The sequence below is a fragment of the Parasteatoda tepidariorum genome, chromosome 5 (genome assembly GCF_982258835.1).
Source record: "Parasteatoda tepidariorum strain Cologne lab strain chromosome 5, Ptep-v5.0, whole genome shotgun sequence".
Taxonomy (NCBI): Eukaryota; Metazoa; Arthropoda; class Arachnida; order Araneae; family Theridiidae; genus Parasteatoda; species Parasteatoda tepidariorum.
Genome location: NC_141759.1, coordinates 69884671 through 70028849, shown reverse-complemented (window position 1 = coordinate 70028849; position 144179 = coordinate 69884671). Strand labels below are relative to the sequence as shown.

The 144179-nt window shown below is 29.7% G+C and overlaps 3 protein-coding genes and 5 long non-coding RNA genes across 10 annotated transcripts; 3 read left to right on the top strand and 5 right to left on the bottom strand.

The window, feature by feature from the left end:
- Positions 1-23803: 23803 nt before the first annotated feature.
- On the bottom strand, positions 23804-36008 carry LOC147809480 (uncharacterized). Of its 2 annotated transcripts, XR_015433771.1 has the most exons (5): positions 35054-36008; positions 29495-32889; positions 28410-28554; positions 25273-25961; positions 23804-25036 (listed from the first exon to the last, which is right to left on the bottom strand). It is a non-coding gene; the product is annotated as an uncharacterized LOC147809480 (long non-coding RNA). The 2 variants fall into 2 exon arrangements; XR_015433772.1 differs by lacking the exon at positions 25273-25961.
- Positions 36009-41602: 5594 nt separating this feature from the next.
- On the bottom strand, positions 41603-67804 carry LOC147809477 (uncharacterized). Its single transcript, XR_015433774.1, has 3 exons — positions 67124-67804; positions 45017-45117; positions 41603-42009 (listed from the first exon to the last, which is right to left on the bottom strand). It is a non-coding gene; the product is annotated as an uncharacterized LOC147809477 (long non-coding RNA).
- LOC147809479 (uncharacterized) lies at positions 53223-56042 on the top strand. The gene is made up of 3 exons (XR_015433770.1): positions 53223-53444; positions 54145-54191; positions 55857-56042. It is a non-coding gene; the product is annotated as an uncharacterized LOC147809479 (long non-coding RNA).
- Positions 57373-64735, bottom strand: LOC147809478 (uncharacterized). The gene is made up of 2 exons (XR_015433773.1): positions 62088-64735; positions 57373-61013 (listed from the first exon to the last, which is right to left on the bottom strand). It is a non-coding gene; the product is annotated as an uncharacterized LOC147809478 (long non-coding RNA).
- A 2260-nt stretch (positions 67805-70064) lies between the features above and the next one.
- LOC147809476 (uncharacterized) lies at positions 70065-71658 on the bottom strand. The gene is made up of 2 exons (XR_015433775.1): positions 71587-71658; positions 70065-70922 (listed from the first exon to the last, which is right to left on the bottom strand). It is a non-coding gene; the product is annotated as an uncharacterized LOC147809476 (long non-coding RNA).
- A 645-nt stretch (positions 71659-72303) lies between these two features.
- On the top strand, positions 72304-90552 carry LOC147809475 (pre-mRNA-splicing factor RBM22-like). Of its 2 annotated transcripts, none has more exons than XM_087164165.1 (6): positions 72304-72457; positions 72532-72585; positions 84069-84231; positions 85518-85618; positions 87004-87170; positions 90316-90552. In XM_087164165.1, exons 1-6 carry the CDS (start codon positions 72404-72406, stop codon positions 90536-90538), a joined length of 762 nt encoding a protein of 253 aa, XP_087020291.1. In that variant the 5' UTR covers positions 72304-72403; the 3' UTR covers positions 90539-90552. The 2 variants fall into 2 exon arrangements, with proteins under 2 accessions (XP_087020291.1, XP_087020292.1); XM_087164166.1 differs by having other exon boundaries at positions 72307-72457; positions 87004-87136.
- A 2778-nt stretch (positions 90553-93330) lies between these two features.
- LOC147809474 (zinc finger MYM-type protein 1-like) lies at positions 93331-94095 on the bottom strand. Its single transcript, XM_087162835.1, has one exon. It carries the CDS (start codon positions 94093-94095, stop codon positions 93331-93333), a length of 765 nt encoding a protein of 254 aa, XP_087018961.1.
- A 24527-nt stretch (positions 94096-118622) lies between these two features.
- LOC147809473 (snake venom 5'-nucleotidase-like) lies at positions 118623-137229 on the top strand. The gene is made up of 8 exons (XM_087162834.1): positions 118623-118730; positions 121264-121420; positions 122204-122401; positions 123505-123546; positions 124057-124293; positions 131531-131692; positions 133557-133760; positions 136217-137229. The coding sequence occupies exons 1-8, from the start codon at positions 118623-118625 to the stop codon at positions 136582-136584; spliced, it is 1476 nt and encodes a 491-aa protein (XP_087018960.1). The 3' UTR covers positions 136585-137229.
- Positions 137230-144179: the final 6950 nt, after the last annotated feature.

Below are 144179 nucleotides of genomic sequence, written 5' to 3'. Positions count from 1 at the left end.
ATGTGCTCTTAAAAATTGTACAGGTGAAGTATTTTTCTTCTGAGATCTCTGCTTTAGAAAAACGATCGCCAGTTCCATCTACCAGTAAGTTAAAATTTCTTAATCCCTTCATAGATCCATCCGATGGCCTAATTAGGGTAGGAGGCAGACTTGCGCATTCTAATTTAAATTTTAATCAGAAACATCCAGTTATTCTTCCGGCAGGAAATAAATTAGTTAAACTCATATTTCAGTACTATCATAAACGAGATTTCCATGTAGGCCCTCAAGCCCTTCTAAATACTGTGCGTTTAAAATATTGGCCCATTGGTGGCAGGAATGCAGCACGCAAAGTCGTTCACGAGTGTGTCGAATGCTTCAGAAACAAGCCAGTTGTCGCAAATCAAATTATGGGGGACCTTCCCGCAGAAAGAGTTACACCTAGCTCAGCATTCTTAAATGCAGGAATTGATTTATGTGGACCGTTCGAGATTAAATATAAGGGACAGAGAAAGGGTACTCTTCAAAAAATATATGTTGCTTTATTTATATGTATGGCGACCAAAGCTGTACACATAGAGTTTGTCTCGGATTTAACATCCGAAGCTCTAATCGCAACCTTAAAAAGATTTTTTGCGCGTCGTGGCAGAAGCTCCATGATTTTTAGTGACAACGCGACTAATTTTATAGGAGCTTCCGCAGAACTTAAACGCTTATACAAATTAATGTATAGTAGCGAAGACGTTTCGAATATGCTTTCCTCCGAAGGCATAAGATGGAAATTTTTGCCTCCTAGGGCTCCCAACTTTGGCGGTCTTTGGGAGGCAGGAGTGAAATCTTTTAAATATCATTTTAAGAGAGTGGTCGGCTCCGCAAGACTAACACTTGAAGAGTTTTTAACAGTAATCACTCAGATAGAGGGCATCCTCAATTCGCGACCTCTCACTCCTCTTCCGTCTGATACTGACGAATTTCAAGTTTTAACACCGGGTCATTTCCTTATAGGAAAACCTATAAATTCGATACCAGAACCTAACTTCATCGACAAAAGAGACAATCTTCTTAATAGATGGCAAAGGGTTCAAAAATTAGTTCAAACTATTTGGAGACATTGGCAAAACAGTTATTTGAGCCATTTGCAACAACGCTCAAAGTGGCTGCTCAAAAAGCAAAATTTATGTCCTGGCATGCTAGTTCTTGTAAAGGACATCCAACTTCCAACCTATCAGTGGCCTTTAGGTCGAATCATTAGAGTAATTTCAGGTTCAGATGGCAACGTTAGAGTTGCAGATATTCGCACAGCGAAAGGAAATTTTCGAAGGCCAATTTCAAAAATTTGCATTTTGCCTATAGTAGATAATTTTGAGTTGAATTGAAATGTTCACTTGTATTTGTTTAATTATTACACTGATTGTATTCATTTACTAATTGTATGATTATTTAGTTGTTTTATTTCTTTTTCTTTTATTTGTAAGAATAGTGATGTAACTTTATATATATTTTTCCTTATTGAAACATGCATATTTCAACGCCGGGCGGGATGTTCCGTATTTGTAAGTTACGCTCTTGGCGTTCGAGCATCTCCCCTTGGCACACTGTAAATACGCCAACTTGGCAAGCAGTCTATGTTTGTACGCCATTACAGTCTACGCTCTACTCCCGAAAGGGAAACGCAAATAAACTCCTAATTTACAAAACGCTTTCTCTCATTTTACGCTACCTCCGCACAGTAATGCTAAACGCCACGATATCCATTTTCATACTCGCCAATCATTTCCATATAATCATGATTTTACTTTTGCAGAATTACAGCGATCATTATCAGCAGCTGCAAATACGAGCCCTGGATTAGATGGAATTACGTACCACATGCTCCGCCATCTGGATACTGCTTCTTTATCTAACATACTTATCCTTTTTACTAGAATTTGGAAGGAATATGCGTACCCTTCAAATTGGCGAGAGGCTATTGTAATACCTATTTAAAAACCAAACAAAGATTCGAAAGACCCAGTTAATTATCACCCTATAGCGTTAACCAGCTGTCTCGGTAAAACACTTGAGCGCATGGTCAACGCTCGCCTTGTGTATTATCTGGAAAAGAACCATCATATTCCTGATTTCCAGAGCGGTTTTCGGAAGGGTAGGTCCACAATTGACAATATTATAGCTCTTGAGTCTCGAATTCGTAACGCTTTTGTCCGACGTAACCATTTTGTCTCTATCTTCTTTGATATTGAGAAGGCTTACGATCGGACATTGCGATACGGAGTCCTCAAGACGCTCTACGATATGGGACTTCGTGGTAATTTACCCATCTTCCTGAAAAACTTCCTGTAGAAACGGTATTTTAGGGTAAAATTAGGTACTACATTTTCCGACCTTTTTATTCAGGCTGAAGGGGTTCCCCAAGGCAGTGTTTTAAGCGTCATACTTTTCATTGTTCATGTTTCGCTCATCTTGCACGTTTTACCACCTACCGTGTTTGGCTCACTTTATGTTGATGATTTAAATGTGTCATGCACAGGATCAGATATGCGCGTTATCGAACGTCAACTGCAGCTTGCTGTTAATAAGATTTTAGAATGGTGTGATCGAAACGGGCATAGTCTCTCACCCAATAAATGTTCTTGTATTCACTTTTGTCGGTTGCGTAACATTCATCTTCATCCTGTAATCTCCATTAATAATATTGTCATACCAGTTGTGTCAGAAACAAAATTTTTAGGTGTAATTTTTGATGAAAAACTCACCTTCTTACCTCATATTTTACATTTGAGAAAACGATGTGAGAAAACCTTAAATATGTTGCGAGTACTTTCAAATACCTTATGGGGTGCGGATCGTGTAGTTTTACTCCGTTTATATCAAGCATTAATACTTTCACGCCTAGATTACGCTTGTGCAGTCTATGGAACGGCATCTGCATCTAACTTAAAACGTCTAGATACGGTGCATCATACGGCGTTACGCATATGTAGTGGAGCATTTCGCACTTCTCCTGTTGAGAGTTTGTATGCTGTGTGTCATCAACCTTCTCTCAATTTCAGACGCATGCAGCTCTCTTTAACATTTTACTTTCGCGTCCTGTCATCTTCATCGAACCCTCTTCGACGTGAGATTATTCCACTAAGTTTACAACGATTATATGATGCACGACCCTCATATATACCACCTTTTAACTCTCGCATGCGATCACTCATTCAGACATTTGATTTTTGTGATATACCATCGCAATCTGTAAATTATTTTCTCATCCCACCATGGACTATTTCATCATATTATCTTGATTGTCTTGATTGCTACGGCAGGTCAGCAGAGATTTATGGCAAGAAAGGTGGGACCGTTCATCAAACGGGAGACATACCAACAAGTTTTTTCCAAAAGTCAGCGATAAACTTTTAAATTTTGACTTTTACATAAACCAATTCTATACCGCCCACGGAGTGTTCGGAGAACACCAATCGAGATTTTTTCAGAAATCATCTAGCTGCAAATACTGCGGCAAAGGCCAAACGGTTCAACATCTAATTGCAGAATGTCCTAAATTCTCGACACTCCGGGGGAATCATATTAACATCAGGGAACCAATCGAAAAGTGGTGCAGAACAAAACAACAGCAACAAATCATTAGAGAAATTATTAAAAGCACACTAGAAGATACCATTACAATGGACGATCCGATGGACCCTATACACATAGGTTGACTTGATGTCTCCCCTTAATACCTAAACTGCCAATCCACTTCTATTTTAACGCGTCATTCCCCTTTTATATTTTTTCAAACTTGAGCATCCTGGGGGACTCCGTTGGTCTTCTGTTCTATTTCCTCAACACTAATTTTAATTCATCTTGTTGTTTTTACTCACTTGTATATTCGCTTTTAACGTTTTTATCAACAAAAATAGACGGAAAAGGAGAAGAGAAGAAAGTTTTTTTTTTAATTTTTTACTTTATTTTTTTTTATTGTATTCATATTTTTAATTGTCTTGTTTTAATTTGATGTTTATATCTACTAATTATGTAACTACTAATTATGTATTGTAACACATACTGTATTCTCTGTAACTTTGTTGGGGTCTTCAATACTATTGTAATTTGGCTCAGTATAAGGGTGGGCCGTCGGCTGTAAGCACTATATGGCGGCCCTCCCAGCTGTTGGCATATGACTCTTGTATTTTTTGCACTTTTTGCTTTTTATGTTCTTTTCTGTTTTTACTTGGTTTTAATAAACATTTACCCGTATGCCCTGAATTGGGGCAGGTCGGGGTAAATATTTTCATATTATCTTGATTGTTCATTTGTGTCATACAGTAAGTCTAATGTCTCACCTAGCATTTTTCAACAGCTGTTTACTTTTCATCGTCATCAGTATATACAATACATAGCAGTTTTTACAGATGGATCTAAGTTCCCTGGACATGTTGGTTGTGGGATTGTTGTGGCTGATATTACTTACAGCTACGACATTCCTGCAATTTGCTCTGTTTTTACAGCGGAAGCATTTGCGATTCTTTTAGCTTTAAGACTCATTTCTTTACATTCGGCTAGAAAATTTTGTATATACTCGGATAGTTTGAGTGTTTTAAGACAGTTAGAACACGTGAGAAACGAAGCTCATCCAATTTTAATTTTTATTCAACATATATTGACTTCTCTATACAAGAAGGGTTTTAAAATTTTATTTTGCTGGATTCCCAGTCATGTAGGTATTACAGGAAATGACAAAGCTGATTCTGCTGCACGATCTGCCTCTTCTCCAATAACATTATCTGTCCCATTTTCTGATTTAAAAAACCACATTCGCAAACTTGTTCAGTGTTTATGGCAGCAACACTGGGACCTGCAAGGCGAAAACAAATTACATTCTGTTAAACCTACCTTGGAGCCTTGGCCTGCACTGCACATGCGCAGGGCAGATGTCAAACTCACCCGCTTGCGAGTAGGACATACTCGAATTACTCACCTTCATTTTCTATTTGGAGAACCTCCTCCCAAATGCAACGATTGCAACGTTTTACTCACGATTCGTCACATTTTAATACTTTGTCCATGTTTTAACCAGCTTCGCCTCACCTTTTTTGGTAGCTCCATTTTATGCATAAAAGACTTGTTAGATGAAAACCATCATCCTAACATATTTGCTTTTCTTCGCACTATTGGTATTTTAAACAGTATATAAGAGATTTATCATGCTTACCATTTTTATCAAGTTTTATCCGCATATAAAAATACTTGGATTTTACACTGTTTTAGAATTCTCATCATTTTCACTATACTTATTGATTGTGTAATTGTACTTTATCCTACCTTTTAATATGTTTTTAAAACCGTGTGTCTGGCGTAGCTTGTCCTCTCTGGACCTTGCGCCATTAAAACTTACATTCAATTCAATTCAATGTTACAACCAACAGTAGATTTCTAAAACGAAGCAATACTGACTAGATAAAATACAGAGTTAAATAAAATTAAAAAAAAAAAATATTAAAACTGTTTATTATTTTCATGGAATTTCTACTAAGTATATATCGATTGAGTACATCCAAATATTTAGATATAAGAAAATCTATTTTACAAATTTTAGTCGCATATTACACGACAAAGCAGTACAAATCTGAATTAGAATATTTCATAAATTTTCTTTTTTATCCTAGCTAAATCTTACATTGAAGCCTGCAGTAAGTTATAAACAAAACATAAAATTATTTTTCCTGTGAATCTGAAGAGAACTCCTCCACTTTTTTAGTCTGGTGCTGTCGGCTGCTATGGTAACAAGTAAGAGCACATTTCTAATGGGGGAACAATGGAGCAGGTTGGCCAAAAATGTAATCGATTGCATTTTTTGATTACAGTAATCAATTACTTGTAATCATGATTACAATTTTTTAAAATTTTGATTACAGCTGTAATCATGATTACAATATTGATTACAGTAATCAATTACTTGTAATCGTGATTACAAAGTTTGATTACAGCTGTAATCATGATTACAATTTTGATTAAAGTAATCATTTACTTGTAATCATGATTCCAAGTAATTGCGATTACAAGTAATCACAACAAAAACGATTACGAGTAATTATGATTACAAGTAATCAAAATATATGATTACATGTAATTTGATTACATGTAATTTGATTACATGTAATTTGATTACATGTAATTATGATTACATGTAATCTAAATACACGATTGCAAGACTATTGTATTCTTAAAAATGATTATATTTTACAGTAGATAGTAGAATGTATTTTATAATGATACATTTTGCACGTATTAACATGTACTGCATTTTGTACGTATTTGTATACGTACAAATGAATGTAACTAAAATGCATGTACATATGATTTTATCTAGTGCATATGTTCAGACATTTTAGTTTCACACACATGTACATACACTTATATTGTAGGTATAAAATATATGTACGTATGTATATAGATAATAATTACGTATGTATGTGCAAACAATGTAGACATGTACATTTATACACAATGAATATATGCATTTTATGCAAATATTTGTGTATGTAAAATGTATATTTATGTTCATGTAAGCATGTATATACAAGTACTTGTGTTTGTATGAACATACATACATTGTCTGTACAATGTATGTCCCATGCATGCAATTGCAATTTATTTATGAACAGTATAATATATGTATGCATGTACAATATAGGTATATCTGTAGGATGTACAATATATGTATGTATACATGTATGTATACATGTACATGATATGCATGTACATGATATGCATGTCCAGTGTATTTATGTACATATACATAATATGTTCATGCTCAATGTATGTTTCCAAATATGCATAATACATTTGTGTACGATTGTACGTACATTGGGCGTATTTATATTTTACATATATTCATACATACATTCGACATGCATAACGTACGTACATACACACATTTGAGATGCATATATTGTACAGATGTATATACATATAGCGTACAGATGTATATTCATATAATGTACATATGATGAAATGAACATATAATGTTCATATAATGTACATATGTGTGCACATATACAGTACATATGTGCATAAATATATTGGGCATAATTCTTTCGTACAAATTTTACATGTGTACATGCATGCTATCCCTATCCATTCCTATGGTGCAATGTATATATGTCCAATGAATGTATCCACATCACATGTACAATACACGTATGTTCCATGTATGCATATCCATATGTACTATATATGCACGTACAACACATGAATGTATGTACATACATTGTACATGCGTACATACATTACACATATACATATGTGCATTTCATTTATGTCTAAATATGTGTACAATGCAAATAAATAAAATGCATGTAAGTTAACTTTTAATGACTCAAGCAAGTTAAATGACAAAATCAAACGATATTTAAATTTAGTTTTCAGCTTTAATTGTTCTATATCATTTTGAAATTCTCTGAATAAAAAATTATTTTCAGGTATTTTCATTAAATGTTTGACAATGCAGATTTATTATTTTTTTTATAACGTAATGCATGATTCATAGAAATTTTTTAAATGGTAAGAAAAACGGTAAATTTTATGTGTGGAATTAATATTTAGAAATTCAAAATAAAATTATCGTTTGCTTTCTAAAAAATATGAGATCGAGTTTCATATGCCTTAGAATAAATTTTAAAACAAATTTTAATAACTTTACTCATATAAATTTTTTTAATGTATGCACAATGTATGTGTATATTGTAATTACATATATTTAAATGTACGCACGTATTTGTACATTACTTGTAATTATGTACATGTATACGTTGTATGTACATGCGTACATTGTGCATATAGCTATTTTTTTGTACATCCATGCATTACATGCGCATAAGTATTAACAAAGTATGTAGTTATACAAGTACATACGTAAGTTGCATATAAGTACATACTTTGCGTGCACATATATCGATGTACATATAAATATGCATGTATACATGTACGCATTTTATTTACGCAACTATGTGCATATATTGCACCTTTAAATAACATTCTTACATATTGTACGTAAATACGTACAATTTTATATACATATGTGCGTTGTATATACGTGCTATTATCGTAAATTTATACAATATATGAACTTAAGTACATAAAAGCATGCAAACGCATAAACATTATTTTCATATACGTTCATACATACATTGTCTATGTATACAAAGATAGAAAACACTGCTTTTTTGTACAAACTCACATACATGCGTACATGTATCATAAATGCATAATTATATGTACTAAGCATATGCGCATTGCATTAAGTATATTACAATATAATTATGAATATTGTACGTACAAACAACGTTTGTGCATACATTGTATGTATAGGAATCGCAAATTGTACGTTCATGCGTGCGTATATTCTATGTGCATAAAAATATGTAAACACATGAATACTTGCATAAAAAATTTGACTATAGTATACAATCGTAATAACTTGTAATCGTATAGTTTGATTACAAGTAATCACAATTACATGTAATCAAATTACATGTAATCATCATTACATGTAATCATATATTTTGATTACTTGTAATCATAATTACTCGTAATCGTTTTTGTTGTGATTACTTGTAATCGCAATGAGGAACCTGCATGCTTTTTTTTGTGTTTTAAAATGAAACATCATGCCTTTTTATAAAGATAGACACCAATTTCAGACCGGTGCGATAACTAGTTATTTTGTTATTAACCCGGCAGGACGCGCGGGGGTCCATATGGACCCCAGATGATTTTGTTTATACAATTTCTTTTCTTCTATTGAGCTTGACATTTCTTTCTTTTCAGTAGTCTAATTTTATACTCCCACCACCCTATATCAGGAATTACGAATTCCAAAGGGTCATTATTTTTTCTTTGGAAAAGGTGTTATCAAATTAGGGGTGTGACTGGACCCCACGCGCCTTTTCGCGTTAGTCGAAAATATACATTTAAACAATGCTACTTTTTGTATTTTGAGTTTTTTCTTAGCTGCAACATGGCGATTGCGTACGAAAAGGAATAGAAAAGCCTTCGAAACCTTTTGGATGAGGTTAAGAGTGAGGAAGACATTTTTTCAGATGAGGAAGCGGAATGTAATTCTGATCTCGAAATTATGAGTGACCATGGCTCACAATCAGAATTTAAAGAAGATTCCACTCAAGAAGATGCTTCTAACAACGATAATTTTATTGGAAAAGATAAATGAACATTGTGGAAAAAAGAAAAATTCATCACCCAAAGACTGCCGAAAGAGATGCCTGGATGCATGCAACAACGAAAAACCCCCCAGGGGCACACTCTTGTGTGACGGGTACGGAGCACCCAGGGCCCCGAGCTGGACCTGAGCATTCTTCCATTTCTCTCTTGCGAGGGTCCTGTTTTGAGTTTCTGACATTCACTTTATGATTTCATTGACCTAGTGAGCGAACATTATTTAAATAACTTTAAAAATCTGGTTATTATTTGCAGATTATAGGTTTTGATTATGCCTTTTTTGCAGTTTCTGAGTTATTGATGTTGTTTCGCATTTTGATTCGTTATGACAGATTTTCACTCATAACGTGGTTTCCAAGTTTATTGGTAAGGGCTGTTTGTTTTGGTTCGATTACTACCTTGGTGTGTCCGATTTTGATGGGAAGAAACCACCCGCGTGTTTGCCGTGCGTGGAGACCCGTGTCCCTGGAAAAGGGGATCCTGGTAGTTGAGGGGCATCTTGGTACACCAACACACTGCTTTGGCCCCTGCTTCAGGTAAACGGGAGGTGCATATCGGCCCGTATGCATCAATCGGCTTGTCACAAACATCATCTGATGGCTGGGGTCAAGCCCGGGGTCACTTTCTGGGCACCTCGTTAAGGGTGGAGGCTGTTTCAGGGGTGACTTTCGGGCGTATAACTATTAGTCAGCATCGTTGTATAAGTAACAGATTTTTTACTGTTACTTACATCCCCTAAGTTGGACTCCGTGGTGGGTGGTGCCGCTGATAGTAGAAGTTAGTTTAGTTTTCTATGGTTGAAAATGAACAGGTGTTCAGTTCCGCACACCGAAATAAAAGCGGATCAACCCCTTCACCCAGTTTCAACCTTTCTAAATGTTCAAATTATGACCCTACTAAAGCTAAATTCCTAATACTAAGTTCAACGGAAAAAAAGCTATCTACCGTATCCCCATTTCTCGTGCAAAAATCTCTTGAATCATCAATAGGTAATCCAAAGAATGTTAAACAGTTACCCTCTGGCGATTTACTAGTCGAGACTACATCTGAAAAACAAACTAATGCTCTCTTGAAAACACATAATTTAGGCAACATATCAATAACAGTATCACCTCATAATACATTAAATATATCGAAAGGCGTAATTTCTGATAAAGCTCTCCAGTCTCTCCAAATAGAAGAAATACTCGAATGCCTATCAAACCAAGGTGTTATTGATGCACGCCATATTACAATAAAAAAAGGTACAGACATAATCAATACTCAACACCTAATATTAACTTTCAATACTGCTGAACTACCAAACGATGTCAAAGCTGGATACTGAAACTGTAAAGTCCGCCCCTACGTCCCAAACCCTTTACGCTGTTTTAAGTGTCAAAAATTTGGCCATTCCACGAATAACTGTAGGGGAAAAGAAACCTGCTCACGTTGTAGTGAAACAGGACACTCATTCAGAACCTGCAACCTTCCTGAAAAATGCGTAAACTGCAGCGAACCACATTCAGCTAACTCTCGTTTCTGTTCCCGGTGGAAACAAGAAAAACAAATTCTCAATATAAAAGTAACACAAAATATAAGTTATTATGAAGCTAAATCAAAACTTTTAAGCTCGCAACCAAGACCAAACGTTTCATATGCTGCAATAGCCGCCACTAAGCAAACAAAATCTATAGCAACACAGTATGAAATTATAGAAACAGAAGCGCAAAGCACAAAACTAAAAATTCTATCACCTAAACGGGCATCTAATAAGTCAAAAACATCTCAAAATTCTCAAACACCAAGCACTTCGAAACCCATAGAAACCCAATCCAAAGCACTTAGTAATAGTGATAGTAATAAGTATCTAAAATTGACTCCTGAGATGGTTAACGTTCTACACAAGAAATTAACGCAACCTCCCGTTGTAAACAAATCTAAATACATCCCTAAAAGCAGACAAAATAAATTCAAATTCCGACAAAAACAACTTAACAATAATCAAGACGAAAAGTACCTATCAGATGCTATGAGCACTGAAGAAGACAACACTGGACCGGAAATGCAAATTGATGAAGGATTGGATACGCCAGCCAACCTTTGTCCAAAAAATACAAAACCAAAAATCAAAAGGTAATGGACAACAAAGTTTTATCGTGGAACTGTAGAGGATTTCATTCTAGCTGTTCAGATATTAAAAGCTTGATAGAGGTGTATAATCCTGCTTGCATTGCTTTGCAAGAAACTTTCCTGAAACCATGTCATACAACTACTATACGCAGGTATACACTCTTAAGAAAAGACGATACCTCTGGAAATAGAGCATGAGGAGGTGTGTCTCTTCTAATATCCAACAAATATCCGTTTTCAAACATTAACCTTAAAACAAATCTTCAAGCTGTTGCAGCTCAAATAACAATAACATCATTTATAACTTTCTGCTCTGTTTACCTTCCTCCGAATCAATCTATTCAACAATCTGATCTAGACGATTTAATAAATCAGTTGCCAATACCTTTTTTCTTATTAGGGGATTTTAATGGCCATCACGTAGTATGGGGAAGTAATGATACAAACTCTCGGGGATCACAAATAGAAAAACTAATCAACGACCACCAGCTCTGTTTACTCAATAAAGATGAACTAACGCACTTCCACTTTCCAACCAGAACATTTCACTCAATAGATTTAATAATTTGCTCTCCCAATGTTTATAGTACGTCAGAATTTAAAATACACAATGATTTATGCCAAAGTGACCATTTTCCTTTAATTTTACGTATCTCAGGATCTGGACAAAATCTTGGAAACGTACAGCCGAAATATAAATTTTCACATGCTGACTGGAACTTGTTTAAGAACTCTGTAAACCTAAATGACAATTTAATCAATAACAAATCTATTGAAGAAGCTACAATATCCATTACAAACGCTATTTTAGATGCAGCTGATAAAAGCATACCCTGCACCTCTGGTAACCTCCCGAGGTATCCATAACCTTGGTGGAACCCAGAATGTAGCGCTGCTCAAAAAGCTCAAAAGAAAGCATGGAGAAAATTTCGAAGATTTCCTACCATTGAAAATTTAATAGCTTTCAAAAAATCGCGAGCCTTTTCACGGAAAACTAGAAGAATTAGTCAAAAAAAATCTTGGGTGCAATATGTCTCTACTATAAACAACAGAACTACATCCCGCGAAATCTGGAAAAAAAATTAAAACCATTTCTGGCCACTATCCTAATAAATCTATACCGCATTTGGAAACCAGTGGAAATAAAATATTTGATGTTAAAGATATCGCTAATATTCTGGCTGAAAGTTTTAGCAAAGTATCAGACCCTTCTAATTATCCGACAAAATTTCAATTGTATAAAAATAAAATTGAAAAAATAACTCTAAAAGTTTTATCATGCCCATCTGTTGAATACAATTCCCCAATTGCTTTTTCAGAATTAAAATCTGCTTTAAGGTGTGTCCGGTTTACATCGGCAGGTCCAGACAAACTTCATAATTCTATGCTAAAAAATATTCCCGATACTGATTTACTAACAATTTTAAAACTATTTAACAAAATTTGGTTAGAAAGAGAATTTCCATCTTCTTGGCGAAAATCTATTGTCATAGCTATTCCCAAACCCGAAAAAGATTCGAAAAACCCGAACAATTATAGACCAATTGCATTGACCAGCTGCCTCTGTAAACTTCTCGAAAAGATAATTAATACCAGACTAGTCCAACTTCTTGAATCTCGAAATATATATCATAGCAATCAGAGCGGGTTTCGAAAATGCAGATCCACTATTGACAATATACTTATGCTAGAAACGCAAGTAAGGTTAGCTTTTCTTAAAAAACAACACCTTGTGACAGTGCTATTCGATTTGGAAAAAGCATACGATAGGACTTGGAAACATGGTATTTTAATGGACCTAATTAAATATAATATTACGGGAAACATGTTTTATTTTATTAAGAACTTTTTTACTGATAGAACCTTTCAGGTACGCATTAATACAATTTTATCAAATGATTTTAACCAACTTGAAGGAGTTCCACAAGGTAGCGTGATTAGTGTGACTTTGTTTCTTATAAAAATAAATGAACTTTTATCATTTTTACCTAATACAGTGGAAGGCGAGTTATTTGTAGACGATTTTAGATTGACCTGCAGAGCCACGTGCATGCGAACTATTGAACGACAGTTACAACTTTCAATAAACAAGATTTTAAAATGGTCTGATTTAAATGGATTTACCTTTTCACCTAGTAAAACTTCTTGTATTCATTTCTGTCGAAAACGAGGGATTCATCCTGATCCTGAACTTTACATTAATAATGCTGTAATCCCTGTTATCCGGGAAGCAAAATTTTTAGGGCTGATCTTAGATTCAAAATTAACATTTAAAGCTCACGTCCAAAACTTACGAAAATCCTGTTTTGCAAAATTAAATATCTTAAAAGTGCTGGCTAATACATCATGGGGGGCAGATACTACATCTATGCTCAAAATATATCATTCTTTAATACGTTCCAAGTTAGATTATGGTGCAATAGTTTATGGATCAACTAGAAAGTCTGTTTTAAAATATCTAGACACTATTCATCATCAAGGACTCAGGATTGCCACAGGAGCTTTCCGTACATCACCTATCGAAAGTTTATATGCTTTACATAACGAACCTTCTCTCGCTCTGAGACGAAATAGACTCTCTCTTAACTTTTATTTTCACATTAAATGTCACCCTTCTCATCCATTATACTCTCATGTTTTAACACCATCATGTTCTACTCATTTCAACAACAGACCTGCCTTAATTCCTACTTTTGGATTAAGAATGAAAAACCTTTTAACACAATTAGATTTAGATGATTTTAATGTTTTAGAATCAGCTGAGTTAATTCCTGTGTGGAATGAAGTACATGTCAAAACTGTTGACACTTTTCAAAACTTGACTAAGGATAAAACATCTGCGGTGATTTATCAACAGCTATTTTATTCCCATTTATATAATTTTAACGACTTTTATGTGTTATACACAGATGGATCAAAATTCAATAACCATGTTGCTAGTGCGGTTGTGCACAGCGCAGGAGTGCTATCAGAGAAACTACCTTCAAATTTTTCTGTATTTTCCTCGGAATGTTGCGCCATTCTTCTTGCTCTACAATTTCTTTCAAAACAAATGCACAAAAAATGGTTTATCTTTTCTGATTCAAAAAGCTGTATCGATGCTATAAAAAATTTCAGCAGTAAATCCCACTCTACTATACCCCATATTTTAAATTTATACATTGAACTCACGAACAATAACTACGAAATAATATTTGGTTGGATTCCTGGACATATGGGCATTAAGGGTAACGAAACAGCAGACTCAATAGCCAAATCAACCCACAATCTTACGAATAAACCACACTGTTTACCTGACATTCGAAATTTAGTTGCAGAATCTCTTACCCAACTCAGACAGGCCAACTGGAATAATGAAATAAACAATAAATTACATGAGATCAAATCAGATATTAAACCATTTGCACCATTGACTAACTACAATAGAAAAACCCAGGTACTTATCAACAGACTACGCATTGGGAACACCCGCTTGACACACAAGTATTTAATTTTAAATGAAGCACCTCCACAATGCAATTTTTGCAAAGAGTCTCTTACAGTAAAACATTTTCTGACCCAGTGTATGAAATTTAAATCTAAAAGACGACAGTACTTTAACTGTGACTTTCCGACTTTATCATTTTTACTTGGAGACACACCTCATCCAAATTTAATACTGTACATAAAACATATCGGGTTTTACAACTTGATTTAGTACTAGTTATTACCTAGTTGACAAATTTTAAATTAGTTGTTTTAAATTTGGACAAATTGCTCATTTTAACCAAATTGGTCTCGTTTTAACAAAGTTATAGTAATTTTAACCTAGATTTAGGCGTGGTATAGCCAAACCATGGCTCTTGCGCCAAAAATTTACATCAATCAATCAATCAATCAATCAAGCAACAACGAAAAAGACGTAAGTGAACCTACTTCTAAGAAGAAAGCTCTGAAATCTAATGGACGTTGCTACATTTGCCCACGTAATAAGGACAAAAAATGATCAACTACATGCGTAATATATGAAAAAATTTTGTGCAAAGAAAACACACTTAGTATATGTCAAAACTTCATGAATAAAGAATAGATAAAAGGAAAAAGACAGTATAGAGTATTACGTATAATAAATATGCTATTTTCTTTGATTATTGTGAGTATTTTAAAGAATTCGTGTGTTACAAATTTTTGAAAAACTTAAATTCTATTATTATAATCATTTTGTTTTCAAATATTACAGTGAAAAAAGTTTTAACTATAAATTAGGCTAGTGGGGTCCGCAAGGACCCCACGCGTGCTTTTGTGTACGTAAGGGAGGCGCGCGTCCTGGCGGGTTAATAGTTAAAATCGCTCGACTAGCCCGGCCCCCTAAATAGCGCCTAGTTTTTCCATCCGCTCTGATGACGTCAATATATAATACAGGGGCCGGGATAGCCTGGTCGGTAGGGCGCTGGGCCCATATCCAAGAGGTCGTGGGTTCGATCCTCGCCGACCGAAGACTCCCCGTGTAGTAAATGGTGATTGATGCATGTTAAATCTGTCGAGTCTCAAATTCCTCCATGTTCCCACAACAAATCAAAACCTCTGGGGGTACTGATCCAGGAGTTTCCTTGTCTTCTGGATTGGTTCAAAATTACAAGGCTACGGAGTTGAACGTAAGTAGTCGTAAACCCATGAAATTGGGTCGGCTGTTCAACGACGGTTATAAAATAAAATATATAATACAGCCACGACTCCCATCATGTTTTGAAACGGCGAAAGCATATGCTGCGCTGAGTATAAATTCTGAAAAATGGCTCCAAGCTAAAACTACAAGTGTTGCATTGTACCATGTGCAATAGTTTTAAGTTAAACAAGCCAAATAAATTATTTTTCAGTGTACCAAAAGTAGTATAGGCAGCGCTACAGCGTACAGCGGGGGTTCCCTATTCCTGACGTCATCACGGAAAGTCAATGGGTGCTTATTTCTGCCCAACCGGAAGTTGCTTATTTCTGCCCGCCTACAACCGGAAGTTGTTTATTTCTGCCCATCGATAAACCGGAAGTTGCTTATTTCTGCCCGTATACTTATTTCTGCCCGCCTGTAGTTTCGATTTTTGTTTCGGTTTCTGTTAATTATTTAATTTACTAGTTTTTTGAGGGTGGCATCATTTATTATTTTTTATATTAGTTTTTAAGGATGGCAACACTTAGAAACTTTGTTATTTGGGGAGATATTGTATATTATGAAGTTATGACGTCATCTCTTATTACATAACACATAAATGATATCATGCTTTTACTCTAGTGGCGCCATCTATGTGGGAATAAAATAGCTTTAAATATATTTTATTATTTAAATCTGTTTTTAATATTATTTATTAAATATAATTAAGGCTGAGGATCGAACTCACGCCATCAAAAAGCCTTCGTGGGTCAGTAGTTGGATATCATAACCACTGACCCACGAATGCTTGGTTAGATATGTGTAAATAAGTTTAACTTTTGTATTTTGAACACGTGCATAAATAAAAAGGATTTGATATCGATATCATCCTATAGTTTCATCGATATATTTTCACTTAACCTTTGACAGTTATTAAATAATTATTTCTGCCCTACTAAATGCTATTATAACTTTTCCTGGGGTGGCAACACTACTGACCTTGCACGTGTTAATATTTAGCGTGTTCCGTGTGATAACACAACTACTGATTACAGAGCGAGTCATTCTGATAAGATAAATCATGCTAAATCTTGGTCTATGACGTGTGTGTTGAATTCAGTTCCTTTCACTTGCGCTGGTAAGTAGTTAAGCATGTGACAGTTTGATATTTTTCTGATTGGTTGTTAGAGTTATATTTCCTTTGTTGGCAACGATTAATACTGTGTTGGTAATAATTTCCTTATCGTATATCACAAGTTCCTTTGCTCTGGCGTGTGTAGTTACTTCTTGAAAAATTGTTAATATTTATTTCTTAAGTGTTGTTTTACAGTCTTTAGATAGTTATGGCAGCCAACTCTTCATTAAAAAGAAAGCACATTGAAATTCAAGTAAGTACTTATTATTTTCTTTACCCTTATTTTATGACTGTTCATGTGCAATAATTAATTTATTTAATGTTAATAGATTTTCAGCCTAAACATAATTTTAAATTCTTTAACTACTTATTTCTTAACTAACCTATCTGTAAACTTGATCATATATTTTTACTCTTGAACTTTTATTTCAGATATTCATATTACTTAGAAATAATTTTTAAAATAATATTCAATCATACCCATGCAGCATGAAGGGGCAAATAAACGTTAAAAATACGTTCGTTCGGTATAAGGTTTTGGACTTAACGTTAAAATTACGTCAATTTCACGTGATGATTTTCACCGTTTCTTCATTCGTTAAAACGTATGCGTTAAAATGACGGTATTTTAACGCTATCAATTTCCCCTTTAAATATTTCGTTAAAAATAAGTACTAAAAATACGTTATATTAACGTGTACATTTTACCCATTTTTTGACCGTTTTTTAAAAACGTATAATTAACGAAAAAGTGACGCTTTGTTGCATAGTTATATTTACGTTAATTTTTTGGGATTATAAACGTAAATTCAATTATAAAAATGCTTCTAAAAAAGGATGTGAGTGCCCAAGAAGGATATTATTTTACGTCTCTCTTAAATTTGAATAAACTGAACAGTGTAGATTTTTATTACAATTTGTATTCTATTTTTAAATTCTTATAATTATTTTTGTTTACTTAAACTGGAGATAAATATTTGTTTGTTGATAATATTGAGTCTGCTCATTGTCAATAACTGACAAGGAAACTATGAGTTTTAATTCTTATGAAACTAAACTAAGATGAAATTAAAGAATTTCCAAAATACTGAATAAAGTAAAAATTTGTTACAACTTGTCATGCAACGAACATAATAACGTAAAAACACATGATTTAAATTTAAATCTTCTTTGTCAGGTACAAGAGTCGTGGTGTAGTGGTTAGAGCGTTCGCCTCAAAGGTACTTTGTCTTAGGTTCGGTCCTACCGGAACTTCGGTGGAATGTTGAGTTCCGGGTCTTGCAACTTTTTTTATTCAAAGATCATAAATTAAAAAACTATATATTTTTTTAATTATGCAAAAATTAATTCATTTTTTTTATATTGAAATTATCGCTCTCCATATGGGTTTTTATAAATTATTATAATAAATTACAAGGAAAATTGTCTACTTTTAAATTCCATGTTCTTATTGCAATGAAAGAAGCATTTACTTTATTTTAAAATAATGATTTAATGTTTTTTTCTTACAAAAACTTCATAAATAGTGAAAATAAAATTAAAGTATTTTGAAAAATGTATCAATCTTGTTTCTTTAAAATAGTATATATATTCATTACTGAAAGAGAAAAAAAGCACACATATCAAAAGACAGATAAAAAGGAATTCTCATAATTAGTTTTCGTAATAAAATTTAGTGTAGGAAGTTTTAAAATATTTGTTGTTATTAAAAAACGTTTTTACACACAACAACATTTTTACAAATTTATTGAATTTTGCTTTGAATCTTGAATTTTATAATCTAGAAATTATTTAAATATAAAATCTCAATTGCAATGAGTAAATTATTTATGAAAATCATATATAGTAAAAAATAATATAAATTTTTAAAATATAAAAAATAATATAAAATAGCATCAAATATAAATAATAATTGTAAGTTTTGTTGTAATGTCAGAAAAATAATTTTTTTATCGGAGCAAGTAATGATAATTCTTTATTTCTTCGCAAAATATTATTTCTGAGTGAGTTTTTGTGTATGTGAAATTAAAGTACTTTTAAAAATAGTTTGAGCGTTAGTTCGGTTTCTTTTTCCTAACTGTCAGTTTTAGGCTTTCTTGCATTGAATAGCCTGTTTTTTTTTTCCTCGGGCAATAATGTTACATAACAGGGAATTTACCTAGGGACATAATGCTTGGAGGGTTTTAAATAGTTGATGCAGTTAAATAAATTGTTCTTAATTATTTAGATCATATAAAGAAAAAAATTTAAGTTAGGGAAAGAGAAAGTTCCTCAAGAATTTTAGTTGAGACCTAAATTTTGCAATGCTAATACATAGACCCTAAAAAAACAAACCCACCTTTTACAAAAAAAAAAAAAAAAAAAAAAAAAAAAAAAAAAAAAAATTTAAATATTTGTCTTTTTGCATTTTGACATTAGTGCGACAATTTTTTTCTGTGTTCTTTGACCAAGATTTTTTCATTTAAACTTAGTTCCGACTTAATGGGGGTTTTAAGGGCCATTCTAGCCCTTGACGGGGGCGGTGTTCGATCCTCGACACCACCGAGTACAAGCGATATATGTGCTATTAAAATCTGTGGAATCGAGAGGCCTGTGGTCGGTCGCATTGCTGTGCCAAATGTACAGGGATCTGGAGAAAATTTCCTACCCCTTCAGATTTAAGTCTAAATGGATGATAAGCCTAATGTACAGCTCTAGTGCGACGCAACTAAAACTCCTACCTTCATTAGTTCGTTGACAAATTATCTGTTTACACTTTGTTATCTGGGAATACAATTTCAACAAAATATGTTTAATGTATACATACATTGCTTTTAAAAGGAAGGCAAATATCAGCAAGCGAAAAAACAGATTAATAAAAATTTCCTTTTTTTTTAATTTTTTTTTAATCTAAAACACTGAAGAGGGGAAACGGAACGTTCAACGAAAATGGATCCTTCCAGCTAAAATTAAATATAAAATTTTTAATATATTATATGAAAATAACTTGATCCACGGGGAATGTTAACAACACGACGCCCTTTTTTACCCTTTTTGTTATAATAAAGTTTTCAAATCCATTATATTACTTCTTTTTTTCTCTTGAAATCGTGATTTAAAATGTGCTTTTTATTTAAATGTGTATTTTTTTATGTAATAAATATTTTAGGAATGCTTTCAAACTATTATTTTTAACACGGTCATCACCAACAACTAAAAATGATACCTAAATCATGAGACCATGCATTTATGCATGTAAAATCTTTACCCACGCAGACGAGAAATACAAAAAATAAGCACGAAATATGAGAAATAACGTGTAATCGCGATATAATAATTAAAATTAACCAGAGATAAATAAATGTACATGTTGATCCCATATTATGTTATTCGATAAAACTTTTATATTGGTGGATGTAGTTAGATTAAATCTTTTTGATTTGATGGAAGACCTAACGTAGAATGTATTCTACAATATCTTTCTTACTCTCATTTCAGATGAAATAGAAATCCTACAATTTATGGTTCATTGATCAAACTGTCTGATGCACAAAAAAATCAATGTACATTGTTAGTTTTACAGTTTTAAAATATAACATAGTTAATGTCTCATTTAGTTAAATTACTAGTACGATCCTCTAACTATCAAATCTTCGATTGGAAGTGAAGTTACTGGTTAGAGGAAGCAAAAAAGTGTAAAGTTTTAAAATAAATAATCACGTATTTTAAATAATCTTGTATGTCTTCCGGAGCAGTTATCTTAATTTATAATATTTATTCATGTTTTTCTTTTTATAATAAATTATTGTTATAAAAATTTTACATTTCCAGAGCATAAAACAACAATTTTTATGAATTCATAAAAATTATAAAAAGCATTAAAATCGGGGTTTTTTTTTATGTACAAGCTATTCAAATAATATTATACTAGTTAAAATAAAATACTATTATATCTCTGAAATGGAAATAACACTACATAACAAATAGTAATAATTTTTTAAAAATGTAAAATAGTAATAATTTTTTTAAAAATGCTGGACAGTTTTATTTAACTTTATTAAAAATATTATATGAAAGTTATTCTACAATGTAGCATTTTATTCCAGGTTTAATTAGAATAATAATAAGAAAAATAAGATGAAAAATCAAAAATAGACGAGAAAAAAATTGATTCACAATATATATTTAAAAAATAATGTTCCACTTTGCTTCCAGTTATTTGAGTTTTTGTTTTACAAATGCATTAAATGATACTGAGTTTCAACTTTTCACTCCTTTTCCGTGGGCACAATTTTTACACAAGGACTGTTACCCCTACACTAGACAACGCTTATTTACATTTGTTGCACGCGTGAAATATGTAGCTGTTCTATAGTGTACTAAGATACGCTGAATTCAATGGTAAGTTCTTTTATTCCTTACTTTAATTATTACTATTTAGAATGTTAATTCATTATAATGCTTCACTATCAAAGAAAGTAAATAGTTATTGTAGTTAATTCTGCTTGAAATAAACACAAATATTCTAAGCCTATCATTTGCGAAGTTTAACAAACTATGACAAAGCGTAACGATTTTGTAAAAAAGCAAGAGAATTTGTTGATTCTCATTTACTGAGCATAAAATGTAAAGAGATGAAATACAGACCCTTATATACGATTGTTTTGCAGTTGAGATATTTTTAATTAAATCATGAATATTTTAAAAGTATTCTGATGGCACCTAAGCTTAATGAAGGAATATTAATCTGAAATAAGTTAAACTAGTTGCGATCTTATGTAAAGAAAATTTCCGTTTTAAAGCTTTAATTATCAAAATTATTAAATTAATGCTGCATTATTTTATTCACCTGGCAAATTTTGTTGCTATAATAAATAACAATTAACAAAGAGTAACAATTATAAGCATTATTCTGAAGATAATACTTAAATGTTATTAATCATGGTTGACTTCATACACCAAAATATGAGTAGAGGGGATATTTTCCATCTGTGATTTGTTGCACTTACTATTGTGGATTTCAAACTTGCATACATTTAAAAAAGAAAACATGTAGAGGTTTGCCAGGGGGTAGTGGTTACAAGATATACCCTTTGAGTTTCTACCCATGTTTTGTTTTCATTGTGATGATAGCCACTGGAAGTTACCAAGATGATGGTCTGAGGATGGTCTTCGGATCATCCTCAGGGGTGTTTCCCAGACCGTTACCAATAGCCCATTGAGCAGCTTTAGTGCGACGTACACAACAACAATGAAAAAAAAAATTACGTGGTAGCACTATGTCACCAAATTATCTCTAAAGTTATCTGAAATCACGTATTTAATTTGTCACGTCTGTCAAAATGTGTTTCGGTATAAGTAAATAATTTTAAAAAAAGCGGTAATTAAAATAAAATAAAAATTCTTTTGCAATGAAAGGCAAAATTAATGGGAAAGTGGTACTAATTTGCTTAGGAAAAACGTAGAAAATTACTTCAGTGTTATTAACCGCTGTCCCTCTTTTCTTTTTCTCTGGCCTTTTAATTCCTAGTAAGAATATATATATTTTTTTGGTATTCTCTCTTTAAAAATAAAAAGTCAAACAGCTGATAAAAAATATTTGTTAGATTACGGAATTATAGATTTTACTGAAATATGAAATTCAAAATAATTAGTCTGGAAAAATCTTTTTTTGATTCATATTCAAAAATGTATTAATGATTTCGTAAATTAAAGAAGTTTCAATTATAAATAACTGCTTCGCTAAGATTTAAATAACTGCATATTAGTTAAATTGTTTGAAAGTGAGCCGCGTTTGAAATATTTGACTTTTTATGCAGAAAAAAACATGGTGTTCCACGTTATATTTCATCTCACCAAATATTATTAAAATTCTTAATTTATTTCTCACTTATCCTGACATGAATAAATACAAAGAAATAATGAAAAAAAATATATTTAATGAAAATTCTGAGTCAAAGTGTTAATGCTGACACTCAGTTCATTTAAGTAATGTAATAGATGCATATTGAAATACTAAAAAGTAAGCCATTATGTTACAAAAAGCAGCATTTATGGAGTTCAGGTACTTATTCGTTTAGATTAATCGTAAACAAGCGCCATACTATTATTGCCGCCAATGATGCTTAATTAATATAGGTAATTCCTTTTATACAAATTAAAGAAATTACTTATTTACAAAAATTTCAAGTTAATGGTAAATTTCGATATTATGCCTAGTAATGCTGAATACAATTAATCTCAATTTTAATGGCTGAACTACAAAAAACAGGTTTTTGTTATGTTTTTGCTTATTAATTTTGTCAGTATATACCGTTCAGTTTTGTCCACGATTTCATTGGGTTGTTCAGTACCGAGTTATTGTTTTTTAATTTTATTAATCCTGTTCGAAGAGGGGATATTCAGCTAGTTGAAAATAAAAAAAAGTTGAATTGCAGTTAGAAAAATTAGTTCGTTAAAAATAAGTTAACTAACGCTTTTCGTTTCCCAAAACTCTGGTTTTTTTCTCAGGTCAAGAGCTAGCTCTTGTTCAATACTTATAAATATTTTAGTCAAATGACTTCTAAACGTACTATTGGACGTATTTTCAAAATTTTAATCAAATATAGTAGCATTAAATTCTAACTTGAGATTCATTTAAATTGAAATAGTTACAGTGTTAAAGTAGTAGCGCCTTGGATACATATGTACTATAAAATAGTATCTTTCTCTTGATATACATCTTCAAGAAAGAATAAATAAATGAGATATATTTTCTTTTGAATATATTTATTTTTAGTGGTAAGAGTACAGCATATGTAAAAAGTATAAAAAGGAAGAAGAAAAAATTATTCAAGTTGGATCTGAGAATTTGAAGCACGTATATTTGTTTTTATTCTTACACAATAGACAGAATATGGTAGCTAGCTTGACTCTATGAAGGTGCTTGCAGATGCAATCATATAAGGTCTATGACCACTACTAGTGGCATCATCCTGAGAAAAAAAGCAGCTAAGTCTTTCTTTATAACTATTGCATAGCTGCCAACCTTAGGAATAAAAAATTAGGAACACTATATGAGACAAAATTATATGCGCTAATTATGAGAGTAAGATAAAAATTTAACTATTAAATCATAACATTAATAGACATATATTTAAATATGTAAATTAGTAAAACAAAACTATAAACGCTATCTTTTGTGGGAAACTTATAATATTAATATTTTATAATTAGGAATACCGGTATAATATATTAAAAACAAACATTACCTATTAATATATAATTATTTATCTCCAAATTATAAAACACAGGTAAATAATAATCTACATCATAAACAAATATTTCTGATGCAAGTGTTTAAATACTACAAAAAAAAAATTCCAAAAATAATAATTTAGTGAAATAATCAGCAACAGACAGCTATTGGAATAATATTTTCCAATAAAAAGCTACTAAAAGTTACTTTAGCACCATAATCACAGGATGCGTGCTTGTGGCAATCAGAAAAAAGGATTGGTTTTAAATCAAAAATTTTATGAAAATTCAGATTTTTTATAAAAATATCAGATTTTCAGATTGGATAAAAAATTCTGAACAGTTGGCAGCTATGCTATTGTCTGCTCAGTCAGCTGTAAAATAAAAGCATTTTTCTAGATAAAAAAATAGAAATCATGTTACCTTAAAATTCTACAGTGGATCAGAATCCAATCAAAGACTTCAGTTATATTATTAACTGACAACTGTGCCGGAAAATAAAGAGCTTAATTATTTTTATGAATTTAAAAAATATACAATTATATTTAATACATATAGCAAAATCAATGACTGAAATATTATCTTGTTACAGTACAGAGATATTCTTCAAACTAAATGAGAATCTGCATACATCATTGTAGAAACAAGTCCTGATAAACATATCTCACAGAAAAGCTTTAAGCAGACAATGCTGTGAGACTATTCCCCGGGACAAACATGAATCATCAGTAGAATCCAGGCAAAAGCTAGAAGAGAACAAGTTGCTTCAAATTAATATTGTAATCAAGATACCTTGTTAAGATTTCAACCAATGGTTAAGTATATAGATAAAAGCACAACTCTTCAAATTGTGAATCTAATAAAGGATGGCATGTAGTAGTTTGAATCAATTTGAATTACAGAGTGAAAGAACATTTAGCACAAAAGTATACGTTTTAAGTTATAAGCAGAGATAAACAGAAAAGAAAAATAATTATTAAACCTGGCATATCCATCTTTTTCCACGCATATGGCATACTTGCGACACTTTCAGAGTGGTCTCACAGCTCTTTTGGGTGGAAGCATCACTCAAACTCATACTTGGGGATTTGACACATCTGTCACTTTAAAATCAAGACATAAAAAAGGAGTGTAAATTATTGCAACGTTAGGTTTGTTGCTCGATTTTTTCTTTTAAATTCTTTTTGCAGATCCCCAATTTAGTCAGGTTACTTACATTTGAAAGAGAGGGGAAGTGTCTGATTAATATTATTTAATATTCCTATTGCAGCATCAATCAGGGTTTACACATAAAGACTAATGGCTTTAAGAACAAGACAATCACAGGACATTACATCACAGCATTTAATAGTTAGTCACAGCAGATTTTTTTATATTTTCTTTACACAACATAAATGACCCCACAGCCAATTGTTCAGTTGGTGTGTGCACTGTTGAGTCACTGTTTACCCTAGAGACAGCCACGTAGGCTTCTTAAAGGCACGAGTCCATGATGGATCATGGAATGTGCATGTTGAGTTATCCCCACGCTGACTTTTAATGATGAGCCAGTACATGTTGATGTGTTTGTCTATTGTTCAGGTTTGATTGCACTGCTCCCAGTTTTTTAGTATCTAATCATCTAAATTCTGTCGACATCACCAGTTCTTTAATGAATATTATTTTCTAAACCTTTTTCAAAAATAAAAAATAAAATCATAAATTAATTTTCTAAACTTATTAGTATCTAGTTTGAACATTAAATTAGTTTTTATTTAGAATGCAATAAATGTCACTGATAAAAACAAAAGTAAAAAATATTTTTGAAATAATCAAATTAAAAAAATATATATTATTAATTTTATTAATAAAAGAGGAATATACTAACTGGTGGGGCACTGTCTTTTTCTTAACCAGAGTTTGATTAAAGACAAATACTGATAAACATTAAAAGATCATTTAATTCATTGACTTTAATTATTCTATTAATACTGTAATAATTTATAAACAGTGCTGTACTAACAGTAAACAATTCGTACCATAACAATACAGTTGGGGGAAAAAACTCACTACGATTAAGGTAAAATGCCACTGTTAATAATATACAATTCTCCGAATAATCAAAACAAAAAACATTTAGTAATAATAGAGAAAGACACTAACTAAGGCACTCGTATTAGCTTCTGTTCAGTTTACATCTCATTCAAGCTAACAAAGAATAGAATTAGAGTAATCTCCGTGCAATCGAAATTTTTTTTCAAAATCTCTTTTAGTGTTGAACATTATACCCATTGCTATTTTGAAATAGCAATGGGCATTATTCATTAGTGTTATTAGCATTATTCATTTAGTATATTTTACCAAAGGCGTTTAAAGTGGAAGGGTATTTATAATTCAGGGACAATGTTCTAAACAATCTTCCCCCTGTCCTTTAAGGGTAGAACCAGAATCATTGAGAGAAAGAACTAGTCATAAAATAATCTATTGCATCTAAACATTTTTCTGCATTGTGTAAAGTAGCACAGATAAGAATATTAGAAAATAACACTCTCTACTGAATACATTCTGAATATTTTTTTTTACAGCATCATAGTACTAAATCTGTTTAAGTACTGTCAGGGATCTATCCAGACATTTTGTGAAAGGTCCGTATTTGCAAAATTGAGAAAAAAATTACTCGTAATTTGTGAATATAAAATAAATGTTAGGTCACATTCTTTCAACCAGGGTCCTGCTTTTGTGAATTAGTGCAAATAGGGTCTGTTATTGCAAAAAAAAAACTTTTTCAAGGAGTTTTTAAATTGTAAAGACTTACAAGATTATGCCCAACACTGTAAAATTATAATTTAAAAAATAAACAGCAGTTGCTGCTACTAAATTAGAGATGCAACATACAAATATTTGGTATTTTGCCTATACTGCTGAATGCAGAATATTCATTTCGAACGAATAAAGGAAGAAGCGTCTGCCGAAGACAAAATTTATTTCGTTTACATCTGTCGTTCTCCCCCCCCCCTCCTGGGAAGGGTTTATTCGATTAACAAAACAATAATGAAGATAAACGAATTTGTGAAGAGTCTGAGTAAAAGATAAATTATTTTGTGAAATGTCAGGTTTTATGAAAAGATATTTTGTGAAGATAATTTGTAAAGAGTCTGATAATTTGTGAAGAGTCTGAGTAAAAGATAAATTATTTTGTGAAATGTCAGGTTTTATGAAAAGATATTTTGTGAATAGTTCGTTAACGGACCCAAATTTCTTCTAAACAGACTTCTGACTGTGACTACTCTTTATTATTTGTATGGGATGAGTTCTGGTTATCTGGCTAAATGTCAAGACAAGATTACAATATTTTCATATAATTAGTATATAAAGTTGTGTATAAATAAATACACTTCCTTTTTTAGCAACTTTGCCATGCATTCTTCAAAGATGTTTGCCAGTTGAATATGGCCCTGGCAGTTTAAATGTATGTGATCTTAACCAATACATTCATCCACAGATAAAGCTGATTCACAGAACATTAGCCAAAGTAAAATTCACAAAGTTTTAATTACTTCATTGAATCGCTTTATAGTGACGTTTTCAAGATTAACAAAATGTTGATGCATACGCTGATCTTTCAGCATGAGAAATTTCTAAACTCTTCGTTCGAGAAAAATATCTCAGGAATATTTCTGTATTGTGATCCGCCGCGCCAACTACAAACGCCAAGGTGTTCAACAGATTTTAAACTTGCAAATTTAATAACAAAAAAAAAAAAAAAAACACTTGTAGATAGTTGCTTGGGGGTGGTTACGAGTTATACCTTCAGAGTTCCCTTCTCTTTTTTTTAGTTCCTCGCGGCTGGCTGCCCAGAATTATTCTTCCACAGATCACCAAACAAAATCTCACCAATAACCCCACAAATTTTATTAACCACAAAAGCCAGTTTTTTAAAGTTGGGCATTGTACCCAATTGCACATCATTAGTTCCTTAATTTTTAAGAAAAGCAAAATAAATTATTTTATATATGAGTAATATTAAAAAAAAAATAATCAGTATCTGAATTAGAATAGTTACACAAGATACAAACAATGCCAACAAATGGTTTAGATACATAATCATTGAATATGTAAATAAATAACATTTCAACTTACCAACATGAATTAAGACAAAAACACTATCGTCCCTTCACAACTGCACACTTAATTTGTCCACACCGATTCCAGGGTGTGCAAACATCGATATCCCATTTTCATTCAGCATTTAATTAATTAGCTAAATACTTCTCCAGGGAATCACCTAATAAAAAAAATAGCAAAGTATTTTATTAGTTTGTATTTTATGAAGAGAAAGAAGAAATATGAAAGGTTTGCTTTACATTGTCCATTTATACGTGTAAACTGTTAAAAATCTTAGGGTAATGAAAAAAATACAATTATAGATATAGTTTGAGAAGTTAAATAATTGAAAAAATTCAATTTCATATTAATATCCAATAACGATAACTTGCTAATCTGAATTATCTTCTAATTTATTATAGTATTTGTATTATGTATTTAAATGAAACAAATTACTGAGTACAAATTGTTCTGCACATAAATGTGAAACATACAGAATAAAATCTTTTTTTAGAAGTATGCATGCTCATAATTTATTCAATAGTTAAGACAACCTAAAAGAATAATAATGAATGCAGTAACTGTGAATGAAAATGATAAATATTATCTAAATTTGTTCCATTTCTCTCAGAATTTTTTTTTAGATTAGTTTACAATAAAATTGAAACAAATTATTTTAGACATGATCAAAAAACTCTTCACTATTTTTAAGAAAATTCAATATTAAGCTTTCTAAATAAAATAAATTTTAATTAGCAATATATTTCCTAGAAAAAAAAGATACCTTTGTATTATGTCACTTAAATAAACATAAATCAAGTAATTTAACTAAATGAAATTTCATTACTAAACTGCTTCACACATTTTCGACAGATCAAACCAAGGATTTCTAAGGAAGAAGAGAAAAACTTTAATAAATGAATTTTTTTTTATAGCGATTTTCTTAAAATACATAAATTTTACATATAGAGGAGAAACAAACTATTTACTTTAAAATCTAAAGCGTGGTATTCACAGATATTTAATAAAATTCATTAATCTTTTTTAAATTTCATGTAATTTTTCATATACTGCTATGAAACATACACTAATATTATAAATCTTTAATTAATAAGAATTACCTGTAATTAAAACTTTCATGATGATAAAATATGAAATTCCGCGCAGCCACATACAGAAAATGGCTTCCTCCAACAATAGCTTTTGTTTAAAGGCGGGTTGACACGATCAAAGTACTTTGATCAAAGTAGGCGCGCGCAATCAAAGTAAGTCATAAAAGTAAATAAAACAAAAATGGGAACCACGAAATTTTAGGGAAAAGGGAAAATGCGAAGGGGAAAAAAAGTCACGCACTGTTGTTGAGAGTATGATATATCAAATGAATAATCTCTGCCTCTGTGCTTTTAAAATTCATTCGAATTTTAAAATTATTTAATGAAGTTTAAAAAATAAAATCATATTTTATTAGACATTGATATAGGCAGTTTAACCAACTCTGTGATTATATTAATGAAAAGAGGAAAATTATTGTTTTTGAAATTAAATCAATATATAAAAAGTTCCCTGTGTTTGTAATTGTCTCTCACTTTGATGTGACGTAATTTACTTTGAAGGGTGTTCAACTTTAATTTCTACTTTGATTCAAACAGCGATAATTGTGCCAATTGTGGGTATCGGTAATTGATTGTTATCTATGACGTATTTGCTTAAGAGGATTCTAAAAATGATAAGGGTCAATTTCAAAGATGCGTTAAATAGAATTTTTCCAGTTTCGTGGGGTGAGGAAGCTCGATCCTAACTTCACGTACGCGGTTACAATCAAGTTAATCACAGAAAAAATTCAAAAAAATTATTTCTCAAGCCCATTCTCACTGTATGAAAAATAGCAGGTGAATTTGGAGGGTCACATAAAGCGAAATTTTGAATATTGTGCTAACGATCTCTGAGGAACCATTTCCATTACATTCTGTACAATACTTGAGCTAGTAGTCCCGCTGTGAACTGATCGTAAAGGCACAGTTTCCAGTAGAATACCTCAATCAAGCATCACTGGCTGCGGTCATCAAACGAGTGGAGTGACCACTTTGAGCAACCTGCGTAGGGACCCAGGGCGAGCGGTATTGGTCCTCGTTAAACTGTTCTACTGTAAAGTGCTCGACTTCTCGAGCAGATCGTCGGGCTACTAAGGCAGGGGAGCTATCCTATCTGCGGAGGATCAAAATTTCGATGGTATGTCTACGGATCATTCTCAGGAATGTTTCCCAGACCGTCGCCAGTAGCCCATTGTGCAGCTGTTGTGCGATGTAAATAAAGCACCCAAGTGATGGTAGCTTTCCATATTTCTTTCTTATTTAGTTTCTGATGCGGGCTTCACACTTTGAATGCAAAGGGCACAGGAGTCGAATTATCTTTTGTTGGTATTAGCATGTGTATTTTTCCATCTGTATGTCCTTTCTTTCTCCAATAAATGGTCTACCTAGGTGGCTATTATAGTTCTTTCGCTTCACTTTGAAATATGTCTTAAATAAAATGACAAATACACATTTTTAAATCGCTATGTATGCAAAAATTAGAATGTCAGAACCTGTTTGATTGCTTTTGAAGCACTAAAGGAGTTTCCATTAATCTTCTTATACCTTTACCGGATTAATCATTCAAATTAATTGGGTTAAAATAGTTTTAAATATTTAAAAAATCGTTTTTATTTAAAAAAAATTTAAAAAGTCGGAAAACAAAAATATATATTACATTTTTTCATTGTTTTTGTTTTCCGGCTTTTTAATTTATTCTTTTTAATAAAAATGTTTTTTTTTTTACGTATTAAATTTTTTTTTTCATTGAATAGCTTCTTTTTTCATGAATTTTTATTATATTTTTCTCTCTGTATTTTTGATGCAATTTATTAATTCTATGTACTAGCAACTTTTGTGTAGCAAATAAAGATATTATTTTTTCTTAATTATTCTCGTAATCTTTTTTGTTTTTTATTGTGTTATATATATATTTACCACTTGTTACCATCATTAAAGAATGTTAATTTACTCAAACAAATTTTTCAATTTGTATTCCTTATGCAAGCTATTATTTTGTAATAATTATTATCAAACTCCTTATAAAAAAGCTTATGCTATATCATGCTCTTTTAAAGCCAAATTTTTTAACAACTGATATTGTAAATAGATATAGGGGTAAAAAAAATTTTTTTTTAGAAAAATAAACTATACATAAATAAACCTTAACTTTTCATCATTCTTCTTTGACATCCCTCGTCATATATCAAAAGTAAAACCTGGTCCTACTGGTAATCCATTGGACTTGTTGATTTTAAATTATGAATAGAAATAGTTAAAACGAAAAGACTGTTTCAATAAATGTAAATAAATTTGGATTTCAGTGATATTTGATGAGAAACTTTAGCAACTTGAGAAAAAGCTTCCAGAAAGTTCTAGAAACATTATTTGATATTCAATAACTTTAGGCATTTGCTATTTGACTCCTACATCGTTTATTATTGTTATTTATAGAGTAACTTTTACATCAAGAAAAGTATTGATTTCTATAAATTTTGCATGCTGAAGCCTTTTACATCTAATACAGAAAAATATACTATTTATAAAATTTATTATACAACTCCACTGAAATCCAATTTTATTTTTTTGCAACATACAAGTAATAGTTCTTAGTTTAAAAATTTTTATTGGTAAAAACATCATTGGATTACAAATCATTTGAAATGGGAAAGAACAATATATTGAATGAAATAATTTTTATAGTAAATTAAACATATTAGTTTAAGGAAATAATTTTAATGGAATACACTGAAACTATGAATGAAGAAATTTATAAGCTGTCACCCATAAACTATTTTGACTAATTTCTAGTACTTAAAAAGAAGATAATAAGAACAAAAAGATTGAAGAAAACTGTCACAAAGATTTATAAATATTTTATGTAACATGCATATACATTATGCAGTATCAACATTAAAATTTTACAATATAAAACAATTAGAAGAAGCTTAAATTTAAAGAAAGAGTCTTGAACTGTTTAATAATAAAAATATAATTTGAATTTTAATCTACAAAGAATATATAATAGCAAATTTCCTCAGATTTAATGTTTAGAAAATATATTTAAAAACTTTTGTATAACAGTTTTGAATAGGACATAGTAAAATGTTATTAACCCAATAAAAGATCCAGTACAAGAATTTTTTTTTTAAAAATTGCTACCGCGATAACCCCCAAAAGCTTTTAGAACAAAAATAAGTAATACATAATTAAGATTATAAAAGTCCTGATAAGATTATATAATTAGGTAAATTAAGATAAAAAGTTATAAATGATTATGAAAGCTCCCTAAAGTCAAAACATTTTTCTCTGAACACTTTCATTACTGCTCTTTCTACTTCTGTTTATGGTTTTTAGAAAATGAAAGCTTGTAATTATTTCCGGCTGTGATATAATACAGGCTATTTTAAATGCAGAAGAGGAGATGAAGAATAAATTCTGTCAACCTGTAAGAGATAAAAAATACATTATTAAAAAAAAACAAATAAATAAAAGGTTCATAAATCTTTTCTTTACAATTGATTTAATTTTTTTATACTGCTACATTACATTATTATCATTCGATTTTTTTGTGTCTTCTACGGAATTAGTGATTAACATTTGCTACGGCATCAACTTCTCCTAATACAATCAACAAATAATATCAAATTTTTTCCGAATGCAATTTCGACTACTCCCCTTTAAAATTTTCACAAAATTCTAACAAAACTTCAAACATAAAAAAATTCTGAATTTTTTAATATATTTCAGTAAAATTGTTTAAAAGTAAAAGTAGTGTTTCAAAATGGTCTACACCACATAAAATTAAACTGTCTTTATTGAATATTCATTTAGAAAAAATAATAAATAAATTTAAACTATACTCAAAATACACAAAGTTACTACTTTACTAAATTTGAAAAGAAATAACTTCCTACTACTGAAAAATAAACTGCCTATTAATGAGCACTTGAACTGTGCTGACTGCTACTTCCAATTTGTATATTTTTGAGGAGAATGAAGTATTTGTATATTTTGAACAATCAAGTAACAAAATTAGTATCAACTCTTCATTAATATTAAAACAATATTTATAAAATGCATAGATTAAAAGTTTCAATTTACTTTGACAAAACTTGAATTTGATGAGCACAATGAGACATAGGCTATATATGTGGTATTTCATGAGGATTGCTCTTAATATGTCTTTTCAAATACCTTATCAAAAAATTAGCATTAGCGAATTAGTATTTAAGGAAGGAAAAAATAAACACAGAAAAATGACAAATCACTTTTCTGGAAGAAAAAAGAAATATACAACAAGACACATTTGACTGTATAAAAAACACATCTTCAAGTTTCAACACCCAATTAAACCTGTTTTGATGTTAATTACATCTACATTTTTTAACTGTAAATAGTCAGATTTCAATAGTGCATATGTTTTCCCCATAGTTTTATACTAATTGTAACATACACACTTTTTGTTTTCCTTTTTGATAAGGATTATAAAAATACATATCAAAAGCAGCGTTTAGAGAACACACTGTATATTATATATTAAGTATTGTATCTGTGTTCGTAAAACTAGCACATTTTAATCAAATTATTTAAGATTTTGCATATTGTATGTTTCCAGAAAGAGAAAAAGAGAAATTTTTTTGCTCTTTCTTAGAGCAAATAATGTACTTAGAACAACAAAAAAAATTTACTATAAATAAAAGCAAGTCCATAGGATTTCAATTTAATAACTGTAGCATAGCATAAAGCATCACGAACAGTCCAAAATGAAGTTGACTAAAGAAATATTAAACATTTTTCTTCAACAAAACTTTCTATAGTTCATCAAGATAACTGATGAAAATAACTTTAATGTATTATACATGGAAATAAGATATTCTCTGTATGAAACAATTTTAGTGTCAAGTAAGTTAGAGTGCATGTGGTCAAATAAAACATAAGACATTTGGCAAAAAAGATAAAGTCAAACAAACAGACATTTTAAAACTCTCAAGCAAATTTGTATAAAGATCAAATCAATGTAAAAAGATCTTAATATTAAGCTAGAGATGCACAAAAATTTAAAATAACTGAATTTCAATCTAGAATTAACAACTAATCTAATTCCTAAATGAGACATATGGATCTCCATGTTTTTTAAATTCCACACTTGTCATGACACAAAATTTTCTCTATAAGCAATTTTTTCTTTATTTAAATATAGACAGAGAGTAACCGAAAACAACAATTACTTATATAAAATTTTGACAGAAAATAATCAGTATTAATATCTACTCAGTAATAAAAGTTAAGCAATCAATTATACTATAAAATGATAGAGCTGAAAAAATGTTCAACTAAATATTTTATAAACTTTAATAAAAATTATTAATGCACAAACAGATCGGGAATAAATGAACTATTAGGCATGGAATACATATTTTGTGTTTATTTCTGATTATTCAGTTCAGAAATACTTCTAATAATCTATAAACTACACAAAGATATCATATATACATGAGTATAACGTATATTAGTATGTGATATAATTAGTAGTATTTAAAATAGAAAACGTAATATTCATTTTAAAAGCACATATAGTTGATTATAAATGAAGAAATTCTCACTTACCCGATAATATAGAGAAGTTTTCAAATCCTATTAGTACGTCCAAATTTCTTGAAAGAAACATTCAAAATAAACATATTCCCTGTAAACAAAAACAACTTCTTCTAAATCGTCACATTTCCCCAAAAATATTTCCCTACTGGTGAATGCGCGCGCTTACTTTGATCAAAGTATAGTTCGTTCACCAGGAGTTGGCACTTGGCTTCGCCTTCATCACGTGGTATCGGATGATACTATTTCGCTATTTTGGGGAGAAGGATGTGAACAAGGCTGCTATTTTTACGATCGTATGACAAAAGTATTTATTTCGCAATCTTCATGTGCATTTTATTTCATAAACTTGCTGATATTTCTCTCTTTTTATTGAATAGTTTGTTCTTTTTGAGATATTTTGCTGGGAAAAAGATTTTAAATATAAATTAGCTGGAATAACGAAAGGTATAATAGCTGATGATAAAGCGAAATAAGTGACTGAAAAAGAATTCACTGTTTGTGTTTGGCCATCACCTTCTACATCAGAAAGCTTCCACACGGTTTCTTACAAGTAGTCTGCGCTGACTATTTAAAAAGTGAACAGTTTGAGCTCATGAAACTAAATTCTACTTTAAAAGTGACAGAGAGGAATTTGTCATATATATTTGAGAATTGAATGTGTAGTGGTAGACAAGTAAATAAAACAAACTAATCATATTCAAAAATTAAACAAATTTTTAGACATATATTTGCTACCACTTTCTTATTTTTACTAGATTTTCTATTAAAGGGCTCTTTCGTAAACTGGTTTGCCTTCATAGTGGTCTGATCGGACTACCTATAAAAAACTGTGTGGAGGCTTTGCGCGCATTAGAGGTTATCTCGATTTCAAGCGGGGAAATGTTTTTCCTCTTACTCCCCCGCGCTGAAATGAACTCTGCGTCCGAGGAGGTGGAGCCAAGTGCCAACTCCTGGTGAACGAACTATACTTTGATCGTGTCAACCCACCTTAAATAAAACAAAAGTGGGAACCGCGAAAGTTTAGGGAAAAGGGAAAATGCGAAGGGGAAAAAAGGTCACGCACTGTTGTTGAGAGTATGATATATCAAATGAATAATCTCGGCTTCTGTGAATTTAAAATTTCTTTCCAATTTTAAAATTATTTAATGAAGTTTAAAAATAAAATCATATTTTATTAGACATTTATACAAGCAGTTTAACCAACCCTGTAATTCTATTAATGAAAAGAGGAAAATTATTGCTTTTAAAATTAAATAAATATATGAAAAGTTCCCTGTATTTGTAATTGTCTCTTACTTTGATGTGACGTAATTTACTTTGATGGGTGTTCAACTTTAATTTCTACTTTGATTCAAACAGCGATAATTGTGCCAATTGTGGGTATCGGTAATTGATTGTCATCCATGACGTACATCCGGGAGAGAATACTAAAATTGATTAGAGTCAATTTTGCAAAAGCGTTAAAAGAGGATTTTTTTTTTCATGCAGAGAAATAGCTAGATCATGAATTGATTATGATGGTTACAATTAAGTACAGACAAATTTTTAGTTTTTTTTTAAACTTAAACACAACAGAAGACATGTGTGTTGAAGAAAATGAGAGAAACTGACCTTTCATACTTTTATATACATAATTTGCGTAAGAATTCTGTCACAATATTAAGTAAAGCCTATTTTCACGCAATCCAAGGACCATTCACACTGCACGTAACGAATTGCTTTTGCCGATTCGAAGATGCAAGCGAGAACCTGATTTCAAGTTTTTCCCGAAATATACTTCATTTATCATGTTTCTGCTCCCAAAAGGAGAGTATACACACTAAAAATTCGATGACAATAATTTACAACTTCCTTTCATAATAATTTAAAGTAGTAGAGCTTGATAAATTATCTGTAATGTAAACAGAAACCGTCCAAGTCGAACAAAGTGTGCATCTGGTTCCGCCACCACGCTCTTCTGATTTAAGCAGCATGGATTTCTTTCTTTGGGATGCAATGGAAAATGCTGTGTACGTAACACCTGTGGATTCTGAAATGGATCTGGTTGAAAAAATCGGCTACTCTTTTACAAGTTCCCCAATCCCTGGCCTGATGGTGTGAACGCATACATCATTAGCAGTGATGGTGACATTTTCACTTATCTACCACAACACATGTAATATCTTTAACCAATAAACATCTCAGAAGATCTTAGTCTTGTGTTATTTTGTTTCACCTATCATACTTCTTTCCCAATCCCATGACGTTTCCGACCACGGGTAGCTATGTAATTTTTGATCCTTGTGATGCCTCTTACCAACCTTTAAGTTTTCTCCAATAATCCTGGGACACCCTGTATTACTTAACATATATATTCGATATAGTCTGCTTAAGATTGACGAAGATGAACTTAACCTTAATTATGTTAATTAATTGATGTTAACGACGTTTAAAGTGATGAAATCAGCAAAAAAAAAGCACTTTTTCAGAATAAACATATTTTATTATTTAAATTTTTTCAACAGATTTGGTATTTTGACTCTTGAAATATGGTCTGGTTAACCACAATCTGAAAAATATTGTTCCAATAATTTATACAGGAGAGCGATTAAAAGTTTGAACCCTTTTATCTTAATTCTTTATCTCGAGAAATTGACAAGCGAATCAAAATGGTTTTTGTACACAATTATAAAATTCCTTTATTCGAATATAATTTCTTGTAAAATATTTAGTATTATAATGCATTTCATCTAATGACGGGAATTTAAATTGTAAGGTATTATGGTTAAATTTGTAATTTTAAATGAAAAAATACAAAATTTAAATGAAATTGGTGGAATAGTTTTCGAGAAATGAAGTTTTAAATACATGACTTTTTTATAATTTATTAACTCAGACATTATTCAAATTTTGTACACTGATATTTAAAATTACATACTTTAATAATGATGTAAGAACTTGTACATATTACAAGAGAGAAATTTTTCGTCTACTATTAGATAAAATAATTATAAAAACTATTTATAAATCAAATTATTTTTGGATTAATTAATTTTATAACTACATACAAAATAATCTTTTGATTCCATAAAAATATCTCAAGATTTAGCGGAATACGCAAAAAGGGTGAAATTTAGGTTAAGAGGTCGAAACTTTAGACTGCCCTCTTATGTAACCTTTTGAGACCATATTTTTTAGCCATAACATCCATATTTTGAGGGTCAGAATTATATATCAGCAAAAATAAGCCATGTTTTTGAGAGAGAGTACGTTTCTTTGTCTGAATTCGTAATTTATTGTATAATTAAAACATCGTTTGAATTAATCAGCAAAGAGCATTTAAGATTTGACCCACTATCACATACGGGAAAATCTGATTGTTTAATGAAAAGTTATTCGGGGTGTCAAATTTTTTATTTTGTGCACGCCCTTTCTTAGAAAACATCGAATCGATTTTCAAATTCTCTCTATTTTTTTTCTCCTTCTTCATGTTATGGGGCACAGATTTAGAAGTTTTTTTTTTAAAAAAACTTCTTTTTATTTTTAAATGTGAAAATTATCGGCAATCTAATTTAGGCGCCCATGAAGAATTGAATTTGTTAGGTTATTTTTCTTACTTCCTTTTAATTTATTAAAAACTTTTTGAATGAAACTTCAAATAATTTAATGAGTTTTTATTACTGATTTTAAATTTATAAATCTTGTTGCTTTTATTTTTAGAAATAAAGTTAAAACAAAATTTATTTTTGTCATTTGTATTTGGATATAAGTCAATCAACTTTGCTTATACAAAAAAATTTGAAAGGTTTGCGTATTTTATTCATTTTTTAAAATCATTTAACACTTCGTTTTATTAGAGAGTATAATAATTTTTGTTAAAAAATATTCTTTTCATATTATTTGTTAATTAGCTAAATATATTATGGAATATCAAATTTTTTTTATTTTTAAGAAATTAAATCTTATTTTGTTTTTCGTTCATAATTCGGTCATTATTTAATTTAATTATTTATCTGAAATGATAAGGTCCCGCAGTAGACTGATCGTAAAGAGACGGTTCCCTGCAGATCACCGAAGTCAAGCATCATTGGCTGCGGTCAGTGTGCGGGTGAGTGACCACTTGGATCAGTCTGCGTAGGTACCGAGGGTGTGCGGTATTGGTCCCCGTTAAACTGTTCTACCGTTAAGTGCTCGACTTCGCGTGCAGGTCGTCGAGCTACCGAAGCGGGGGTGCCATCCCATCTGCAGAGGATCAAAATTGTGATGGCATGTCTTCGGATCATCCTCAGAGATGTTTCCCAGACCGTCGCCAATAGCCCATTGTGCAGCTCTAGTGTCACACTAGATAACACACTATAATAAACTGAAATGATAATAATAAAAAATAGTGTTTTAAAAGCGTTTTTTTTTTCTTCTAAAATTTATTTAGCACTTTGTTTTAAACATACAAATAATTTTTAACGTTTCATTTAGAAATTGAACATTACGATAGAACTTAATAATTATGTAATTATTTATGCATAATTATTTTTTTACAAATTAATATTTTCTTGTACTATTATGATAATAGTACAAGAAAATATTAATTTGTAAAAAAATGCTTTAAAAAAAGTTTTTAGCACTTTGTTTTACGCGTATTATGAATTTCTAAACAAACATTTCAATAAATATTAAGTAAGATTTGTACATTGAAGTCAATTTATTTAATATCTTTCTTAAGCAAAACATATATATCTTCAAATTTATAAATTGATTTAAATCAATCTGAGTATGAAGTTTTGATAGAAATCTGACTTTCTGTGCCTTACAAGTAAATGAAATTCAAAAATACTATATCGCGATACATCGCTATATCGCGATGCATCACGATACATAATTTCTAATATCGCCCAGTCCTAATCAGGGGCAATTGTGTCATAAAGTGAAAAGCACTGAAAATTTTATGTGCAAAAACTCTGCAGCAAGATATCAATTCATATACTAGATATAAATTTTTCATACTCAAGATATAATTTTTAGATCTAAGCTTTATAATTAAGTTACCTACCAATAGAGAATATCACTTCTATAGTAACTAATGTAAGAAAAAAATTAAGTTCTTACAAGAATCATTATATTGGACTTAGGGGTACAGAGAGAGCAATTTTTGACTTCTGTCGTGCTCTCTCGATAGAAAAGGTTTCTGAAGCTGGTACCCCATTTTTTCTTAAGTTTCACTTCCTTTAGGATTCACTGCAACTTTGAGCGTTTTTCCATTGGAAGTAATATTTTAAACACTTTTAAAATTTTGAATACTTCTCTTTTTTTGGTCTTGAAAAAATCACATATCCTGCTCCTAATCTCTAGACCTGGTGAGATGATAAGAAAACCCAGGATTCCGAGGTTCAGCTGGGATACAATCACCCCTGTTATATCTTTTCAGCTTTTTGTTTTCTGGCCTTTAAAATTTATTTAGTTATTTTTTGTTTATTTTTTAAGAATTATTCATTTTTATTTCTTTACTTGTTTTCTTTGTATTTTAATTTCATTATATGGATTTGATGTAATTGGAGCTTATGACAGTTAATGAAACTTATTAATTCTTAATTTTATTTGTAAATTTCTCTTCTTATAAATCTTTTTTCTCTCTCTTCATTGTGTTATGTATATATATAAATAAAGACATCTATACATAAAACGGAAGAGTAAGATGGTCTCCCCATCACATTTTATCTGACAATGCTAATAAATATATATACAATAGTGTCTCAATAGATTGGGGTGGACGAAACCGAGCCTACCTCGAATTTTTAAAAATTTGAATTATCAAAAACTTATAATTTAAGAAACATTTTAATGTACATTCAATTGTAGTAATTGTCATTATTGCTTCACATGTTCTGTGTACTTAGATCATTATTTCGAAGTAAGACAGATTTTTTTAATATTTCAGATTGAGTTTCAGGCATTTTGCAATGAGAAGTGAAAATGTGATAAACCAAAATTAAGTAAAAAATAATATAGAAATCATGCAACAAATAAAATGGTATGAATTCTTACAAAAAAAATTCAACTGTAACACATAATGCAGTTCTTATTGGAGCAGGAAAGCATTAGTCTGCTTAGGGGAAAAATGGATTTGGGCACAATAAAACAAAGTTCTTGCAATGCCAAGGACATTTTTATTATAACCTATTAATATTTATTACTTTAAGAGTTTATCTTAAGCATTTGTGAAGCAAAAACACAAATAACACTTACTCAATAAGTTTTTGGCAATTCATGTAAAACATTTAAGGCTATTTTGGAGCTCCCAAAGAGATATATTCATTAAACTGAAGTTTTGTATTATATATACACTTGGTTGAAGGACACTTTCTCACATATTGATTATTCAAATTTTTAATTATCAATCTTTCTTCATGTTAACCTACTGTACATAAAACAAATGGCAATGGCTTGAAGACTATTTTTTAAAAAAAAAAAAAATAGGAGTTAAAAGTTATTTAGTAGTAATTTATTAAGAGAAAAAAAATTATACATTTATACGTTTAACGCAAACATGAATGAAGGTCACACAAAACAAATCAAATCTGGAGATGTTTTATTACTTGTTTCTTTTTATTGTCATTTGATACATTAATAAAATAATAAAAATTTTCATTGTAATAAAAAAAAACCTGTAAACAAATTTTCTATAGTTAAAAATAAGCTGTTGCGAACAACACTAAAATAACTTCATAAATCTATCAGCTGGCTCTACCACATGTGGTTGCGTTGTTAGTTGAAATATAATTCAAGTTCATTTCACAAAAAACGTTTATTAAAGGAAAAACGATAACAAGATCGCGAGCCGTTGACGCTCCTGTCATTTTATTAGGTGATCAAGAACAATAATGATGTCATAACTTTAGTGGCTACATGCAGTGCCACTTACAAACTCCGTTCTCAACGTAAGCATTTTTTACTCATCACGAGACAACTTAAATATGCTTTAACTTTTCAACCTAAGAAAAATGAAAGCAGAAATTGAATTAAAAAAAGATATATATATATATATATATACAAAGTGCATTTAAAATTTAAATCTTATTTTTGTTTATATTAACATTTAAATGTATGCCCTAATCGCAGAAAAAACTGTATAATCAAAATAAAACATTGTGTGATAGTTACTAAATAACAAAATTTTTAACTAAATATAGTGTAAAGAGTTTGAAAATATGAATGCCATACTTCATGAAAATTACATTTGGTAAATGTCTTTTTCAGTTTTAGTAGCACATTTGCACACAGCTCGATTATTTAATAGCACATATTCTACTACAACTGAACTCCACTCAAATTTATTTTTCTTTTAAAATTTTGTTTTACAAATATCAGCACTTTTCTGTAGATTTAAAATTTTCATTGTTCAGAGCATTATAAATAGATTTCACCATTTATGAATGTTGTATATTTACAAAATTATTAGAACTGCTTAAATTATTTAGAAGAGTTATAGCAGTTTAAAAAGTTCCTGAATGAGAATTACTTTATTTAAATGCTATAAAATACTTTTTTGCTGAAACCATAAAATTTAATCAGATAGAAAGAGGTCTATACATTACAATAGAATTTCAGGAAAAACAGAATTAATTAAGAATATCATGAGTGTAGGTTGCCTTATTGGATTGCATATGGGAATGAATGCTAAGGCCATATCTAAACCAAATTTTTAATTTGAAATCTCACAGTTGAGAGGACTGAACATAATTTTTTTTAAATACATGAAGTTTAACTCCTACTGTTTGAGCCTACTGTATATTTTATTTAATATTTGAGCCATATATTTTATTTCTTTTATCACTCAATAATTTTTAAGGTATCATTAACTAATATTTTTCTTAAAATCACATATAAGCTTTAATGCAGGATTTAGTTCATTTTTATAATTGTCAAAATTTGTTTCCCATAGTGTCAGTAAATATGGGTACACACAACTAATTTAACTTATAACATGAAAACCCTATAAAAAAAGCTTTTAATCCTGAGCAAAAACATTACTTTGTGTTTATATTAAGTGACCTGAAATCATTAGCATGCATACATACAGGCTATAAGGCTCTCCAGATACTTGGCATCTAACAGCAATGAATGCACTGCTTTATATGTAAATAACAAGTAGCATACAAGATAAAAATCATAAATTAAACTAGCATAAAAAGTTTCAAGTTAAGTTTAATAATGGTTTAAAATTTTTTTGGCATTTAGACTGTGGTAATTGGAACTCTAAATTCATGTATATTTTTATAAATTGATTTTTGATAAAAATTAAATATTTCATAATTATCTTAATAAAACGCAAGTAAACTATATAATAATGCTAAAATGAAGCAATCAATCCGCCATATGGCAGAAATAATTAATTGGTGCAAATTTTAAAATGGAAAACAGTCTAAGAATAGGTAACTAAACTTATTTAAGTAAATGAAACAATCTAATCTAAGGAACTAATTTAAATGGAATTTGATGAAATTCTAAATCTGCAAAACTCTTAGAGAAATTTTATGGCTTTATCTTTCAAATCACTGTGAAACTTATAAAAAAGGTACATAATTGTTTTTATAAGACAATAAACTAGTAGTAATAGAAGACAGTTAACCCAAATTATACAAGGCCCATTTATGGAGTTTTAAAACCACAGATGATCAGTTTCCATTTCTGCTCTCAAATAAGCTTTAACATTTTATCAAGATGATTTGTGTTAGGAACAAGAAGTGCAATACATTGAAATCAAAGCTGTTTTCAGGTAATAAGAGCAAGAAAAAAATTGTGTCAAAAGTTTCTAGGTTTTTGTTATGAGACACAGGAGAATCTACCAGGGAAGAAAATTTTTTAAGGATTTTTATAGGAAATTTTTAAAGGAATGATTAACATTTTCTTTTGAAGTTTATGTCTATTAAGCAACAACACATATTTTTAAACTATTCTATAGGAGGAAATTATATCACTCATTAATACATCTTTAGAAAATAAACAAACTTCATAAATTACAAAAGATGCCATCCTCTCACAAAAAGGAAATAAGTAAGAAAATATGCATGAAGTTTTGTCAGAACATATTCTTATTACACATACAATAATATCTACCTAAATAATAATGCAATCATCCTGAAATATTCTTAATCACTATGAATGAGGGATTGATATGAATTATAAGTTTTAAGCTTTTTTGCTAAATAACAAAAACCATTTAAATACCAAAAAATGAAACTTAATACTTAGAAACAACACTACAGATGTTAATTTTAAAATATATAACTTGACCAAGAGTACTTGAGAGAGAAATAATATTTTCTGTATTTATAGGTGCTGAGGATTGCTAGAGAATAAGATTTATAACTTAAAAATTTGTTAAAAATATTAATTTCAAGTAATATTTCAAACTTAGGAAATGCAGCAATCAAGACCTTTTTAAAATACATATTCAACAAATAACTTGTTAATTTTTTTCATAGAAAAAAAAAGTGAATTATTAATTTACATTATTTTAACATATTTATAGAGAATTACCCAGCAACCACTTCCTTGCTACCAGTTATGGAACAACAATCATACCACAGAAAAAATTCTCCTTACTATCCTTTTCTTTTTTAAAAAGACTTTTATGCATTTCATTAAAGTTCTATTTTACAATCTTTAGTATGGGCCACTAAAAGATTAACTCAATAAAAGACCGTGTATAAAAGTTAAATGGATATAAATATGCTTTTCTAATTATCAAAAAAGCCACTACAAATTTGACAAAAAGACAATCTAAGATGGTATAAAGTTCTTTTTATCAAAACTTTTTTTTTGTGATCTACTACTTTTAAAAAAAAAATTCACTATATTCAGCAAACAATTTTTTCATGAGATAGATCATAATAAAAAAGCAAACAATAGAAGATCTTTATAATACAAATAGTGCAACTTGGGGCTTTGAATAGAATTTTATGTTATATAGATCATTACACTTATTATTAAACTTACCTTCTAAACATGTCAAAATATATCTGAACCAGATCAATAATAATTGTCATAACTGGATTGTGATGGCTAAGGGGACTTCAATAGACAAGAATAAATTATACCTGGAAATAAATTTCACATATAATATAATAATATAAGTTGGTTTTAAGTAACTTATTTCAATAAATTTTATTTTTGTTCAAATTACTTATTGACAATATAGAATGATCTTATTCACACCTAATTGGAAAAAAAAATTCAAACTACTTAATCAAGTAAAGAACATATACAAATAAAGCTAGCGTTAATTTCACCAGAAAACTGAGAATTGAAAAATCACGAACTTATTTTCCATTAATTGGATTAGGTTGAGAAACAGCACTCCAATTTTTTAAGAAATTACCGATATTTCACAACGTTTCATCAAGATAACATAGTTTTTAAATTAATAATTGCTTTTCTTGTAATCATATTTGTGATAAACAAGTACTGAGATGGTATTTAAACAAAGAGAAATAAGAAAGTCTTCATTGTAGAACAAGAAAACTACGATTTCTTATTAGATACATAGGGGAGAGGGGGGTACAGTCCGCAAAAAAAAAAAGATATCACCCTGAATAACTTTTGTTCTAATGATCGGATTTTCACGATCTAAGTGTCAATCTTAATGGTTCCCGGGGGTGACCTCAAATATGCTAATTAATTAGTGCTAACTATTAATTAAGTTACGAAATTAGACACAAAAACGTACTTTCTCTGAATAAACATGTATTTTTTTTTACATATTTGGAATCCTGACCCTTAAAATAGGGGGGGTAGACAAAATTTCGAAAAAAATGGGTTGTAAATTAGGTCGCAATAGGGATTTATATATCTGGCGATGGTTTAAAAATATGCCAAATTACCTCGCCATAGAAGGGGAAATAATTTATAACAACCATAAAGAAACTGAATGAATGACAAGATGGGAAAAGTTAGTGCTTCTCGTTGCTAAGCAACCAAAAGAATTTTTCATGTTGCTTTCTGGGCTTTTTTTTTTTTTTTTTAAATCTCCTTTAAAAAGGAAATTTAAATAAATTAATAAATGATTTTTGATTCTCCAAGATTATAGAATCTTTGAATTTTTATCTGACATTATTTATTTTTGTAAAGCTGTTTTAATGTAATTTGTATGACAGTTTTGAATTAAAACCAAATTTTCATAAGTTATCATAAATTTATGATGCTTTTGCCCCGCACTTCGAGTTTCTTAGGAAAGGAAAAAAAAGTGATCAAGCAAAGGTGGACCTGAAAAAAGATAGCTATTCTGATGCATAATCGCAAAATTTTATAGAAATCACGGTATTTATTTTCGATAAAATTGTAAAACTTAATAAATGTTATAAGGCATTTTAAAAGCATTTTGATATATATATATATATATATATATATATATATATATCATAATAAATAAAAACAAAAAAAACACGAAGAAAATTACGAAAAATAATAAGTTTTATTTATTGCGCATAAGCTGCAAGTAAATAGAACTCATAAAATAAGTAAATAAGTTCAAAATGTAGAAAAAACTTGGGAAAAATTACGGAACAATAAAAAAGGGGGGAAGAAAAATAATAATAAAAAATAAAACAGCAAGAAACCGGAAAAAAAATTCTAAAAATATCCGGAAAATAAAAGATATAATCTTTTCATCAGCTTACACGATTATATCAGCAAAAAAATAGTACTTTCTATTATTGTATCAATATAGCCAAAGTAAAATATATCAATGCAATAGTTTGAGAAGCACTCAAAAAAATTTTACAAAAAAATTACAAACATAATGGAACACAATAAGTAAAAATATCAATCGAAATCAGAAAATTAAGTATAAAGAAGAAACAGAATAAAACATGAAACGAAATCTATAAAGCGAGCTGCGAATTCAAATGAACTTATTACATGAACGTGAAATTTTTAAAGAATTATTTAAAATATTTTCGAAAAAGATTGCCACATTACAAAATATGAAACCAAAAGCGGAAATTGAGCTAAAAGCTTAAATAGAGGGGTTTTGTATTAAAGTGCGTTCTTACTGCAGTGTTCTGGTTATACCTATTTTATATAATGTGATTATAATGCTTTTTGAATTTATTATTCTGTTTTTATCGGAGAAAATAGTAACTTCGTTAAATCATGAAAATTCTTGGAATTAGACATGAAAAGTTATGAATTTGAAAATCTAAAATGTAACAGATACCCTGTATTAAGGAAAATAAAATATTTCATTTGAAATCTATTTTTTTATTCAACATTATTTCATTTTATGCTTTACAGAATATTAAAACGGTGCGGAGATCAAGGAGGTATGTAAATAGGAAAATATATTAAAATCCATATCTTAAGTTCAGAACCTTTTTTCAAGGCACTTGTTAACCAAAATGCTGTAATGATATTGTCAGCATTTCAATTAAAAGAACTAATTCGTTCTGTTTAAAACTATCTCTATCACACGACTTTTTTTTTTCCGAATGTCGCATACCTCCCTTAACTATATCCGTACTTCTTCAACTACGATTAAAATAAAACTTTATTTTAAGGAGCAAGTCAAGAATTTGTACTTCTTAATATTTGCAAATGATATTAAGTAAACTTAGTTCGCAGTAAAAAGAGTTGATGTTATTTACACACTCCTTTCGTTAGTTCTTTAAAAAACATGATTAAACGAAAATTAGGTTTATAATACCCTTAATTAAACAAGAGTAACAATTGTTACAGTTTTTACAATAATTTTTCAACTCTGACACTCTTTTCATGAGATAACTTCTTTTGCCAACGATTTTGTCCCTTTTTTTTTGTTAGTTGAAACCAGCTTACGCATTCTTGTAATTTTTACATTTTATCTTTGAAATTTCAATCTCGAAAGACATGCATGAAGTGACGCCTAGTCCAAAGAATCTAAGTTAAATAGTTGTAAGGCCGATTATTACGAAAACAATTAACTACTCTGGTTCAATGAAACAATTACAGTAAAACTTGGGTAAGTTGACCACTTCATGTGCATTGTTTTAGTGGCCAACGTAGACAAGTGGTCAACTTATAGAAGGGGTGGGACATTGTTTACTTTTTCGTTTCCTACATGTTGCTATACATTAAAATTTTTTTTTTACTTGACTTAAAAATTTGATTTAGCAAATGGCCAAATGAATATCTCAAGAAATGTGTTTAAACCTAAACGAACTTCAATTTGTTACACAGAAATAATTTTAATATTTAACTAACTTTTAAAAAAAATTATTTTGTTAGTTATGCATGTGAAGTGTTTAATAAAAATAATTTCTTAAAATATCAGAACACGAAAACATTGAAAACTTTAACAAAACAAAATTATTTTAACACTTTAAAATTTATTTTGTTATTACTACGCATACAAGCCTATTTGCTCACTATTGCAACTGGAAGAGCAACTTTTCAACTAACACACCTGTTTTCAATGAATGAATGAAAGAAATGGTCAAAAGCTGACTCCCTACAGTTTCCCCAGATGGTCAACTCACAAAAAGGTTTAGATTAGCTTTTTACACTATTTCACCAAACAAGTGCAATATTAACATACATTGCGAAATGACAGAAAAGTTTCTTAATTTTTTTTTTCTGGTCAATTTATGAGGGTTTTAGAGTAGAATTTCATAATACTCCTGGACAAAATTAACTTATTTCAGTGGTCAACATACAAGATAGACAGGTGGTCAAGTTACAAAGGTTTTGCTTCTTTATTATGTAGGAAAATTTCCGTTCTTGATAATTGAGGTCAACTTATTCAGGTGTAAAACTTACAAGTGTGGTCAACTTGGCAGGTTTCACTGTATAAATAAATCATTAATATTCTTGTTTTTTTATTACGAAATATTAGGAGAAATTTGTATACATAATTTCTTCAAAACGTGTGTTAAAACTATGATTATAAGTTATTTAAGAAGAAAAAAGTCAAATGGAGTAAAAGAACAATTTTTGAGATGATGATTCTAAAAATAGCACATTTTTCAAATCTTTTTGCAATTTTTTATTTTAGTAGTTGTTTAACAAAACAAGGCATATCGAACATTTTCCTGATATAGCAATATTTTTTTGAACTGTGCAAAAGTTGAGAAATTATACAAACAACTTTTAAAGAAAATATTTTCAACTTTTTAAGACAAAAGGGTAACTTAAAAGGGTTAGCGCACAAGATTAACTTTGAATGTTGAATTAAAATTGCATGCCCATAGTTTTTTGTTCATTTAAAAAACAAAACAATCTGTTAAATTTTTCCCCTGTGCGCACATACGCATTTACTTTTCATTACTCGAATAAATAAGAAGTAATAAAAAAAATAAAATCAATAATTTATCTTCATTTTTCGTAAACAATAGTATTTTTAGTAAATAGTCAGCTGTTCTGCTTCGAATGATATTGAGTGTGATCAGTAGAATATTTTTAATTTCTTAACAAGATTTAATTCTCAGATAGCTGGCAATAATTTTAAGTTTTCTTTCAATAAGAACTTAGCAATAATTTAAAAAGTAATTTTATTTTAAAGAAAAACATAAATTAAAGTACTTAAACAATTGATTAGTATATTATTGGAAAAAAATATACATAATAGAATTTTAAAAAAAAATTGCATTAAAATTCAATAAAAAAGTTAGAAATATAATTCTGCGAAACACGCATAGATAGGTAATTTACAAATTTATTTTAAGATTAAGGCGATATATAAGATGTAAAGAAGTTTTAAAAAACTCTACTCTAAACTCAGCTGCACGACAGCCCATGGAGGGCCAAGGTCTACTATGCCCATCTCAGTTTTCTGGACCTAGGGCTCTGGGGTGCAGGAGCAGATGTTCCGGTCAGGTGGTCAGCCGAACGCGGAACCCCCAGTGTTTAGTTCCCAATCATGCTTGGTACTTATTTATCGACCCACTGAAGGGATGAAAGGCTGAGTCAGCCTTGCCCGGCCCGAGGAACGACAGGGCGAAGCGCTACCGCTCAGCCACCGGGGGAAGTTTTAAGATGATTAAAAATGTTGACTACGCATTCGTATTAATAATTATAAAATATATATTCAAGAAATTGATAAATATATTATTCCAAATCTATGCATACGTGTGTATATTATTGAAATTGTATCAGTTATTGAAAAAGAAAATCAAAAATTAAAAAATAATCTCATTAAGTAAGCACAATCTGGTGCATAATCATATTCTATCAGAAGCACGCCTTTATAAAACTAGACATTCGTTGAATAAATTGTTTTTTGTTCAAAATGTTTTATTCATAATTTCTTTACTAAATTACAAATACATTATTAAATGACTAAAAAGAAACATCGTATTTTATAGTTTGAAAGAAATAAAAATAAAAAGATTAGCAAACGATTATTAGCGAAAAAAATATGAATGAAATTTTGCACTACGCGCGCGAAGTCAAGTTCCTCGCAAGTTTATCACATTTTAATATTAATCGCCCCATTTAATCATTTTTTTATTGTCGCCAAATTATTTTTTTAAAAATAATTAATTTTAATTTTTCTCAGCTTCTAATAAATAAAAACAGTTGAAACTTTAGATTTTTCTATTGAAAAATATGTAGATTATTATGGTATAAAAAAATTCATACCTTATAATTCAAAATTTTTTCATCCTCAATTTAATTAAATAATAAAAAATAATTAATAATTATTAAAAATTATTTTTTTCATGAAATTATCTTTGGGTAAATGAGTTTTATGAGTGGGTGCAATTTTTTTTGAATTGCTTCATTAGTTTTGAAAATATGACTGAAAACGCAAAAAGCGAAATTAACATTAAGGGGTACGAACTTTGGATCGCTCTCCTGACCAAACTATGGGGACCACATTTCCCAGATTGCGGCTACCCCCTATAATTTGAAGGTTAGAAATCCAAATATGTAAAAAAAAATACATGTTTATTCAGAGAAAGTACGTTTTTGTGTCAGATTTCGTAACTTAATTAATAGTTAGCATTAATTAATTAGCATATTTGAGGTCACCCCCGGGAACCATTAAGATTGACACTTAGATCGTGAAAATCCGATCATTATAACAAAAGTTATTCAGGGTGATATCTTTTTTTTTTTTTGCTGACTGTACATTTCAACATGGGGCACCTTTCAACAACTAGAATTTCTACCTTCTAATATTGCTTAAATGATTCGCCAATATGCCAGACAATAAGCTTTAACTATGCATAACTGTTGACATTTAGTTTTAAGCACTTTTTTTTTACCACTGTTGTGTTACTCCGTGGAACATGTTTTAACATTCCAAAAGTAAAAAGACAATTTTGATTTTAAAACTGTTTATCTACCAGTAATCTTTTAATAAAGTAAGTGATATTTATTCATCTGCTGGTTTATTTAATTCTGCTTCCAACTGTATTATTTATTAGTAAAAAGTCTTTTTCTAAAGTGGTTGATAATACTTTAACCAAAATGTCTGTACCGGGGGCAGATTTCAACAGTGTTAAAAGGTGTCCCAGGCTTATTATTTTTTTGTTAAGTAATCTTGCAGAAGTCATTAGTTTGCAAAAAGCCCATTAATTACGGTTGTTATATTTAAAATACTCAACTTTTTCTGTAAGGCATTATTCTAAATATTTTGAAAAACATGTGTTGAAAATAGAATTTATTTACAAAGAATTCATTGAAAGCATCAATAAAATAATTATTTTAAAATTTTATAAAAATATTCAAGAAAATTTAATTTAGCATGAAAATAATTTAATTTTAAGAAAATTGAAAAGTTTAGGGTGTTACATTATATTTAATAAAATTCTCAATTCTGTTATTTTACCTTCTTACAATTTATCAAAATGTTGCGAACATGTAAAAAAAAAAAAAAGCACTCTAAACCAGAAGTTAGTGAAGAAAACATTGAAAAAGCAATGGAAGCTGTCAGAAATGGTGCATGTTTAAGAGCAGCAGCAGACTTATTTGGAATAGACTTTTCAGCTTTATTTTATAAATTAAAAAAAAGAAAGTCAAATAATTGTTTGGTTGGTGAAACCAAACAATGTACAGTCCGCAAAAAAAAAAGATATCACCCTGAATAACTTTTGTTCTAATGATCGGATTTTCACGATCTAAGCGTCGATCTTAATGGTTCCCGGGGGTGACCTCAAATATGCTAATTAATTAGTGCTAACTATTAATTAAGTTACGAAATCAGACACAAAAACGTACTTTCTCTGAATAAACATGTATTTTTTTTTACATATTTGGATTTCTAAGCTTCAAAATATAGGGGGTAGCCGCAATCTGGGAAATATGGTCCCCATAGTTTGGTCAGGAGAGCGATCCAAAGTTCGTACCCGTTAATGTTAATTTCACTTTTTACGTTTTTAGTCATATTTTCAAAACTAATGAAGCAATTTGAAGAAAATTGCGCCCACTCATAAAACTCATTTACCCAAAGATAATTTCATGAAAAAAATAATTTTTAGTAATTATTAATTATTTTTTATTATTTAATTAAATTGAGGATGAAAAAATTTTGAATTATAAGGTATGAATTTTTTTATACCATAATAATCTACATATTTTTCAATACAAAAATCTAAAGTTTCAACTGTTTTTATTTATTAGAAGCTGAAAAAAATTAAAATTAATTATTTTTGAAAAAATAATTTGGCGACAATAAAAAAATGATTAAATGGGGCGATTAATATTAAAATGTGATAAACTTGCGAGGAACTTGACTTCTCGCGCGTAGTGTAAAATTTCATTCATATTTTTTTCGCTAATAATCGTTTGCTAATCCTTTTATTTTTATTTCCTTCAAACTATAAAATACGATGTTTCTTTTTAGTCATTTAATAATTTATTTGTAATTTAGTAAAGAAATTATAAATAAAGCATTTTGAATAAAAAACACTTTATTCAACGAATGTCTAGTTTTATAAAGGCGTGCTTCTGATAGAATATGATTATGCACCAGATTGTGCTTACTTAATGTGATTATTTTTTAATTTTTGATTTTCTTTTTCAGTAACTGATACAATTTCAATAATATACATACGTATGCATAGATTTGGAATAATATATTTATCAATTTCTTGAATATATATTTTATAATTATTAATACGAATGCGTAGTCAACATTTTTAATCATCTTAAAACTTCGCCCGGTGGCTGAGCGGTAGCGCTTCGCCCTGTCGTTCCTCGGGCCGGGCAGCACGATTCCAAACCGTAATGTTCCCAATCCTTAAGACGGGGAATATGCAACTTTTTCCCTCTTTCTCGGGAATACGTGATTCTACGCAATGACGTCAGAATAAAATTGTGCGTGCGCAACATGCCATGTACTGTCTTGTGACGCTGTGCTGTGGCGGGAATCTGCAAAGCTTTACAACCATTATTATTTTCCGTTGAAACCGGAGAACGTGAAACTGTGAATTAATAATGCAGTGAAGTAAGTAATTTATCATTTTCATTAAACTTTTGTTTGTGATTACAACTAATAAATTTCTAATATATATCTTCTGTTTTAATTAATTGTTTTGCTTTGACTGTTTATCTAATACCCCATATATATCGCTATAGTGTGTGTGCCATTAGTTTTTCCCTGCATTCATTGCTTAAATGTTACACGTGTCTGTAATGCAGTATTCAAAGGTTTGAATAATGCTGTGCTGTTACGTTTTTCTGTTATGTCCCCAAAACGTAAAGTTTTAAATTGCAATATGTAAATTTTTAGATAGCTTAATTTTGTTGTGCACATCCATGTGCAAATTGTTAAATTTATATGCTTTAGAAAAAGAGATAAAACTACTAACAGGAAGAGAAGTTACTGTAGATATAGCACTAATGTAGGCTACATGAATAATTATATATATTAAAATTTAAATTGCTCTTATAAATTTTGTTCATGTCATTAATTTTGATATATATGGGAGTTTTGTTATAAAAACAAAAAAATTACTTCAGCAACTGATAAAACCAGTTGTTTTGGTTCAGAACTATGTTATTTAAACAGAAGACTGTTTTATTATTAATAATCAGAATAGAATGTTTATTATAATAAAATATATATATTTAAAAGAGCATTATTATTATTTAGCGTGCAATAATAAGCATTAAATCCTTTTTTTTTTGTTTTGTTTACCTTTCAGATGCAGGTGGAGATGGAGGGAGCAATGGTTGGTTTTAGTCATAAGAGGTAATTAAATTATAAGTTTTTCTTCATTAATATTTAAAATGATTATTGCTTATCCCTCAAGTTATAAAATATCAGAATTTATTATTAAAAATTTGTCATTCAGATATTTTTTTTACTTAGATAGTTTTCATTTAGTTTAAATTAACACGCCTAATGATTTCTTTAAAGTAAAATTTTTTTATGATATATAATATAATATTTAATCATAAATTTCTAAGCTTTCCAACCTTAATAATTTATGTTATTTTAACATCTGTCAATATCTTTGGTACCGAATGATATTTTTCCCCTTTTAAGATACTTATCATTGTTTTAGTCATAATGTTATCATTTTAATTTTTTGTGTTATTGTTAATGATTTCAGTATACTACTGGATGTATTGTTATTATTATGACCTAGATATTTATTTTTTTCACCTAGGTGTATTGTTGTAGCTTATATCTTGGTTGTTATATTGTAGCTTATAACTTGGTTCCATGGTCTTGGCGACCAATAAGTATTTTCAGATATCTGATATTTCGGTATTTAGACCTCTGATTTTTCGGACGGTTCTATATCTGTTGATTTCAATACTATCCAGAGTTTATCAAGGAGATATAGCTTAAACCTACAGGGAGAAGTTTGCAAATTTTATACATTAAAATTAAGTTTCAAATATTTTTTTTCTTTTTAAATTATGAAATTAAGTTGTGCTTTAAAATTTACTTTTTCTCTAATAAATATAAATCAGAAACTGTACATATTCCCGTAAGAATGTATAAGTAAAAAATATTTCAGTACTCTAAATTTTGTTAACAGATTATGATACAAATAAACTAGTAAAGATGATTTTGTAGTGAAGATGGAAGATAATATTATATGTATTAACATATATTAATGAAATGTGCATGCACATTGTAATTGTTTGTTCATTATTGGAATAATTTATTTGTCTACTTTTAATTTATTAATTCTAATAAACAATTATGTATACCCAATAAAATCATTAAATTATGTAATCTGTACTTAGGAAATGTGTGTTAAAAGTTTTTTTCATATAATCAAATGCAAAAAGTATAATTAAGATACAAACTGATGTTGTTGTTTTTTTTTAATTAAAGGATTTTTTATGAAAGGAATAAAGGATTTTTTTTAATTAAAGTCGAATTAATTTATTGTAAAATATAGTAGAATTATCTTGTGCTGTGAATGTTTAATATGTGCTTTTACATTCCAAGTAATGATTTGACATGCTTTTAGGAATTCCCTTTATTTGTGCGTTTATCTATAATTTAAAACAGGCTTTACATTTTCTGAAGCTTCATTTCCGTAATTTTATAATGCACATAAATGGAAGACTAAAATCTGAAATATCTATCTCTAAATCGTTCCTTATATTAATTCCTTTGTATATACATATATATATATTTAGAATATTTCTGAAAAACTTTTTTTATTCCTGGGCAAGTTTTCTGTTGATTTAATTTACTTTTTATTATTGAAAAAGCCTAGATATTAAGCTAACCTTCTGACTTAAGGTTTTGTCGTAACCCCAACTATAGTTTTATCTAATACATAATTTGTAGAAAAATTTTCATCAAAAATTCAGTTGCTATGATGTTTTCAAAGTGATTTTATTTTTAAAATTTACTGTAATTTAAGTTAGTGCACGATTTTTGTTTCAGATTCTTGGAAAAAGTGTTGTGTAGAGTCTGAGATTTTCTTTGGAACTTTCTTCTATTATACAGCAGATACAAAGTTATTTTGTTCTAGGTTTATATTATAGAGGGTTTTTATATCTGTATTTTATACCATTTTGTGCTAAAAATGTTTTGCAAATGCTTTTAGAAATAAAAATTTATTTAATTGATTTCTCATTTTATTTTAATTCTTAAATAAACCCTACATTTATTTATGGTATTTTACCAATTGCTGCAACTAACAATTACATTTGTATTCATAAATATGTGTAAAAAATCTGATTTTTTTTTCTTGCAACCTTTTTTTCTTTCTCAATAGTTTTTTAAGTTAAACTGAATTTAGTAAACATTCAAATAAGCATATAAGAAATGAAATAGAATCTTGAGACATTTCTCAAATATTTAATTAATGAATTGAGGTAACATTGAAATAAACTTATAAAAAATAAATTAACACATGTTAAAATAAACAATAAAATAAAAAACATTAATAAAATAAATGATTAAAAAAGTAAAATAATTTCTTAAATATTTCAGCTCAAGGACTGCAAGAATGGGAACTTTAATGCTCCCTCATTTAATAAGTACATGAACAGAAATAAACAAATTGTTTAGGTTTGATATTCAAAATGGAAAGGTTTAATTTTCATATGTATATTAATGTAGGCATATGGATATTACAGCTTAACCTAGTCTGGAGTAATTTAGTTAAAAAACTTTTTCTCTTAATTATACACATGAGATAATACAGCAGTATTACAATAAATAAAAATGATAGGTTTGGTTGCGCAAAATTAACAATCTTACACTATTAACACTGAAGATTTGTGATTGAACTAGTAAATCTCAGTACATATACGCTATTTTCAAATAGTGATAAGATAACATCGATAAAGATTTATGTCAGAGATTTCTTAAGTGTGAAAATTATTGTTTTAGGAAGTAATTAGTAGTTTAATTAGGTTTAGTAATTTAAAATAAAATTGCTTATGAATATCTTTTTTAACTTGTAATTGATTCTTATGTTTTTAAAGGCGTCTCAAGAATGTCATTCAGTTAGGGAATGTGGAAATAAACATTTTTTGCTTATGAAGTTTATTCCTGTGAGTACATTAAAATATTTTCTTAAACTATTACCATGATGGGAAATAAAAAACAGTGCGTTTTAAAAAATTATCTGTATAAAGTAATCGACGTCGAAAGAGTAACCTTGCATTAAGTGTTGAATAGCATTAGTTGCTTCTGAAGTTTTTTTTCCCCATAAATAAATTAAAATATGTATCTCACTATAGGATATTTTAAAACTTCCAATTTGCTTTTTCATTTTTATGCACTAAAAAACTTGTCCCAATTTACTGATATTAGTTTTTGAGTTGGTTTTGCAGTTATACAAATAATAGTTACTTAGGTTTGAAATATTTTGAATCATTCATTATGAGTGAGGGAATATAAAATATGAGTTTCAAATTTCTTGCTCAATATGAAACCTATTTAAAGACCAGAAACTTTGACCAATTTTATCCATAGTAACAGCATTACAGGTATTAATATTAAACGGTAAAGGTTGAACGACAAAGCATTAAAATTTTTTGCATTTGTAACTGGTAAGAGTTGCGAGCGAGGGAATGATATTTCATAATGTTGAATTATTAATGAAAAATTTATTTCAAATAATACTTCAAACTTATACTAAGCTGAAATATAATCTTCAAAATATATTTTGAACAAATAACTCATTCATATATCTGGGGGGGAAAACTAATAGTCTACCATTTAAACTTCATAGCAGAGAGCTACCCAAATATCAGCAGAAAATAACCGAAAGATTGATTTAAAAATATTTAATATTTCCTTGTAATTAGAAGAATTTGTAGTATTTATTAAGATTTTTTTGGTTAGGATTGAAATTAATTTATGTATTTAATTATCTCATCAGAAAGGAAATGGCTATAGAACATTACGGTTTTTTAAATTAAAATTTAAGTTGGAAAGAAACAAAAGTTTGTGAATCCATAATATGATACTATTAACACAAAGTTATTAAGTGAACAAATTTTATGTTTAAAAAAAGTGTAACAAAAAAATTAAAGTTAATTTTTAAAACAATAGGTTTAAATATATTAATTTGACTAGTGTGACTTAGCGTGTGAAGATGCAAGTTGTAAGCCAGTAAAATAGGATATTCTACAATCATGGCATTAAACAGTTTTTTTTAGATATCAAGTTTTTTTTAAAAAAAAAAAAAGCTGTTAGTGCTGATGGTCTTAAATTAAAACTTATGCAATGAAAGCAACAGTACATGAAAATAAAGGTTTCAAAAAGGATAAATACAAGATCTATACTCAATCGAAACATTTTTTATTTATAATATTTACTTTTAACAAACGTTAGTTATTTTCATTAAACACAAAAAACTTTTTTGATTGCATCCAATTTACATTTTTAAGTCTTAGAAAGCTTTTCATGTTTTTGCATAATTGATAAAAGAGGAAAAGAATATAAAAATTATGGAATGCTATTATGGATTGTTAAAAAAAAAAAAAAAACAGATTTGTAGAGTTCGAAGAAAAAAAACGCTGTGGAAAACTGAGTTTTATTTTTCCACCAGAAATCAAAAATTAACACTTGTTATTTTGTAGATCACCAGGGACCAAAAAATGTAAGGATAGGGTCATGGAGGAAAAAAACATTAGCACAAATAAAATATGTTGAATAATAAAGTCAAGTTATATTTTTAATCAAAAATTGTTGCAGAATTCCTAACTTACAAAGTTTAAAATTTATTAAAAAGGACTTGCCGATCTTAGACAGTGAAATTTACATTATGAGCTATATATTAAAACAAATTCATTAAATAGAATAAAAACTACAATTCTTGAAAGATAACCTTAAATTGAACAATTCCAGTGAACTAAATATTTATAATCCCTCAAGAAAAAGCTGCCAAAATGCCCATTAAAAATTATTTAATTTTATTCTTATATTAAGGAACATAATGCTAGAAAGCTTTCAGTTACATTTCAAAAACAGGTATTAACTTTGACAGGTATAGCAAAAAAAATCTAAAAAAAGCACCCTAGTTTTTTAACTAAATAATTTTTATTTCAAAAGCACTAAAACAATATTCAATACCCACTGTGGATTATGAAACTATTATAAAGCATGTAATACTAGAATTATAAAAAAAGCTAATTGCTAAACAATGTAAATATACTTTTTCATAAAATATTCTAAACCATAAAATGCAGTTAAAATAAATGTTGAAAACTAGATGAAAACAGAATTTTGGAAATACAATTTTAATAATATTACTGAAGAAAAAATCTTATATCCTCATAAAGAACAGAAAATAAAAATTAACAAATTTATTCAATACTTGAAACAGAATAAATTTGAATTTGTAAATGAAGTTTAAATAATGCTACTGTCGACTATAACAATTAATTATGTAAATAATAACAATTTAATAAATTATTATATATTTTAGTAATTGCAATTATTATCAATGGGGACTGATTTCAAAGCACATCTGAGATCTCTTATTTTATAAACAATATAATAAACTTAAACATTTTGTAATATGCACAGGTGAAATAACTTTACTTAAACCTCAAAGCTTTGAAGAAATAATAATCAATAACTTATTGAATTGAAATCAATAATTAAAAATAGTACAATTAAAACAATAACTTTATGAATCAAGGGTATTAAGAAAACTTGAATTTTTTTCTGGTCTCATACTCAGATCAAACATAGAACACTTAAATAATGCATACAGACCAAAAAAAAAAAATTATCTACACCTAGGAAAATAAGAAACTAGCAGTAATTAACTTGACCTGCCAAATATAATTGTAAATTTTTTTTATCCCTATAGCATTTTTCCCCTTCGACTAATAATTAATATATTATATGCCTTTTAGTAAGCTGACTGATAGGCATAGTAGAAAAATCAAATGGATATTTTTTGGATTTGGATGGTTTGTAAAAATTATAAAAGATAAAAAAATGAGGTAAACATTTGCTATATACAGTTAAAATCAAATTAAGTGAATTTCAATGCATTAAAGCATGTCAAAACAAATTAATCCTATTTGTTTTTAAAAAAACATATGTATCAGATAAAACGAGGAAAAAATTTTGCTATGTAGAATATCAAATTATATGAATTTCAAGCAACTAAGAAAAAGAATTCAAATCAATAGCGCAGCATGTCAAATAAACGAATAAAATCCATGATCATTTGTTTTTAAAATAATATAAAACTGAATACAATCAAGCACAGGCATACAAAACAAATTCACTTGAACCTGCAATGTGCTGGGCAACTGGCTCGTTGTTGTATGCAACTGAATTCAACAAGTGTTCAATCTGAATTCAATATGTCTTTACTGTTCATCTAATTTTTTAAATATTTGCATAAATTTTACAGCAATTTCGAATGAGCATTGTTAAAATAGTCAATGATTTTCACAGACAAAGAAATTAGTTTAAGTTACTACTATATGTGACCACTATTTTAACACAAAATTGATTAAGACATCAATGCATTTTTTTATTTTTTATAAAATATGATTAAATATAATATTTCACAAAATTTTAATGCATAATACTAAGATATTTTGAGCATGGAGATTATTTTACAAAAAAATGTAATTTATCAAAGACATTTTCATGAATACAGGTTTTATATATATATATATTTTAATCAATTGTTTGAAAAATATAAAAGGTAACAGAAATTTCAAAATATTAAGAAATGAAAATCCTTAAGTACAATAAATTACAGTCTATTATCACAGCTCTTTTTTTCAAAAAGAAAAGAAAAACTTAAGATGTCTATAAATAATGTAGAGCATTGTAAAATATTATGAAACCTATGATAAATGATAGTTAGTAGCAGCCGGTGGTCTAGGGAGGTTACTTGGAAGATCAGTTAAAACCTTGCTTGATGATCTATTACTAGCCTTTGTCATTGTCTTAATTGCACTGGTGATTTCACTGAAGATGCCATGTGATATTTAGTTCAGCTTAGCCACTGTCCATAATTTAGATATCAAAATTAGTTTCTGGATAAGAATCCTCTTTACAGTAGAAAAATCATCTCATTCATCAAATAGAAAGCTGTCTGCATAAATGTAGCTGAAAATTTAAAAAAAAGAAAGTGAGGCCATAAGCATTCAATGGAAGGGGTATCTGTTTAACGAATAAATGTACTCAAACTTTATTTACTAGAAATTCTATGTTTAATTAGGTAGGTACTTACTATAAGGAACCGATTTAGGATAAATCACGATTTTTAAACAATTTTAATAACATTTGATAACATTAAAATTTAAATATTTTTGACACTAAGGAAACTGAAGAATATTTTGTTAGAAACAATTTTTAAAAAGGATTATATTGTTAATTATCAATCTTTGGAGTCAGAAAACCACTATTACCACAATCTTTCTATTATGTTTCCCATTATCCACATTTAATTAAACACCACAAATAATTACTACTGTTAATTATTTGTGTTATAATTGTTACTTATTTATTGCACCTGAAATACATAAGTACCATAATTCCTTCTGTAGCAACAAAACAAAAAATAATAGTAACAACAAATATTAAATTATCTATTTCTATACATTGTGAAATTGAAAGGTGTTTTAAAACTAAGATGTACCTGATATAAGATGTTATATATTTTGTCACTAGAAATGTATTGTTTATTAAAAAATTTTCTCCATGCAACTAAAATTAAATTAATAGATACAATTGTTTTTATTATTAACTGATTAGAAAAAATAATGCCGAAAACTAAAGTCATGCACGATATTTTGTTAAGAAGAGATTAATAATTAATAGGTACTTTATTTACGTCGCATTAGAAATGCTCAATGACATGAATTATGCATATGACTGTTAATGGAAGGATACTTAATAACAGTACAATTCAAATTCAATAAAAATTTATAAAGTAATATAAATAAAAAATTCTATAACTTAATTATTCGTAACGGAGCCAAAGCTATAACTACTAAGAACATATATTTTTAATAATTCAACATACCTATCATAACTGTTTATTTACATATTGAACGTAATTTCACTTAGTATCTATCTGTGAAAGGTTTTTAAAGGAAAAACTAACAAAAGTAAAAGCGTTAAAACTTCACAGTTTGGCGCGAAAAGAACCATCGGTACTCTTAAGAAAATTAGACTTACCTAGCATCACTTACGAATTCTTTATTAAATTAATGTGTCGATACTTCAACCAAGGAAATTAGCAGATTCTCTTCTTTTGTTTAATGAAAATGACATAAATAGTTGTTTCAGGCATGGCGATTTCAGCTTCGCACATTTTGAAGCTGTATATCAACATACTGCGACTTTTCCAGAAGAGGTACATGCGCACGAACCTATTTTATTCTGACGTCATTGCTTAGAATCACGTATTCCCGAGAAAGAGGGAAAAAGTTGCATATTCCCCGTCTTAAGGATTGGGAACATTACGGTTTGGAATCGTGCGGCCGGGCAAGGCTGACTCAGCCTTTCATCCCTTCAGTGGGTCGATAAATAAGTACCAAGCATGATTGGGAACTAAACACTGGGGGTTCCGCGTTCGGCTGACCACCTGAACGGAACATCTGCTCCTGCACCCCAGAGCCCTAGGTCCAGAAAACTGAGATGGGCACAGTAGGCCTTGGCCCTCCATGGGCTGTCGTGCAGCTGAGTTTAGAGTAGAGTTTTTTAAAACTTCTTTACATCTTATATATCGCCTTAATCTTAGAATAAATTTGTAAATTACCTGTCTGTGCGTGTTTCGCAGAATTATTCTTCTAACTTTTTTATTGAATTTTAATGCAATTTTTTTTAAATTCTATTATGTATATTTTTGTCCAATAATATATTAATCAATCGTTTAAGTACTTTAATTTATGTTTTTCTTTAAAATAAAATTACTTTTTAAATTATTGCTAAGTTCTTATTGAAAGAAAACTTAGAATTATTGCCAGCTATCTGAGAATTAAATCTTGTTAAGAAATTAAAAATATTCTACTGATCACACACAATATCATTCGAAGCAGAACAGCTGACTATTTACTAAAAATACTATTGTTTACGAAAAATGAAGATAAATTATTAATTTTATTTTTTTTATTGCTTCTTATTTATTCGAGTAATGAAAAGTAAATGCGTATGTGCGCACAGGGGAAAAATTTAACAGATTGTTTTGTTTTTTAAATGAACAAAAAAACTATGGGCATGCAATTTTAATTCAACATTCAAAGAAAATCTTGTGCGCTAACCCTTTTGTCTTAAAAAGTTGAAAATATTTGCTTTAAAAGTTGTTTGTATGATTTCTCAAGTTTTGCACAGTTCAAAAAAATATTGCTATATCAGGAAAATGTTTGATATGCCTTGTTTTGTTAAACAACTACTAAAATAAAAAATTGTAAAAAGATTAGAAAAACGTGCTATTTTTAGAATCATCATCTCAAAAATTGTTCTTTTACTCCATTTGACTTTCTTCTTCTTAAATAACTTATAATCATAGTTTTAACACACGTTTTGAAGAAATTATGTAAACAAATTCCTAATATTTCGTAATAAAAAAACAAGAATATTAATGATTTATTTATACAGTGAAACCTGCCAAGTTGACCACACTTGTAAGTTTTACATCTGAATAAGTTGACCTCAATTATCAAGAACGGAAATTTTCCTACATAATAAAGAAGCAAAACCTTTGTAACTTGACCACCTGTCTATCTTGTATGTTAACCACTGAAATAAGTTAATTTTGTCTAGGAGTATTATGAAATTCTATTCTAAAACCCTCATAAGTTGACCAGAAAAAAAAATTCAGAAAAGTTTCTGTCATTTTGCAATGTATGTTAATATTTCACTTGTTTGGTGAAATAGTGTAAAAAGCTAATCTAAACCCTTTTGTGAGTTGACCATCTGGGGAAACTGTAGGGACTCAGCTTTTGACCATTCATTGAAAACAGGTGTGTTAGTTGAAAAGTTGCTCTTCCAGTTGCAATAGTGAGCAAATAGGCTTATATGTGTAGTAATAACAGAATAAATTTTGAAGTGTTAAAATAATTTTGTTTTGTTAAAGTTTTCAATGTTTTCGAGTTCTGATATTTTAAGAAATTATTTTTATTAAACACTTCACATGCATAACTAACAAAATAATTTTTTTTAAAAAGTTAGCTAAATATTAAAATTATTCCTGTGTAACAAATTGAAGTTCGTTTAGGTTTAAACACATTTCTTGAGATATTCATTTGGCCATTTGCTAAATCAAATTTTTAAGTCAAGTAAAAAAAAATTTTAATGTATAGCAACATGTAGGATACGAAAAAGTAAACAATGTCCCACCCCTTCTATAAGTTGACCACTTGTCTACGTTGGCTACTAAAACAATGCACATGAAGTGATCAACTTACACAAGTTTTACTGTAATTGTTTCATTGAACCAGAGTAGTTAATTGTTTTCGTAATAATCGGCCTTACAACTATTTAACTTAGATTCTTTGGACTAGGCGTCACTTCATGCATGTCTTTCGAGATTGAAATTTCAAAGATAAAATGTAAAAATTACAAGAATGCGTAAGCTGGTTTCAATTAACAAAAAAAAAAGGGACAAAATCGTTGGCAAAAGAAGTTATCTCATGAAAAGAGTGTCAGAGTTGAAAAAGTATTGTAAAAACTGTAACAATTGTTACTCTTGTTTAATTAAGGGTATTATAAACCTAATTTTCTTTTAATCATGTTTTTTAAAGAACTAACGAAAGGAGTGTGTAAATAACATCAACTCGTAATTTTCTTCGTGTTTTTTTTTGTTTTTATTTATTATAATATTGATATATAAATATATATATATATATATATATATATATGAAAATGCTTTTAAAATGCCATATAAACTTTATTAAGTTTTACAATTTTATCGAAAATAAATACCGTGATTTCTATAAAATTTTGCGATTATGCATCAGAATAGCTATCTTTTTTCAGGTCCACCTTTGCTTGATCACTTTTTTTTCCTTTCCTAAGAAACTCGAAGTGAGGGGCAAAAGCATTTAACCCTACAACTCTTCATAAATTTATGATATCTTATGAAAATTGGTTTTAATTCAAAACTGTCCTACAAATTACATTAAAACAGCTTTAAAAAAATAAATAATGTCAGATAAAAAGTCAAAGATTCTATAATCTTGGAGAATCAAAAATAATTTATTAATTTATTTAAATTTCCTTTTTAAAGGAGATTTAAAAAAAAAAAAAAAATCCCAGAAAGCAACGCGAAAAATTCTTTTGGTTGCTTAGCAACGAGAAGCACTATCTTTTCCCATCTTGTCATTCATTCAGTTTCTTTATGGTTGTTATAAATTATTTCCCCTTCTATGGCGAGGTAATTTGGCATATTTTTAAACCATCGCCAGATATATAAATCCTTATTGCGACCTAATTTACAACCCATTTTTTTCAAAATTTTGTCTACCCCCCTATTTTAAGGATCAGGATTCCAAATATGTAAAAAAAAATGCATGTTTATTCAGAGAAAGTACGTTTTTGTGTCTGATTTCGTAACTTAATTAATAGTTAGCACTAATTAATTAGCATATTTGAGGTCACCCCCAGGAACCATTAAGATTGACACTTAAATCGTGAAAATCCGATCATTAGAACAAAAGTTATTCAGGGTGATATCTTTTTTTTTTTGCCGACTGTACAACTACTAACACAAAATGCTACAGTTCTAAATACACAAGCCAACAAGTTTTTGATGTCCAGCAAGAAACCCTGCTTTGTGAATACATAATTACATGTTCAATTCTCAATTATAGTCTAACTTACAGACAAGTTCGAAAACTTTCCTATGATAACGCAAAGTGTTTCAACTCCAAAATTCCTTGTAGCTGGAACAAAAATAAAACGTCTGGAATTGACTGGGTTAAAGCTTTTATGAAGTGTCACCCACAGCTTACTTTAAGAAAACCGGAAAACACCAGCTTTGCAAGAGCTATAGCTTTTAATAAAGAAAATGTTCAAGAATCTATCAACAATTATGACAGAGCTCCTAATTCTGGTAATTTTACAGTGGATCAAATATATAACTTGGATAAAACTGGAGTTTTAACATTTGTTCCAGCTCCGAATGTTGTTGCCAATCTAGGAGCTGTTCTGGTGAGACAAGTAGTTTCTGGAGAGCGAGGAAGCATGATAATCAATGTTTTATTTTCCAGAATTAGTAGTATAGAAAGAAATGACATTAAAATGAAACTGCCTCAACCAAGTTTAAGCTGCGTAACAGCTCGAGCTGTATTTTTCATGACATTCTCCGTAAACTTTGATTTTATTAAAGACCAAATAATGTAAAAAAAATCTAAATCAATCCAATATGTTCATTCATTATTAGTATTATTTTATGAGTAAAGTTAATTTTCCAAACTGTATGATCTTGTTACGTTCTCTTCAGTTGTTGAAATGTGCCCCACCACCTGTTGAAAACTGCCCCCCAGGAGGGGTAAATTTCAACAAAATACATGGTTCACTAAATATGTAAAATTAGGTATTTTGTCTTTGGTTTAGACCTTTGGAAAAAATTGAGAGGTTACCTCAAATATCAAATTAGTAAATAAAAATTAGAACTTAGATTTTGAAAGCAATAAAACTTCGAAAATAATTCTTAAGCAAAAACTGTTGAAAGGTGCCCCCCTCTCCCCTAGTAGTTTTAAAATATTCCAATAAACATTAAAATTTGCACCAGACACACACTTTTCTCTAATACCCAGTCTTCGATTGAATACTGACATAAACAAATCCAAAACAAAAGTTATAAACACTTAATTTTGTGAGAAAATAGCCTTGTATAAAAATCAAGAATTCAAAGTATCACTAAAGGAAGGAACAGTAATAAATCATAAAATGGCAGCTGAGAAACAGATTACATTTTTTTTTCCAACTGCAATATAAAATTATTTATACAAAAAACGATCGCGAATAAATAAACTACTAGACCTGAAATATAAAGAATAATATAAGGTTCACAGTTATTTTTTTTTTTTTAGAGATTACAGAGTTCAGAAATACTTTAAGTAATCTACTACTTACTCAAAGATGGTGTTGATATATAAGTACAATATATATCAATATGTTTTAAATTAGTCTAAGTATTTAAAATAATAACCATAAAATCATTTTAAAAGCACATATAGTTGATTATAAACGTTGAAATTCTCACTTACCCGATAATATAGAGAAGTTTTCAAATCCTTTTAGTACGTCCAGATTTCTTGAAAGAAGGGTTTAAAATAAACATATTCCCTGTAAACAAAAACAACTTCTTCCAAAACGTCACATTTCCCTAAAAATATTTCCCTATTGGTGAATGCGCGCGCTTACTTTGATCAAAGTAGGCGCGCGCAATCAAAGTATAGTGCGGCTTTCAGGAGAACTTCTCCAGACACCCGTCTTGCGTCGTGGCGGGTACTAGGGTTACGAGGAAAGGTCACTTCGAATAGGGGTGTGGGGTGAATAGTTTTGTCTTAATCCTAGCGTAGGTCGTCGTGAGCAAACCAATCGACACCTTCTTTCCTCCATCTCACCCCCATTAGAAATGAGCTCTCGCTTGTTACCATAGCAGCAGACAGTCACAGACTTTTAGTCTGGAGGAGTTCTCCTCAGAGCCGTACTATAAGTCATAAAAGTAAATAAAACAAAAATGGGAACCGCGAAATTTTAGGGAAAAGGGAAAATGCGAAGGGGAAAAAAAAAATACACACAGTTGTTGAGAGTATGATATATCAAATGAATAATCTCGGCCTCTGTGTTTTTAAAATTCATTCGAATTTTAAAAACACAGAATTATTAAATTAGGTTTAAAAAATTAAATCATATTTTATTAGACATTGATATAAGTAGTTTAACCAACCCTGTGATTATATTAATGAAAAGAGGAAAATTACTGTTTTTGAAATTAAATCAATATATGAAAAGTTCCCTGTATTTGTAATTGTCTCTCACTTTGATGTGACGTAATTTACTTTGAAGGGTGTTCAACTTTAATTTCTACTTTGATTCAAACAGCGATAATTGTGCCAATTGTGGGTATCGGTAATTGATTGTTATCCATGACGTATTTGCTTAAGAGGATTCTAAAAATGATAAGGGTCAATTTAAAAGATGCGTTAAATACAATTTTTCCAGTTTCGTGGGGTGAGGAAGCTCGATCCTAACTTTGCGTTCGCGGTTACAATCAAGTTAATCACAGAAAAAATTCAAAATAATTATTTCTCAAGCCCATTCTCACTGTATGAAAAATAGCAGGTGAATTTGGAGGGTCACATAAAGCGAAATTTTGAATATTGTGCTAGCGATCTCTGAGGAACCATTTCCATTACATTCTGTACAATACTTGTGCTAGTAGTCCCGCTGTGAACTGATCGTAAAGACACAGTTTCCAGTAGAATACCTCAATCAAGCATCACTGGCTGCGGTCATCAAACGAGTGGAGTGACCACTTTGAGCAACCTGCGTAGGGACCCAGGGCGAGCGGTATTGGTCCTCGTTAAACTGTTCTACTGTAAAGTGCTCGACTTCTCGAGCAGATCGTCGGGCTACTAAGGCAGGGGAGCCATCCCCTCTGCGGAGGATCAAAATTTCGATGGTATGTCAACGGATCATTCTCAGGAATGTTTCCCAGACCGTCGCCAGTAGCCCATTGTACAGCTGTTGCGCGATGTAAATAAAGCACCCAAGTGATGGTAGCTTTCCATATTTCTTTCTTATTTAGTTTCTGATGCGGGCTTCACACTTTGAATGCAAAGGGCACAGGAGTCGAATTATCTTTTGTTGGTATTAGCATGTGTACTTTTCCATCTGTATGTCCTTTCTTTCTCCAATAAATGGTCTACCTAGGTGGCTATTATAGTTCTTTCGCTTTGCTTTGAAATATGCCTTAAATAAAATGACAAATACACATTTTTAAATCACTATGTATGCAAAAATTTGAATGTCAAAACCAGTTTGATTGCTTTTGAAACACTAAAGGAGTTTCCATTAATCTTCTTATACCTTTACTGGATTAATTATTCAAATTAATTGGGTTAAAATAGTTTTAAATATTTAAAAAATCATTTTTATTTAAAAAAATTTTTGAAAAGTCGGAAAACAAAGATATATATTACATTTTTTCATTGTTTTGTTTTCCGGCTTTTTAATTTATTCTTTTTAATGAAAATGTTTTTTTTTTTTTTTACGTATTAAATTTTTTTTTTGTTTCATAGCTTCTTTTTTCATGAATTTTTACTATATTTTTCTCTCTGTATTTTTGATGCAATTTATTAATTCTATGTACTAGCAACTTTTGTGTAGCAAATAAAGCTATTATTTTTTCTAAATTTTCTTTATTATTCTCGTAATCTTTTTTGTTTTTTATTGTGTTATATATATATATATATATATATATATATATATATATATATATATATATATATATATATATATATATATATATCACTTGTTACCATCATTAAAGAATGTTAATTTACTCAAACAAATTTTTCAATTTGTATTCCTTATGCAAGCTATTATTTTGTAATAATTATTATCAAACTCCTTATAAAAAGCTTATGCTATATCATGCTCTTTTAAAGCCAAATTTTTTAACAACTGATATTGTAAATAGATATAGGGGTAAAAAAAAATTTTTTTTTTTAGAAAAATAAACTATACATAAATAAACCTTAACTTTTCATCATTCTTCTCTGACATCCCTCATCATATATCAAAAGTAAAACCTGGTCCTACTGGTAATCCATTGGGCTTGTTGATTTTAAATTATGAATTGAAATAGTTAAAACGAAAAGACTGTTTCAATAAATGTAAATAAATTTGGATTTCAGTGATATTTGATGAGAAACTTTAGGAAGTTGAGAAAAAGCTTCCAGAAAGTTCTAGAAACATTATTTGATATTCAATAACTTTAGGCATTTGCTATTTGATTCCTACATCGTTTATTATTGTTATTTATAGAGTAACTTTTACATCAAGAAAAGTATTGATTTGTATAAATTTTGCATGCTGAAGCCTTTTACATCTAATACAGAAAAATATACTATTTATAAAATTTATTATACAACTCCACTGAAATCCAATTTTATTTTTTTGCAACATACAAGTAATAGTTCTTAGTTTAAAAAATTTTATTGGCAAAAAACATCATTGGATTACAAATCATTTGAAATGGGAAAGAACAATATATTGAACGAAATAATTTTTATAGTAAATTAAACATATTAGTTTAAGGAAATAATTTTAGTGGAATACACTGAAACTATGAATGAAGAAATTTATAAGCTCTCACCCATAAACTATTTTGACTAATTTCTAGTACTTAAAAAGAAGAGAATAAGAACAAAAAGATTGAAGAAAACTGTCACAAAGATTTATAAATATTTTATGTAACATGCATATACATTATGCAGTATCAACATTAAAATTTTACAATATAAAACAATTAGAAGAAGTTTACATTTAAAGAAAGAATCTTGAACTGTTTAATAATAAAAATATAATTTGAATTTTAATCTACAAAGAATATATAATAGCGAATTTTCTCAGATTTAATGTTTAGAAAATATATTTAAAAGCTTTTGTATAACAATTTTGAATAGGCCATAGTTAAATGTTATTAACCCAATAAAAGATCCAGTACAAGAATTTTTTTTTTTTTTTAAAAAAATTGCTACCACAATGACCCCCAAAAATTTTTAGAACAAAAGTAACTAATACATAATTAAGATTATAAAAGTCCTGATAAGATTAAGATTAATTAAGGTAATTAAGTAAATTAAGATAAAAAGTTATAAATGATTATCAAAGCTCCCTAAGGTCAAAACATTTTTCTCTAAACACTTTCACAACTGCTCTTTCTACTTCTGTTTATGGTGTTTAGAAAATGAAAGCTTGTAATTATTTCCGGCTGTGATATAATACAGGCTATTTTAAATGCAGAAGAGGAGATGAAGAATAAATTCTGTCAACCTGTAAGAGATAAAAAATACATTATTAAAAAAAAAAAACAAATAAATAAAAGGTTCATAAATCTTTTCTTTACAATTGATTTAATTTTTTTATACTGCTACATTACATTATTATCATTCGATTTTTTTGTGTCTTCTACGGAATTAGTGATTAACATTTGCTACGGCATCAACTTCTCCTAATACAATCAACAAATAATATCAAATTTTTTCCGAATGCAATTTCGACTACTCCCCTTTAAAATTTTCACAAAATTCTAACAAAACTTCAAACATAAAAAAATTCTGAATTTTTTAATATATTTCAGTAAAATTGTTTAAAAGTAATAGTAGTAGTGTTTCAAAATGGTCTACACCACATAAAATTAAACTGTCTTTATTGAATATTCATTTAGAAAAAATAATAAATAAATTTAAACTATACTCACAATACACAAAGTCACTACTTTGCTAAATTTGAAAAGAAATAACTTCCTACTACTCAAAAATAAACTGCCTATTAATGAGCACTTGAATCGTGCTGACTGTTACTTCCAATTTGTATATTTTTGAGGAGAATGAAGTATTTGTATATTTTGAACAATCAAGTAACAAAATTAGTATCAACTCTTCATTAATATTAAAACAATATTTATAAAATGCATAGATTAAAAGTTTCAATTTACTTTGACAAAACTTGAATTTGATGAGCACAATGAGACATAGGCTATATATGTGGTATTTCATGAGGATTGCTCTCAATATGTCTTTTCAAATACCTTATCAAAAAATTAGTATTAGCGAATTAGTATTTAAGGACGGAAAAAATAAACACAGAAAAACGACAAATCACTTTTCTGGAAGAAAAAAGAAATATACAACAAGACACATTTGACTGTATAAAAAACACATCTTCAAGTTTCAACACCCAATTAAACCTGTTTTGATGTTAATTACATCTACATTTTTTAACTGTAAATAGTCAGATTTCAATAGTGCATATGTTTTCCCCATACTTTTATACTAATTGGAACATACACACTTTTTGTTTTCCTTTTTGATGTTTTCCTTTTGAGATATTTAATAAAATTCATTAATCTTTTTTAAATTTCATGTAATTTTTTTATATACTGCTATGAAACATACACTAATATTATAAATCTTTAATTAATAAGAATTACCTGTAATTAAAACATTCATAATGATAAAATATGAAATCCCGCACAGCCAAATACAGAAAATGGCTTCCTCTAACAATAGCTTTTGTTTAAACAACGCCAATTGCTTTGGCGAAAAAGTTTGTAGGGTCAATCAATATAGGGTTATAAGAAGATTGATGGATAAAAGCTAGAGTCAAGCTCACTCCGCCCAGTTACCAATTCCTAAATTGACCAAATATCTATCCACCTCACATGTTGCAGAAAATATTAAGTGCTTTTACAGAAATAGGCAGAATAAAGTTCCTTACTTCATCATAAAAACATAACAAGCAACTAAATTGAAATGGCGACTTCAAAAGGCGCAAATACTTATAATCGATTGAATTGGGAGGAAGCTGTAAGTATTAATAAGGTTTCTGTATTTATTTAAAATCTCGAATTTCAATTTTAATACGTTTACTTTTATTTTAGGATTTCCCTGTTCTCTGTCAAACCTGTCTTGGTGATAATCCATACATTCGTATGGTAAGAAATATTTTTTCTAGATCTTTATCATTTGCGCAAAATATTCTTATCAAACAAATAATCACGTCTTTCAGGGGTCTGTCTAGGTTTTTCTTAAAAGTACCTATTTTGTGAAAATTTTGACATAATTTATGAAAAATTATATTAAAAAGTCAACACTAAAACATGGTAAAAATATAGATTTATCGTATCTTAAGGGAGACAAAAATAAAATTCTAAGAAAAAGTATTTTGTGAAAATACCGTTTTTCCTAAAGTTGAATTTGTGAAACTACCGTTTTACCTAAAATTGAATTTGTGAAGGTACCGCTAAACGGTAGTAAATTCGGCCTGGACAGACCCCTGTCTTTATAGTGATATGTACTTTCATAGCTAACATTAATGGCTTTCTCATTACGAGATATCTTGTTTTCGTGACACATTGGTTATTTATTTTTAAATCTACGTGAATCTAAACTTGTAACATATTGTGTTCATCAAGCAATAAGTATTGAAAGAAATCCCCCCCTCCCTATTTCTTACAGAGACCTATGAAATTAAAATTTTATATTTAAGTAGACTCGTGGCTTGTCCATAGGGTGTATTCATTGTTTAATTAGAGCTTAATTTCCTAGGGAGATTTCCGTATCACGAATTTCTGATGTTCCTAAATTAATTAATTTACCACTAAAAACCTATTTATTGGTTAGAGATTATCATGTTAGCAAATTCGTGCATTATCAAATTGTTAACTCAGGGATGTGATTCTTCCGCGGATCCGCTGATTTCTGCTTTTTTCAGATTTTTCCATATCTTCCGCTCTTTCTTCATAAATTTCCGTGTGGAAAAAATTTTTATGCAGTAAATGATATTATGTTGAAGATTTTTTTCTTCCGCGGAGCGAAAGTATTGAAGTCCCCAATAAACCTTTCTACATGTCAATCTGCTGGCTGGGGTAAAAGTGGTTGACCTTGGTAAAACAATGCCGTCTCCTACTCCACTACTCTCCTATCTTTTCAGGGATGAAAGACTTTTTATAATTTCCGACCATGATCCAAAAACCTTTGGGGAGTCGAACGAACGATATAGTCGGACTTGCGACGAACTCCCCCCCCTCTGCAGCAGCCTCCTGAGAAAATGATCTTCAGAAGAAAATGGGTAGAATTTCGGCATGTATGCCGTAGCCTTGACAACCGCGACTTCCGCTATAGATTGGAAAAAAGAAAAAAAGTCCTAAGCAGTTTCGTTTCGGCCATTGATATTTGATTTCTTTTGATTGGCTGATATACAGAATTTTAAATATTAGGAACTGAGCCAGAATCTGCTAAAATTGCGATTCTTATTTAGATGATTTTTATGTAAATCATCAATTTTCGTATTTAACTGATTTAAAAGTTACTTGTTGAGATTCGTTTTTACACGATTTAATAATCATTCCTCGCAATTCCCATTCACGCAATTTAAAAATTCAATATCGCGATTTGTATTTAAGCGTATTTGAAACCCAATATCGCGATTTGTATTTAAACGTTTTTAATACCCAATATCGCAATTCATATTCCCGCTAGTTTAAAATCCAATTTCGCGATTCGTATTTATATATGGGTCATTCCATGTCAAATCATACAGGATTTTACAAAAATGGCACCAACCATCTCAGATTTTGATGAAAATTTGTACACTTATAGAATTTTTTGTGTTGATTTCAAAAATATCAATTATATTTAAATCGGATAAGGGGTTTAAAAGTTATAAGCATTTGTATTTTTGCCAAAATGGCACATTTGCCGCCATTTTGATTCATACATCAAAGGCTATTAATGATTGTAACTCACCTTATATTTGTCATAGAGCAATAATTTTTTTTTTTATTTTGTTCAGAATAAAGTAATCTGTCATTTAAACACTTTTTTTTTTTCAAATAAGTATCTTACTTATTTAGTAAATAGGTCTGTTTTGCACTTTTTTGATCAACGGAGTTGAGTAACTTCAGGAGATTATTTCTGGCAACTCGCCCTCTTCAATTTCAAAAATATTTTATTCAAAGATAGTTGAAAGTGCAAACTAACATCTGATATAAAAATTTTGATGGGCGGTTCCCTCACTTTTTTAAAAAAAAAAATGTTTCTTATGAATCATTATGCGTTAAAAGTACTGATAGTTTGATGATTTATAGTCCTTAATTATAACTAGAGTATAATAAAATGATATAAAAAAAATGTGAATGGTAGAAAAATATGTAAAATAAAGTAATCATTTATTAAATTTTTTTTTTCTAATTTTTTTTTTTTTAAATAAATTTTTTCTTTCTTTGAGCCCTCAAAAAAGAAAAGAAAGGACAAAATTTTAGCATGAACAAAATTTCACCTTTTTTGCAAATAAATTTATCCAGAATCATATAGCTTTGGTAAATGAGAGGGATCAGAATCTAAAAAAATATACATAAAAGTTTCTCTGAAAGAGTAGAGGGCAGTACCAAATAATAAAAAGCAGGCATTAAATTTTTTTTTTTAATTGAACTAACTTTGATCTTTATGGAAGGAGAAAATAATTGTACACTTTAATTTAATTCAAACATTTTGTTTGATTCTAAAATGTAATTGAAGTTATGAATATTGAATTATGAATATTTGAAGTTAATTTTATCCTTTTATTTGTCACAATGATTGTTATGGTAATGATATACTCCTAAAAAATTTCATTTGAAACACTGATAAAGTTAAACTATTTATTATAATTATATTGAAATGAAATGATTTTATATCACTAACTATAAGATAATTTGCATGCTCTTATTTCATCACTAATACCTGCAGGCCCTTTTTATTCTCAAAAACTCTTATTATAATTATATACATCCAATTGTTTTAAAAAAAACTTCTGAATAGAAAAAAAAAAAAAAAATACTGAAAACTATTGACACATTCCATCCCTACCTTCAGAAAAAAGAAATTTGACTAATCAGAATGTATCATCTGCCAGAACATTTCTGTTTGTTCCAATCAGAATTGAGTGTCATGTAAAATTTATTTTCTTTCAAATCAGTAAAATTTTATTTCTTCCATTTATTTAGAACAGAACAGAAATAAATAAGTTTTCAAAAGTTTTAAATGTATCAATTTGATATTTAAAAAAGAGTTTTATTATGAAAACCCAAGTATTATATAGTATTGGATTAACTTTGAAAGATTTTAAGTGCAGTTTAAACTCACAGAAGATTTTAGAACTTTCTTCAGAGAATATATAACTTATTTCATTTAGGAACAATTTAGATTTTAAGGAAAGTTGAGACATGGACAAGAATGCTACATTTACTTAATTATAGTTTTTTGTTTAATCTAACAAAATAAGTATCTTTTAAACTGCTTTCTGTATTTTCCATTTTAAAGATGGGTTTCAAAATGTGCACATTTCTGCAAAGATCCCCTCCTTCTCTTAATAATAAATATTTTGAGTTACTTTCTTTGATATAAAAATAGTGTAAGCTTTTGTTTAATTGTTTCCCATCTACTGTAAACATTATAATTAATTACAGGAAACTATATCAAATGTTGCCCCCATGGGATAATTATTGATCACTGGGGTAATTCCTAATCATTGTCATTTCTTTTTATAAATAGTATTAAAAATAGCTAATTGTCTTTTCTTAAATGGCAGTTCATATTTATTAAGTGGAACAACCATTAAAATATATTTTAACTGTAATCACAAAATTTGTTTTTAACTGTATACAAGACAAATGTGTTCTGATTTGCCCCATTTCTGGTTTGTCTTACCTTGCTTCTATCTTAATTTTATGTGTGTACATTGTTAGAAGAATTTTTAAGTTTATAAATTTGCCTAATATGAATATGGTGAAAAATTATAAGACTAAAAAAGATACTAAGCTTCTAGAAAGCAAAATTAGTGAATTTCTTTTAATAATTGAAAATGAAATTTCAGTGTGAGAGCTGCTGTCAGAGCTGTTGACATTCCTTACTTAACTTTACACTCTCACTTAATGAAGTTAAAAAATCCAGCAAAAGTAACTTATGTGGGAACTCTTTCTTATATTCCAACAGAACATGAGAATGAGTTGGCTGCTTGCCTAAAATGTATGGCACGATGCAAAGATTTTTGGAAAATTTAAAGTGTTAATCTTTATTCTTTGCTTTTAAATAAATCGTTTTATTAGCTGCTTTAACATCTCTTTGGTTTATTTGCTTGATCTTGATGTCTTATTTGTTAATTACCATTGTATAATTATTTTTAAATAGCCCCTTTACTATTAAAACTGGTGATCAGTAATTACCCAGAAGTGATCAGGAATTACCCCAGAAATGATCAAGAGAAGGGGTAATTCCTGATCACTAAAAATTTAAAATCTTTTAAATTCTAATTAGATTTTCAAACAAAAGAAGGTAGCATAGGACTCATCTCATATAGTCTCAAACTTCCAGTAAATATTGAAATTCTATCTTGAATAGTTTTTTCACAAAATAGATGTTTGCATTTTTTGATCAGGAATTATCCCAGGTCACCATATGTAAAAAAATTTTAAAAAATTTTGACTTATTTAATTCTCCTTCCAATAAGACCAAGAAAGTCTCCCTTCATGTCATAAGTGTAGATCAGGCTAAAACATACAGAGCTAAATTGCAAATTTCAGCAATTCCTGGCCAGAAATTGTGTTTGTCTCGTTCAGTCTCAAATTTTTTCCTTTCTTCTTTTCTTTTTAGAGGGGGGGGGGGGGAGACTCAAAGAAAGAAGAAAAAAATAATTTAATAAATGATTACTTTATTTTACATATTTTTCTACCATTCACATTTTTTTATATCATTTTATTATACTCTAGTTATAATTAAGGACTATAAATCATCAAACTACCTGTACTTTTAACGCATAATGATTCATAAGAAAAATATTTTTTTTTTAAAAAGTGAGTGAACCGCCCATCAAAATTTTTATATCAGATGTTAGTTTGCACTTTCAACTATCTTTGAATAAAATATTTTTGAAATTGAAGGGAGCGAGTTGCCAGAAATAATCTCCTGAAGTTACTCAACTTCGTTGATCAAAAAACTGCAAAACAGTCCCATTTACTAAATAAGTAAGATACTTATTTGCAAAAAAAAGTGTTTAAATGACAGATTACTTTATTCTGAACAAAATAAAAAAAAATTATTGCTCTATGACAAATATAAGGTGAGTTACAATCATTAATAGCCTTTGATGTATGAATCAAAATGGCGGCAAATATGCCATTTTGTCATAAATACAAATGCTTATAACTTTTAAACCCCTTGACCCAGTGGTCGGCAACCGGTGGCTCTTTTGATGTAAAGTTGCGGCTCTCCAGTTCCATACGAAAAAATTAATAAATTGTTACCAAAGCCCTTAAAAATAAGAAAAAACATTTTTAAGTACCTAGTTTTTCAAGAGCTTTCTATTCTTATAATCGTTAGTTACAAACCGCTACCCTCAGGCCTGTCGTTAAGCCCGGTTAGAGGGGTCTCTCATTCCGACTTGATTCCGAGTATTCACCCGGAAAAGTGGCAAGTCTGTTGTCTGTTTGAGCATGCCGTTACCGACACCATGAAAAGGCACGAAAAAAGGATGATGCCTGCGACTCTGATCTTGTGGAACAGCAGACAAAACCCCGGAAATTTCTGTCAACTTGAAAAATCCAGGGTGCTTTAAAAGTATTTATCTAGAAATGCCTTTTTCTCACGTTTCCTCTTGCTCTTTCTAAGAATAAAGACAATATCTTTGTCCATGTCGTTAAGAAAGGGAAGGAAAGGGCTCAATGCACATACAGCTGTGGTTTTCTGTATATGACTGTCCAGTTTCTTTTCACTCACCTCCCCAGTTACTTCACTGACCTGTCTTTAACTGTCCAGTACCAGTTTACAAGTACTTAGTTACTCAAAGCATATCTTATAAATTAATATTATTATTGAATGTAAGTATAAATTTTTTATGAATATTTACTAGTTGCAGTCTTATTGTTTAAATATTAAGGTAAAATTAAATTTCATTAAATATGTTGTTATTTTCTTATTAAATTAATTCCTCAATTATTGCTTCAAAATTTAGGTATAAGACTTTTTTCAAAAAAGAAAAAAAAATTTTTTTAAAGATATATATGGGTAAAAATTGATTTTTACGAAGTAGATAATTTTTAATCTCTTTTTAATCTAATTTTTTTACGTTATTTATATTTATTAGTAGGAGCTTGAGATGGAAACAGATAAATCACATTTGAATTCTAAATATAGGAATTCTTTTTCCTTTTTTTAAATAGTTATTTACTAAGCTTTTTAATTTTGTGTTTAAAATAGTAATTTATTTTTAAATTTAATTTTTTCAGTTGAGATTATTTTTCACAGATCTTATTCAATTTAAATTTCAAAAATCAAATTCTATATTTGTTCGTAGCAGTTTTTATAATGAGTTCAAACTGCAATCCTTTATGAACAAAACTATACTAATGCTTATTTTATTAAAAATGTAATGCGTTTAAAAATAGAAAAGCTGCAGTTTTTTTTTAAATAATTTTTTTCTTCATCTTTTTTGTTACTATGTTGATGTATTTCGTATGTGTTTAATGTTTTTTATTTATATTTTAGATTTAAAGTAACAATTTTCCATTTCTTTAAGTTAATTATTAGTAAAAAGAAACTTAATATTTTTGTAATTATGTAAAAACTCAATTCACAGTTTGTTATTAAGTGGCACGATAATTAACAAAATAAATAATCTACAAAATTGTACTTTAACTACCTTAACTAGAAAAAAAAAATTTGCTATTTAAGAGTATTTTTTTTTTTAATATTTTAAAAAAAGACTTAAACATTCTTCGGTAAAGCATTATTTACAAATCATCAAATTTTAAAAATATTTATTTATGATTTATCATGCTGCAATGTTTGAATACATAGTTAAATTTTTTTTTTTTAAGTTTTATTTATTATTTATATAGTATTATTTTTATATAAAGAAATATTCGGATAAAAAATTTAGCATTTTGCAAATTTAAGGCAAGAATATGTGAAAAAATTTATCTGTGCTTCCAAACTAGTTCATCCCCCCCCCCCCAGAAAAGAAAAGAACTATTTCTGTATCCTCATTCAAGATTTTAGTCACAGCTCTTATATTAATAACAATGTAAATTATAAAATGAATAATAAAAATAAATAAAATTATTAAATGAAAAATAAAATTTTAGTAATAAATAAGCATTAAAAATAATTATTTGCAAATCAAATTACTAAAATTAAATAAATACGCATATAATATTTGAAATGCATCAGAAGGAATCCTACTTAGATTAAGAGTTTAAAAAAAATGCACGAGTCATAATTGATGTCTGATAATTTTTCAGTTTAATGAATAAATACTAATTTAATTTTCATCTACATTTTTTAAAGCCTTTGATGTGTATCACATGTTATTATCATGTAAAACGTGATGTTATGAAAAGACCACCCTTAATATAAATTTTTATAAACCTTGTCAAAAATAGAGATAAAAATCTACTTCAGCGGATGTAGTAAATTAAAATTTAAAAGGGAAAAAACAAGCATATAAATTTAAAAAATATCTAATGCAATATATTGATATAATCTTTATAATAATAGTAATAATAACAGGCCTGTTTAATTGGCAGGTGAATGTTGAAGTTTTTAATTTATAAAGTTATTTAATTTGGTAAAAAATCGTTAATCGCCTTTTTGCACTCGCCTTCCTCAACAGTGATTTGTTTGTTTTCGATTGTTAAAATTCTAACGTGTGACCTCTATCCGTTCGTTTTCGCGTTCACTTGAAACAAAATTTCTTTAAATGCATATTAAGAACGGTCACTCCGAATTACCTGCATATTATTAAATTTAGCAATCAAATACATTAATGTTGTAATTTTGCGTATAAAAGATATTTAAAATAATAAAAGATCGTTACTTTCAGTGACTTTTATTAAATTAATTTTTTAATAAAATGTTAAATTATTTGGTTGGAAAGCTCGAGGCTCTATAAATGTTTACAATAAATAGAAATTACAATAAATAGAAAAAGTATGTGACCATCGTTTCTAGCACTTCATCATAAGTCGATTTAACGTTTGCCTTGACAAAAAAATGCAAAATTTATTTAAATGTTTAATAATTAAGTGCTTAAAAATTGTTTTTAACAATAACAAGAATAGACGGTACATATTTCTTAAAAAAGGAAAATTGTGAAAAAATTCTGATATAATATAAATGAATATTATTACGGAATTGCTATGAAAAATTAAAAAGAATTATTATAAAATCTGTCTGATAAGATTGTGTTTCGTTGCACATTTAATAAAAAAAAAATCGCGTTTTCTGTTGAAAATTTGACAAGAATTATTAAGAAAATTTACAATTTTCATCGAATTTTAATCACCCAAATATTCTTATTCCCCCCCCCCCCCCCAAAAAAAGAAATAAGTTAAAAAAATTAAATAAAAACTAAATTTTAAAAAAATTATTAGAAAATAAAGAATAAATATTATTCTGTATTCAAAACCGTTTTTTTTTTAATTAAAAATCATATATACATAAAAAAACATTAGAGTATTAAATCAAAAATTTTCAGTGGCTTTTTAAAAGCGGGAAATTTTGTAAAATTGTAACTTTTGGCTCTTTCATTTCAAAAGGTTGCCGACCCCTGCCTTAACCGATTTAAATATAATTGATATTTTTGAAATCAGCACAAAAAGCTCTATAAGTGTACATATTTTCATCAAAATCTGAGACGGTGGGTGCCATGGCTGGATGAACTGACACGGAATGACCCATATATTTTTAAATTTCAATATTGCTATTCGTTATCACGCGGTTGTAGTATCAAACATCGATTTTCGTATTTATACGCGGTTTAAACATTACTCGTTGCGATAAGTATTCACGGACTCTAAAAATTATGCATCGTGATTCTTATTTACGCCATTTAAAAATTTAATACCTCGATTTGCATTTTCGTGCTTTTAAAATCCAATATCGTGATTCTTATTCACGTGATTTTAAAATTCAGTATCGTGATTCTTATTCACGCTATTTTAAAAGCAAACATTGTGGTTCTTATTCCCGCAATTTTAAAATCCAACATCGCAATTCTCATTCAAGCAATTTTAAAATCCAACATCGCGATTCTTATTCACCCTATTTTAAAATCGAACATCACGATTCTTATTCACCCTATTTTAAAATCCAGCATCGCGATTTTAAAATCCGATATCGCCTTATTCACGCGATTTTAAAATCCGGCATCGCTATTCTTTTTCACGCGATTTTAAAATCCGGCATCGCGATTCTTTTTCACGCGATTTTAAAATCAAGCATCGCGATTCTTATTCACGCGATTTTGAAATCCAACATCGCGATTCTTAATCTAAGGCCTCTAAAAATTGTGTGAGAAATGAACTTTCTTGTCCTATCAACACTGATGATCAAAAGTCTGTAAAACGCAGTCTACAGATCAGTCATGTTAATAAAAGACCATCGAAAAAACAAAGAACTGATGAGAAAGTCCATAAAGGTCCTTTGACCATTAAAGAAATGTTTTTTAAAATGATGTGATACATAAAATCGTGCTTATGCATAATTACTCAAAGTTATCTAAATTATTAAAAAAAAATTTTTTTAATCAAGATTTTATTTAAGAACATAATTACCATTTATTTATATTTATTTGAATAGATAATAATGTAATCATTATCAGATTGGCTATTGAATTCATATAATTTTTTCTTTTGCACGCTTAATGCTACAGTTATAAACTTCCTCTTTTTTGTGTTTTTGTCAATCACATCCCTGTTAACTGAGTCATTTCAGCATACCTTGTTTTTCTCTCATGTAAATTATTACTATTTAGTTTATTTTCAATTAGTATAACATTTGGGTCTTATACAATTTTTTAAATACTTAGAAATTCAAAACTAAAACATAAAATTTTTATTAAATTAATGATTTGTTGAGGGAGGTTTCCGTATTGTGATCTGTGGCAGAATAATCACCAAGTTTTGGAAACTTCTGGGCAGTGGCCCGCGAGAAACTAAAAAAAAAAATCACAGAAAGTGACCAACTCGAAAGGTATAGCTCGTAGCCACCCCCGAGCAAACATCTACATGTTTTTTTTTTTTTTTTTTTTTTTTTTTTTTTTTTTTTTTAATTTGCAAGTTTAGAATCTATTTTGCACCTTGACGATTGTAAGTGGCACCAGGGATCATAATACAGAAATATCCCCATTTGTTTTTAAGAAATTTAAAAATTATATTGATCACCATTGAGCTATTTATGCTTAATTTTATATTTGTGTGATTTAAAAATTTAATTGAATATTATTTTTAAATAATTAAAAATTTGTACTTAATTTTATTTTTAAAAAATTTAAATTGAGTTTAAGTAATTTGAATATTGAATATAATTTGTAGATGTAATAATTATATTTTTTGATGAATTATTTGAAATGTACTAACACAAGAGCACATTTAAAAAGAAAAGATTACTGAGCTGAAGGAAAGAAAAGAAAATGTTGATACCATATTTATTGAAACATGTTATGTGAAGTTCACATAATGCGAGGAAATCTATGCCAAAATCTCTTGACAAGCGAGTCTTGTTTAATGAAGCTCAGCTCCATCTTTGTTGACAATTTTGTCTTTAGATGTGCATCCTGAATCATCTGGGTTGAATTGCATCTTGGAAGATTTAAAGAAAAACTTGACTTTTTCTTTATCATGAATACACATTTAAATGCAACTGATATCACTATTTAAGTTATAAACAAACAGTAAAATACAGCTTTTTCATCTCACTTTAAGCTGCTACTTTCAAGCAAAAATAGAAATTTTATTGTTTCTTTTTAAAACATGTGACCACTTTTCAAATACTTAAAGTCTCAAATTATTAAAAGAACTAGCTAAATAATATAAGGCATTTCTTTCGCAACATTTCTCAAAATGCAAGAAACCTTACTAAGTTCATTTTGGAAAATGAAGGAAAATTTTCTGAAACATGCATGAAATAAAAATATATTAAATTATGATTTTCTCTAATTTTAATAATAATTCTGTATTTGCTTAAAAGAAAAAAAAGTCCATGGAGTGCATTTTCAAAGTGAAAAAAAGAGATGAACAGATGCTAAATGGCAGATAATTTCTTAATTGCTACTTGATATATTTAGTGGCTGGTGGCTTCAACTAGTTTTGCCTTATATAAGATGACCATCTCAGATTTTTTTGCAAAAATTAGGGTTTGTGTGACTACTTTAGTTCTTAAATATTTCTCCACTAACTGTGCAAAAAGTTTTTTGTGCTGTGTTGTTGTTACAGCAGTTTAAACCTTGACTTGAATTGTATGATAACCATTTATTATATATTCATTTAATTTCTTTTTAGATACTTAATGCAATTTTTACTTAGCATAATTTCAGTAAATTATATTGTTAGCCGAAGAGGCACGGCTAAGTTATAGTATTTTTCTTAAATGTATGTCTTTCTAGACTAAAGAAAAGTTTGGAAAAGAGTGCAAAATATGTTCTCGTCCTTTTACGGTGTTTCGATGGTGTCCTGGTTCTAGAATGAGATTTAAAAAGACTGAAGTTTGTCAAACATGTAGTAAGCAAAAGAATGTTTGCCAAACATGCTTGTTAGATTTAGAATTTGGTAAGTTTATATAGTAAATTATATTTTATTTGTCATGAAAATAGCCTTGCTATTTTATTTTTTCTCTTGCAACTTTTTTTAAAACTTTTTATTCTTTTTTATTTCATGCTGTTATTTATTTAAAGAACATTAGAGTATTTTAAACTAGTGAGCGGCATAAGCTGTCTTTCGTCCTCATATTAAAGGAAATAGGTTTCAATTATATTTAAACCATGTTGATGGAGAATTTAAAAGAAAAGCTATGCTTTACGAACTCTTTATGGTAAACTACTATTAATGCTCGAGGTTTATTTAATGTAAGAGTAACTTTCCACCAGAAATGCTTATGTTTACTAAAAGTGATAAAAACTCATTACGAAATAACCTACAGCATTGACATCTCAAAATAAGAGCGCTGCAGAGATAATTAAAGAAATTTGGGTCAAGAAGAAAATCCATTTAGAAACAGAAACAAATAGCTACATTTATTGGCTTGATAAAACATCTAAACAATTGATTTTATTCTTCATTGTGATTTTTAAATATGCAGAGTTTACATTTGTAGGAATATTCTTTTTTCATTATTTTTGTGATATGATATGAAAATTGGGACATTTCTTAACATCTAGGAAAGTAAAATGCTTCAAAATTGAATGAAATATTCCTTATCTATTTTAATGTTAGCCAAATAACTATTTCTACGCTCTATTTTCTTTAGAAAAAAGAAATAGAATTATGTTAAGAAATGGATCTATCCATTTTACTTTTAAATAATGTCTATATCTGTAAAGAGTTTTAAGTGTATATGTTTTTAAGGAAACCGAGAAATAAAAATATTTTGTGTAATTTCTTTTAATTGAATAATATAATATTTGAGCAATGTTTATTTTTTATAGCATTTCTTTTATCCTTTTCAATAGTTTTTTTCTTTCATATATTTCCAACATAAATATTAATTTAATTTTAAAAAAAATACATTTTACTACATAATTTGTTTTTGCAGTTAATTGAAATCTTTTATTACGTTAAATATTTTTATCATTGAGAAAGTGTCATAAAATATATACAGTTTTTTTTAATATATATTATAGTTATTTATACTCATAAAATTACATAATTTTAGATTAAAGTAAGTAATGTAACTTTTTAGTTAAGTAAAAATTTATGAGTTTTTTATCACAAAATAAGAAGTTTACATAGTATTAAAACTAATTTTTTTTACTTTTCAAATGTTTTTTTAACTAATTTATTTGGTGAATCTGGGTTTTGCAGATTTGTATTGATATATTTCTTTGTTTTCTGTCAAGGTTTGCCTGTACAAGTACGAGATCATGCTTTAAATTTAAAAGATGAGATTCCCAAGTCTGAAGTCAATAGAGAATATTATTCTCAAAATATGGAACATGAGGTATATTTATTTTTACTTTCACCTATGTAAAAAGCTTTAAAAATTATTAAAATTGATTTAATATTGTATATATTTCTATGCTGGTTTAATGTTTAGTTAAAACTCTCCTTATTTGCTAACTGAATGCATGTTTATTCAATGATTAAATAAATAAACAGTAAATAAGCAAGAAATTGGCATTGCTACAACAATGCTACACAAACATGCATAAAAATGACACTATGAAGAGTTAAATTTATTCCAAATGCTACAGTATTACCGAGGTGATTAAAAATAAACTTGTACATAATTATTCATTTAAATTACGCTGTATATAATTTATTTATATTTCAATGTTTTGAAAATATTAAATTTATAAAGACATTATGCATCTTTAAAGAGTTTACTCAAGAAATTTTCTGGATTTTTGAGTTGGACTCACAATCACCCCTGAGTATTATTGTTTGCTCTTACTAATACCTTGCTTTATGAGGTAAGATGTTTCTCGAAGTAAATTAATCAAAATAAAGACATTTTTCTTTGCGTTATTTTCTATCAATCATAGCCAACTCATAGCAAAAATTTACCTCAATAAAGTGAATTTTTCTGTTTATTTTACCCTTCTTATAAGTATTTTTATTCCTATTATTGTTGATTACTGTTTTGATTTCTATTTTTGTTGTACTCTGGTTTTGGAACACGTTTCTAGAACATTGCCGTAAACAAAAAGTAGTAAGAGTTTTAGGCAGCTTCAAAAATATTAATTCATTAAAAATGCTTTCACTTGCCATCCTCATTTTCTTTTTTTTTACTTGAGATTACTCTCACATAATGAAACAATAAATAAATGAATAGCTAAATAACAATAATTATAATAATTATGCATTATTATATTATAATAATTATGCATTTAACTCATAGAATTTAGCAACAATGGTGACTTGAAGCAGGTCGATAACAATTAAACATACTACTTCAGATTTTATTAATAACTGCTATAATTAGCTAATACTATTTTGCACCTAATTATTAGAGCCTATATAACAAACTCGTATGTGCATATGTGAACTGTAAACTTGTTTTTTCTTTACAAAGATCTGTTGGTAGATATTAAGTGACTGAAAAAACAGGATTGTTTGTAATAGTTTAATTTGCCAGCTTGTGTCAAGGTTTTCTACATTTTTTCAGTCATATTCAAGATATTCTGGACAGTTTGCCATAGTCATTAAAATTAAAAGCCTATCATCGTTAAGAAAACAAAAATTATGAAATGTCTCTTTTAATGTTAAACATCAAATTTTTTGTTTTGCTATAGTAATTTTTTTTTAAAGTTTTCAAATTGTCAGTTGAAATTATGTATGTTACTTTTCTTTTAATTATTCTACAGATTATATGTATATTTCTAGATTGCTGATGCAAGTCAGCCTTTTGGAGCTCTTGGAAAAGCTCAGACTCCTGGTGATCTTCTCATGAAATTAGCTAGAACCACCCCATACTACAAGAGGAATAGACCCCACATATGTAGCTTTTGGGTCAAAGGTGAGTGTAAACGTGGTGGAGAGTGTCCTTACAGGTAAGATGGTATTACAATAAGATTTTTTAAATATTAAATTTTTCAGTTAAATTAACTGCTTAAATTGTAAAATTGTGATGGTTTGTACAATTTTTAACTTTGTTATTTTTATCAATATCTTAAAAACTTAATTTTCTGTCATAATGGTTTTAATTTAAATTACCAATTATCCTGATTATTTAAATTTTTATTCGTATAACTGAGATTTCTTAAAAATGTTCAATCTTTCAAACAACCAAGGAACTAAAATAAAAATATATCTCCTCTTACTATATTCTACAGTTTGTTTTCTGAAATCAATATTTTTCATAGGGATCTAAAAAAAAAATTTAACAGCACATTTTGTTGCATTGTCTGCCCTAATGTCTCGTTTTCCTATTTTTTACTCTCTCTCTCTCTCTCTCTCTTTGTTTTGTAGTGCTATATATTTGTTATTCGACCAAGGAATTGATACACAATCTTATCTAGATGGCTAAAGTGTTTGGAGAATGCAGTTTTTGAAAATATGGGTTATTAGTTTTATTATTTTAACAAGATAGAATAAGGTGGTTAAAAGCCAAAAATTAAATGTTAAATATTAATTTTACTCTTTTTTTTTTCCTTTCAAATTTCCCTCCGGTTTTTAAAATCTTGGTATTTTATTACAATATTACAAATCATTATTTTGAGATATCTTTTTCTTTTATTTTCTTGATTTGTGATGTTGCAATTATAAGTTCGTTAATCATATTTTATAAAATTAAGTTCTAAGAAATAATATTAAGGAAAAATAAATTTTCCTCTGGATAGATACAATATTTTTTCTTAAGTTTTGAAGAATGTATAACATTAAGATGGCGAATTACAGTTTGTCACCTGTAAACAAATATCTATGTGTTATTTACAAATTTTAGCAAGTTAAAGGAACTGTATGGGATATCACAAATTAAGTAGATTATGAAACATATTTTATCCTTCTACAATTTCTATAACCGGTTTGTATTTTAAAAAGGAGGGGAAGAGTTATTATTTTAAATTATCTTATTTTGCTTAAGCTTTTTTATTATTTTAAATAAGACTTTACTTGCTATGAATACGTTTGTATTCTGCCCAATTTTAAAACAAAATCTATTTGTCTAACTTATCTCAATTTTAAAAAGACCTAACAATGTTTTTATAAAATGAAATAGTTATGACAGAATAAATATTCTTCCAATTTCAAATTGGTTTTGACTCAACTATTAATGAATTTTTGGGAACTGATGCTGACAATTTGTTACTTACATGGGAAAGTATTAAGCTTAACAGCCAGAATAATAGCAGTGTGCTTTATTTATTTACCCTTAAATCATTAAATTTTTATGAATTTTGTTTAGTATGAAAGCAATTAATTGTGCTACCAAATGCATTTTTGTTATCTAAAATTATATAATGCAATCCATCACTGATTTAAACAAAAGAGATGTTATTTGTCCTGACATATTTTCACTGGTTTGTGTGTCTTGATTAGACTTTTTTTTAAAAAAAGAAGTTACTAAAGTGAATTTAAATTTAAAAAAATTATAGTACAGACAATGTTAATTTGTGAAGGAAACACAGACCAAAACATAAAATCAGAAAAAAATTAAATTAATTAATAATAGCATACTGTCTTCTTTTTTTATTGCTGACATGTCGACTACCATATATGGCAGTACTTTTACTTTCGTTACTTGTACCGCCGGTACAAGTAAAAAGTACGTACTTTTACTTGTACTTCGTTACTTTTTAAATGTAGTACTTTTACTTGTACTTTCGTTACTTTTTTCGGGAAAAATTACAAGTATTTGTAACGGAAATGTCTAATGAAATCGTTAATTTTTTCTAAAACCCGGTAAGCTTTCTAAAAAAAAAAAATTTTATGAAATATAATACTGCAGTACCTTCTAGTGCTCCCTTGGAACGCTTATTCAGCGTGGCTAAGCACGTTCTGAGAAATTCTCGCAGCAGACTCAATGACACCACTTTCGAAATGCAACTATTTTGCAAAATGAATAAAAATATTAATTAGCAAGTTATTTTCATTCATTTTCGAGCTTAATACATTTTAAATAAGAAGTGTTAAATTTTGTTATTACGTTTTTCAATTTTCTTTTTGAACTCACTAATAATACATTTTTGTATTAATACATTTATTACTAAATACATTTATACCTAGTACATTTTTTACTAAAATTATGTTTATGCCCGACCTTGTCAAACAACGCCCGGTCAAATCTTTAAGAACTTCAGAACTATTTGTGCTATTGAAAATTATTATAATTACTATTTTAACTCTTGAAAACTCAAAGGTATTAATTTAGATGATGATACTAAGATCCATTTACAAATTTTAATTATTCTGTTAGGCCGAAATGTTCGGAAAATGATTTTCTCGCGTGACTTCAGCATTAGCCATTGTTACAAATAAAACTGTAGACTGTTCTGTTTCAACTTATACTGCACATTCAATTATTTTTTACTAGACCACAAAGCTATCTGAAACCCCGTGTTTGCTTTGTTTATGTTTGTGCTTTTAACACTCGTTTCTATAGAGTAAAACAATTTTAACTCAATGGTAATTTAAATAAATAAAAATAATAAACTAAAAATTAAAATCAATAGATAAAATTTCTTTTTCATGCAAATCCATAAAAAGTTTGATATTAAAATTATATTTGATTTTAAAATTATATTATACGATTATATTATAAAATTATATTATAATATTCTCCCGAATTTAAAAGTAAATTAATGTCCATAACTTTCAAAATTAAAAATAATTAAATAAATAACAATTTTTCAAAAACATTAAAGAACATAAGAATATTATTCAATAAAATTTTAGGTTACTTTGAATTTTCGATTTTTTAGAAATGTACTTTTTACTCGTTACTTTTTAAAATAAGAACTTCTTACTCGTTACTTTTTAAAAATAACGTTGCCATATATGGTTACTACTAATAACTATTTTATGATTGTTCTGATCAATTTTTAAAGATCTTAAATCAATGGATCACTATTAATTTTGAACTTTTTATGTAATTTTTTTTTTTGATGTCATCTTTTATTTTTATAGATTGTTGCTATTGTGATATTTTTTTTATATTTTAAAGAAATGATCAATGATTTTTTAAACTAATTTTAGGCATGAAAAACCTACAGATCCAGGCGATCCGTTAGCCGATCAAAACATTAAAGATAGATATTATGGTGCAAATGATCCTGTTGCAGATAAACTACTAAGACAAGCCTCAGCTATGCCAAAACTTGAAACACCTGAAGATAAGACAATATCTACTTTATATGTTGGAAATCTTGGAGAAAAGATTGGTGAGACGTGTGAAGGTGTGGTGCATAGGGGGAAATAAAAGACATCTGACTAGCCTCTGTATTTTATTTTAAACTACACGACTATATATCGGCACTCACATACAGGGCTGCCATTGGAGACTAAAAAGGCGACTATAACGACTATTTTAAAGCAATAGCAACTATGGCGACTATTTTAGTAGAAATATGAGTAAAAACAACTAATTTGCAATGATTTGCGTAAAATCGGCGACTTTATTAAGCCAAAGCGACTAAAATTAAGAATAGCTTCATGAGTTTCCCCCTTCCCCACTTTTTTTTGCCGTGCTTTCGTTTTATCCTAACTTTATTATTTCTCACTGTCTGATGTCAAAAGCATGACAGACATATTTAACCAATCAGACTGATGGAATTGGAATTCGCACTACATGAATGCTCCTCCTGTTTCAGAAAGCTAATGTAATATCTCTGAGGATTAAGTTTTTTCCCCTCTTTTAATTTGAACGAAGTAGCAAAATTAGAAAAATTGTCTTTAATTACACAAAATGTGTTGTTAATTTTTTTAGAGCTATTTAGAATAGAAAGAAAGGTACATGGTGATATTCGTTTTGTCGAGTTGTGATCGTAATTTTTTTGATAAACATTAAAATTTGGAAATATGTCAGTTATGAAAAATAAGCAAAATAAAATGGAATTAAATTGCAATATTTATTTTTTTAATGTCTAAACTAAGCAGCTGCAAATTTGAACTGAGAAAGGACATTCAAGTTTCAAATTCAACTGTTCTGTAACAGATAAAAATACAACTCCCTGTTTTTATGCGTAGTGTGAAATAATATATTGTTGGAAAATCCACAAATAAATTTACATTTTTTATAAAATATGAGTATCTAAATGCATGTTATTTGAATTTTATGCTATTACAGCACAAATAATTAAAATTATATTAGAGGAGGATATGATGTTAGCAACTATTTTATATATCTTTGAGACTATTTAGGAGACTTTTATTCATATATGATGCTACTAATGCAACTATTTTTCTTGTTTTCGTCCAGTGGCAGCCCTACCAAGGGCGCCGGCAGCGGGGTGCAAGGGGGTGCACTTGCACCCCCCTGGCTTTTTTTAAACAATTAAAGAGATACAGAAAAAAAATTTGGTTATAAAATTTTTTTTATTAAAAATATTTTTATTCAAGAACAAATAATTAAGTAATTATTGATACATAACAATTAAAAAATTGTCTAATCAAGCAAGAATTGTAATCATCTTGTTAGCTGTCCAAATCTGTTTATAACTTTTTCAATGAATTCAGAGTCATCTTTTTTTATGCACACTGAGCATGCACAAACTACTTAATCTCTCGTGAAACATTGTAGACGGATTCCATATTTTGATGCGTCGCATTGTACTAAAAGTGCGTTCAATAGTGCACGTAGTCGCTGGAAGAGTTAGGCCTGCTTCCCCGCTACAGCTGGATAAAACGGTGTGGCCTCTATAACTAAATCGATGTATTCGAGGGATTCATAAGATATTGAAATATATGAAAAAAATTAACAGATGGATGCATATGTAATAACAAAACAAAATGTAACAGAATATTTTCACTTTTTTAGGGGGAAGGGTAGTTTGTTAGAGGGTTGCACCCCCTTTTATATTATTCTGCCGGCGCCCTTGAGCCCTACACATACGACATTCACAGATAGAACATATACAAAGCAGAAGAAGTAGAAAAAATAATGAGTGCTGCATGCAGTAGCGTAGCTAGGTAACCAAGGGCCCTGGGGCAAATTAAAAAATGGGGCCCCACTGCTATGTAAACTGATTGGGTTTTATCAAATAAAAATATGAAATATACAAATACTTTAAAAATGCTAAGCTACTTAAGCTCTTTTTTTGTGCACTGCAGGGCAGGCAATAAAAATATTAAACAGTAACAACATAAATTACAATTAATACTTGGTGTAAGTTTGGCTAATAAAACGAAATAGAGAAGATTCAAGGGTTTATTATATGAAGGTCGGGCCTACCAACTGACTAAATAACAATTATATTTACAATTTTTTCCTAGCTTTAGTTTTCGCAAAAGTATCAATGACTTCGTTTAAATCCAGTTTGATGCGGTTTTGTTTTCAATTGCTATTAGCGATAAATGTCGGAGTCGAGTTTGGTCCATATTATTTCTTAAATAATTTCCAGGTTTAAATCCAGGTTTGATGCGGTTTTGTTTTCAATTGCTATTAGCGATAAATGTCGGAGTCGAGTTTGGTCCATATTATTTCTTAAATAATTTTTTATTATTTTTAATTTGCTAAATGACCTTTCAGCTGCTGCAGAAGTGACAGGAATTGTAAAGAATAATAACATTACTGTAAATATTTCCGTTAGGTCGCATTCTAGCCCTCAATATCTGCTTATTATTTCCTTACATAATTCGTGAACAGTCCATGCTTGAGTTAGTTGAGGTAAAACTGGGTGGTAAATATTAATAAATTGAAGTGAAAAACTAGGGCCTATTATATCTGAATATTTTCTTTGGAATTCGTCACACTTTTGTAATAAAGTTGCTTCATCAACATGTAATAAAAATGTTGGTGTTAGAAAATCGAATATATGACAGACTGCACTCATACCAATAAAACGTGTACCTAATTGAGATATTACTGTGTCTAGTACATTATTGAAAATCTCAATTTTAAATATTTTTTCTCGGTTTGGAAATCGGTGATCAACAGCTAATTCATCAAAATGTTTTTTAACTTTTCTTTGCCTTTTTTCTTGAAAATGGGTATCAATACCATATTTTCTTGCAGTTTCACTGACTTTGAACTTGAATAATTCGAAATCATTTCTATAAATTTGCAACTTTGCTTTTAGTCTCTGCTAAAACTTTACTCGCCTCGCCCAAATTGATGTCGCATTTTTGTAAAGTTTTGGATGCATAATTGATGTCGTTCAATACACTGTGCATGAATTCGCAAAGCAACGCGAACTCGAAATTTAGCATTTTTGTTTTAATACTCTCTGCTTCACTACGCTCATCTATTTCTGATAATGCTTTGATAATATCAAAATAACGAAGTTTTATTGCGGATATCGTATTGACCCTACTGGACCATCTAGTCGGATTTAGTTTTTTTAGAGTGGTGTCCGATTCGTCAGTGAATTTTGACAGTAAAACCCAACGTTTGATGCTGCTTCCGAAAAAGTTATACAAATCTTGCAACGTTACGAAAAAAATCTGTGTTTCCACACAACTGCTAACGCCATCATTTATCACCAAATTTAAATTATGAGTGGCACAATGTACGTACTCTGCGTTAGGCTGGATATCCTTAATATGTTTTTGTACACCATTATACACACCACTCATCACACTGGCTCCATCATAGCCTTGCCCCACACATTTTTTTAAATCAATATTTTTGTCGATAAATAACGTTGTCACTTGGTTGACTAAATCTACTGCGCCATGTTTGATGGCTGCATAAAAGCCTAGAAACACTTCCTTTACTTCTATATCAATTGGCTGTCCATTTTCCGATCTGGTTATTACTGCATACCTCACAACAATGCTTAGCTGATCTACCTTCGATATGTCCAGTGTCTTATCCATTATGATAGTAAAAAACGGTGACGCTCTAATTTGTTCTAGTAGATGGATTTCGAGTTTGGTCCCCAAGCTCTCAATCATTTCATTTTGAATTGTTGCACTCAGATATCTTGTAAATCCTAAAAACTTAAAAAAACACAATTTCTAAAAAGTCATGATATTAAACAGTTAATAATCATAAACAAAATAAAACGATAAAAAAAACTTAGAAATAATTATTATTACCCTTGGGCATTATCCAAAACTTGCCGCAAAATGTGATCATATCGGTCGACAAGCTCTACAAAGGACAGAAAATTTCCGTGGTATCTTTTTTGACTTAAGTCTTCTTGACGTTCTCTCAAAGCCAAAGAATTCTTTGCTAGGGTAAGTATGGTATCGAATAACCTTTGAAGAACCATTTTCCAAAATGATGCTTCTCTTCGAATTTCATTTTCAAGTTCCTTGTCGATAGTATTAGCATCGTTTTTTTCCCCAAAATTCATAAACAGCGCATCCTTCCGAATGGCCACTCGAACAACTGTGTTGTTTAATTCTTTCTGATAAATGCTTCCAATCTCGAATTCCCGTACACCAAACATTATTCCTTTGTGAAGCAAATAACCAGCAGGGTTGACAATAGGCAGCGGCTAGTATTTTGGAATAACACAACCAAAAACGATTAACTGGCCCATATTTAGAACACGAAACGTAGTACGATTTTGAAAAACACCTATTGTTCTGGTTGATGTCTGTTGGAAACGGTCCTGAAGGCTGCAAAGGCCCCATATCAAGAATTTGACGTTTTTCGTTATCACTTAATATCTTGTTCGGGAAGTTTCCCAAGTCATAAGAAGATTTGTCGTACACATTTTCGAAAAATGTAGAGGTCTGTGGTTCTTCCAAACCCTCCGCTCTTATGTGTGTCATGCAAATATCATCCACGTTCACATGATCGGCGGCGGATATATCTCCAACTGCAATAATTGTCGAATCTTCTACAGTAGGCTTCTCAACCAACACTGCAGTTATCACATTATTTGAGTCACTATCAATAGAAATATTTTGGCCAGATGTACTTGCAGAAGGCTGACTAAAAAACTTGTCAATTTTTGGCAATTTTTGTTAACTATCTTCTCTTTCTTGGCGTTGTTTGCGTTTAAATGCACCACTGGGTTTCTTCTTTTTATCCATAATTTTAGTTTTCTAATTTATTTAAACAATACAATATTAGATTGTGCTCGAGTAGGTAGGTACTCACTGTTCACTGACGACGTTAAAAGTAAAATAAAAGGAAAGAGAAACACAATGATACGCTACAAGTGTCGTTGGGGAATCCCCGGAAAAAAAATTATCACCGTTAGTGTTACCACACTTAACGGTGGAGACTGTAATGGTTGGCAACTGTTTGGTGACCTTTTAAGGCGAACTTGACGAATTTTGTCATCCCGTCGGAGGGATGCGAGAGAGAGAAAGGTAGATGTATGTTTGATATAATCGGGAGAGGGTCTCCCTTGGTATTCTAAAAGCTGGAAGCTCTTACTGGAAAACAATGCCTATTTCTTTTGTTTTTGAATAAAGTTAAGTTTTATTGTTTTAAAAATCTGGTCTGCTTATTTATTGGAAAGGAAAGGCATCAGTCCCTCGGACCTGAATTAATGTGCCTACTGCAGGTGACTTGCATTTTTTCACGATATTTCTCGTTATACAATGAGCTGTAGCCGAAATCTATAGATTTGACACGATTTATTGACTTAACGGACATCAATATGAGTGGTAAAATCAAATAAAATTGAACCACTATATTGACCAGTACAAAAAAGTTTTTTGACATTAGCTTACTTACTCCTGATACAGCATTAATTTTTTAACCGTTCTCGAAAAAAAAATCTTAACTCGAATTCACAATAAAAAGCACATCGATGAATAATAAACCGCACATATCACTATCCGTCAAATTGACAACACTGCCAACCTACAGAAAGAATTTAGGGGAATTCCCTAGGCATAACTTTTGAATTTCTCGCAACTGAGTTGTCATGATTAAAGTGGGGTTGCAACCTGTCATATTTATTTTGAAAATGGGAGAAATTTCCAAAAGTTCAGTTCGATCGAGATTTCTGGTAAGGATACGAGGGCCCCCTGAGCTTGAGGGCCCTGGGGCACTGCCCCGCCTAGCCCCTCGGTAGCTACGCCACTGGCTGCATGGCAGGTCGCTAATTGTTCGTCCTCTCTCTGATTTTTTTTTATTTTTCGGTTTGAGGCGTTGATAGTTCTAGTTTCTCAACAGACTCCTCCTTTGACTCTGATGGCGCCGCAATAAGGAGCCAGGATTTCTTTTCTGAGATGCTCCCTTTTTATAGGAGCGACAGGTCCTCTGATGTTTTTTTAGGGGGGGGGGAGTTCCATATAAGTTTTTAAAGTTTGGTCTAGACTGGCCGGGTCGGCAATGTCATAAGTTGTTGGGGATCAGTTAGTTAAAACTACGTACGGTCTTACTCTTCTGAGCATAAATTTTCTTATTTTTACTAATTGGGAGGATTTTTACCGAAACTTTGTCACCAGGGCGGAAGTATAATGGCTGTTGACTACAGTCAAAATTTGCTTTCCATTGATCCTATTTGCATTCGACTCGTTCTTTGATCTGAGCTTTGATCTTTTTAGGTGTGGTGTTTTCTCAGGCACAAATTGCCATTTTCAATGAACTCTAACATCATGATTAATGTCATCTGTGGTTCGAAATTCCCTTCCAAACTGCAAATAGGTGGCAGTGTGTCCTGTTAGGTTCATGGTGAAATGTATCATGGGTACTTTCACTTCCCACGTATCGTGTGAGTCACCAACTAGAATGACTAGTATCGGTTTTAGATCTCTATTTTTCCTTTCAGAAGGATTTGCCTGAGGGTGATAAACAGATGCCAGGTCTTGCTTAATATCAAGTAAATTGCAAGTTTGTTGCATAACAGCACTAACAAATTATGTACCCTTATCACTGATCAACCTCCTGGGTAAACCGTAGAAAACTTCTATCAATGTTTTAGCACAATTTGCAGCTGTGATTTCCTGTAGGGCAAAGAGTCCTATCCATTTTGTACTGGTATCTTCAATGAGAAAGATCCTTCTTTCCCCTGTTTCTGGAAGTGGGCCAAAAAGGTCGGTTGCTAGAGTCTCAAACCTTTGAGCGTAAATCAGTGTTCTAAGCAATCCAGCAGGTTTGTATCGATTGCATTCTGCACAGGCTTTGATGTAATCAGAGATGTACTGTCTCATTCACAAGAAATAGTATCTGCAAGTGATCTTGTTGTAAGTGCGCTCTACACCATAATAGCCAGCTGTTAGAGAGTCATTGTACTCCTACAACACTCTGACGTTCATGAACGGGAACAACAAATTGAGCATCGTCCAACTCAGTTTTGGGCAACTAGCGCTATGAGATACCCTCATTCATTATGTATCCTCAACAAATAAAGTTGGCAAAATGTTCGTTTTTTTTTTCTTCATTATTTTCAAGACAGTCAATAATTTTCTTTAGTTTTGCGTCTGCCAGTTGTTCTTTTCTAATATCGCTAGACTTTCTGTTATTGTTCTGTTATTTATAGACATATTGTTAGATACAGCTTGCATTTCACACTTAGGATCTTCATATAGATATGTCGACCTAGAGAGTGGGTCAGCAACTACATTAGTTTTACCTGGAGTATTAATAGTCTTGCTAATAATAATTTTGTATAAATTGTTTTGGGGTTTTCAATCTTCTTTCTATGAGTCCTGTTGGCGCCACTCTTGGCTTCGTTTATCTATTTAATTTGGCGAAAAGAAAAGCTCTTGTCGTTTTTTGTTCTGTTATAGTCCGACGTCTTCTAAATGGCGTCATTCATTGTTTCATTAATAAATTGTTAAATAGTTATCGTTTGTCCTTAATTATTCGCAATTACAGTCCGCATATCGACTCCCTCAGCATGTTCCTGTCTATCCGGAGTTCAAACCTGATATAATTTGAAAATAACAATTTTGATCAACTTTCGTTTCGTCATAACTTCGTTTTGAAACTCATATTTTCAATTCATAAAAAGATAAAAATGACTGATACTGAGGAACAATATGAAAAGAGCTTAAAACAATTAAATCGTCGTCGTGGCAGCTCTAAAAGCAAAATTACTAGATTAGAAAGCTTTATTTCTAGAAATGGAAATGAGGCTGACTGTCTCGAACTGCAATCTCGTATCGATAGCATAGGATTAATTCTTCAAGAAATTGAAGTTTTAAAACTGGATTATTCTTAAATTTTGAAAGACGAAGAATTAGAAGCTTATCAATCCCATTTTGATGAAATGGAAGAACAAATAGAATCTTACAAGGTAAGCTTACAAAGAATTTTTTGTTCAAAAAGTTCTAATATTTCCCATTTGCATAACAGTGAACAATTAAGTACTGGGCAATTCCATATGTGACGGAATGACATTTTGACTTGCAAAATAACAATTAATTGAAGTTTCTATGTATCTAATTTCAAATAAAAAAAAATTTTCCTCATGCATATCATTATTATTGGCATAATGCGCTTCGTAAACTAAAAAAGCAGGATTTTCTATCTTTTTTACTTTTAATTTTACGAACTTTTTATTTGCGTGACGGAATGACATTTTGGCAATCAAGCTTTTGGCATGCCGCTTAGAACTGGTAGTTTCAGCGAATTTTGCAGCTATTATTTTTCTGAACTATTTTATACTTTCAGTATAATGTGTAAGCAATGTAAAATGCGAATTTGGAAAATTAACCTCAGGTTGGCTTGCAGTTATTAACATCTATTTGCTGTGACGGAATGACAAAAAGTTTAGTAGAAGAAAGCATTCATTTAGAAAATGGTTTATTAATATGTAAATGATAAACAGAATGTAACAAATAAACAGGATTAATATTTATGTAAGAATTAGTAAAAATTTCAACATTTTTAAAATTAGGTTGTTTCAGAAAAGGTTTTATATCTAACTTGCCAATGTCACATCTTATCTTCGTTCTCAGGAAATTTATGCATTATTAAGACATGTGACAGAATGACGTAAAAGATGTTACTTTTTTTTTTATATATTAAACTTAAAATGTTTAAATTTTGTTCTATATGCATATTTTTATCAAAATATTGCAAAAGAAAGATACATTTCTTTTATTTTATAAGTATTTTTCAAGAAAACAATTTGAGCACAAATGTGAACAATTCACTTGTCAGCCATGTGATTACTTTAGAATGCTGCCAGATTCAAAAAATTTAAAATTATCAAAAATGAAACAGCAATATGTAGACTTTGGCTATTTTTGAATATATTTTTAAAATTAAAATATGCAATTCATAAAAAAAAAATTTCACTTAAAAGTTGACACTTCCGTGGAATTGCCCTACTAGTAAAATAAATATTAAATTGCCAGATATTTGCTTGCCTTGTTTTGATGGAAAAATCGAAAATTGGAATAACTTTAAGCTTCAATTTGATAGTTTGATAACTAAAAATCAGTCTAAATAGCATGCAGAAATTGTTTTATTTGCGTTCAGCTTTAAAAGGTGACGCTAAATATATTGAAACGCCAGAAGATACTTATGAATCCTTAATGAAAATCCTAAAAGAGAGATTTGAAAATACTCGTTTAATTGTGAATAATTATATCTCGAACATTTTGACACTTTTAATATATTGCTGTTTTAATGTTTAGCACCTTACATGATTTTAGCTGTTCTACGCCCGCCATGTTCATGGGCTGTTGCCATGTCTGATGTGTATTTTATGTAATTTATGTTTCTACTGTTCTCTGGATATTTTTTTTTTTTTTGGATTTTAATAAACATTTACCCGTATGCCCTAAATAAGGGCGGGTCGGGGTAAATTCTTCCATATCTCGAACATTTTGAATTTTGAAAAAATTTCTGTAGAATCTTATAAAGAATTGAGACATTTAATTGATACTTTAAATAAAAGTTTAAGAGGTTTAAAATTAATGAAATTGGAAACTAATCATCTTGTTGAACAATTAATAATTAACATAACTGTTCAAAAATTGGATAAGGAAAGTCGCAAACAGTATGAAATGAGTTTAACTTCTACTGAACTTCCAAAATTCAATACATTTATGGAATTTATTCAAAAAAGATGTCAAACATTAGAAAATCTTCAGGGAAACCAATTTTTTGTGAATAAAGCTAAGAATATTCAACATCAAAACAAAGCACGCAACTTTGTTGTGAAATCGAATTACAACAAATGCCATTTGTGTTCAAAGGGCCATTTAATTTACTCAAGCATCACTGGCTGCGGTCAGTGTGCGGGTGGGTGACCAACTTGGATCAGTCTGCGTAGGGACCGAGGGTGTGCGGTATTGGTCCTCGTTAAACTGTGCTACCGTAAAGTGCTCGACTTCGCGCGCAGGTCGTTGGGCTACCGAAGCGGGGGTGCCATCCCCTCTGCAGAGGATCAAAATTGTGATGGCATGTCTTCGGATCATCCTCAGGGATGTTTCCCAGACCGTCGCCAATAGCCCATTGTGCAGCTCTAGTGCGACGTAAATCATCAACAACATTTAATTTACAACTATCCCTCTGTTTTAAAATTGTCACCAGTACTCAGATTTGATGTTGTTAAGAAAAATAATCTGTGCATTAATTGTTTAAATGCATCACATAAACTGAATTTCTGTCCATCGAAATTTACATACAAATTCTGTCAAGCTAAGCATAATTACTTAAAAAATCTTGGAAATGAACTTTTTGATCTGGTCTTGTTTTTAAATAGTGTCAATTTCTCAAAAAATCTGACGAGATTTGGCGTGGCATTTTTATTGTCTTTTCAGTTTTCAAATGTGATTTCTCACTATTACCTAATCCTACGACATCATAATTTAAGGCTTTTTAAAAAAAATAAATTTTGATGATCTAAATAAAATTAGGGATGCCGACTGATGCGCTTTCAGTAAAAGTTTTAATAAATTGGTGGCGAAATAGAATAAGGATAATTACGATTACTTTAAAGTGATACCACAACACAAGATAACTGCAATAAAGTTGCATTTTATATGATACTTTGAATTCTGTCCATCTGCAATAAAGTTGCATTTTATACGATACTTTGAATTCTCGATATGTAGTGGTGAAAAAAATACTGAACTAAAAATAACTTAAATTTAGTTTAGTATTTTTCATTTCCACTAGAAAATATTTTGGGACCACTAGAAAAAAATGCAAGTTGGCATCTCTGAAAAAGGCAATGTGCATTAACTTCAGATCAAATTTTATAAATAATTATAAAAATATAATAGACTCAACTTTCCTGTTTCTGAGAAAAAAACCCTTATAAAGATGAAAGGAGACGCTTGTGATATTGTAATACCATTTTTTTTGGGACAGGTGATGAATTTGAAAATTGATGCCTCAATTGACAAGCAAAAAATCACGATCCCAACGATACGCCTTCTAGAGGGGAGGATTTTTTCAGGCTTTTATTTATTAAGTTTTCATTTAGTTCTATCAGAATCATTTGTAGAGTAGGACGAAATTTTTTTTAGCAGCAAATAAGAAGCAAAAGTTCCCTAAAGAAAAGGCAGAAGAACTTCGAAAAACAACCCAGAACATTTATAAATCATATGGAAACAGAACAATTTCTCAATATTTTTTTCTTCTTTCCAATATCAACAAACTTGCATCGGATTAGTTTCGATTTCGTGATCGCGTACTATTAAAGATGTGAGTATCAAGGTAAAATGCATTTTTTTTTCTTTTCTTCAATTCGTTATAAATTAAAGGGAAGTTATTAAAGTCCACATTGCTTACATCATTCTAATAAATAAATGTGATTCCAGAAGTGCAAAACTGTTATAATCATAGAATATTCTTCTTCTTAATAGACTAATGAATATTTCTTTATCTGTATAATTCGGAAAACAAAAATAAAGAATCATCTGAATTACTTGTGTATTATTTGTGTTGATTATTAATACATTTTTATAATTTTCTTGGTAAGTATTTTTTAAATTTTGAAAGATTAATTTCAACTAGAATTCAGCTATTCTGATTTTATGTTACATATTGAAATTCATATCGAGATTTTACAATTACAAAATTTTATAGTGTGGTTCGTCATCTTAAAGTAGTGAAAGGAAAATCTATGAATATGTCACGGGCAATGTAAATAATTGGGCATTGTTTATAATTCCTGGGCAATTTAAAAAGTGCTCAAAAGGATATGACAAAATGATAAATTATGTAAAATGATAATTATTACATTGTCCGGTCATTATGTATAATGCTAAAGGTCAAGTGGGCAATTTGTGTCACACACAGCCACATGGTGTATTGGGACATTCATCCACTTTTAGATGCACCTGGATAATTTTTTTTAAATTTTTTCCCGCACATGCGCTGTATAAAGCAACTACTTCAATTAATCTTATCTGGCGCAGTTTTTTTTATTTTTATTAAATTTTAAAGCAATAATTTCGGTATCAGTTTAAAATTGATTCAAACGCTTTGTTAAATTTTTTTTAAATATTTAAGCTATAGCAAAAGTGGCACTAGACCTAGTATTTATTTCGGACATTTACCAAAGGTCTAGTCCAGTGGTTCCCAACCTTTTGTGAACCATCGCCCCCCTCTTGGGGTTGGCTGACACATATCGCCCCTTTCTCTTTTTGCTCAAAAAACCATTCATTGTTGCTTGTGAGCAACCAAACACTGAAAATATGCTATGTTATTTGATTTTGATTTAAATTGTAATGCAAATAAGGAGGCACATTTATCCTGTCATTTTTATTAATTAAAAAAAAATGTGCATCTTTTTTTTCGAAAAGGAAATGATATTTAAAACGGAATAATAAAAACAAAAATACATTTTTTTAAATTCATATTTTAATGTAATCAAAAAAAAAATGAAGAGGGAGAAAGTACTTTTTTACCTGTGCTTGGTGTCAGGTTTAATGCTCGTCAGATTTAAAGGCGGGTCTCCTTTGAACAGGGTTCCCACGGTCCTTAAAAACTGCTTAGTTTTTATTTTGAAAATTAAGGGCCCTTAAAAGTACTTAATTTTGATTCACGGTCCTTAAAAGTCCTTAATTTCTAGTATCACTAGTTGGTTGGAACAATTTTTTTATCTTGGGAAAATATCCACAGTTAAAAAGTACGTCTTTCGCCTAGAATGAGACCCTGCATCGAGGGTAGAATATTTTGAATGCGTGTGAGGGTAGGGGTTACAAGCAAGTGGAAGAAAACACGTCCATATTGTTTTTTTTTCTTTTATAAATTTTTTCATTAAAATATTTCTTTCTGGATCACTCTGAAAGAAAAAAATTTAGTGTGGGGAGAGGGGAGCGTGATACTGCAGGTGGGTAGAGGTCTTGACTTATTTTTAGACAGTACTTAGAGGTACTTTTTCAGCTGAAGACCTGCATTGACCTTCTACATCCACAGGGTTCGAGAAATTCATTTCTTCTGATAGCACACGTGGTAGCTTTGATACTTCATTCAAATGTGAAATGTTAGAAATGCCAGGAAAGTGTGTTTTTTATAATTTATGGACACTTGATGAAAAATATAAGGAATGGATCAGCATCTAGTGATCGTCGCAAAGCAAAGTGGATTTTTTTCATTGTATCAGATTTTCTTCTGAAATTGAATTTTATAAATGACTCCATTTTTTTAATATTAGGGATATTACGAATATTCGGCAAAGTATAATTTTAATCAGGAAAGTCATTTTCGTCGTTTTCTCATCGACACTTTTTTTTTTTAAGAGTGAAATGTTTACTTTCTGTTTTCACTTTTGCTGGGTTTTTCTTATTTTATAGCGCGGCATTTTAACAGCGTTTCTGATATATTTTATCTCCACTTTTTCTTTTAAAGTTATACAGATAATTAGATAACCAGTAAAATAGAAAATTGATTTTCTACGTTGCAAGTTTTGTCTTAAGAATTTAGGAAAATTTTCTGTTTCTCTTTTGCTTTTTTGATTAATTGTGGTTTTTTTATTTATTTTGATAGCATATTTTAAAGAGCTTCTTTTTCGTCTTTTTTTCTAAAAATCCGGCGATGGGAAGCACTTAAAGTGTAATTTTCAACGTTAAATTTTTCTTATAAAAATTTAGAACGATTTTTTGTTTTTATTTCGTTTGGCTTTCACATTTTTTTTTTTAAATGATGCGGCAATTTTAAAGAGCGCTACTCTTAGACATTTTTAAATCGATGTATCGAGAATTATCGACTTAATGCACATATCGGCAAGCCGATATAATTACTTTTATCTTAGGTGATGCATCAGGAATCTGATTTAAGACGCTAGCGATTTAACGTGCGAGGATTCTTGCCTAATCGATGTATCGCGAATTATCGACGTAATGCACATATCGGCAGGCCGATATAATTTCTTTTATCTTAGGTGATGCATCAGAAATCTGATTTAAAACGCTCGCGGTTTAACGTGCGAGGATTCTTTCCTAATCGATGTATCACGAATTATCGACGTGATGCACATATCGGCAGGCCGATATAATTTCTTTTATCTTAGGTGATGTATCAGGAATCTAATTTAAGACGCTCACAATTTAACGTGCGAGAATTCTTGCCTATGCTAAGGCTCCTATACTATCAGAGCTGACCTATCAAGCAATATTGGAGCAAACAAGTTCGCAAGTTAACGTTATGTTAGTATAGTGCTTATGTTAGCTCTTTGCTCCAAAAATAGATGATAAGTCGGCCTGTCTAATTCAGGGGCTCTAGCCTATGCTAACGCTATCAACGCGCTGACGAAGACTATTTTGATTTCATCTTGCTGCGAAGATGTTGATTACATTTTTAGCTACGAAGATGAAGTTCGTTTCGTGATATTGAATAACGACGAGTGAGGGTCAGTGTTGAAATATAGAACGCGATGCATAGTTTCCTTGCCATTTTTGGCCAAAATGCCTTCCTTGCCATTTTTGACCTTGGGATTTTACGTTTCTTGAAGATTATTTTCAGCGGGACTTATCTTGCTTTCGCTGTTCGTTTTATTTCAACTTAATATAACGTTTCAAGTAAATTATTTTCAGTGACACTTCTGCTACTTAGCGATCGTTGCGTATTATTTCGTCACTTTTTTTCTGTTTGGATTTAACGTTGTCAATTATTTTCAGCAGACCTACTGTTACTTGGCGATCGTTGCTCAATCGCAGTTATCTTAAATTTTCGTTCTGAACTTAATATATTACTGAAACGAAATCATGAATTAAAAAAAAGGATTCTTTATTGATTTTTTTAAAAGTGATACAATTTAATATTTTATATATTTTGTATTTAAGTAATTTATATTTTGTCATAAAAAGTAATTTTTTTTTAAAAATATATTTAATTCACGTTGCACCCCAGAGCCCAAGGTTAAGAAAACTAAGATGGGCATAGTAGGCCTTGGCCCTCTATGGGCTGTCGCGCCATTGAGTTTAGTTTTTTAAGTATATAATAATTTGATTAGCTTTTAAACCAATAAATCTTCAGTCGCTTTTAGTTTAAAAAAATTAGAACAAAGCCTACATTTAATTAATTTGTTTTTATTTTTGAGGAAATTGAAACAGAGTTTGTGTTCTTTCTTTCTTTTTTTTTTTTTTTTAATTTGGTTGTTAGTTAAAATGACAAAATTTTTTTTAAATAAATGAAAAGTTAAGCAATGTTTTAACGCTTTTCAATAATTTAGCAATAGTGCTCTTAAATATAGAATATATATCTATATTTTTTTAAAAATTCCTTCAATACATGTTCGTTAATAATTTGTCAGATAGTGAGTATTATTTTTAAGCATTTAAATCTTTAGTCTATTTCATTTTCAGAAAGGAAAATAATAATAAATAAATAAAAAAACTTACATTTAAACCATTTGACCATTAGTCAATACAACTTTATTATTTTAAATAAGTAATTAACAAAAGCCTAGCAATGTTTCAAAAGCACATTTTTTTTAACAAATAATCTAAAAAATGTTTTATTTAAGTGGACATTTTCTTTTTTTTTAAATTTGTAATGTATGTAAAATATTTTGTAACAGTTTTATTATTATTTTTAAAAAATCTAAGTCGTTAGGTACTGAATATATTCTGATTTTAATCATTAAATTTTTTATATTTTGTGATTTTAATATATCTTTAGCTTATTATAATTAGGTTTTACTTGGTTTAAAATAATTGTCTTAACCTCAATAAACTTATATTTGTTAGTTTCTTTTTGTCTTGGTTTAGTATCAGTCACTCAAAATAATATTTTTATTAATTTAATGAATTTACCATCTTAATTTATATATTTCTATCTGTTTACACAATTTCTTTCTATTTTTAAAATAGAAAATTTAATGTTTAATCAGAATTCTTTGAGTTTTTCTTTATATTCTTAAAAGCTATGTGAGGTGATTAAATGCAATTTAATCTTAATTAAATATAGATTATTTGTATTGAAGATTTCTTTATTTAGTTTTTTTTTTAAAATTTTTTAAAGGATGACTGAGTTGAAGAGAAGCTATTCCATTTTTTTAATTTATTATTATTAATCTATGATGTTTTATTTGATGAAAATAATCATTTTTAAGGTCCTTAATTTCTACAAAAAAAGTCCTTAATTTTTTTGATAAAAGTCCTTAAAAGTGCTTAATTTTTGCTTTGATAAAAGAGTGGGAACCCTGTTTGAAGCAAATGTACAACCTATCTCTTTGCTTTGTGAGCAGCTGGAAGACAGAACTAAATCCTCTCTCCACTAAATATGTTGACGGGAACGAGATGAGAAGCGGCTCAGTTTGTTTCCACAATTGTGGATAAGTGTCCATAAGCTTTACCCAAGCTAACTCGTAACCGTATTTTTTAAAGACGACTTAAGCCTGACAGTCATACTGCAAATCTGAAATCTTAGTCTACAAAGAGGAAGAGAGCTTATCCACAACTTCAAAAGAGAAGGGATCGAAAATCCAATCCGGAATTTCTAATTTCATCAAATCTTTAAATCTTGTAACTGATCAAGGTGATCAGTAAAAATTAAGATTTTATTTTCGAGAATCTCGATATCTGCCATTGAACACTTTTTAAGAGTTGGAAATTGCATTAGCTCTTTGCGACCAATGTTTGACTTGTAGATGTCAAACTTGGCGATGAATGAAGATATGATTCCCTTAGCCTTGATAATGTTCATTTTATTTCCTTGAAGTTTTACGTTGATTTACTTCATTTTTTCAAAACTATCAGTTAAGTACGTAGCTTCCAACTTGTTTTGCCTAGAAACTCTCACTTAAAACAGGATCAGTGGTGTCGAGAAACTCGGTAACCGAATCCATCAATTCGAAGAAACGGCTCAGTTTCCTTTTGAAAGCCATCTCACAGTTGCATGTAGGAGCAGTAATTCAAAATCTTCATCATTTTCATGGCAAAATTCTCGAAACAAACGGTTATTAGGAGAATTAGCTTTTATTTTACTGATGCCAAAGATAACCAATTTTTCGCAGCCAAAAGTTGACGATGACTGACATAATGAAAGGTGAGATAACTTCAGGTACTTCTTTTTTAAGGTGACCCAGAAACCCAGTATGACAACCAGACATGGTTGGAGCACCATTTGTTGCACAAACACTTACATTTGTGAGGGGAATTTTGTTTTACATCAAAATAATCTTTGACCAATTTAAAAATCCACGATCCTTTTGTATCTGTGTTCAAAGTTCTTGTAAACAACATTTCCTCGTTAATCTCCTTACTCTCATTTATGAATCTCACGTAAGCTAAAACAGCTTTGTTATCTATTACAGTTGATTCATCAATCTGCGACGCAAATTTACCTTCTTTCAGAAATTTGATGAGTTTTGATTCAACGTCTGCGGCCATCTCATCAATACGCCTGGAAACAGTATTATTGCTCAGAAGAGCAGAGTGACTTATCAGATTTCCGCCTGCGATACCAAAACGTATGACGAAAACGATCCTGCACTTGAATTTTTTTTAAATTTTTAACTATCATAATTCTTTGTCTACACCAGAACCATAGGTTTCATATATATTTTTAATTTCATTCTCAAATAGCCTTTATTATTAATATTATTAGCAATTTTTATCTTTTGAGTACTCGTCGCCCCCTGATCGCCCCCCTAAGGATTATCGCCCCCTTGAGAACCTCTATCGCCCCCTTTGGGGCGATCGCCCCCAGGTTGGGAACCACTGCTAGTCATACTAGGTCTGGTTAAGTGCCATTGCCCGGTATATCCTACACTGATGTTTTTTTAAGGTCAAGTGCCACTGCCCGGTATACCTTACACTGATGTTTTTTTAAGGTCAAGTGCCACTGCCCGGTATACCCTACACTGATATTTTTTTTAAAGTCAAGTGCCACTGCCCGGTATACCCTACACTGATATTTTTTTAAAGTCAAGTGCCATTGCCCGGTATATATTTGCCCGATACTCCAAACACTGATGTTTGTTCTAATCTATTGTCAGTAAGTATTAAAATATCGAATAAATGTAATTATCTACGAATGAATTAGTATCAAATTGGATGTAGTAAATATTTCGGACATTCACCAAAGCGACTAATTTGATTGTCAACTTTCACCGGTGAACATTGGCCAGCCAGAATCACACCACACGCGCGTGGTTGTCTCATTGCTGTCAATTAATCAAAGTGCTCAAAGAAATAATAGCGGTATTTATAATGACCGGGCAATGTGAGAAATTATCGTAAAGTAATTCAAATTTATCAAATTGCCCAATTTTAATGGTCATTATTCATTATAACTAAGCATTATGAATACTGACCTAAATAAATACATTGCCCGTAACATATATATTATTTGAGAACAAAATTTTCAAACGAAAAACACTTAATTTTAGAATTCTCCGGATCTATAAAGCAGGGAAGTGTTGGGATTTATCTAATAATAAAAATTTTACTTGTAAATTTTTTTTTTTTACTAATTTGATGATACTTCTCTACAGACATGGGTGAAAGCCCTTATATAGCAAGACGGAAAAGAGAAAAACTTGGTACGTAAGACATTTCATTCCAGCATTTTTTTCGAAAAAAATGAAATATCTGAACTATCAAGATTTCTTTTATAATTCTGGCATATATATAAAACTGCTTCTTTTCCAAGATAAAGTAGATATTGTTGAAAAATTTAAAAAAAGAATAAGTAAACTCCTCCCCAAAACTAGCTATAACTGAAATGGTTTTACTACCAGCCTTTCCTCTTTTCCGTCTCGCTTTCAACCCTGTCTACAGAATGATTTTTTACTTCTGATTAAGAACTTTAAGACTAAAAATAAAAAAAAAATTTGAAATTTTTTTATTTCAATATGAGGAATTTTGAGATTTTTTTTTTATCCTAAGCATTTTTTATTTCACGTTTTTTAGTTTATAAATAATGATTTTTTATTGAGATTTCAAATTTTTAATAAAAATTGTTGTCAAAAAACATTTTTTTGCAAAATTAAATGATATAATATTATGTGTTTCTGAGTACTTTTCACACATTTTAATGTTTCAAGTAATATGATTAAGAAATGTAAGTTTTATTTGTCACCACTTTTTACAATTTTAGACTTCATTGGCAACCACGGAATAATCTTGTATCAGACCTTTATCTATTCTTTTAATATACAATTTATTTACTTCACTGACTGTTACGGACATGATGTGAAGGCTAAGGTCATAAGGTTCAAGTACGCAGCTCCGATTTACGAACGAAGTGAAGGAAAGAGCACTGTCACGAACAGGTTGAGAGTCATACTTAGTTTGTTTAGAAATAATAAGAGACATTTTACATACCTGCCAACTTTTACGCATTTGGCGTAAAATTTTATTTCTATCTTTAAAGTGGTAGTAAAATGTATGCTTTTTATATATTTCTTGCATTTATTAACTTAATCTATAATCTTTTTCACTACCACTACTTTTAAAAATATTAAGCACATATATAAATGTGTAATACTGCGGTAGAATGCTTCGGAAAATACAGTGCATGTTTCTACCTAAAATTGTAATTTAAATTCCATTTTACTACCACTGGGGAAAATGATCATCAAAAGGATTAAAAGTTGGCAGGTATGCATTTAACTTTCTGAAAAATTAAAAAAATATTAATAATAAATGAATCTCTTTTAACTACCACTAAATTTTAAAATAATTTATTTACAAGAATTTTTTTAATCCATGCAATTCTAGAGATGTATACAACTCCAGAGATGTTTCCGGCCGTGCAGGGGCGTACGCAAGGGGGGGTAGGGGTTTAAACACCCCCCTTGAACTCAGACAAAGTGAATTTACAAAATAATACAGACAGAAACAAAAATTTCAGTAGAAATTATGCTGGCCATTATTTTTTAAGACTATATATTTTTATTTGCCTTATGCCTACTTTTTTTTTCTCTCGGTATTTCTCAGAATACTGAAAAAACATTTATGTACTTTTGAAACCAAATTCACGTGATACTGTTACGGGCGAGCCCCGATCGCTGGTTCCTTTCTGTCCTGCCAGTCGCGATAGTTATCGAGACTGGCTGGCATTCGCGAGGTCTGGAATCCTAGACGTTCTGTCGTCTTTGAGACAATTCGAGAATTTTGTAGATGCGGTTAAAAAAAATTTTATGAAAAGGGGAACGGAGTACAGTGGAGTTAGTTGGTCAGACTAAGAGTTATCTCTGCCGCTTGTCTTTCGGAGCTTGTTTCTAAATCTGTTTTGTTTTGGAGACACTGTGCTGATGGTTGAAGTTATTCATTCCAGCTCGAAACTTTGAGATCGTAGCTTAGCGGATATTTCTGTGCCAATATAGTATATGTATATATTTTTGCTGTTCTTGGATCTTTAGGATGTCTAAACGCAAGAATTTAACAATTTTTAATTACTTTGAGAAAAAATCTCGACTTGAAATTAGTGAGGTGACAGCATCTAGTACCACTGTAAGTTTTTCTGTTGAACAGAAATGTGATACTTCCGTTGAAGAAAACGTTTCTAGCGTAACAGAATCTGATGAATGTGAAAGCGGCCCTCAAAGTGTTACTTCCCACCCATATGACATTGGACTTTTTTCAGAAGATAATACATGCGAGGATAAAAAACTGGATATACTTAAAAATGTTTGGGAACCCAATCCAGCATTTGTTTTTCCTGAAAAAGGAAAAAGAAAATTGAAATTTCAGTACAAATGGCTTTATCGCTGGAAATGGCTTGCATATTCAGAGGTTAAGGGTGGTGCTTTTTGCAAATTTTGTGTACTTTTCGCCCCAAGTGGTGCCGGTTCTGGAAAGCAACCTTTAAGCCAACTGTGCAATGTAAAATTTGACAACTGGAAAAATACTGCAGAGCGATTTTCTGAACACGAGAAATGACTTTATCACAAAAAATCGATCGAAACTGCTGGGACATTAAACGATATTTTACTTGGAAAGATGAAACCTGTGGATGAACAAGTTGACAGTGCAGCAAGCAGAAGAAAATTAGAAAATAGAAAAAACATTACTCCAATCATTGAAACCATCCTATTTTGTGGAAATCTAGGTCTCGCTCTAAGAGGACATAAGGATTCGGGAATAATTGCTGAACAACCAGGCGAAGAGAGCGACGGAAATTTTCGGGCATTGCTTCGTTTCCGGAATAAGAACGATTCGACTCTTAAGAACATTTTAGAGTCAAGCAGAAAAAATGCTCAGTATACCAGCCCTCGATTTCAGAACGAAGTTATTGAGGTTTGCAATATTTTAATCCTGCAAAAACTAGTCAGGAAGATTAATGATGCAACTTGCTTTTCCATTCTTGCAGATGAAACAACTGATATTGCAGGCATAGAGCAATTATCGTTATGCGTTCGATATGTTGATAAAGAAAATTTTAACATCACCGAACAGTTTTTGCAATTCATATCGGTGCATGACTTAACCGGACTCTGTGTACATTGCTCCGCTCATAGCCTCAATTTGGCTGTATCAAATGCATGTGAAATAACTGGCATTAGAAATTGCTTAAGGACAATTAAAACATTATACGACTTTTTAAATACGCCAAAAGGACAGTATGTCCTATCTTCAGTAATAGAGGAGATGGGAACCAGCTCTAAGAGGGAGAAAATTAAACAGCTATGTGCAACCCGTTCGATGGAAAGATACGACTCAGTAAAGATACGACTGGTGGAACTTTTTGAGCCTATCGCCGAAACACTACAAAAATATCAGAATGGAAGGATAAGGAATCAGCTACCCAGGCTAATTCTTTACTGTGCACAGTATCTAATTGCCAGTTCGTAATATCTCTTTTGTGCATTTACAAAGTTTTCACCATAACAATCCATCTCTGTAGATACCTACAAAAAACAAGCATAGATTTGATAGAGGCAGTGAGTCTTGCTGAAGATGTCATTAAAGATCTAAAATTAATGCGTGAAAATGCCACTGCAACATTCTCTGAAATATTCAGCTCTTCTTCTCTTATGTTAACAAGCATTGGATCTTCCACTTCCATGCAAATCCCTAGAATAACGGGAAGACAGAAAAATCGCGATAATTTTCCCTCATCGACACCGGAAACTTATTTCAGAGTTAGTGTTTTTATTCCATTTATAGAAAATTTTATAACACAATTAGACTTAAGATTTGTATCGCATCGTGATATTTTGAAAGGATTTCAGTGTCTTCTACCTGCCGATCCTTTCATTTGCCAACCTTCAAACATAAAGGCTTTTGAAGCATTAGTGGAATTTTACGCTCAAGATTTGGATACCTGTAAAGAAAGCCATAAGTCTGAACTAAAACTCTGGTATAAGAGATTAAAAAGGATTAGTGAAGACGGAGGTAGTGTTCCAAAAACTGCGGCGGATGCTCTTGGAATGTGCAATAAAGATATAACACCAAACATTTTCAAACTCCTAGAAATATTGGTCGTTCTACCTGTTTCAACCATAGAGTTAAGAGTATAAGTAGAGATGGCATTTCCCACCCTCCTATGAGTAGAAACTGAAGTAACTGTCGGCCATCTTGGATTATGCAAAGCATTCATTGTAACCTATGGTTGCATGGCTAATAAATGGAAGTTTTTGAGTGTCAAACAGTTGCTTTTAGTTACAAGAAAAAAAATCCTTTATTACAATTTAATATTTATATAAATAACATAACTAAAGATTAAATTTAATCATTTTTATGCCAAAAAATCTAATATTTTATGTATGTAGATTTATTTTTTTGACATATAAATGAAAAAAAAAATAGTTTAAATTGAAAAGGTTTTTATTTTAAACTATTATTTTTTTTATTTAATGCTTAAAAAAGGGAGAAAAAAAACTAAAGTTTTTTGTTAGTTAATTTTTCATGCATTTCTTAATTTTAGAAGAAAAACTTTCCCTTTCATAAATTATATCCCTCAATTGAAGCAGTCATTTTTTGTTGATTGAATCATCATAGAAAATAAATGAATTTTAATACTTTAATAAAAGTTGTAAAAAAACATTTGATATTTATTAAAAAATTTGAATTAAACGCTTTCTATATTATTATATTTATTTTATATATTTATTTCATTCAATAGAATAATACTGAACTTGAAATTCTTTTTTCTCCGTTTATGAAAATGAATTTCTATTTTATTCTTAAAAAATACACAGACATAAAAGAAAAATAAATCATTTTATTTATTTTTACATTATATACCATCAATTTCCATATTTTTTTAAAGTAAGTACTATCAGAGTTTATTAGTCATTCTTCACTCACAAATATGAATAATATATGTTGGTTATTCGACAGTAAAATATTGCATTAAATGTATTACAAGTGATAAGAATTTAAAAATATACACTTATTTATACACACATTTAAAAGTACACAAAAAACAAAAATTTAAAAAAACCTAACTTTATTGTTAACAATTTTTTCGTGCATTTATTAATTTTAGAAGAAAAACTGTCCCTTCATAAATTATATATCCCTCAATTGAAGCATTGTCATTTTTTGAAAAGAATTGAATTGTAATAAGAGTTGTAAAAAACATTTCATACAAATGTTAAAAAATTTGAATTAATACTTTAATTTGTCACGATCTTGTAAATGGTTTTTGCAATAATATTGAAAATGATGAATAGTTTAATAATTATTAGAGTAAATTAATTAACAATAAGAGTTTTTATTCACTAAATTTTTTAAATCAATGAATCTGTAAGACCATTAAGCAAATTTATTTGTTTAAATAAAATCATGATTTTTATCAACCTTGCTTTTTAGAATGAAATTAGTTTTGCATCTTTCCCATATGTAGTTCTCAAAGCTCAAGTAAAATTTAGGCATTTTTAAAAACCTAAATTATGCAACATATAAAATGAAATATACTTTTGTAAAAATCCGCCAATAATAAAGATGAATCAAATGATTTATAATTTGAGTAATTCTAAATTTAACAATGTAATTACTGTCCTTTGAATAACATTGTTTTTGTCAAAAGTTGTCTATCTGAAAGAGAATTTTGAAACAAATTTTTACAATAATACTTCATTCTTATACTTAGGTATTGATTGACAATTGCTTTTACGAGATGAACAACATGATTATCAAGCGGATCGTTGTCATATTGATGGTCATTTAAATCTATAAATAGATATTTCCAGTTCACACTTTGAAGTACTTCAATTTTAATTTTTTTTAAGTTTAAGCTATTTTCTTTACGTTGCCGAAAAACCATTTCACTCTTTTTACAAATAATAAAAACGTCATCACTGGGATGAACCAGTTTACCATTGTATTTGAAAGAAATCAAAGATAATTTTTGGGGTGTTTCCATCTTAGTTAAGGATGCTATACATGTTACACATTTTAAAATATTTTGCAGTTTTTTTGCAACAAAACCTGATATATACTACACAATATCTTGTGAACATTCACTTAATGAGCTATATAGAAACACATTGTTATGTTCACAAGTATCTATTATCAAAGTTTCATCAAATGAAGAAGTGCTTAAATTGATGACATTTTCTGAAGAATGAAAATTTGGCACACTTAAAATGCTAATTTCATCTAATGGTATGCAGTTACCATTGGTGGACGAATGTATTTGTGACTGAACAAGAAGCTTTTTATAAGCTGCTCGAGACTGGCGTGCTGTTGGATTGTTGTTGTTTCCACCGTGGAATCTAATAGATGAAAAAAATAACTCCAAATGGTCTTGGCTGAATTTGTAACATGGGAATGTAATGGGGTAATGGGGTTTTAGCAGAAATGTAATGGGGTAGCATTTGTAATGGGGTTTTAGCAGAAAAGATTAAGCGCTGAACTAAGTTCAGTAAGCTTTTGATACAAATCTTGAAACCTAAAAATCCAGTTTTCCTATTGGAATCCAATATTTTGTTGCCATTTTTACAAACTTTCAATGAGGATATATAAGAATGAGCCATTCTTAAAAAGCTTTCTATCTCATTAAAAAATTTTTCATTAATAGCTTTTTTAAAACCATACTGTGAAAGAGATCTAGTGTTTAAACAATCAAACAAATCATTAAAAATGCGTAAAAACTCAACAGTTGCTTCACTTCCTTCAAATTGTGGAAGTTTTAATTTAACTCTACAATAGTCAATCGAATCAGCCACACTTTTACTAAAAAGTTGTGAGGCAAGTTTCACTTTCATTTTTTGTTTAAAATAGTTCACATGAGCTGCCCTTAGCTTATTAGCCAAATGTAAACCTTCATTTTCTTGAAGTTTGTTTAATTCCTTAATAAATCTAAATTCTATTAGAGAATTTTCTTAGGCAATGCTTCCCTTGTCTCCAAAAGTATTTCTGACTAACTTTAACATGTGAGAAGGATCCAAAAAACTGAAATAAAACTATTAGAATTAGCAGGATTCTGAAATGTTGTAATCAAATTTTCATGCTCTAAACAACATCCAAAGTTTTTTGTCATTGTCAGATTTGTAGCTAGTCCATCAAAGGTCAAAGAAACTACGTCTGCACCAATTTCGTGAAGCAAAGTAAGGCAAGTACTTAATAAAGTTTTTTTCTGACTAGCATTTATGCCAGCAGTTAGAAAATATCCCAAAGGCAGCTTCCAATTATCATTTATACATACGAGTAATACAACAAAGGCTTCTTTAGCCATCGGAAGTGAATCATCATTTTCATTTTGTCCAAGAGTGACGTGCCCATGGAAATTCTCTCCATCAAACTCAACATGCTGGCGTATGGCCATTTCGTCAAATACTAAGCTGAAGTATAAATGGTAGGCAGTGTTCTTTATTTTTAATTCCACAGCATGAAAGCATTCATTTGTCAAACCAGGTTCCCCATCAATCCTTTGGTACCATCTAGCCAGCGTTCTTTGATGAGGTAAGGCTAAATTGAAGGTTTTAAGCTCAAACTCATACGCTCTCGGTGAATAGAAGTGCAGAGTTAACGCAAAAGCTCGGAGCTCATTTAAATAAGCTTTAGGTTTTGCTTGGTTTGATGCACTAGCCAATTGCCTGGTCAAAAACTCTTTGTTTACACTGGAAACAGTTTCTAATACATGAATTGCATCTTCATCAACAAGTTTTTTCTTTTGCAATTCAGAGAAAAGGATATTCAAGGATGTTATTTTTTTTCTTGTACCGTCTAGTTTTCTGGTGAAGCACTTTAATCTTTTTATTCTTACTCTCAATAATTTCTGATAAAAGATCAATTTTTCTTTTACAAGCTTCCTTGGTTGGAGATTGACTTAAAATAATTTCTTCATTGGAAGTAGAGGGATTATTTGAAAGAACTGTATTGTTATAAGTACTTTTTTCCTTAATGTAAGCTGAAGGTGGTTTTCTGGACTTATGTTCCTAAAAAATGATTTTCAGTGTTAAGGCCATATCACACTTAAGGAAATTCGTCCAACTCAACCTTCAACTCAACTTCAACTCGGAAGACAACTCCGTCCGAAAACATAGGTGTGCTATACTTATCCGAGTTGGATCAACTGCTGTTCAACTCTTTCAGATCTCTTCGAAAGAGTTGATTCAACTTCACAATTCAACCAATCAGGTGGTAGCAACCGCATGTGATTATGGGATAGCACAAGTCAAAACAATATGGCGGCAAAGTTTATGTAAAAAAGCAGCGAATCTAATTTGTTATATATTAATTCAGGTGAGTTTTTAATTGAGTATTGATTTTAAAGTTATTTTATAAGAAGTATAAATCTGTTTCTATCCATTAAAGAAGTTTATGTTATAAATGTGTTATGTTTTTAACCGTGAATTAAAAGTATGATTTTTTACGCCAAATTCGCCAATCTGAAGTAAATTTTGCAAGTACATAAAAGTAGTTTTGTTTTATATTTTGACATTACTTTAAATGATAAACAAATTTTATGAATTGCATTTAATCTTTTTCGTACGTAACTGTATATTTATTAGTATTCGCCGAATTCAAATATAGTTTTTTTTTTTACAATTACTTTGCTCTTTCTATAGTTCCGATATTACTTTGCTCTTTTACGATTTTTTACGATTACTTTGCTCTTTCTATAGTTCCTTTCTATAGTTCAGTGATTTTGAATATTTTTTTACAAAGGAAAAAATTGCGTTATAAAAAGTAAACTTACTCATACCTAAACAATATGCTGACAGAATTAATTTCTTTGTATTATTCTATTTTTAAACTGTATATTTGTCAGTATTCGCGGAATAAAAATTTGTTTTTTTCCAATTACTTTGCACTTTCTATTGACAAGTGGGCCCACCTTGAAAAAACCCACTTGGGACGCTAAGTGGGTTTTATTAAAAAAAAATTTTTTTATTAAAACTTATTGATTCACATTTAATCTTATGTAATTTATTGTGTAGCATAAGTTTGTCAAATAGATCTGCATGCTTTATATGATTAAGTTTTTAATATTTATAAAGTTGAAGAAACTTGTATCTGTAATTTTGTATTACTATTAAAAACTTAAAGAGGGTTTTTTCAAAAAGTAATATTTAATGAAATTAGATTAGATGGAAATTTAAATAACATAGACTGTAAGGATCAATTTTTCAAATGCAGTTGCATTCTTTATATTATTAATAAGCAGGTTTTGAATAAATTATGAAGGAAGTTGAAAATATTTTTTTACCCGTTAAAGCACCTAACAGGTTTTTTCAATGTAATTTTTTTAATAAAAAAGTATTAACACACGTTTAACTTTGAATATACTAATATGTAGGTACTTTTTATATCTGCTTTTTTCATAATTTAATAGATTAATTTATTTTTTGAAATTAAAGATAAAGTTAAAATTATTTATCTAAAAAAGAAGTCTTCTTCTTAAGGTTAAATATTTGAAAAAATGGACAAGTAACTGATACTCCTTGTAATTATACATAATTTTATTTTCACTTTCTATTAATCTTATTATGAAAACATGGAAAACCATTAAAAATTTATTTCAGTTTTTAATGATAATAAAAAACTTACTCATTCCATAACAATATGCTGACAGAATTAATTGGTTGGTAATTTTTAATGACTGTTCCTTATTGTCTGTTGCCTTAAATACATTTGCTTCACCTTTCTTAATAAATTTTTTTACTTGTATTGCAGCAAAGATGAGTCAAAATTTTGAACAAGCTCCCGTTGGAGAAACTTTTAAATGGAGCATCGAAATGGAGAGCACATTTATTGAACTCTTGAAGAAAAAAGAGAACATTTGGAATGTAACATCCCGCCACCACAGGAAATATCATTTAAGAGCTCATAAAAAATTAATCGAAACTGCTTTTGGAATAAATTGTTCACTTTTATCAGTTCTTGTTTTTCCTAATTTTTGAATAGTTTGTGTTTATTCATGTTGAACCTTTAACAAAATAGTGCCGTTTAATAGCTTTCTTTTTTTTAAAATTCAGTTTCACATAAACTTTTAATTTTCTACAAATAGCACAATTTTTTTCAAATTAGAGTATTTCACTAAACATATATAATAATACTTATCGAACTCTTAAAAAACTATTTTAATAATTTTTCAAGAACTTAAAGTCAACATTAAAAAAATTAATTGCATTAATTTGGTGCAAAAAATTATCAAACTCCTAAATTTTGTTATAACTGTTTATTTTTACTCTTATATTAGATTTTGTTTTCTCCGTTGTAAAATATACATAGTAAATGTAAGTTTCAAAAAGCTATATTATGTTATTAAATATATGAAAAACTTAAAGGTAATTTATTTGAATAATTTAAAATAAGTACTATATGACTAAAGGTAAAGAATAATCTAAAAATATATTTATTAACTAAAGATAAAAATCCATTGCTACTTATGTGTTTAATTTATGATAATAAGTGAAATTAATACAGCATGCAACCAATATATTTATAACAAAATGGTGATTTTTTTTTTCCTAATTTACTTTTCCAATATTAAAACTAATTATATATTTTTAACTTCTATGTCAAAGATTACACAAATGAAAACAAACAGTTCTCTCAATAAATTTTCCTAACAGCCTAATCTCTGTCTTCGTAAGCGTCATGCTTTACTCCAAAGTGTCCTTCTCTTAGCTTTTTTTTTTCTTTATCAAACTGTAAATGATCAAACTTGAAATTGCTGAGGAAGGATCCATTGCCGTCGATTAAATTAAATTTAATTACCACACGCGCTGAGTCTTTCGATGAAAATTTTTATCCGTCTATGTATAAAGCGCTAAATCGCCTAAAAAGAAAGAAATCACTCGTTTATCAATGATCAACTCTTTACAACCGCATGGCAACCATAGTTCAACTGTTTCAGGTAGTAGTTGAACAGAAAGTTGAAGTTGAGGTTGAGTTGAAGGTTGAGTTGGACGAATTTCCTTAAGTGTGATATGGCCTTAAGAGGAGAGGACCAAAAAAGAACGGTGTTACCGTCGTGATATCAGGAACGGGGAGGAAATTGAAATAACAGGTACAGAAGATTGAAAAAAAATCGCATGCAAAATGTAAACATAGTTCAAGAGTGAAAAATCTGGGTCTTAAAGAAACAAGGATAACGAAGTAGAAAATCAAAGATAAACATAAATAAACACTTACTTATGGAAACTCTATTCAAGTAGGCTAATCCATTAAAATTGTTAAGTTTTAACTGTTAATTCTAAATGGAAAGTTTGGCAAACGTAATAATTTTTATATTTATTGCATATTAAATACTATGCTTTTCAGGTAACGTTCTTAATAAAACAAAACTCATTTTTTTAAAATAATTAATTAAATTAAACTTTCCCTCAAAAATTTCTAATTAAATTTCAATTTATGGTTATCGATTTCTAAAACATAAATTTTAAGCAAAATCATACTAACTTTAAATTTATATTTACTTTTTTAAAGAATTATATTAAATTATAATTATTAAGAATCCAAATATGTAAGAAAAAATATATGTTTATTCAGAGAAAGTACGTTTTTGTGTCTGATTTCGTAACTTAATTAATAGTTAGCACTAATTAATTAGCATATTTGAGGTCACCCCCAGGAACCATTAAGATTAACACTTAGTTCGTGAAAATCCGATCATTAGAACGAAAGTTATTCAGGGTGATATCCTTTTTTTTTTGCGGACTGTACAGTAATGAAATTTAGGCAATGCGCTTGTCTGAGTAACATATTTAATTGATTAAAGTTTCAAGTTCACAGGTTTATGCAATAAAGAGAAAAACCATTTCAAATATGAAATACTGATACATTAAAAACTGTTGTAGCCACCAGAATTTTGAATGCAAGCATGCAAACGCTATATATATACATATATATATATATATATATATGCTTATATTCAATGCGATTTCATTTGAAAGCAACTTTTAATATCTATCTCGCACTAATAACTCCACAAGTTCATACAATTTTAGAAATAATATATTTAGTTCTTCTGTAACAGCATGATGCAGAATGATTTTAGGAAAATAATAAGTGGTTTTTAAACCACTATTAATACCATTTCTTTTGTTGGAAAAACAATGTCAATCGGCCAAAATTATCATTTTAATACAGATTTCGTTTTCCCCATGGACCATATCAAGTAAACAACACCCGTCGACCTGAAAGGATACTATGCAGCTGATAATTAGCTCTAAGGTCTAATTTTTTATTTATAAGGTTCAGTTTCCTTTTTGTTAACTACAACATTAGTTTTGAAACGGCATTGTTTCGGGTCTTCAAATCCAAATATGAATGTCATATTAATAATAAATTCTATGTTCAACGCAGGTGAATTAGAATTCGAGGGAAGCCAGAAGATTAGTCGACGAGGAAGGGTTGAATAAAATAATCGCTGTGGGGCGTTCCGGATTCGTTGTTGATCAAAATATTGCGAGAGAAGTGCCAGAGATCGACATTGTCGTTGAAGGACATACAAACACTTTTCTTTACACAGGTAAATTTCTAAATTAATATTATTTCGAAGCACTAACTTAATCAGCACTAAATATTTTTTGCTCATTTGTTTCTAAATATTGAAAAATGTTACGCAAAATCTGTGTCACTTGTCACAATCTATTTCATGTGTATCAGTGTTTAAAAATGATATTCATTATGCCATGAGCTAAAAAAAATAAAATAAAATTAACTTAAAAGTTTATGAATTCTGGTTGGAGGGAATAAAATGCACGGTTAAATTCGCTGAATGGTTTTAAATCTTAATCTTATTTTCTGAATTCTGCTTCAAATAAACGATAATGATAAATTTGAATGTATTTAAAACAAAAACATCTTTGGTTGTACTTAGGTTTTAAAAAATGGTTATAACTTCAAATAGTTCTTTTTTGAGATGATATTTTGAAATCGATTTCAGAAAAAGTTAAAATGGATTAATCAATTAAAGAAAAAGCATTGAAGTTTTGAAAATCTTATTTAACCCGTTCCTTCAACAACTAAAATAACTTCAACAACCACTAAAAGTTACTAAAACAAAACTCAGTGTATGCATATTTACCTTTTAATACCCATAGATGCTCATTTTAGCCCATGGAAATTTTGCATGGCTAAAAAAGCATCTTTAAAACTGTGCTAACTGTTTCCAACAATTGCAGCAAAAAGAAATTTCCAGACAAGATAGAAGCGTTTTCAGATTTTTGCTTAAACCTTATAGGTCTTCTTGTAATACATTTGTTTTTAAGAAGTCTTTGGTTAAATGTAATTAATTTACTGTTCTATTTAGGTGTACCGTCATCTGTTGAAGAAGTGCAGGGCACGTATCCAGTAGTCATAGAACGAGAAGATGGATCAAAATCTTTAGTTGTTCAAGACTTTGCATTTGGAAAGTATTTAGGATATTTGAAAGTAATATTTGATGATGGCGGTGAAATTATTTCCTGGGAAGGAAATCTAATTCTGTTAGATTCATCAATAGTGAAAGGTACTTTTCATAAATATTAAATCATATGCTTGATGAAATGAAATACAAATGCATTTTGGAGTGTGTGGATTGTACTGAATAATAAAAAAAAAATTCTATGCAATGATTTTGAAATTTAATAAATCTGGCTTCAGAAATTTGAGTCCTATAAAATAAGGAATAAGATTAATGAAATAACATTTAGTTGGTAACTTCTCCCACATTGATGATTTTTTTTAAACAAACATTTAAAGTAGTGGGGTGATTTTCCTTATAATTCCATTTTTGAATTTATACATTTATTTAAAATGGTTTTGTCTTTTACATAAAATTATTTCAAACTAAATTCTCTGTTAATTATGCGATAAGTTATAGTAAATAAGAAAATATATTTAAACTTGTGTTCACATATTTTCCAACTTTATAAATATTATGGGGAGGTAAAACTTTTCGAGAACTATTAGAGACAGCTCTCGTTTACAGAGAGATTGAATGCTACGATTCTGAGGTGCTCCGGGGGGTTATTCAACCTTTTTTGTTTGTTTTCTAGTCTTTCTTTTCCCTCTTGTTTTTACTTGAAGCATTATTTATTGCACCTCTTGATTTTAACAATTACCACACTTAATTTAACTTTGAATACATTATGCATAAATAAAATCCCCCTGGACCTTATAGAAGCGTTACCACATACGAATTGTATATAGTCAATTCGATCCCGGTTCGAAATCAGGTTAACTTGCTTTTTATTTATTTTACCTAATGGTGAATCCAGTTGGTTGGTTTAAATATTTCCGGACTGTTTTCACCACAGTTTTGCCAGGAATGTTCTTCCGCGGATGACGGAATACAAATTATAGTCCCATTATTGAACTAACCATACGATGTTTACAAGATGTCCATATAACGCAAATGTAGGTTAATTTTCCTAAAATTTCCTCCAAGAAGGTTAGATTGACTTTATTTTTGACTCGGCAGTTATTTTGTCTTTTGAAATGAATCTAAACTCATGTGCATACGGAGATGATTGTGAACTTGCTTCAATATCATCACGGAGTCAACGGTGATAAATATAAGAAATTGCTATTTTGTTATGGGTTGTGTTTTAAAGCATTTTATTATTGCAGATGAAGAAACAGTGGAAATGTTAAAACCCTATGGCAGGGATGGCGAACCAATGGCACGCGTGCCATTCATGACACGCGACACAATATTTTGGGCACGCCACCCATCACAAAGTTCACTATGAAGCATATTAACAATTAAATTAAAATTTACAAAAAAAATTATTTACAAAAAAATTAACAATTAATGCCAAAAAAAACTCAATTACTTACCATAAAAAACAAGCTAACAATAAATAACTAGCAAAAAAATTTAACTGTCCTGCTAAAACTAACATACAATCTAATATAAGTTATTTGTCATCTAATTTGCTACAACAGAAGTCACACTGATGTTACTTTAAGTTGAATTATGCGTATAACTGAGACATTGCAAAATTTTTTCTCTCTCCATAGTATATAAAGAGTTTTGAGTTGATAGTATTTAGCATTATTACTTTCCCAATAATCACGAAATCAAAATTATTTGATGGCACGTCTATGACCACATTAAACAATTTTTTTGAAAAAATGGCACGCTGGAGCAAAAAGGTTCGCCACCCCTGCCCTATGGAGATGAGGTGAAACGACGAGTGCGCCAGTCTGTGGGTCAAACTAATGTCTTGCTAAAGGCACTAAAGGGTGATCGATTAGTTTGTCGCATGAAAGAATGCAATTTGGGAAATTTCTTGGCCGATGCGTCTCTCAGCTACTTCATTGAGCAACCCACAGAAAAAGGATGGAACTTTGTAAGCATCGCTTTGTGGAATTCTGGAGGAATTCGGTCGTTTATAGATGAAAGACTTAGCGAAGGTAGTTCGGTAATTTTTGAGATTTAATTGCTTTAATTGCTCACCTTTGAAAGGCATTAAAAGAATAAAAACAATAAGTTATATTATGTCGCTACACTGGGGAACAATTTTTCTTCCGCTGCGTGTGATTTTAGAACGGATTTTAGAAATTTTCACGTCACTGATTTCAAATCTGTTATCGGTTGCTCTCTACAAGCTACAATTATTAAACAACTTAATAATTTTTTAAAAAATCACTCGAGAGACAGAGAGTCTCCACATCTCTGATACTTAGGGCGTGATGTTAGAAAGGATGCTATAATACATTCCCGTCATACGTTATTGGTCTTAAGTGATATTTTCAAAGGAGCAGACAAATGTATACGTATACGCAGACAAATGTATATAAACGTATGAATAGTTTATAAGCTTAAACGGGCAAAAAATAAACTATAGTAAATGTTGGCGCATGCGCGCCATTCCCTAGCGGAACGAGATTAAATCATCACTTCTCCTATGAGACTCGATAAACATTAGATGTGGATAAATACCTCTTAAACCCTTTGGAAATCCACAATATCTCCAGCTGTTGTTATTGTTTATACCTAATGTTGTTGTTGTTAATAAAAAACAAAAAGTGCAGCTGGTGGTCCGTCGTTATTTACTAAATTATCAAGCGTGTTGGTTTTAGGCCGACATTGTCTGGCACGTCGAGCCATGGAGCGCTCGAATCAAACTACAGCTATGGATACAATAGCAAAACTAAATAAAGCAAAAATTTCCTTGAAAGGAAATATTACTCGAATACAAACCTTTGTTGATAGTATATCTGAAGATATTCCTAATAATACCATACTTAGTGAAATTGAAAAAAGTCGAGCAATTACAAAGTAAGCTTGATGAATTGAGAGTGCATTCTTTCGGTATTGAAAAAATAACTGATCAAGAATTAGAGGAATTCGAAAAAGAAATCGAACAATGCGAATCTCGTCTAGAAGATTTGGAGGTAAGCCTCAAACTTATAATTGATTCTAAAAAAGAAACTGTATCAACTGTAAACGATGTTAAACAAAGTAATCAAACTGAAAATATAACTAACACAAAAATTCCACCTATTATACTTCCAACATTCTCGGGAAGATATGAACAAGTACCTTTAAAAATCAGTTTGATGACTTGATCACCTCTAATGATCAACTAACTCAGTCGCAAAACCTTTATTATTTAAACTCATGTCTCTCAAATGAAGTAAAAGAATTTGCTTCCACATTTGACACATTTTCTTCATTATATGAAGCACTCGATTCACGTTACGATAATAAAAGATTAATCGTTGATGTGCATGTAAATTCCATCCTAAATTTTAAAAATATAGAACGTGAAAATGCTACAGAAATTCGTGCAATGATAGATTGCATTCAAAAGAATTTACGAGCTTTAAAAGTGTTAAAATATGAACGAAACGATTTATTTGACATTTTTCTTCTAAACATAATGCTTAACAAATTAGATAAAGAAACTCGAAAGAATTTCGAATTAATACAAAAAACAAAAGAAGTTCCGTCATACGAACAATTCATTACATTTTTAGAACAACGTGAAGCTGTTCTCTTATCGGTAAATCGAAATTGTTATTCAGAAACGAAAACAATTAAGAAAACAACTAATTTCCCATTTAAAAACAAAACTGTTTTGATGAATGAAAATATAGAGAATAAAAACTGTGTAATTTGTTTGAAAGAATCACATCCTATATTTCGCTGTGATAAATTTTTGAAATTAACACCGCATAAAAGATTTGAACTTGTTAAATATCATAAACTATGTGAAATTTGTTTGAAAAAAAAATCATAAAAAGTGGGAATGTAAATCGTCTTTTGTATGTAATTGTGGTCAACGCCATTCGAATACATTATGTTTCAGACGAGCTATCGCTGAGAACAGAAAACAGCTGGCGTCAGAAAATCAAATCGCTGACTCAGCATTCGAAGGATCAGAAATAAAAAATGAAAATAAAAGCTCTCTTCATAATGCGGTTTTAAGTAATACTTCTAATGAAAATAAAAAGAATGTTTTATTATCTACTGGAAATATTCTCTTGCAAAAAGGGGATGGGTCATTAATTAAATGTAGAGTTATTTTCGATTCGGCATCAAATGTTAATATATTGAGTAAGAAAACGAGTGAAATTCTTGGGATTAAATTAGAAAGAATCCAAACATTCGTGGCTGGACTTAATTCGACTAAACAAAATCTGAAAGGAAAATTGAGTACTATCATTTCAAATAAAAGTGGTAGTTTTAAAGAACCGATTGAATTCTTAGTCGCAGATAAAATTACGGGTCTGACTCCAAGTGTCAGCTTAGATATATCGAAAACGAAAATACCCGAGTTTTTAGAATTAGCGGATCCTTCATTTTTTGAAGCGAAAGAAGTTCACGCTTTATTAAATGCTGATATTTTCTTTAGAATAATTAAGGATAACGTTTATAAAGTTAATGAAGATTTGTTGTTAAGAGAAACGAAATTCGGATGGATCGCGAGTGGTCGACTTGATGAGAAAAAAATTAATAATGAAAATTCGTGTCTTCTTCTCAAAAACGATGATTCTATAGACGATACCTTAAAACGCTTTTTTGAACTTGAATCTCTCGGCATAAAAGACGACCCTTGTCTTCGAGAAGAAGATCAAGCCATGAACATTTTTGAACAAACTGTACAATATAAAGATGGTCGATATATAGTTGAACTACCATTCCGTAAACACTGGAAAGAATTATCCAATAACGTTTGCGTTGCAAAACAACGATTTCTTAATTTATGGAGAAGATTGCGGTTCGATAATGAACTATATTCGCAGTACCGAAATATCATTCGGGACTATTTAGATCAAGGAATAATTGAAGAAGTAGAGAGTTCTGAATCGGACTTTGATAGACCCTTGTTCTATTTACCACATCAGGCCATTAAAAAGGAAGGTCGCGTTACAACTTCAACTCGAATAGTGTTTGACGCAGCATCTCACCAGGTAGACGAACTTTCATTGAATGACTGTTTATGGCCAGGTCCAAACCTTTACCCTAACCTTTTCGATATACTTATCAACTTTAGACTAAGCCGTGTGGCTATTTCATCAGATATTCGTCAGGCCTTTTTACAAATTTGCATTGCGGATAAGCACAAGGATACAGTACGATTTCTGTGGACAGACAGTGATCCTCGTTTGGACTCAAAACCAAAACTTCGAATTTATCGTTTCAAGAGATTACTCTTTGGACTTAACACTAGCCCTTTCCAACTAGCAGCCACCATCAAACATCATATTGAAAAAATACAGAGAGGAATATCCCACGACTGTACATCATCTAGATTCTTACATGTACGTAGACGATTGGATAACAGGTCAAGATACCCGAGAAGAGGCAATTATAATATCCCGAAGTGCAAAGAAAATCATGAAGGAAGCTGGAATGGAGATGAGAAAATGGATTAGCAACGACTCCGCCTTGATGAGTCAGTGGTCAGAAGAAGCCTTTGACACTTATCCAGTTGATATTCCTATAAACTTAGGAACTAATAATGCTAAGGTATTAGGCATGACATGGCAAACTGAAGATGATTGCTTGATATTAGACACAAAAGGTATTTTAGAATTCGTTTCAAACTGCCGAAATACCAAAAGATTTCTTCTGCAGACCATCGGAAAGATTTTTGATCCAATTGGATTGTTTACTCCCTTCACAATACGGATGAAATGCCTCATTCAAAAACTTTGGGAAAAGAAAGTTTCGTGGGATGAGAATATCCCTCCAAGCATTATGGAAAGTTGGAAAAATTGGTGTAAAGAGTTACCACTCCTGGGAGATCTTAGAATTCCAAGACTTGTGCTTGATTCTAACAGTAATAGTGACATCGTAGAAATGCATGTTTTCTGTGATTCCTCGAAACTTGCATACGGAGCTACCATTTATGTGAAACTTAAAATACGAGACAAAGTGTATGTAAATTTCGTTACTTCGAAAAGCAGAGTTGCACCACTAAAAGGAGTTACTTTGCCTCGACTTGAGCTTCTAGGAGCCTTAGTAGCTGCACGTCTGAGTTCCAAAGTGCTGAAAATCATCAATCAGAAAAGACAGTGCACAGTGTTCCATTGGACCGATTCAAAAGTAGTTTTGTTTTGGATTAGAGGATCTCAGAAAAAATGGAAACAATTCGTCGCTAATCGTGTTCGAGAAATCACTAAGCTGACTGATCCTAATACTTGGTTTCACTGCGCCGGAAAGGAAAATCCCGCTGACTTGTTGACAAGAGATCCCGGTGCAGAATCGCTTCTACACAGCAAAAAGTGGTGGCATGGTCCTTCATTTTTGTTGTCCGATGAACTTTTGAGTGAATTTGACTGTCCAGTGCCAAATGAAGAAGAATATTTACCAGAACTAAAATCCAAAAACTCAGTAGAAACTACAGTCTTGACTTTAAATCATGACAAAACCTTTTTTGATAATCTGATTAATCGTAGCAATAGATTTTTAACTATAGTTCGAATTTGTAGTTATCTTTTCAGGTACATTCATAACTTGAGAAATCCAGAGAAAAGGATTCTTGGTCCTCTGAAGGTAGAAGAATTTTCCATTGCTGAAACCTATCTAATTCGCTGCTTGCAGGAGCAAGAGTTTCCAAAAGAATTAACTGCTCTAAAGTCGGGAGGTAGCGTTTCCAATAAAAGTAAGATCTTTAATCTATCACCTATTCTAGATGAAGAAGGGTTATTGAGAGTGGGTGGCAGACTAGAAAATTCTCAATTATCGTACTCGAGTAAACGGAACTAACATGGTAGGGGCTAATAAAGAACTTAATTGTTTGTTTAAGATGGTAAGGGATCGAGAGGAATCATTATTCGCATTTTTTGGCGAAGAAAAAATTGAATGGAGCTTTATTCCCCCCAGGAGCCCAAATTGGGGAGGGCTTTGGGAAGCAAACATTAAATCATTTAAATTTCATTTTAAGCGTGTAGCAGGGAACTCTAAATTTAATTAGGAAGAATTTTTAACACTCGTAACTCAAATAGAGGCAATATTGAACTCTCGACCTCTTACTCCTCTTAGTTCTGATATTGAAGATTTAGAAGTGCTGACACCGGCACATTTCTTAATAGGGAGGCCGATAACAGCCATAGTTGAACCATCCCTAACTGATATCGAGCCAAGTCGTTTAAACTCTTGGCAGAGAATTACCAAGTCAGTACAAACAATCTGGAAACGATGGAGCCTTTCTTACCTGAATAGCTTACAGCAAAGAAAAAAATGGGTAAAAAATCAAAAAAATTTAAAAATCGGGGATATGGTTTTGATAAAAGAAGAAAACCTTCTCCCATGCAAATGGGTCTTGGGTCGGGTAGTAAAACTGTATCCTGGACAAGATAATCAAATAAGGGTAGTTGAAGTAAAAACTTGTAAGGGAGTATATAAAAGGTCAGTTTCCAGATTGAGTGTACTGCCGATAGAAAATTAAATAGTTGTATATTCATCTAAATAATTGTATATAATTTTATGTAACACTTGTATTTTATTAGAATTTCATGTAAAAAATGTTAAATGTATCTCAAAGATTCTGATTGAGTATTAGTTATGTTAAAGTTATAATACTCAATAATGTTAAAGTTTTTGTAAAATTATATGCTAAATGTATAAGTGCAAAAAAAATTGTCAAGTTCTTGCATGTGAACAGTGCAAGGCTGGGCGGTGTGTTGGCGCATGCGCGCCATTCCCTAGTGGAACGAGATTAAATCATCACTTCTCCTATGAGACTCGATAAACATTAGATGTGGATAAATACCTCTTAAACCCTTTCGAAATCCACAATATCTCCAGCTGTTGTTATTGTTTATACCTAATGTTGTTGTTGTTAATAAAAAACAAAAAGTGCAGCTGGTGGTCCGTCGTTATTTACTAAATTATCAAGCGTGTTGGTTTTAGGCCGACAGTAAATATGCCATTTTGAATTACTGTAGTTTCTGGAATAAAACTAATTTCAGATTTGAAATTCTCACACCCGAGATAGGTAAAATCAAGTACTGTATGAATGCAACAAAAAATTTTGTTCCCCAGTGTAATCCATATGCTCCCGATAATCCATTGAGGAGAGATTTAGGAATGCTATCAGTTATGCTAATCTCAATAACTCTTCTCTTCTACGTGTTTAAATAATAAACGAATTTTTAAGAAAAAACCATTTTTCATAGCAAAGCAAAATTTTAATATTAAAAAAAATTAATATGCACTAAATTACTAAACTACTAGTATCTACTAAAACGCTAAATTAAATATTTTAGTCAGTTTTATTAAGAAAAAAATAAATATTTCCAGAACTAAAATCATAACTTTAAGAAATATCTGTTCCTGAAAATCATAATTTCTTTATGGATTAAAAAATTGGCAACACACTACAAGTCACCTCTTCTCTACTCCAACTGTTCCACTTTCTGAAACTCTTCGCTTCGTGACTCCACAGTAACTCTCCTGCCTTTGGTCACATTGTTCCGTCTAAATCTATTTACCTGACGTTTTTCAAATGCATTTCGAAAACGCATATATACCAACGCCTTTTTTTTCCAGCTTCATTTCTTATTTTCCTACTGTGAGTTAAAAACATAAATAAACAGTCATTATATATGTTTTTCAAATAAAAATCATGTACGAACTCAACCAATTCGCGGTTTTAAATTAGAATTCACAATATAAAAGCATCATTAAAATAAATGAATATATTTTTTGGCTTTAAAAATTTTACTTTTCGTTTTCGATATTAGTTTTACAGTTTACGTAAAAATATGTCATGGATGTCCCACGTACAACAGTATCAAAAACTTTTTAAACCCTCTCTTAATTCATTTCAATTACTGAATATCTGCTATTTTTAATAGATTGTATGCTTTATAATTGGCCACAATAGTTATAACCATCCTGAAATCTTTCAGTGAATATAACATTAACAGGTGTCTGTTACATACTTGTAGTAAGTTAAGTAAAAAAGTTATCAACAAATCAACATCCGACTACAATCAGTTTATTATTTGGATAACTATAAACCATCACATTATTTACACTATTTATAATCTTCAGTTTTTCAGTCGTTCTCATTTCACTTAAAGAAACTATTCTAATTGCCACTTTTCTATTTATTATAGCTATACACAATGCTGTGCATTATCATAAAATATTATTTTCACATATATTAAAATATACTATATATTTTGTAAGGTAACATCACATTCGAAGATATTTTGTCTGTTGCTCCTTTTGGTAATACCATGGACGTGGTACAGTTAAAAGGAAAACACCTAAAGCTAGTTTTGGAACATTCTGTGAAAAATTACGATTTAGATGCTTTTGATCCCCCTGGCAGTTTTTTACAAGTTTCAGGTATATAGTATATAGCTCCAATTATTAATAAAATGTAATTGACAATGGTTTGCTCGTATTTTTGAGCTGTGCTAATCAGGGACCGATCAAGACAAATTCAGGCTCAAGGCCCACAACATTTTCAGGGCCCCTAGCAAAATATTTTGAAATTAAATTACTGAAGAGTAGTCCGAACAATAAAAAAATCTATTAAACTGCATGATTCAAGTGAAACATTCTAAAAAATTTTGAAAGCAGATAGTTGAATATTATTTTTCTGAGATAAAGTTTTCGCATCTAAATATTAAAGCAAGATATAAAACAACAAACAATGTTGTATGAAAATGAAATTAGTTTGGTGACCAGAAAGAGTTGAAATCTGTGATTTTTGCTAAATGTCACTGATTAGCTGAATTATTTTTGAAGATTGTAGCCTTCCATCTACAGCTTTACATATTTGTTAAAAATAGGCTTTTGGTTCTTGTAGCCTTCCATCTACAGCTTTACATATTTGTTAAAAATAAGCTTTTGATTCTTCCATCTACAGCTTTACATATTTGTTAAAAATAAGATTTTAGTTCTTGTTGACACTAATCATTTATAAGAGACATTGTGAATATGCATTCTCGTTGCATTTGCTCAACACGTTCACGTCGGAAAAGTGAAAATACTGGTAGAAGAACTATTTCAATATTAGATAATATTCGGGAGGAGTTAATCTATTCTCAACAATAACAATTCACTGTATTGAAATTTATCACGGCGAAGAAGCAATTCGATATCAAAATTGCATCCGTTAAAAACAATTGGTAGTTATGGATTTTTATTATTCCCGGTAAAAAACTAAAAAATGAAATCTATTGCTACCAGTTTTTACTCCGGTGCGCTGCCAAGATGAGACAATCTAGCTTGACCCACCGGTGGGTCACCCCGGCGTGAACGTGTTAAGCCATTGGAGTAAAAATTGCACTAATTAAAATTCAGCTATACTTTTGAGTTTGATTAGTGCAATGTTTACACAAGTTCGGTTTATTATTAAGATTATTGAATTAGAAGATTTGAAATAAAAAATTGCCTTTTTGAGAAAAACTGTTTCTTTCAGTATTCAAAAAAAAAAAAAGTAATATTGTGGACTTTTTACTAATTTTTGTGGCCCCCAGAAAGTGTGGGCCCTAGGCCCATGCCTGTTGGGCCTAGGCAATAATCAGACCCTGGTGCTAATCTGATCAACGCTAACCATATTGCAGAATGAATTATAAATTCGCATACGGGCAAAATTTTCTGATAAATTTTAAAATGATAAACATATTGTTTTTTTTTTTAAAATAAAAAATAATCGATAAATAAATAAATGAAATTTATTGAATTTAAAAATAAAAATGTAAATACTCGACTTTATTTTAAGTTTTTATTTCTCAAGAAATATTCGACTAATTTCGGATTTTGGGATGAAAAGCACATCTTTGGATGATTTTCAGAGATTTTTATACCTTATGCTTCAAAAATTGTGAGACGATTACTAAGTTAAATAATAAATAATCAGTATTTGTGAAAAAAGAATTTATTTTGAAAGAATTAACTTTGAAAGAATTTATCACTCGTTATGTTATTCCATAAGTATTTGCAAGAATTTTTTCATTTGCATGATTAGTTTTGAAAATGTATTTGAAGCTTGAAGATGATTTAAATTTCTTGATAGCTGTTTCATTATAGGTCTGCGGTTTTTTGATTTGTATGACGAATTTTCGATCTGTATTTTAAACTGATTTAAATTTTTTAATAACTGTTTCATTATTATAGGTTTCTGGCTTTTCGGTTTACATAATTAATTTTAAAACTGTATTTCAAGTTGATTTAAATTTTCTTGATAGCTATTTCATTTTAGGTCTCCGGTTAGTTTATAACGTATCACAACCAGCTGGTTCAAGACTTGTTGAGGCTTATGCTCGTTGTGCAGATTGTAGGATTCCACAATATCTTCCAGTGGAAGACGAACAGCCATATTGGGTAGTTATGAATACCTATCTTGTAAAAGGTGGAGATGGCTTTGATGCTGTTCCACAAAACGCTCTGGGCAACAGAAACACCGGTGAGATATTTTATTACAATCCTTTTTTTTTATTAATACTTATGTGTTTTTATTTAAAAAAAGAACAGTCGTGTTTCGGAGAAATTATTATACAGCAATGTTTATAGATAATCAAATTTGTAGCATAAGTATCCTACTGAGCTAGGCGGTATATCTAGATATATACATTTAAGGTTAAATGCACAGCTTTACCACATTATTTTATATCCATATGCACCCCTGCATAAAGAGGTGTGTGTACTTACGTGGTCAAAATTTTCCTGCAGACCTTTTAATTGTTTTTATTTAAATCATGGTAATTTTTCCTTTTATAAGCTATCACTTCTTTTCAATTAGGGAAGAAAAAGACCAATTGGACAATTTCCCATCAAGAATCTTTTAAGTTCATTATGGTGGATATAAATTGTTTGCAAACAAGATTAATACTGATAATGAAATCATTTTACTACCATTATATTCCTTATGCAAAATGATCCGTTCTAAATCAATGACAACAGGCACTGACAAATTAATCCATTAAAGATTGGTCTCAAAAAGTTTGCTTACTTGTCGTTGTTATAGGCCATTAAAGCAAGGGGTGCGATTGTTCTTGTTTTCCAGTGGCACCATCTATAGCCATAGATTCGACTTCTGCCACAACCATACGCCACACCCGATTATAGGACGTACCCATTCATACACCCATTCATTCATCCACAGATCGCAATTTTGACTTGAACCAGAGAATGATCAACCTCCAATTCTGTACCCCCTGAGATATAATTTGAAATGGGGACATGGAAACTTTGTGACCCAACAGATTTAACGTGCACCAGTTGCCACTTACTACACTGGGAGTCATCGAACGGCTAGATTCGAACTCCCATTCTCACAAACATGAATCAAGCACCCTACCAACCAGGCTATACCGGCTAGTTTGTTTACGTGGCAGAATTGTTTGAAATATGAAAAAAGGAATTATTATTATTAAAGAAGGAATTTTGACGTTAAGAGGAAATTGAATAAGATTTGTTATATTTCACTCGAACTACTTAATACATCATTGACCGAGTTCGGTGCTATAGACAGGGTTGCCATGGGTGACTGCAAAAAGTATCTGCTGAAAGTAGTGACATATTTCAAACAAAATATATGCAAGAAGTAGTGACTGATAAAATTCTAAATTTTGTTTCAAAAAAATTAAAGTTATGAACTATGTCTAACATATTTTTTTTTCGGTTTGCTATTGAAAGTGAAAGCGAAGAATGTTTTTGTTTTAACTGTGAATAATTAGAAGTGTTAGTCCTAGTGGTAGTTACGATTAAATAATTAAAGAGATAATAAATGAACAAAAATGAATGAAATTTCTACTTCTTTTAACATATACTGTGACATCCCTGCATAGTGATTCACTGCTCTGTTGCACAGAACTCTCCCAAAGATGTATTTTATGTAGTTTAAATCAGGGCTCGAAAAAACTCAGAAATTTTACCCGTCCCCGAGGACGGTTTGTCCAACAATGTACCCGTCCTCCTTTGAAACTAACCCGTATCTTCTAAATAAATAAAAATATAATTTTCTCTTATTTATTACAAACATTTATATAAATTGCGCAATGAATTAGTAGTTACTAGGATTACAAATACTAGGATTACATTATACAATAATAAAAGAAATACTAGGTTACTAATAGTAACCTAGTATTTCTGTCATGAAATAATTTCTTTCTTTCATGAAATAATTTCTTTCTTTTATGAAATAATTTAAATGACAAAGGTCAAGTTACCTGGAATGTCAATTTATCCGAGGGTACTGCGTTTTTTAAAGGAATCAAATATGACGTTTGCCAGTTCCACAATCAAGCCAATGATTTACAGAGGTTTCTGCACAGAAATCTTAAAGGGGTTTTCCATTTAGGTAGACGTTCATAATTTCGTTTAACGCTTCTTGTTTAAAACCAGTATGTAATGTTTTTTTTTTTTTTTGTAAGTTCATTGCTGAAAAGTCTCTTTCAACCACTGCAGTACTCCCAGACAGAGAAAACATCAAACATCAATTCCACCATGCGCAGTATGTTGCTGTATTGTGGGTCATTTTGCTGCATTAGGTTTTATAAATAGCTTAGGCTCGGAGGAATGAAGTTTTCTGGTGTTTAACGATGTTATGTATCTTACATTTTAGTTACTCCGACAGGCTTTCTTGAGGAAAATTTTCTTTATCTACTCCTTCAAAAAAGATTGTAAGACAAAAAAAATTTAAAATGTATCTCGAACATTAACGGAAAAATGGCCGTCCGCGCGGACGTCGGATTCGAGAAATTCGTTGTCCGCTGGGAATTTTTGACAGCCGAGGACGGGCGGTTTTTCGAGCCCTGGTTTAAAGAGAAAAATAACAAAATAATAATCGATTGTTTCTTTGCCTCTTTGAACCAAGTCAGCTTTCAGAAATGAACTAAATTTCATTATTTTTTTTCCCAGATGAATTAGACATTGATATTATAATCAAATATGCCCAGAAATTGTCTCCAGTCACGACAGGCTTAGAAGGAAGAATTGCAGTCATCTCGGCAAGAGACAATTTTCAAATGCCAACCACCGAGCAGACAGTTTCGAGAGTCGATGAAATTACTACAGAATCTTTAATACCTGGAAACATTGCTGAAGAAGTTACAACGCATAAAATCCCAGACGGATCGTTATTACAAAATCCATCCATCGGCAATGTGATGGATACGTTAGAAACAGGTTTAGATAAAGCGCGCACTGGAATTGAGACTCTTAGCAGTAAATTAAACAATTTAAGAGACAGTGTGCGGACAGTTGATATACCACGAGTAGGAAAGTAATCCGAGTTTGGAACTTTTTAAGTCAAAGATATATAAATGATAGCATTCATTTTCAATACTCAAATGTAGTTTGACATGACAGATTATTTAGTTAATTCTGTAACGGGCCGTTTAGTAAAGCTTGAGTAAAGGAAGTTCACTGGGCTTGTTACATTAAATTTGATATTTATCACGAATTTTTTTGGTGATATGTTTACTATCTCTCATTAGAGGTTATTAAAAAGTAGGTTACAAAACGATTTAACCTAAGTGGTTAATTCGTCAGAGAGATCGTTGCAAACGTTTAGTTTGAGGACCTGTCCATTGATTGGCCAATGGCGCAATCCAACTTTATTTCTATCTTCTCCAATTTATTCTTTCGAAATTTTCATTGCATTGTAAATTGTCTTAGATATTTTCACAAAGAAAAAAAAATTTAAAATAATAAAAGTGTTTTTTTTTTTTTTTCGTCAGCGACATTAGTAGCAGAGTTGGCCGTTGATTACAGTAATCGATTACAACTGTAATTGATTACAGATAATTACAGCTATGTAATCAATTACTTGTAATCACGATTACAAGTAATCAATTACTTGTAATCGTGATTACAACTTTCAAAAAATTTTGATTACAGCTGTAATCATGATTACAATTTTGATTACAGTAATCAATTACTTGTAATCATGATTACAAGTAATTGCGATTACAAGTAATCACAACAAAAACGATTACAAGTAATTATGATTACAAGTAATCAAAATATATGATTACATGTAATCATGATTACATGTAATTTGATTACATGTAATTGTGATTACTTGTAATCAAACTATACGATTACAAGTTATTACGATTGTATACTATAGTCAAATTTTTTATGTAAGTATTCATGTGTTTACATATTTTTATGTACATAGAATGTACGCACGCATGAACGTACAATTTGCGATTCCTATACATACAATGTATGCACAAATGTTGTTTGTACGTACAATAGTCATAATTATATTGTAATATACTTAATGCAATGCGCATATGCTTAGTACATATAATTATGCATTTATGATACATGTACGCATGTATGTTAGTTTGTACAAAAAGGCAATGTTTTGTATCTTTGTATGCATAGAAAATGTATGTATGAACGTATATGAAAATAATGTTTATGCGTTTGCATGCTTTTATGTACTTAAGTGCATATATTGTATAAATTTACGATAATAGCACGTATATACAATGTACGTTTGTATATAAAATTGTACGTATTTGCGTACAATATGTAAGAATGTTATTTAAAGGTACAATATATGCACATAGTTGCGTAAATAAAATGCGTACATGTATACATGCATAATTATATTTACATCGATATATGTGCACGTAAAGTATGTACTTATGTACAACTTACGTATGTACTTGTATAACTACATACTTTGTTAATACTTATGCGCATGTAATACATGGATGTACAAAAAAATAGTTATATGCACAATGTATGTATGTGCATACAACGTATACATGTACATAATTACAAGTAATGTACAAATACGTGCGTACATTTAAATATATGTAATTACAATATACACATACATTGTGCATACATTAAAAAAATTTATATGAGTAAAGTTATTAAAATTTGTTTTAAAATTTATTCTAAGGTATATGAAACTCGACCTCATATTTTTTAGAAAGCAAACGATAATTTTATTTGGAATTTCTAAATATTAATTCTACACATAAAATTTACCGTTTTTCTTACCATTTAAAAAATTTCTATGAATCATGCATTATGTTATAAAAAAAATAAATCTGTATTGTCAAACATTTCATGAAAATACCTGAAAATAATTTTTTATTCAGAGAATTTCAAAATGATATAGAACAATTAAAGCTGAAAACTAAATTTAAATATCGTTTGATTTTGTCATTTAACTTGCTTGAGTCATTAGAAGTTAACTTACATGCATTTTATTTATTGCGTTGTACACATATTTAGACATAAATGTAATGTACATATGTATACCCATACAGCCACAAATATCCACATCACATCTTAGAGATATCTCTTGGATAAAAAAACTGGATATTGCCATATCCATCAGAGATCCCCGAGACGTCTGAATATCCATGAAATATCCAACAGAAATCCAGGAGTCGCATCTGTGTGATGTCTAGCAGATATTTGGATATTGATGTCTGCTGCACATCCAAGAGACATCCGACAGATATCTTTGACCTACCACAGTCATCCAAGGGATGTCCTAAGTTAAACATTGATATCTCTCTCACATCGTTTCGATGTCTGTTATATTTAGTTTCTGGATATCCCAAGGATATTCTTTTAGATGTCTCAGAGACAACCCTGAATGTCTGAGAGACATATTTCATTTTTGTTTACTAAAGTATTTAAAAAATGCTTATTTACTAAATTTGTATTATTTATTATTAAACGATACAAATTTTTAATTGAGAATTTCTCATTAAATTGATTTCTCTTGTATTATGAGTATATTTAGATTGTATATCACGTAAGTTTTGAGAATATTAATTGCAAAATGTTAGGATATATGTAAAATACTCATAATACCCGATTCACTTTATTTGACAAATTATTTCAGAATTCTAATTTGAAATATTTGTATACTTGAAATTATTTTTTGCTTTGATTGCTACCTTAAGAAATTTGTTAAAGTAGTAAATTTTATAATATACTGAATTTAGTAAAATTTTATTAAAATACATTTTTTTCCAAGGTGATTGTAATATTCAGAAAGAGTGTTTTAAATTAGAAACGTAATTACAATTATGGCATAAAAAATTTTATTGGAAGAAAAGAACTGGTTGTAGTATTTGAAAAATGAAGGTTGAAGGAATAATATGAAAATATTTCAAGATTCTGAATTTTTCAATTATGAAGAAAAAAATTGTAAAACATCAATGATTCATTTTCTAAAATTAAAAAAAAAATTTAAATTAACTTTAAGAAAAGTTTAAATTATTATTATGAGTTTTAATTTAAATTAGAAAAAAAGGAAAATTTCTGAAACTGAAATTTTTTTACATTTTCATGCTTATTGAAAAGAATGTTAAATAAATAAGGGTATAAATCGAAACAATCATATATAAATAGTTTATTTACAAAAAAATAGTTTATTCACAAAAAAGTAAAATTTAAAATTTTTTAATGAAGAAACATTTCTTGCTTTTTGCATGCCGTTTTTCATACATTTTTCAATTTCATGGTCTGTTGCTATGTCTTGGATCGAAGGATTTCTCCTCACAGCACCTAAAAATAGAGCAATAGCATAGCATAAGTTTTAGAAATGATTGAAATTAAATATTTATTAACGACATTCAAGAAAACTACCTATTCTTTCCTTAACAGATTTTTTTTACCCCTCAATTCTCCATCAGAAATTTTTTTCTAATAAAAATAGTCAAAATTTTAAATTTTGTTTCTGTAGTTTAGTTTGTTTACAGAAATGAGTTAAAGTAAAAAATGTGTAAAAAAGTTAAATGTGACTTTTTAAAATAGCATTTACTCTCAATAAATGTTAACTTTTTAATTGCATACAGAATGATATGATGCACTATTTTGCCACTATAAAGTACACATTAATCTTTTTTATAATCTGGTTAAAAGCAATAAGCTTGATTTGATTGATAAAAATAGAAGGAATTATGGAGGAGTCTACCAGAAAGAGCATAAAAATCCTTTTAATTTATGCTAAGAAGAAGAAGAAAAAAAATTCTAAAATGTGTGCTGGTGAAAATTAAAAGACCAGTGGTTAATTTATTGACATATTAGTTTAAACATTTTTGTTGTAACCTTTCTCCATATTTTTGCTTCTTAAAATTACCCAATCGTACTTTATCATTTAAGGATACAGTAATAATATTTATACAGCATGAATAATCAAATTTTTCAACAAAAAATGAGCACTCAAAAAATATTTTTTATCACTTTCCAAAAAAATACAAACACATTTTTGAAAACTTAAACTAGTTTCGGTTAAATATTGCAAAGAAAATCGTGAATATCACGTTTTTTTTGTTTTTGTAATTTACGACAACAATCGCCACACTAAAAAATTTCTTTTTAAAAGATAGAAAATTAAGCACTTTTTTCAAACCCACAATAAAATAAAAACACCTTAAATATCTTTTAAAATATGAAAATAAAAAATAAGCACCTTTAAGCATTTTTTAAAAATGCTAGGCACCCTGTTACGTTAGAAAACGAAGATAGATTTCATCACATTTTATTACATACCTTGCTTGCTTATATATATTAGATAATTATGTTTCAAATTTAAAAAGTTAAATTTTTTTTCTTCTACAAATGCCATGAGTCAGACAATGAACAAAATAATTAAACAAATTTTTGTGAATTGATGCATTGTAAATAAGGGCACATTATTTGAGAGATAGCTCATATGCTTTTGTAATTATGGTTAAATACTAACTCATAAAAAATTTTATTTAAGGAATACAATTTTTTCTTAAGAAAACAAATAGTAAAAAGTGACAGCTATTTTTTTTCTTAATTTTATGATTTTTTTTCTTCTTTTCTCTTTTTATAAATTTATAATTTTTTATGAAATATGTGTGCATACATATATATTTCTTTTTTATTACATTAAAATCAACTCATAAATAAAAATGTTTTATACTTCTTATGTCATTTTGATTTATTTAATCAAATCGGTAAACATATGAAAAAATGAAAATTTTGTTGGGAAAGATTTGTAAAATATACTATTTTTAACTTCCAAATTATTTTGTTGAGAAATGGGAGTTTTAACAGTGTCTAGTATTGGGTCTGGTAACAGGTTTAGATAATATGAATAGGCTTTAACTTTCCAAAATTGGTTAATGAATGTATCAGATTGAATGAATGTATATTCAAACTTTACATCTAGATCTGGGCTAGATCCAGTGGTGCACTGTAAAATTCTGAGTTAAAAAACTTCATAACAATAACAATATTGAACACTCAAGGTAACACAGGAAAAAACCAAAGGGGAAAAAAAAGTAAGAAAAGAGCAAGGAAGTAAATAATAAAATAGTGAAGCACTCTGAGATTGTACCTGAGAAGAACAAATTAGTAATTAAATAACAAAAATTATACATAGTTCATCACTTCCTATTTAATTATATACAAACATCGTGTCTTAACTGGTGTATACATACCAGTTGAAATTTGCATTTGGACAAAAAAAAAAAATTTATTTTAGTAAAAAGCTATTAAAATATTCACCCAAAAGTTTTGCTTCATGGCAAATCCAATCTGGAGAAGGTTTAGTTAGCTTCATAACAAGTTTCATTACTTCATACTCTTTTAAAGGAGGCCACACACAACCTTTTGTTGACAACCAGGTCACTGGCACAACTGCAACCTCATCAGTCAATAGAAACTTAACAATTGAAAAATTGTTCGGCGTTATCTATATAAAGCAAAATTAAAAATACTTTTGAACACATATTTCAGATATATACATGAATACAACAATTACAATATCAAAAAATTAAAATAAAGAAATTCTAAGTTAATGATTTTTTTAAATTAAAAGCTATATATACAATGATAATCCATTGCATTCAAGCAATCATGTCCGTGCATGGAAACATTGTTTTGATGCACTTGGTCATTATCCATATAATGCAAAATTAAACATACTTTTAAACATTTACATATTTCATATATATACATGAATAAAGCAATTGCAATATTATAAAAAATGAAAATAACAAAATTCTAAGTTAAACATTTTTTAAATTAAAAGCTATATATACAATGATAATTCCTAACACTCAAGCAATCATTTCAGTATGTGTGGAAATATTGCTTAAGAAATATGATTTTTTTTAAAACATGCAAATTGCACAAAGATAATATAATGACCACCCCTGTGGCAGAATTTTTTCAAGCTATTTGCAACAAAACTGTCTGGCACTAATATCTTTCTGTAAGATAACTTCAATATAACAAACATATATGTTAGTAATTTAAAAATAACAAAAAAGCTGTGTTTCCAAAAAAAACTATACTTTTTTTAATTAAACATGTAATAATTTTTTATTCTAATATTATGGGTGTTTTACTTACGCATTTTGTTGGAGGGAGAGGATGTCACACAAATTATTTTCTTCTTCGCATTTTGTAAATAATCATCAAAATTTTAAAAAATAATGTAATCCATTATATAAGAAGAAGAAAACGAAGATTAACGATGAAATCATGCGAATTGGACTCATCAAAAATGGGTTACTCAAATGCGTAATAAATAATTTTAATACCGTATAAAAATATCTGATATAAAAACTATTGAGAAATCAATAGCAGCCAACAATTAGACAGAATCATTGCCTTAAAAGTAAATACTCAAATGCAAGATTCGAATTTTCCATATAGTGTGAAGTAAATAGAGATATTTACAAAACCCGGTGAAAATCAATATCAATAACTGCCGAAAATATAATAGAAACTTTACATTGATTTACGATACTACCGGTGAAAATTAAGCACGTCAAAAAGTGATTATCTAAATGCATGGTTCAAATATTATGTGTAAATTTCTGTAGAAAAGAAAACTAAATTTTTTTACTTTTTAAAAGAAAAATCTTTCTGCAAGAACCGTAACATTCTGTGACAATGTTGCTGCGATTCTGCCATGGGGATGACCACAATAATAAAATGTTATTAACAATTTCAGCAGCCAATATTACATATACGATATATACAAATAAAATAATGATGTATTAATATCATCAGCCTGACAAATGGCTAATGTATTCAAAATTAAAAATTTGGCTCAGCAATTTGTAAGTTGGTAAACAAAATAGAAGAATCGTATATATTTATATATATTGAACAGAATTCAACGCTAATATTAAAGGAATGATTTTGTGAGGAAATCAGGAATTCCTTGTTAAAACTTTCAATTCTACTAAGTGAAAAAAAATTAATGTATTTAGACTTGTTAATCTGAACTGCAAAGTCTAGGAAAAAGGGGCTGTTGATATTAATAAGACTTTTAGAGAGAAGAGAAAAATTAGTTCACATTAAGCGTGTTTACATGAGGAAGATTAAGTGATTTATACAAGAACAAAACGATCCGTTTTATTCGCAATAAGATATAAAAAGTATGAAAAATAATAAATATGTATAATGTAATATAGGTAAGAAGCTAAAATCTAATTAAAACGTAATTAATATTTATAATACAAAGGAAATATGTTGTAATTATCATTTTCTTTTAAGGCACATATGAACCTTATGGATTGGAATACTATATTTCTTTTTTTAACTATATTTCTTTTTTTAAAAACTCGTTTATTAAAAGAACTCTAATTAATACCTCATAGAGAGCAATGTACAATAGATAACAAGCATTTAGCAGTTAGCAATTATTCCTTGGCATTCAAGTGCCAGAAAAATTACAATTTATAATTTTATAGCTTTTACTTCCATGTTCCATTTCATTTTTAGTTAGTCTTTGTGTTATTAATCACAAGACTTAATAAAACAGCTCAGATAGAATAATATAGTTTATATTAATTATTTAGAGAACGCAGGAAAATGACAATGTGTAAAATCATTCCAAAAAGCTAAT

Excerpts from the sequence above, each read along its gene's own strand:
- LOC147809474 (XM_087162835.1), bottom strand. The coding sequence starts at position 94,095 with ATGGATAAGACACTGGACATATCGAAGGTAGATCAGCTAAGCATTGTT.
- LOC147809473 (XM_087162834.1), top strand. The coding sequence starts at position 118,623 with ATGAGTCAAAATTTTGAACAAGCTCCCGTTGGAGAAACTTTTAAATGG. Across the intron at positions 118,731-121,263 it reads AAAAAGAGAACATTTGGAAT|AATTCGAGGGAAGCCAGAAG; the intron begins GTAACATCCCGC and ends CAGGTGAATTAG. Across the intron at positions 122,402-123,504 it reads AGATTCATCAATAGTGAAAG|ATGAAGAAACAGTGGAAATG; the intron begins GTACTTTTCATA and ends TTATTATTGCAG.
- LOC147809475 (XM_087164165.1), top strand. The coding sequence starts at position 72,404 with ATGGCGACTTCAAAAGGCGCAAATACTTATAATCGATTGAATTGGGAG. Across the intron at positions 72,586-84,068 it reads ATAATCCATACATTCGTATG|ACTAAAGAAAAGTTTGGAAA; the intron begins GTAAGAAATATT and ends ATGTCTTTCTAG. Across the intron at positions 85,619-87,003 it reads CTCAAAATATGGAACATGAG|ATTGCTGATGCAAGTCAGCC; the intron begins GTATATTTATTT and ends GTATATTTCTAG.